Source organism: Rhipicephalus microplus, chromosome X, assembly GCF_043290135.1.
Source record: "Rhipicephalus microplus isolate Deutch F79 chromosome X, USDA_Rmic, whole genome shotgun sequence".
Lineage (NCBI taxonomy): Eukaryota > Metazoa > Arthropoda > Arachnida > Ixodida > Ixodidae > Rhipicephalus > Rhipicephalus microplus.
The window spans coordinates 368,927,271-369,071,449 of record NC_134710.1 but is presented as its reverse complement, the minus strand read 5'-3'; the positions used below and the strand labels follow the sequence as shown (position 1 = coordinate 369,071,449).

Below are 144,179 nucleotides of genomic sequence, written 5' to 3'. Positions count from 1 at the left end.
ACAGTAACAATACAATTATTACGTAACAAGATGGTAATACTAATAACAAAAAAAGACATGAAAATTATCTATAGCAGGGGATAGAACCAGAACAAAGCAAAATGAAAGAACTGTACATGACAAATGCAACTACTTTTTGTAAGTTGCACAAGTTGTAGAAAGGCAAATGCTAATGTAAAACTAACACTTAACTGTTGAAAGCTATACCAACAGTTAAATAGACAAATCTGTTGATTCCATTAATTCTTGAAAAAATGTTTTTGCTACGCGAGGTGAAAACATGAATGTTGTGTGATAGTTTTAATTAGAAGGGCAATTAATTCCTAATTGCTATGCTTGAATCCGAGAAAGGGGGCCCTTGCTTGGTCCGAGACGAAGTAAGGGCCCCCTTCCAGATTATCTTTCAGTGTCGAGGGGGTGATTTCTCGGGATTTCTCGGGATGTTTCAAGTTTTAGTTTACCATAATGAAACTCACATTTCCATCAAATAAGTTGTGTAAATGAGGGCAATATTCAGCCATGTGTAGCCTTTGAGCTTGTGAGGACACACTTTTCACGTTACCATACATTGTCGTTCTTTATGAAAGGGAAAGCGTGAGCCCGTGGCCTGCGCTCAGTGGCGACTGGCTACAGTACCATCAACATACAGCTGAAGAAAGCGTGCCCGCTTGTTTTTATCAGTGCCAATCCAACGGCCATAATTCATTCTTTTTTTTTGCCAATAGATGCCTTTAAAAGGTGATGTGCTTTGTTTAGCGACTGTTTTGGGTGTTTCGATTCAATTAGTAAATTATGGTAAGAGAGTACCAACACAAAAACTGGACGTGTCATTAGCCACTCATTGTTGCCATGAGTGGCTAATGACCCAGTTATCTTGACACAAACCTTTTTTAACAGAGCGCACAACAGTTAAATTGTTTAAAGACATTTTCATAGTGCTCTGCTGGGGCGTATGAACGTCGCCTCACAAGGTACCACAGTGCTGCAGACTTATCAGACTGCATATTTTTTTGCTTGTTTGAGAAAAGCAGTGCATGGGCTCGTTTAAATGTACATGTAATGTGTGTCTGTTGTAATAAATTGTCTTCTGTGTCACGCTTCCTATCCTCCATCCTCCTAGGATTATATGCATTGAAATGTGATACGCCTAACATTATACAACTACACTAACTTTCATTTCTCTTTGAGCCAGGTGAACGAGCTGGTCAGCTACTCTACATCATTCTTGTTAGTTTTTTTCTTTGGGTGTTGAAGGGACACTAAAGAGCGAAACAATTTTTGGCATACTATTGAAGTATGATTCACACCACCACTCTTACCGCGACGCGATGCTTGGCAAGTGCGAAACCGCGCAAAGAAAACGTCTCACCAAACACCATGACATCATCAATTTTGATGGCATTAACTAGGTTCTACACGGATTATAATCAATAAAAATGAAGGACATATTCATCTGTGGGTGTCATAGACCTAGCATACGAAGTTTCAGAAAATATCACTGAGCTAATCGCAAAATTATGAAAAATACATTTAAAAACTTTGACATCACGCATGCACATTTCGGCACAACTTTCAATAGTGAAACTTCAATCTTAACTTTGTCCGCTAATAATGAACTTGGGATAGTGAAACATGGCATTGTCATTAGAGTTCTCAGAGTGCAGTTTGTTAATCTAAACAAGGTCACTGTTTCTCTTCAGTATCCTTGTAATGCTTTTACTAAATACACACAAGAAGCTTGTGAATCAAGTGCAAAGCTGCACAGCGAACTTGTGTTGGGAGTACGGAGTTTGTACAATGTGATTTCACTCATGTCGCACTGCTGCAGTGAAGGGAACCAAACTGCTCGAGGTTACAGCAGCAGAGGCCTATAAATTCCTCCAAAGTTTCCTTCCACAGTTTCAACAACATGGGTTCAATAGTGATAAAACATGACATTTATTGCACTTGTTCTTTACAACTCTATCATAAACAGACTAACACATGCATTTTTCTTGGTTTAAATATTGTTTTTTGATCTTTCAGTGGATACGTTGTCTTGAGGTAACACTGATAAAATTGAAAATAGAATCATTTTGAAGAATAGATTCAATAGCTCTGCTGCTAGCCTCCTTTCTGACATGCATTCATGACAATACATTCATTGGCAATTGTGCGAAGTTTCACCCAAGTAGAAAATTTACCATGCATCAACTTTTCAGCAAAATTAGCTTCCTGGATATGACGGCATCTATTGAAACGTTTTTTATTGTGAGGTATAAAAAAACAAATGCTCCACCTGCACCATAAACATCTAGCAGGCAATGCCAATCAGAAAAAAAATGAACAGGGCAGAGCCCAATGAAATTTTGAGGAGGAAGGGTGTGCAGGAAAAGAGGACTCCACTCCTAGTCGAACCGGACAAAAAGAAAAAAAGATCTTGATTTGGTTTACAATGTTGTTCTTGCTGCTAACATGTTTGGCCAAATTTCATCTTCAGTGGTGAATTATTGCGATGCGCTTCTTAATGGAGCTGTCTTGAAGTTCGTGCTTTTACAGAGAAATCAAAAGTTACTCTCTACATAATGCCAACGAATAGCCAACTATAATACGTAGACTACACAAGGCATCATCTATGACATGGCAAAGAAGAATTATTCATCAGACAGGCAAAGCGTTCAAGAATCGTCTGTAGCGACAACGATCACTATGCTCACCAATTAAGCAAGCTAAAGAAGACATTTGGCGAAATTACCTGCACAACACTCTGAAGAAAATCCAAAATGAAGCTTGAAAATTAGAAAATCATCACTAGCTGAACATGTCCCATAGCACAGCCTAACCAGCCGCTAGCCTTTGCATTGAAATACTGAAACGCACTTCAAGCTTAAATAATATCCTTCTCAGGTATTACCCAAAATTAACAAGCAACTAGTCGCTTTGGAAAACGTTTCCCGACATTTTAGTGCATGCAAAAGTAAACCCGCATTTTTTGTACACATAAGTTGTCATCCAAGATTTAAGACCTGCAAACACCTTCAAGATTATGTTAGAATTAAAAGCACTAGCAATGATTTATGCACAGTATACAATCTAGTTTTACCTGCACTAGTTTAAACATTATCAACATGATTAAATATACATATTGTCACAAGCAGGACAACATTTTACCATGGTGTAGTAGCACAACTTCTACAGGGACACAGGGTACATGAAAACACACTTCCTTTTCTTGTCCTCTGTGTCCCTGTCAAAGTTGCGCTACTACACCACATGTTAAGCTGATATCTCACCAATTAGCCCAGCTCTCAACCCTAATGAACATACAAGACAACCTGTTAACGTTTCATTAAATAGGCATCAAGAAAACATGGCAAATAACTGGAAGCAATGGCGCAGCATTTGATAGTGGCAGGGCATATATCTAACGATCTTAAACCTTAAATACAGTAACCAGCTTTTCGAAAAATTTGCCACACCTTATTAACAAGTTTAATACATTCCATCCAACAAGTATAAATGTTTCAAAGAAGGCACTTGAACCAATTTGACATGGCACATAAACAACAAAACCTATAAAAATAAGCCATTCTTCAAGGAATTTATGAGGCTAATTATCCCCATTTTCAGGTGGTGTTTCCTCGAGGCAAAGATAGTTCAGCAAAATGTCTTCTCCTTTTGAACCCATCCATGCGAAACCCTTGCTCCCTCCTGCCCCTCATTTCTTTCTGTTTCATGGGCTTTTGATTGATTGGCCCTTTTACCATGGCGCAACCTATCACGGAAATCGGCTTTTAACTCACGCAATTCAGCATGCCGACTCCCAGTTTTCATCTCCCCGTTTCTGCACATGGTTTTTCCTGCTTTGTTTAAGTTGAAGGAGATGGTATCAAGAATATACAAAATGCACTAAGGAAGGCAAGGGATGAATTTCGGCCTTGTTGGTACAACATATGTGAAATGTTTTGTGGTAATTTACTGATTGTTAGCACCAGTGTATGTGGGTTCCCTTCATCTTGATTAATCTGCCCTACACAATTCAGATAGGTCGGCAGTTGCAGCCTTAAAGAAGTGCGCATGTTGAGACGATGGCCCTGGCGACAACCCGTGTTCACAAATTTTTCATCTCTTTAAGCTTGTCTTCCTCTCAACGTCTGCGTTTTTTTGGTTTCATAATATGACACTTCTGATTTTCAAAAAATATTAAAATTAATACTGCCTTGTATAATCCGTGTTAATACTAGCTTATTTTGCCGGTATTTTGGTAGATTATCAATGCACCCATTGTCTTGGTTTTCTTTCAGCAATCATTTGACTGAGTTAGTGAACCAACGATTGCTCCTCTTCGTTTATTTCCTGCCATATTTTGTTTATTTTCTGCCATCTTGCATCTACAGACAAGTACTTACTCTAATAAGACTGAAAATATGAAAGAAACAAAAAGAAATGAGCACCAAAATTAGGATATTTAGTAATTGCGTCTTTTTATTTTATTACCAGCATGTCAAGTTGTAAACATAGTTGTAAATAATGTCGAACTTCTAAGTGAGCAACACTCTTGCCAGGCTTTCACGAGAACATATTGTTCCTCGCTTGACTTTTATTTACAAGTATAAAGCTGTTTAAATAGACGAATATACTAGCTACAAACCATTATGAAAATTTAGGTGATATTTGTTTGCATTATTCTCCAATTAAAATATAGTTTCGAATTTTGCAATCTCTGAAGCAAACAACAATGTTGCCAGGATTTTGCAAAAAACTTTGCGCTCGCTCGATTCATATTGAGAACTATACAGCAGATTTGAGAGGTGTATATATGAGTACAAGCACTTATGGGGCATTAGGTGTTATTTCTTTGCATTACTACACTAATGAAAGTATAGTTTCTAATGTTGCCAGACACTCAAGTATGCAGAAATGTTGCCAAACTTTAACAACAAATTTTTGTCCTTCCAGTGGTGCATTCTAATTTGGCTTCTCTGATCAGAAAACTGCCTTTTGTAGCCCATAAACATGAGAGGAATACCTATTCATGTCACTGTGAGTCTCACTTACACCAGGCACTGGAAACAAAATGCTAGTTTTGGTTTCAAGAACATGCATATTTGTTGCGTTTGCCAGACACCCTGAGATCTGAGAGTGCTACGATCGTGTACGCTTTTCGAATTTGGACGGAGGCGTTCCAATCGTTACGTCAAAATTTGGTCATTCATGATCAGTAGCGAGGACAAAGGGAAGCCAGCCGCAAATGAAGGAAATGGAGGCTTATGTATGGAGAAATTAAAGTAGACAACACACTTGCCAGGCTTTCACAAAAAATTTTTTGCTGCTTGCCTAACATTTACTTACATACATAAACCTGCATTCATTGATTGTATAAACACTACAGTATCTTGAAATTTTAAATCAGTTTGAATGCATATATTCCCGAATTGTAATATTGTTTTAAATGATGTAGGACTTATAAGTGAGCAACATTGTTGTCAGGCTTTCAGGAGAAGTTTTGTGTCACTCACTCGACTTTTATTTAGAAATATAAAGCTGCTTAAATTGGCTAAATTATTAGCTACTAACATTTCTTGAAAATTTAGGTGATGTCTGTTTGCATTATTTCCCAATAAGAGTATAGTTTAGCTTTTGGCAATTTTTTAAGCAAACAACAATATTGCCAGGATTTTGCAAAAAACTTTGCGCTGGCTTGATTTAAACTGATAACTATAAAGCAGATTTGAGAGGTGTAAAATGGGGCACAAACACTTAAGCTGCATTTTGTTATTTGTTTGCATTATTACCCCAATGAAAGTATAGTTTTGAATGTTGGCAGACTTTGAAGTATGCAGCAATGTTGACAAACTTTTACAAGTTTTTGTACTTCCAGCGGTGTATTCTGATTTAGATTTTCTGATCAGAAAACTACCTTTTGTAGCCCATAAACATGCAAAGTATACTTATTCATGTCACTGTGAATCTCACTTACACCAGGCCCCGGAAACGAAATGTTAGTTTCGGTTTCAACAACATGCACCTTCGTAGCACTTGCCAGACATCCTGAGATCTGAAAGTGGTGCGATCTTGTTCGCGTTTCCAATTCAGACGAAGGCGTAATGATCGTTACGTCAAAACTTGAGCAGTCTTCATCGGTCGAGAGGACAAAAGGAAGCCAGCAGCAAATGAAGGAAATGGTGGCTCCCATCACAATTTTCTGTTGCTCGCTTGACTTTCCTAAATATCAAGCTGTATTATGCGGCTAATAAAACTGCAACGAACACTTCTTGAAAAAAAGAGGTAATTTTCGTTCGCATAAATTTCCTAATTAGTGAACAAATCATCATTGGCAGAAATAAAGTAGTCAACACCCTTGCCAGGCTTTCACAAAAAAATTTTGCTGCTCGCCTAACCTTTACTTACACAAATAAACCTGCATTCAGTGATTTTATAAACACTACAGTATCTTGAAAATATAAATTATTTTTGAATGCATACATTCCCTAATAGAAATATAGTTGTGAATGTTGTCAAACTTCTATAGGAGCAAGATTGTTGCCAGGCTTTCATGAAAAGTTTTCGTTACTCGCTTGACTTTTTTTATTTACAACTATAAAGCTGTTTAAATGGGCTAATATACTAGCTACAAATATTTCATAAGAATTTAGGTGATGTTGGTCTGCAATATTCTCCAGTTAAAATATAGTTTTGAATTTTGCAATCTTTGAAGTAAACAACAATGTTGCCAAGATTTTACAAAAAAGTTTGTGCTCGCTCGATTCGTATTGAGAACTATACTGCAGCTTTGAGAGGTGTATAAATGGGTACAAGCACTTATGGAGCATTATGTGTTATTTGTTTGCATTACTACACTAATAAAAGTACACTTTTCAATGTTGCCAGACATTCAAGTATGCAGCAATGTTGCCAAACTTTAACAACAAATTTTTGTCCTTCCAGTGGTGCACTATTATTTGGATTTTCTGATCAGGAAACTGCATTTTGTAACCAATAAAATTATAATAAATACCTATATATGTCACTGTGATGCATACTTACACTAGGCTCTGGAAACAAAATGTTCGTTTCGGTTTCAAGAACATTCGCCTTCGTTGTGCTTCTCTGACATCCTGAGATCTGAAAGTGGTGCGATCTTGTTCACCTTTCGAATTCAGACGAAGGCGTTCCGATCGTTACGTCAAAGTTTGGACATTCTTTATCGGTCGCAAGGACAGGAAACCAACAGCAAATGAAGGAAATAGAGGCTTACGTCACAATTTCCTGTTGCTCACTTTACTTCCCCTAATATTAAGCGGTTTTATGTGGCTAATAAAACTGCAGCAAACACTTTTTCAAAAAGAGTCGTAAATTTCGCTTGCATGAATTCCCAATTAGTATACAACTTTGATTGTTGGCAGAAATAAAGTAGACAACACGCTTGCCAGGTTTTCACAAAAAATTTTGCTGCTCGCCTAACTTGTACTCACACACATAAACCTGTATTAAGTGATTGTATAAACACTACAGTATCTTGAAAATTTATATTTGTTTTGAATGCGTATATTCCCAGATATAAACATAGTTGTAAATGTTGTCGAACTACTAATTGAGCAACATTGTTGCCAGGCTTTCACGAGAAGTTTTTGTTACTCGCTTGACTTTTATTTACAAGTATAAAGCTGCTTGAATAGGCTAATATATTAGCTACAAATATTTCATGAAAATTTAAGTGATGTTTGTTTGCAATATTTCCCAATGGGAGTATAGTTTGAATTTCAGCAATCTTTCAAGTTGTGAAGAAAAAAAATGGCAGCATATCCACGGAGTGAATGATGGGGAGTGGGGCGAAGCATTCGTACGTCCATTCGTTCTTGCTTCCGTCCGTTCCTGCGTACGTCTTTGTAACCGTACATGCGTCCATCCACCCTTCCGTGCGTGCGTCTGTTCGTGCGTCCTTCCCTGCGTTCGTCCATGCATCCGCGCCTGCGTCCGTTCATGCGTCCATCCATGCATCTGTCTGTGTGTCCGTTCGTCCATCTATTCAGCACTCGAAGTACCACCATCTCGCATCTTTTCATCATATATTCTCCATATAGAAGCACCGCCATCCAGTGGACATTTCAAGAACTAAACGGGAGGTGGCACATGCACACTTTCTTACGGCTTGCGCTTCGGGTTTACTTCCCACCTTTAACCACCTCGAGTTCATGGTATATACTAGTTCACTGTATTCATGGCTGTGCGGCCCAACGCTCGCTAAACCTTTCTAAAACCAAGGAGGTTACACCCAGCGAGTATAACGTAGCAACCCTTTCTTGTCAGATCGTGCTCAATGTACATGCCAATAGCTGCTAATGGGGATCGCAGCGTGCGCGTTACCTAAAGGCCGAATGCTCCTGTCTCTCATTCTCCCTTAGCGGCCATTAACGTGTGCATTGACCACTATCTTTTATCGTTCAACAACACACAGAAGAAATCTCTCACCGGAACCACCTTAGAGGTCAAAATCATAAGGACCGCTATTTCGGGTATGTGCCACTGGTGGTTACGTACTACGAGGGACGCACAAGCCACGCCATAAGGAGCTTCGCCCCTAAAACGCATCGTTGGCAAGCATCATCGCCACCGCTTGGGTACTGGGTGCTGGGCTTCTCTCGCTCGGCTCGTGCTGATCATCGCCAGCATCTGCTTGACCGTTGCTCTGTCCCGATCGTGGTTTCATCGCAGGGCCACCGTCGCAACAGTCGCCAATAAACCCCTTTTCAATTGGTGGAGGTGCTGGGTTCACCAGTTACATCGAAGACATTATTGGTCTTTACAACCGTGTGAACACCACCATGCCCGAGTCGGAGAAGATTCAGCACATCCTCAAAGAGATAAATGACGGCGCATTTCAGATGCTCCTGGCGCGCAATCCTGCCACCATTGCGGAAATCTTGACTTTATGTCAAAGTTTCGACGAGTTGAGGAAGCAGCGCGCCCTGACTCGGCCATTTTCCTCACATGCCGACTCACTATCCTGTCTTACTTCTGTTCCTGATTATTCACCAACCCTGCAAGAGATTAAGGACACTATGCGTGAAGAAGTAGCTCGGCAGCTGTCGTTGATTCCCTTGACGCAGCAGCCGCCGTCCTCTCGTCTGCCCTCACCACTCCGCGACGTTATTGCCAAAGAGGTAGCTCAGGCTGTTCCCGTCGCTGCCCACCAGCAGCCTGTGGCCATGCCTGTTCCCCATGCTCCGGCTATGCAGCCCGTGGCCGCGCTTCTTACTTATATGCCCAGGTGGTACGCAGCGGACCCCGCCAGCAGCATTTTCCACCCATGTCTGCACTTGCTCCCCACTCTACCCCTCTTTCGACACATTGGGCCGCACCGCGAGTCAGCAATTCCTGGCGCACTGCTGACAATCGACCGATCTGCTACGCCTGCGTTACTCCAGGACACGTGGCACGATATTGTCGTCGTCGCTTCCAATCACAGCACAACGCTACTTGGCCGTTACCGTATGACCCGCAGCCCACGCACCTACCTGCTCCCTATCGCTCACCGCAGTATGGCTACACTAACCTTCCCGAGTCTCAGTCACCCCAGCCCCCATCTCCGACTCACTCTCGCCGCTCGCCGTCTTTTCGCAGGCGATCTCTGTCCCCAATGCGTCCTCGACCCGCTTCCTCCAACCGGGAAAACTGAACGCCGCAGTTCCAGAGGCAAGAACTGCGCCGTCGTTGAAATGCCCAAGTCCTCGCACTTCACCTGCTAACGTCGTCGCCATATCTGTCGATGGTGTTTCTACCTTTGCCCTCATCGACACAGGTGCTGCCGTTTCTGTTATAGCCGCCCAGCTCTGCCGCTCCCTACGCAAAGTGACCACGCTGCTCTCTGGACTATCGCTTCGTACGGCTAGCGCACAACCAGTTCGACCTCTCGGCACCTGTACAGCCCGCATTTTCATCCAAGGCTCTATGTACGTTGTTGAGTTCATCGTCCTTTCGATGCGCTCGCATGAAGTTATCTTCGGGCGGGACTTCCTGTCACATCATCATGTCGTCATCGACTGCGCACGCGCTGAAGTTCAATTTTCGCACCTGTCTGACGAACCTTTGCACGAAACTCCTGAGTGGTCCCCAAAACTCGTCGTGCGTGAAGACACTGAAATTCCGCCAGCCTCTCTTGCCGTTGTCCCTGTTTGCTGCGATGACCATAACGATGCTACAGCAATGTTTACACCTTCCGACATTTTCATGAGCCACAGAGCCGTTTCCTTGCCTTTCGCTACATTTGACGTCACTGCTGGCCGAAGCAATATTTTCGTCCACAACCCCCTTTCTGCACCGCTTACGCTACTTGCCGGCGAATGTCTCGGTCGAGTGGAGTGCCTCGATTGCTCTTTATTTCTTAACATGCCAGACGAATCTTGCAGTAGCGCCTCGACCGAACCGTTTCATGCCCTTTCCCCACTAGAATGCTCGTCGAGTGACACCTTCTCGAGTTTCATCGCTGACACCTTAAGTGCGCGTGAACGTGCCGAGCTTCCTAATCTCCTCCAGCACTTCGCGAATTCATTTGACGTTTCTCAGCCGCAATTGGATCGGACTTCCGCAGTGCACCACTACATTGACACCGGTTCGCACCAGCCATTGCGTCAAAGACCGTACCGTGTCTCTGCTGCAGAACGTCACGTCATCAACGACCAGGTCGAAGAGATGCTACGCCGTCGGGTTATTCAACCATCGCACAGTCCTTGGGCATCTCCTGTCGTTCTAGTTCGAAAGAAGGATGGATCGATTCGATTTTGCGTCGACTACTGGCGATTAAACAAGGGGACGCGAAAAGACGTCTATCCATTACCGCACATCGACGACGCCCTTGACAGCCTCCAAGGAGCCGAATTATTCTCCTCCTTGGACTTACGATCTGGATACTGGCAGGTTCCTATGGCAGAAGGTCATCGCCAGAAAACTGCGTTCGTTACACCAGATGGCCTGTACGAATTTAACGTAATGCCATTTGGGCTTTGTAAGGCTCCTGCCACGTTTGAACGACTCATGGACAACACACTGCGTGGACTGAAGTGGTCTGTGTGTCTATGCTACCTCGACGACGTTGTCGTTTTCTCTTCCGATTTCCCTACACATCTGCTTCGGCTACAACTGGTTCTGACGTGTTTAACCAACGCTGGGCTCCAACTGAACCTTAAAAAGTGCCACTTCGCCACGCGAGAGCGGTCCATATTAGGGCACATCGTGTCCAATCATGGTGTTTTTCCCGACCTTGCAAAACTGCGAGCAGTCGCTGAGTTCCCAAAACCTAGTACACTGAAAGAATTACGCAGTTTTGTCGGACTATGCTCGTACTTGTGGTGCTTCGTGCGAAATTTTGCGTCGACCATGTCACCACTGACCAACATCCTACGCGGTGACGCAGACCTTTCATCTTGGTCTCCTGACTGCGACGTCGCGTTTGCCACGCTCCGTAGTCTGCAAAGATCTCCTCCAATTCTTCGGCATTTCGACCCAATACGGAAGTTCACACAGACGCTACTGGGGTTGGTCTTGGCGCCGTCCTCGCCCAATGCAAGCCGGGCTACTCCGAATACGTTGTCGCTTATGCAAGTTGCACGCTTACTAAAGCTGAGGCCAATTATAGCGTCACTAAAAAAGAGTGCTTGGCGCTAGTGTGGGCGCTTCGCAAGTTCCGTCCTTATTTGTACGGTCACCCATTCGACCTGGTAACGGACCACCATGCAATTTGTTGGCTCACCACATTCAAAGATCCTTCTGGCCGCCTAGCTCGGTGGGAACTGCAAATCTAGGAGTACGACATTCGCGTCATCTATCACAGCGGATGCAAGCATTCTGACGCCGACGCCCTGTCGCGTTCGCCTTTACCTCCCGACTTGGCCTGCGGAACCACTGGTACCAACTCCGTCGCATCTCTCGACCTCGACTCGTTTGCCAGTGAACAACACAAGGACCCATGGATCGCTTCCCTTTTTGACTGTCTCCCTGGATCGTTAACCACTGCGGTACCACAATCTCTCCGACGTCAAGCTGCTCATTTCGCCATTCGTGATCAGCTGCTATATCGACGCAACTACGCCCCTAAAGGTCGTAAGTGGCTCTTGGTTGTCCCGCGCAGCTTGCGGTCACAAATCTGCGCCTCCTTTCACAATGATCCCCAATGTGGTCATGCCGGAGTTTTCAAAACTTACGAACGCATTCGCCATCGCTTCTACTGGCACGGAATGTATAATTTTGTTCGAAAATTTGTTATGGGCTGCCTTGACTGTCAACGCCGCAAGTCACCACCTTTCCACTCGTCCGGTGCCCTTCAACCGCTTCCGTGCCCTGCCAAACCTTTCGATCGGATCAGAATTGATCTCTATGGCTCTCTACCGACAACATCAGATTAAACTCGGTGGATCATAGTAGCTGTGGATCATTTAACACGCTACGCTGAGACCGCCGCTCTTCCAAGTGCCACTGCGCGAGACGTAGCATCCTTCATCCTTCATCGCTTCATACTACGACATGGTGCACCTCGAGAACTACTCATTGACCGAGGTCGAGCCTTCCTATGAGAAGTCGTCACGTCTCTGCTTTCTAAATGTCATGTTGTTCATCGCAAGACCACGGCATACCACCCGCAGATTAACGGGCTCACGCAAATATTTAACCGCACCCTTGGCGATATGCTCGCAATGTATGTGACATCCGATCACACTAACTGGGATCGCATTCTTCCATTCATCACGTTCGCATACAAAACCGCGGCACAGTCTACCACTAGATTTTCACCTTTCTTTCTTCTTTATGGACGCGAACCATCCCAAACCATCGACACTCTCTTTCCATACCGTCCTGACGCATCCGAATGCCCATCTGTGTCCGAAGCTGCCCGAAATGCGGAAGAGTGCCGTGAACTCGCACGCACCTTTACGTCACAAGAACAGCAGCGCCAGAAAGAAAAACACACCAAATCTTCACAAAGCCACAGCTATTCCCCGGGATCACTTGTATGGCTGGCTGTTCCTTACCAAACCCCCGGCCTTTCCTCAAAACTCGTTCCAAAGTACGAGGGCCCATACCGCGTTTTGGAGCAAACCTCGCAGGTGAATTTTCTCATTGAGCCACTTTCCCCATCTGACGACGTGCGCCGGCGTGGACGTGACATCGTCCACGTCGCCCGCCTTAAGCCATATCATAGCCCTCTGCCTCCAGACTCTTAGGTCGCCAGGATGGCTCTTTTTCGGCGGGAGCAAATTGTGAAGAAAAAAAAATTGCCCGCAGCTTCCCTCGGGGGAACACTGAGGAGGATGCGGACCATATAATTGGTTAACGGGGTGTTAAAGTGCGACTTACTTGGGTCGATGGCTAAATTGGTTAACGTGGTTGTGAAATGGGGTGTTAAATTGCGACTTACTTGGGTCGATGGCTAAATTGGTTAACGTGGTTGTAGGAGGGGGTGTTAAATGAGTGAACACGTACACACGTATGCGAAAGGGCGGCGCTGGTCGAAGGGACGTCGATCATTGTGTTTGTGGATTCGTTGGAATTCATTTCACCGCGACCTTGGACGTCGACGCGCCGTACAAACCAACCGACGAGCGGCAACTGAGCGAGCGAGCGCCGACCTTGAGTATATATACAGCACGACGGCGCATGCACTGTCAGCTGTTGAATGTTCTCGAAGCGCGACGCCACATGCGCGTCCACTGGAGAATCAGGAGAATTGTAGATGTCGAACGCGGTGTGTAGAGGAGGAAGGGTGCACAGATGGTGGAGGAGTGAAGCGCGCGCGGTGTGTAGAGGAGGAAGGGATGCACAGATGGTGGAAGAGTGGGCGACGGCGCGACGGCGCATGTGCGCGCGTCAGCTGTCGAATGTTCGAGAAGCGGTGCGGACGGCGCGGACGGCGCGGACGGCGCACTACAAGGCGCGAGTATAAGATGCTCCGCATCTAAAACGCATCGTTGGCAAGCAACATCGCCACCGCTTGGGTACTGGGTGCTGGGCTTCTTTCGCTCGGCTCGTGCTAATCATCGCCAGCATCTGCTTGACCGTTGCTCTGTCCCGATCGTGGTTTCATCGTAGGGCCACCGTCGGAACAGTCGCCAATAAACAACTTTTCAAAGTAAACAACAATGTTGCCAGGATTTCGCAAAAAGTTTTGTGCTGGGTCGATTCATACTGAGAACTATAAAGCAGATTTGAGAGATGTAAAAATGGGTATAAACACTTATGGTGCATTATGTTATTTGTTTGCATTACTACTCATATAAAAGTATAGTGTTAAATGTTGGCCGACTTTCAAGTATGCAGCAATGTTGCCAAACTTTTACAAGTTTTTGTCGTTCCAGTGGTGTATTCTAATTTGGCTTCTCTGATCACGAAGCTGCATTCAGTAGCCAATAAAATTGTAATGAATACCTATACACGTCACTGTGAATCTCACTTACACCAGGCCCCGGAAACTCAATGTCAGTTTCGGTTTCAAGAACATGCGACTTCGTTGCGTTTGCCAGACATCCTGAGATCTGAAGTTGGTGCGATCTTTTTCGCATTTTTCGAATTCACACGAGTCGTTCCCATCGTTATCAAAATTTTGGGCATCTTCATCGATCGCGAACCCAAATGGATGCCAGCAGCAAATGAAGGAAATGGAGGCTCGCGTCACAATTTTTTGTTGCTCACTTGATTTTCCTTAATACCAAACTGTATTATGTGGCTAATAAAACTGCAACAAACACTTTTTCAAAAAGAGTGGTAATTTCCCTTGCATTAATTTCCCAATTAGTAAAAAAAACTTTGCTCATTGGGAGAAATGAATGTTTCACAAAAAAACTTTTGCTGCTCGCCTAACCTTCACTTACACACATAAACCTGCATTCAGGGATTGTATAAATACTACAGTATCTGAAAATTTAAAATATTTTTAATGCATATATTCCACAATAAAAATATAGTTGTGAATGTTGTCGAACTTCTAATTGAACTACAAAGTTGCCAGGCTTTCACAAGAAGTGTTTGTTACTCGGTTGACTTTCATTTACAGTATAAAGCTGTTTAAATTGGGTAATATATTAGCAACAAACATTTCATGAAAATTTTGGCGATCTTTGTTTGCATTATTCTCCAATAAGACTATAGTTTTGAATTTTGAAATCTTTGAAGTAAACAACATTGTTGCCATGATTTTGCGAAAACTTTGCGCTCGCTCGGTTCATTTTGAGAACTATACAGCAGCTTTGAGAGGCTTATAAATGGGTACGAGCACTTAGAGAGCAATAAGTGTTATTTCTTTGCATTACTGTCCCAATGAAAGTATGGTTTCGAATGTTGGCCGACTTTCAAGTATGCAACGATGTTGCCACAATTTTACAAGAAATTTTTGTCCTTCCAGGGGTGTATTCTAATTTGGCTTCGCTGATCAGAAAAGTGCCTTTGTAGCCAATAAACATGCAAGGTATGCCTATTTATGTCACTGTGAGTCTCACTTACAGCAGGCACTGCAAACAAAATTTTAGTTTTGGTTTCAAGAACATGCACCTTCGTTGCGCTCCCCAGACATCCTGAGATCTGAAAGTGGTGCGACCTTGTTCGCGTTTAAAATGCACACGAAGGCGTTTCAATCGTTATGTCGAAATTTGGGCAGTCTTCATCGATCGCGAGGACAAATGGAAGCCAGCAGTAAATGAAGAAAATGGAGGCTCACGTCACAATTATCTGTTGATCGCTTGACTTTCCCTAATATCAAGCTGTATTATGCTGCAACGAACAATTTTTTCACAAAGAGTGGTATTTTTTGTTCACATCAATTTCCCAATTAGTATAAAAATTTCATCATTTGCAGAAATTAAACTAGACAACACCCTTGCCAGGCTTTCACAAAAAAATTTTTGCTAGTCGCCTAACTTTTACTTACATACACAAACCGGTATTCAGTGATTGTATAAACACTACAGTATCTTGAAAAATTAAATTAATTTTGAATGCATAAAGTTCCTAATGGAAATATTTGTAAATGTTATCCAACTTCTAAGAGAGCAACATTGTTGCCAGTATTTCACGAGAAGTTTTTGTTACTCGCTTGACTTTTACTTACAAGTACAAACTGTTTAAGTGGTTTAATATATTAGCTACAAATATTTCATGAAAATTTTGGTGATGTTTGTTTTCATTATTTCCCAAGAGAGTATAGTTTCGATTTCCGTAATATTTCAAGTAAACAAGAATGTTGCCAGGATATGCAAAAAAAACTTTGCGCTGGCTTGATTCATACTTAAAAATATAAAGCAGATGTGAGAGATGAAAAAATGGGTACAAACACTTATGATGCATTGTGTTATTTCTTTGCATTGCTACCCCAATAAATGTATACTTCTAAATGTTGGCAGAGATCAAGTATGCAGCAATGTTGCCAAACTTTTACAAGTATTTGTCGTTCCAGTAGTGTATTCTAATGTGGCTTCTGTGATTCGGAAACTGCGTTCAGTAGCCAATAAAACTGTAATGGATACCTATACACGCCACTGTGACTCTCACTTACACCAGGCCCCGGAAACTCAATGTCAGTTTCGGTTTCAAGAAGATGCGCCTTCGTTTCGTTTGCTAGACATCCTGAGATCTGAAAGTGGTGCGATGTTGTTCGCGTTTCGAATTCAGACGAAGGCGTTCTGATGATTATGTCAAAATTTGGGCAGTCTTCATCGATCGCGAGGACAAATGGAAGCCAGCAGCAAACGAAGGAAATGGAGGCTCATGTCACAATTTTCTGTTGCTCACTTGACTTTCCTTAATATCAAGCTGTATTATGTGGCTAATGAAACCGCAATGAACACTTTTTCAAAAAGAGGGGTGTTTTTTGTTTGCATGAGTTTCTCAATTAGTATATAAAATTGATCATTGGCAGAAATTAAAGTGGACAACACGGTTGCCAGGCTTTCACAAAAAAATTTTTGCTGCTCGCCTAACCTTTACTTACACACATAATCCTGCATTCAGTGATTGTATAAACACTACAGTATCTTGAAAATTTAAATGATTTTTGCATGCATATGTTTCCCAATGGAAATATAGTTAAAATGTTGTAGAGCTTCTAAGTGAGCAGCATTGTTGCCAGGCTTTCAAGAGAAATTATTGATACTCGCTTGACTTTTATTTTCATGTATAAAGCTGTGTAAATTGGCTGATATATTAGCTACAAACACTTAAGAAAATTTAGTTGATGTTTGTTTGCAATATTCTCCAATTAAATTATAGTTTAGAATTCTGCAATCTCTGAAGTGAACAATAATGTTGCCAAGAGTTTGAAAAACACTTTGCGCTCGCTCGATTCATATTGAGAATTATACAGCAGCTTTGAGAGGTTTATAAATGGGTACATGCACTTATGGAGCGTCAAGGGTTCCTTTTTTGTATTAATACTCCAATGAAAATATAGTTTTGATTGTTGGCAGACTTTCAGGTATGCAGCAATGTTCACAAACTTTTGCAACAACATTTTGTCTTTCCGGTGGTGTATTCTGATTTGGCTTCTCTGATCAGGAAACTGCATTTTGTAGCCAATAAAATTGTAATGAATACTTATATGTCGCTGTGAATCTCACTTACACCAGGCACTGGAAACAATATCGTAGTTTCTGTTTCAAAAAACATGCGTCTTTGTTGCGTTTGCCAGACACCCTCAGATCTGACAGTGGTGCGATCGTGTATGCGTTTCAAATTTGTATGGAGGTGTTCCGATCGTTACGTCTAAATTTTGGCATTCTTCATTGGTCGCGAGGACAAAGGGAAGCAAAAGCAAATGAAGGAAATAGATGCTTACATCACAATTTTCTGTTGCTCGCTTTAACTTCCTAAATATCAAGCTGTATTATGTGGCTAATAAAACTGCAACGAACACTTTTTCAAGAAGAGTGGTAATTTTTGTTCGCATGACTTTCCCAATTAGTATACAAATTTGATCATTGGCAGAAGTTAAAGTAGACAACACGGTTGCCAGGCTTTCGCAAAAAAATTTTTGCTGCTAGCCTAAGCTTTACTTACACACATAAACCCGCATTAAGTTATTGTATAAACACTACAGTATCTTGAAGATTTAAAATATTTTTGAATGCATATATTCCCCAATGAAAATATAGTTGACAATCTTGTCGAACTTCAAAGTGAGCAACATTGTTGCCAGGCTTTCATGAGAATTTTTTGTTACTCGCTTGACTTTTATTTACAAGTATAAAGCAGTTTAAATGGGCTGATATATTAGCTACAAATATTTTATGGAAATTTAGGTGATGTTTGTCTGAATTATTCTCCAGTTATAATATAGTTTCGAATTTAGCAATCTTTGAAGTAAACAACAATGATGCCAGGATTTTTAGAATAACTTTGCACTTTCTCGATTCTTATTGAGAACTCTACAGCAGCTTTCAGAGGTTTATAAATGAGTACAAGAACTTATGGAGCATTAGGTGTTATTGGTTTGCCCTACTACCCCAATGAAAGTATAGTTTCAAATGTTGGCGGACTGTCAAGTATGCAGCAATGTTGCCAAACTTTTACAAGTTTTTGTCCTTCCAGTGGTGTATTCTAATTTGGCTTCTCTGATCAGGAAACTGCATTTTGTAGCCAATAAAAAGTAATGAATACCTATATATGTCACTGTGAATCTCACTTACACCAGGCACTGGAAACAATATGTTAGTTTCGGTTTCAAGAACATGCGCCTTTGTTGCGTTTGCCCGACACCCTGAGATTCGACAGTGGTGCGATAGTAGGCTCGCACATCTGATCGAGGCCAAGCAATCCATCCTGCAAAAATGGCAAACACAAAGACTGAACCTAAAACTTAGGAAAAAGATAGTGTTGCTGAATGGACAGATATAGGAGCACTCACAAACCCCCACAGAGCAACAGTGGGACGAAACTTGCAACCAGGCAGACGGTAGAGTCAAACGTGGGTGTTGTTGGAACCTCCTCAAACAACTATTGAATGACAACGAAACTAAGTCTAACAAGCGAATGACCATTGCGAAACTAGTACATCAGGCGAGTCAGTCCAGGACTCAAGAGGTAATCATGCAGCAGCTTGCGGAATATTATCTCCTGCTGAAACAACCGGGGGAGAGCGATGAACACATAGAGTACTCTGGACCACCGTGCAAGGAAATGGCTCGGTGTTTCACTGAGGGGAAGTGGGAGCTTCCCTCCATGGTCTTTTTAGCAGATCGGCAGCCGGACCCGACGGCATTACTAACAAACTGTTAATGAATCTAGATGATGACTCCATCACTTTCTTCATAGATTATTTCATCGACTTATGAAAAAAAGAATATCCGGATGAATGGAAGCGAGCTTATACTATTGTCATACCCAAACCAGGTAAACCACTCAGCCTAGATAACTTCCATCCAATGACTCACGCGCTACGTCGAACAACATGGCATACTCCCTTATAACATGATCGGTTTCCGTGCCGGGCTGTCGACTCAGGACGCCATGCTCCCGATGAACCACCAGTTCATACATGTTAGCCCAGTGCATACGAGAGCGCTCCTAGGTCTCGACATCATAAAAGCTTTTGACCGCATAGAGCATAAGACCATTCTCAAGGTCCTATCCATGCTGGGTCTGGGCGAGAGGTTTTTCCACATGGTCAAGTCGTTTCTTAGTGGTAGACAAGCGAGCCTCACACTAAGAGAACTACAACCTAAGTTGGGGGCACTGGGCAACAGAGGCACCCCACAAGGAGCTGTGCTCTCATCTATGTTATATAATTTAGCAATGACCAGGGTTGCGAGGGATTTGGAGCGGACAGAAGGTATACACTTCGCATTATATGCCGACAATATAACCATATGGAGCGCCAACGGAAACATAGGCCAAATGGAGACTACACTTCAGGAGAGTGTAGACATCGTGGAAAGCACTCTGGGCAAAATGGGGCTAAATTGTTCGGCGGTGAAGTCAGAACTTTTGGTTATAAAAAATCAAGGTTGGTGTCGAAGACCCAAGGGCTATGTCCCAGGTGAGGAACCCAAGATTATCTTGCACTGTCAGGACGGATCCACGATCAAGCAGGTAAAAAAATAAAGTTCTAGGCGTCTACATAGAAGCGGGAGGTAGCAAGCTCACTGCCATTCAGCATATTTCCAAAAAAAAAACTGACCAAGTACTCAGGCTTCTAAAGAGAATCACCAACCGACACAGGGGCCTTGGTGAGGACAGCGCTCTAAGGCTACTGCACGCCTTCGCTCTTTGTCACTTCACCTACGTGGCAGGTCTCCTCCAATGGTCGCAGGCCGAGCTGAACAAGCTCAACACCATTATCAGAAAGTTAGTCAAGGCTGCCCTAAGTATACCCAACAGTGTGTCGAACGAGAAACTCATCAGCTTAGGCGTGCACAATAATTTGCAAGAAATGGCTGAAGCGCAACTGACGGCGCAGCAGGAAAGACTAACGAGGACACGTTCGGGTAGGCTGATACTCAGGGCAATCGGGTCAGTCCCCAATAGATCGAAGAACCCGAAGGAGGTCGAGGTCGAACTGAACGCGAAGCTTGTAGACGTGATCAGAACCACTCTCCTGCCGAGAAACATGCATCCGGAACACAATGTCAGCAGGTGAAAAGCGAGAGCGAAAGCATTATTGAAAGAAATCGAACAGGTAGGACAAGAGGCGGCCGTCGTGGACGCAGCCTGGGTGAAAGGCCAAGAAGCCTACACGGCTGTGGTGGTCGACAGCCAGGGAGATGTACGGGACGCCCTGACTATACTCACTAAGGATTGCACGGTTTCGGAACAAGCCATGATTGCTTTAGCTATCAGGAACAGAAAATGGTCATACATCTATAGTGACTCCAAAGCAGCAATTACGAGCTTCGACAAGGGCTATGTCGCTGGGACTGCGGTTAAACTTATGAACAAAGTCAATCCTATCGATACTGAAATTCGGTGGTTTCCTGCTGATATGGGACAAGTGGATGAAACTCGGGTCAACCTCAATGAGGCGACGAATGACCTGGCACGAGGACTCGCTTGCCGTGCCGGTCAGATCCGACCCGACGCTCACTACCATTCCGGGGGCTATAAAGATAATTTAATCCCTTACAACGACATCACAAAATAATAATACTTGGGGCGTAGGCAATTCCCACTGCCACACGCAAAATTGAACAGGGCTCAGGCAGTTACGCTACATTTACTGCAAACCGGAACTTACCCAACTCTGTGTTTTCTACATAAATTTCTCTCTGACGGTGAAATTCAAGACAAGTGTGACGCGTGCGATGGCATCATTGGCATCAGACACATGCTGGCGGGCTGTCCCGCGACTCTCGCCGACCACTAAGAACAATGGCTTTACTGGCAGACGATGGTGCGAAGCGCGTCTTATCAAGACCAACTACGGGCCGTCCAGAATGTCCACGATGACGCCACAAGGCTCGGCCTGGTGGTACTGACGTGGACGTGGCCCGCCTTGGTCTGAAAAGACCGGGCTTCAGGACACAAATAAAGTTTTGTGAATGAATGAATTAATTCAAATAGCATAACAATTTGAAGAGTGGGCCAAATGTAACGTATCACCCTAATTTGTTATGCAGCAGTGAGCAGCTGACTCGTCCGTCACTCAGTGTCAGTGCAGCCGATTTTACCTGGTTGAAACGCTCCCGCTGCTGATTGCAGAAGGAGCGATCACAGCAGAAGAGCGACACGTGATCCTAAAACCAGCAACGTGTTTAAATTACACACACGATAAATGGACATCATGAGTACACGTATCGCAACAAGAGAAATACGCAACACGTACGGCAGAAATACGGTAAGCAATGAAAGTCTTGCTTTTATTGTCAAGATCGGGATTAGCCTTTACAATAATCTCACCAGGCTGCTGTACAAACCGAGCAACTTGCGCAGCGAGAACGTTTTCGAATTGTGGTACATTAACACAGAGCGGTATTACCATCACTGCCACGAAATTAATGTTGCAAAAGCGCGTTCACCCGAAGATTAGTAAGAGGTTGACAGCTTACCCATCCTTGACACGAGGTGCACTATGAAGCTGTGAACATTTGTGTTCATCACTGTCGTCACTCAAAAGTACATTTATCGCGAGGAAGAGTGCTTGCCGCAAATAAACACGTAGCTTGAACTTCGCGCTGGTCCAACGACAAAACCAGAAGCCGCCATGACACTTTTCCTCACAGAAAACAGACGCAGTGCGAACGAGCCAATGTAAGCCTAAAGTGTTGCGAGCGAAATTCAATGCAGCTACCACCTCAAATACAGCAGCGATGACCGGTGATTTTAATACGTTCTCGTTTTCAATTTTTTATTTTAAATGTTTGACAAAAACACTCCCTTCACATGCTTGAATTCCATAGTCATCATCATTAGTACGCCCGCCAAAATTGAATGCGGAACTTCAAGGCACCCCAAAATGCCATTATTATTATTATTATTATTATTATTATTATTATTATTATTATTATATTATTATTATTATTATTATATAACTCGCAGCGAAATCGCAAGGCTCCTCTAAAAATGGAGCAGAGCCACAGTCACGCGCATTCTCAGCACTGCCTTAGAACACTCGTATGCGATGCCTTAGAACAAGAAAAAAACTATGACATAGAAGAAAAGAACAAAACCCTAACTACATCGATGCCTAAAACGCAACGGCAGTTAGGTTAAAACACTAGGGCAAGAAGTAAGCAAACTCTCCCAAATCACAAAAAAAGAAGAAACAACAATCTACAAAAGCTACCCACTCAATATCTAAAGTTGAATTAACTGATCTAAAAGGGCTGAATAACAAAAATAAAATTGCCGACATGGGGATATAGAGTACCAAAGAATTAGATGAAGAATTCAAAGAAAGGACAGAGCATGACCACAGGAAACTAATTACGAATGCGCACTCCAACAGATAGAGTAACATAATCAGCAGTCTCAACATCTACAGTAAGGTGGCAGAAGACTTTTACTACAGCTCACGAATAAGCCACCAAACAGAGAAAGAAGCCAAAGCTCAACAAAACACTTAAATTTCATGAGCAAATATAAACAAACCTAAATAGAAACATAAAATAAGAAGCCTAACCAGGAACGAATCTCCTTGGATACCCTGCCCTGAAAGAATGGAATAGAGCCCTACAAAACATGACCAACGAAAAATCATGCAGCGAAATTGTTGACCCAATCAAAGATGGAGATCTCGTGTTTAACAAGCTTGTGGCACTTTTTTCACAATGCCCCACGTACTGGCGAATAAAATGTACAACCAAACTGTAAAAGGCGAATACCAAACAAATACAGAAAAAAGAGATAAAAGATTTGAAGAATTATACACAGATCGACAGAGATCCCACTGTGGATCATAGTCATGTGCTGTTAAACTGAAAAATCTGTGAAACAGAACACATCTATTTACTTAGCTTGCAGAAACTGATAAAAGGCATTCGACTCGGTAGAGATACCAGCAGTCTTAGAGTATCTAGTGCATAATGCGTGCATGAATACCCCAGCCGATATCTACAGACAGTCCACAGCAGACAGACAGACAGACAGACAGACAGACAGACAGACAGACAGACAGACAGACAATGAACTTTATTAAGGTCTTGATGGGCGACTAGAAACGTCCCTTTATGGGAGAGGAGCTGTCGCAGAGCAGAAAAAATTTATTCGTGAAGTGGATCTGGCAAGGAGACGAAATCTGAGGAATATTTACAGCATGCTTAGCAGAAGTATTTGAGCCACCATGTTGATAAGAAACAAGAATAATCATTTACAAAGAATATCTTGGTACTTACCCTTTGCAAATGGCATTTTGCTTTTCAGCAGTGGTGCCGTTGAACTACAATGAACTGAGGGTCTAAACCAAGAAAGTGTTCAAGCAGGGTTACAGATGAATAAGTAAAAGACAAGGATCTAATGTTAGGAGGCCAAAAAAAAAAAGAGAGCGAGAGTTTGCTACAGCACACTAAAATCCTTACAATATATGCGTATTTAAGTCAGATATTCACAGGCCACACTATTCATGAAAACGAAATCCACCAAACAATATGGATGGGCTAAAGCTTTAATGGCAGACATTCCGAAATCATAAAAGGTAATTTACAACTGTCCCTAAAGCAGAAAGTGGTCAACTATTGCATGCTGTGAGTACTAACATAAGGTGCAGAAACTTGAATGATAGTAAAAAAAAAGAAGAAAAGAAAAAAGTCTAGAACGGACCAAGAACTACGCTAAATAGTAACAGAGAATGGTTAGCATAACATAGAGATATTAAAAAACAGAGTTCGATAGAGAACAAACAGGGCTAGATGACATTCTAGCTGACATTAAGAAAAAAAAGGTGGACCTGGGCAGGTCAAGCAGTGTGAGGGAGAGACAAGTCAGCAGTTAGAGAGATTGTGTGGCTACGAAAAGAAAGGAAAAATAGCTGGGAAAGGCAGAAGGCTAGATAGGATTTGCACGCATAAGATCGAATAAGCTTGCACAGGGTTGGGAAAATTGTAGGTAACTGGGGGAAGCCTTTGTAAAGCATTGGACATAAAAAAAGCTCATATACAAGAAGAGCATGTGTTATCGAGCTGTTGCACATCGCAGGTTGGTTTCAATACCAACAGGTTATTACACTCACATCGCAGTGCTACTGCTTACGTATTGTAGTTGCACTGCCAACTGCTTTTCGACAGGTTTATAGCAACATTGAAACATATCTGGAACATTTAGCAGAACCATGTACAGCCATGTCCCCGACTCTGTATAGTGCATCTGCAGCCAGGCTTAATCCGTGGTACCTTGCCGAAGTTGTGGGCTCCGACGTGGTGTGCCTAGGAGCACGCATGACCTAATACACATGCTGGGCTGCTTTGCACAAGAGTGACCATGTTGAAAGGTGTGCCTGTTTAACCGTAGATGCATGGTTCCTCGGGGCGCTTTCAGCACGTGAATTCTGAGAGATGACGCGTATCGACTGATAACAATTGCCTGACTAGGCACTTGTTACTTTGCCTGGTCAAGTATGATACGGTTGGCATTGCAAAACTTCTTTAGCACCAACCCCTCCAGTTCCAAACTAAAGCACATTGCATGAAGGAGGTAAAACAGTAAGCGCGCCTGCCACCACAATTCGAATTTTAAAATTTTACATACTTGCTAACACAACCGAATGAAGGCGTGACTTCCCCGAAAGGCCACGTTCTACAAGAAGTGAGTGCTCTTTTTGGGGATGTCACACTTTCATTTGGTCATCTTACGAAAGTACGTGAAATCATAATTTGTGGCAGCAGGTGTGCTTTCTTTACCTGCGTCGTGCACTTGCATCAGTTTGGACCTGGAGTGGCTGGCACTGAAGAAGTTTCGCGATGCCAAGCGTTCAGCAGCCCACATCACTGGGGCAAACTGGAACCTGATGATTAGACATGCCCGCTGTTTCATACTGAAGAAGCCTGCTCGCACGAACTGAGAAGGCCTCACTGGGCTGTAAAATGTTCACATTGCAGAACGTGTACCCTATGTACTCAACAAAGGCCCAAAACTTTATCACGAACCTCTGTTGCTGGCTCAATAATTACTGGCATTGCACCGACGACTTGCGGCAAAAGTCGATGTCACAGTTAGGGACTATTGCCTACAAGACAATGTCTAAGCTCTAGCAAGAACAGGGGCAAAACCCTCTTCGTCAGGAGGATACGTTGGTGGGTGTTGTCATTCTTCCAAGTGCAACACTTTGTGTCCATTTCAAGTGGATAAAAGTAGTGGCTGCGTAGCAATGGATGTAGATTTGTGCAACTTCAAGGCAATACAAGCAGTCTACATGAACTTCGTCAAGTTAAAAGTCATCAAAACAAGAGTTTTGAAAAGCAAGGCAGTGGCTCTTAGTAAGGACTGGGAACTTTCACAACAGCAGAGTCTATCGCCTACTGCAGCTAGCAAAAAGTACACCCTTTCTGTGTTTTTACGGCCAAGACGCATAAGCCAGGTGTTTCATTCAGGGCAATTGTGAGTGATTGAGGTATCTGGCAGAACGTGATTAGTCAGTTTTAATGAAGTGGCTAGACTCGGTTGTCATGAGAGACCCATTTTAAACTGAGAATATCCCATGCATCAACCACTTTCTTCAAACAATCTTTCGATGGGTACTTGTTTTTGGTTGATGTTGAGGAACTATTTTATTTTGTCCGTCACGTTGAATTGTTTTTCTGCATAAAAAGTTGCACAGACGAGAGTGGTGTGGTTGCAGTATTCAGGAATTCCGCGGGCATTGCAGTATAAGCTTTCATGGCCCTTCTCAAGTTTTATGTCAAAGTGAACTTCATTAGCAATTTTATATTCAAAGACGAAGCATTTTCGTAGGCTCGTATGTTGCTCCTGTGTGGTGCATTATCTTAAGTTTTACCGCAACCGCTTTTATTACGTTCCACCAACATTTAAATTAGTGGGAGGTTTCGGAAGTTCTTACGTATGATGATAATTTTTTATTATTTTAAAGCAACTAACCACCGTCACATATTAGCCCACTGTTAACAATGTTCTAGCAGGCTTTCGCAGACTAAAAAAAGATTGTTGTTTACACATGAGTTGAAGGCTTGTGGCTTTTTGCAGTTTTTTGCTTAGCATATTACCTTGCAGAGTCGTCACGGCTGTTACCTTTTTTGTCTAGGTGTGCTGAAAAATTGCTTCAATACGAGTTGAGGCATTCCAAAACTGTGAAAAGGGCCATAGCTGAATAATGCCCAAAGTATGCGTGTGCAGGGTCGTGCTCACACGTTATGCAGAAGACTTTTCAAAACCAATTCAACAGATTTTCTGTGGTTGGTTTCCTTTGTATGCTCGTTAACGCTGTAGCTGAGTTGCTCCACCAGACTATCAAGAGAAAACACCACGGTACTGGGGTAGAGCAAGCGCGCAGAACAGCGAGATCTGAGGTTGTACCGTGTATGCACCGAGCTGCACACGACCTAAAAATGGTTGCAAACAGAGATGGCATGCCGATTTTTTTTTCTGCACCACGAAAATCATCTCAGCTTTCTCATGTATAGTATGTGATGGAAGCAACACAGGTGGGTACGGTAAGAGGCAAGCCAATCAATCACAAAATGTGTCAACGTGGTCGTTTATGAATGTCCACTATCCTACGGCAAAAGATGAATGTTGGCCAGGCAAGAATATGTGTGAATGAGCATGCACAGAAACATGAGCTTTATTTAAAAGATAAAGATGGGGCACATTTGCTGCCGCATTGTTAATCTCATAAGTGTGAGCTGTACCTGGATAAGGTTTGAATTATTGGCAGAAGCAGGGACACAAGTACTCGAGAATGCATGAATGCATTTTCTATAAAATCACGAGGTTCATTAGGTATCAGTGATACTTTGTCTTTCTGGTAGGTAGAGAACAAGTTCACAGATTGCGATTAGTTAGTATGCTCTCAATATGAGCCTAGCTTACTCCACAAATGTGTGCCTATAATTTTCGATGCAGGACATGATGAATAAACTGCCGAAACTTGGAGCTCCCCTAGACCTCTTTTCTTATTATTTTGTCATTAAAACAACCATATCTTTGTGGCTTCTACAAGAACATCGATCGATTAGAATAGGAAAGAGTACTTCTAGCCTGACCTTTGTGTCTTAAAAATCCGTAGGGGCAAATTTGACATAGAATAGGAACACCGTGTCTGGGTGATGCAGACCAGGGAAACATAAGGCTATGACAAGTTACCGACATGCAATGACAAGCAGAATGAATGCAGTGATTGTGCGAGCATTCCAAGATAGAAAAAGGCTAGGAGTGACCAGTGCCTTCTGTCGCATAAGCCATGAAATCACAAAAGCAACGACCGTGACCTCTGCCACCATCTGAAACGTAAGAGCACGACCAAAGGCTGCATTCATTGTTCTTCTGCACAGTGTTACGGCATGCAGCTCCATAAAAGTAAAGCGAGGGCGCATAAATGCTTCAATGTGGTAGTGTCAGAGCGCATGCTCAAATCTGTTGCAGCAAATTATAAAAAAATCACTGCTTTTTTACCTCGTCTTTAAAAAAAACTTAAAATCGGTCTGAAGACAACGTTACATTCTACAAACTTTTGCTGGTGAATGGAAATTCTTCGATAGATTAGAGACTTCGTAAGATGGTTGTCACAAAACGAGCGCTCAAAAACGGGCGCGCCGCCAAATTCTCGCGACGAAGCGCCGAGAGGTCAACGAGAAAGACAATAAAACAAGCATACAGGGACTCCCCGGGCGCCCATCCTTCTCCCCTCGGAAGCGTTGGTTCGCAGACGAACCACCTCACCCCACAACGGCGGCCGAGCAAGCACTCGAATGTTCTAGATGGAAAGGGGCGGGGTTACGCTGGGTTGAGTCATCCGTCGCGGACGGCATTCGAACCGTCTCGCCCTCTCCCCAGCCTTCGCTGCGTATCGCGCCGACGAAATGACGAGAACTTTCTGGAATCTCGCGCGGAAGGTATTTAATGGAGCAGCCGAGGTGAGAAGTCAGGAGAAGACGGAAGTTAGCGCCAGAGCACGTAGGAATTCCGCCGTGTAGTCGGCGAAGGTTTTGTCCGTAGAGACAAAGCGGGAGAAGAAGATGTTTTCCACCTGAGGGGTGACGACTCGAGCTACAAGCAAGAGTGTGTGTTTACCGCTATCGAGCGAAGACGCGTGGCAACAGCTGCGTGTGTGAAGCCGACGTGTTTCCGGCGAAGAAGTTTGAAGCTTGGAGAGTGGCCAATTGAAGACGCGAGGTTTCCTGGAAGAGAAACATCGGCGAGGTTTCCTGAAAGAGAAACTTCGAGGGCAGCGGAGCGACAACAACACTGGACTTTGAGTGAGTGATTCTCGGAAGAGTATCATCCAGACTTTTGTTCCAAGAACTTTGGACTGAATAGGTTTTCTATCTCTTTAGTCTTTAAGTGTCTTGGTTGTCCAAGGCATGCGACTGCATTGTAGTGCGTATTGCGTCTGTGTCCGTTGTTTCGAGTGTGGCTGATTGTACTAAGTAGTACGTTGTTTGGTGGGTGACATATTGTATTCAACTCTTGTGGAGTGTGCATACTTGTGTATTCTTTTTTGATCTGCCATTATTGAGAGTATAATTTTGTTTTGTTTATCAACTCTCGGCTCTGACTTGTTCTTTGGGCCACAGCTGGCGTCCGCTGGCGTGCCAAAAAGGACCACTTCTAAATTGTCCACGCTTTCGTGGTGCGGTTCGGGGGGCCGATACTTCGGCCCTTGGAATTAGCCCGGCGATCGCCTCCCGAATTAACGGGACCTGCGTGTCAATTAATCTGGCGTCCGCGACAGGACTCTTTTGGTGCACAGTGTGTCAAAAGTAGTGAGAAAGAGCCTCGACTTGTTGATACTGCTATCGGAACAATTTTGTGTGTTGCTCAGTGTTCTCGTTAACGAGTGCAGGAGAGTGTTCCGATATACTGAGTTAGGCAGAAATTTTTTGCACGCGGCAAGGTTTTAGTTGCGAGACACAATGGATCTCGAAAAGTTAGTCGCTCTTGGTGAGAAGATGGGTCTTTCTGGCGCCGAACTACGGAAGTGGGTCACCCAGAAGGAAAAAGAAGAAAAAGAGAGGGCCAAAGAAGAAAAGGCAGCTGAGCTGGAAAAAGAAAGGCTGGCGGTCGAAAGAGCCAAAGCGGAAAAAGAAGCTGAGTTGGAGAAAGAGATGTTGGCAGCTGAGAGAGCCAAGGAAGAAAAAGCAGCTGAGTTGGAACGAGAGAGGTTGGCAGCTGAAATGGCGCAAGAAGAAAGAAAGGCAAAGGAGCGACAGTTGAGAGAAGAAAGAGAGCAGCAATTGAAGTTGGAGCTGGAGAGAGAAAGACTGGCAGCTGAGAGGGCGAAAGAAGAAAGAGAGGAAAGAGAACGGCAGCGACAGCACGACATAGAACTCGAGCGGCTCCGTTTGCAACAGCGAAGTGAAACTCCGGTCCAAGCTAGAGTTGAAAGCAGCGAACGGGAGGACCACGGCTTCCGCTTGAACCCAAGAAGCTGCTCGTGGCGTTTGATGAAAGGAAGGACGACCTCGACGCGTACCTTCACCGATTTGAGACGATTGCAAGGAGCCAGAATTGGCCGGAACCTCAATGGGCAACTGCTTTGAGTACTTGCTTGAGTGGTGAAGTGCTCAGTGTGTACGGCAGGCTGACGCCGACCGATGCAGCCAACTATGCAAAGGTGAAAGCTGCTTTGCTGAAGCTATTTAGATTTACTGTGGAAGGATTCCGGGACAGATTTCGGACAGGAAAGCCAGCTGATGGTGAGACGGCTACGCAGTATGCTGCCCGACTTAGCCATTATTTCGACAGATGGATTGAACTTTCAGGGACAGCGCAGGAGTACGATGAACTCAGAGAGCTCCTAATTAGGGAACAATTTCTTACTAGTTGCCACCCAAGCCTGTCGCTGTACTTGAAAGAGAGGAAGGCTGAGTCACTTGAAGCAATGCTTGAATTGGCTGATCAATTCTTGGAAGCGCAAGGTGGCAGTAATTTGGCCAAGGTCAAGAAGGATTGTCCCGAAGATTCGAAGAAATCGGCTCCCGAAGAAAAGAAGCGTGCACCGGAGAGCATTCCGCGGTGTTTTCTGTGTAACCGAGTGGGTCATCGCGCGAAAAACTGTTGAACGATCTTTACGAGCCCTACGGTTGTAAAATGTTTCAAGTGTGGTCAGACTGGGCACAAAGCAGACGCATGTCGAAACGGAGCGAGTCAAACTCACCAGGTATCCTGTGTGCAAGCGGCACCGAAATCCGGTAATTGTGCCGTCACAGATGGATTCGTAGAGTTGAAAAATGGGGAGAAAATTCCTATTGTGGGTTCGGTAATGGCAAAACAGCCAACCGGTATTTCGAAGGGAATGCCAACGCTGCCTGGAAAAGTTGCGGACAAAAAGATTACGGTGTTAAGAGATACCGGCAGCTCCACTGTTATCGTGCGGAGAAATCTGGTACGGGAAAGTGAGTTAACAGGCAAAACGAAACCGGTTTGCCTAATTGAACGTACGGTTCGGATGCTTCCCGAAGCAGAAATTGAGGTTGAAACCCCGTACTTCAGCGGGAAGGTTACTGCTTTATGCATGACGACCCCCCTGTACGACCTTGTCATCGGAAACATCGACGGGGCACGAGGACCGAATGATACGGAATGTTTGGGAGAAGACCCTAAGATAGAGCCCTCGCCAACCCAGCGACCGCGAGATACAGTGGAGGAGCAGCCCGTGACGGATCTCACTAGAGCCCAAGGTGAAGCCGCGGTGCGAGAGACAGTGAATGAGAAGATGATCGTGTTGAAAGAGTTCACATACTGGGCAGCTGGACTTACGTCGGCACGACCTCAACCGAGCGACAGTGTAAAGGTGACGGAGTCGGCCAGCCAGGCCAAATGTCGGGACGTGAACAAGCGGGTGAATAACCGGGCAGGATCGGTTGAGTGTCATGACCCGTTAGCAGCGTCGGAAGTGACAACGATGGCTGAGACGCCGCCTCAGATACCGTCGTTGGAAGGGGCTCGCCGAAACAAAACGAGCAAAAACAATAAGAAGAGATCGAGAGAGCACCGCAAGAAAGGGCGCAAGCGCCGCTCGAAATGCACAGGATAGGTGCTGAGGTCCAATCGGAATGTCTTTGGCAGGGCTGAGTGCCATATGTTGTGTTAATGTTCTTGTTATCCTGTGTCACAAGTGTTGAAGTGTTTGTGCTGTGATGTCGAGCGACATCACAACTGTATGTCGAGCGAGTCAAAATGTTTGTGATGTGATGTATAGTATTGTCCCACTGTTGTAATGAGAGAACTCTGTACATTTGTATTGTTTGGAATATGTGATGGAGTATTGTATTCATGTACCGGTGGCTATATTCTATGTGTTGTGAGATTGAATTGCAATGTACAGTTGTATTGAGTGATCTATTGTGAATGTGAAGTGTCATGAGCGACGGTTTGTGTTACAGTCTTTCAGAGTGTGTGGTGACTGTTCGCGCTCGTTTGTGTGGTTTTGAATATTATGAGATAATATTCTTAAAGTGGGGGGCAGTGTCAGAAAACGAGCGCTCAAAAACGGGCGCGCCGCCAAATTCTCGTGACGAAGCGCCGAGAGGTCCACGAGCAAGAAAAGAAAACAAGCATACAGGGACTCCCCGGGCGCCCATCCTTCTCCCCTCGGAAGCGTGGGTTCGCATTCGAACCTCCTCACCCCACAACGGTGGCCGAGCAAGCACTCGAATGTTCTAGATGGAAAGGGGCGGGGTTATGCCGGGTTGAGTCATCCGTCGCGGACGGCATTCGAATCGTCTCACCCTCTCCGCAGCCTTCGCTGCGTATCGCGCCGACGAAATGACGAGAAGTTTCTGGAATCTCGCGCGGAAGGTATTTAATGGAGCAGCCGAGGTGAGAAGTCAGGAGAAGACGGAAGTTAGCGCCAGAGCGCGTAAGGATTCCGCCGTGTAATCGGCGAAGGTTTTGTCCGTAGAGACAAAGCGGGGGAAGATGTTTTCCACCTGAGGGGTGACGACTCGAGCTACAGGCAAGAGTGTGTGTTTACCGCTATCGAGCGAAGACGCGTGGCAAAAGCTGCGTGTGTGATGCCGACGTGTTTCCGGCGAAGAAGTTTGAAGCTTGGAGAGTGGCCAATTGAAGACGCGAGGTTTCCTGGAAGAGAAACTTCGGCGAGGTTTCCTGGAAGAGAAACTTCGAGGGCAGCGGAACGACAACAACGCTGGACTTTGAGTGAGTGATTCTCGGAAGAGTATCATCCAGACTTTTGTTCCAAGAACTTTGGACTGAATAGGTTTTCTATCTCTTTAGTCTTTAAGTGTCTTGGTTGTCCAAGGCATGCGACTGCATTGTAGTGCGTATTGCGTCTGTGTCCGTTGTTTCGAGTGTGGCTGATTGTACTAAGTAGTACGTTGTTTGGTGGGTGACATATTGTATTCAACTATTGTGGAGTGTGCATACTTGTGTATTCTTTTTTGATCTGCCATTATTGAGAATATGATTTTGTTTTGTTTAGCACTCTCGGATCTGACTTGTTCTTCGGGCCACAGCCGGCGTCCGCTGGCGCGCCAAAAAGGACCACTTCTAAATTGTCCAGGCTTTCGTGGTGCGGTTCGGGGGGCCGATACTTCGGCCCTCGGAATTAGCCCGGCGATCGCCTCCCGAATTAACGGGACCTGTGTGACAATGGTTTTGCTAGATAAAAATAATTAGTATTTATTAGTAAAAATTACACATTGGGGAGCTATGAAAATTTTGTAAACGGGGGGGGGGGGGTGCTGGAGACGACATTTTGACAAGTAGACTTGTCTTTTACAAGGCTCAACAAAATTTTGAGAAATTTCGTTCAATACAAGAACCATAATACTTTATCATTGTGCCTGTCCCAAGAAATGAAGTTATTTATAATATAGAGCAGCCGATAAATGTAACTTGATGCTATTTAATATTGCCCACACGCACCAAGAAGACCGAAACCTTGTATCGGGCACTGACTACTAAGCGGGGACAAATGTGCTGATCTGATAGTGAAGAAACATCACACCCTTTTGAATAAAAAAAATAACACGCAGGAAAACTAGTCATAAGACCCAAAATGACATTGTACTTCCTAAAGAATGAAAAGTCCTTTCATTTTTCATGTGATTCTTGATTTAGCAAGACCGAACACATACATGTGCTTGAACGTATTGTAACACAGGGCAGGACTTCACGGACACTAGAGAAGGGACAAATCGCTCTTGTGCCCGCATAGTCATGCGCTGTGATAAAATATGTTAAAGTACTGTTACCAACTGGTCCAGCTTTCAGTCCTTCTGCGTCCATGTGCTTGTTTGTGGACGTCCCATTATTACAGACCTAGCTACCCAGTATGATGCACCTTTTCTGCATAATTTTGATAGACTAGCTTTGTATATGTAGTAAACTGTTTTTCTTGCAGGCTCGTCTACAGACGCAACCAGCAGCCAAGAAGCTAGAGACCACAAGAGCGCACAGAAAGGGCTTGAGCATTCGCACGTGCGATCATACTGGTGTCGCACGGGCACTTTGGATTGCAATCAGCTAGGGCGTCTGCGCCAAACTCAATCCGGCGCAGCAGCGACAGACCTGTCGATCTCGATTAAAAGTATTCGAGTGACACCAGTATTAGTCACCGCTAACTGCCCAAGCTAATTGGATTAAGTAGGGTGCAGCCGTCACCTAACTGCGATATAAAAGGGTACGACATAGCAAACAAGAACCCGTCTGACAGTGATGTTGTCGGTACAGTGCGTCAGACCCTAAATCTCATTCGAAAGTATGTCTGCACAAACATGATCACACCTACGCGGGAGTAATTCAATGCTACGGCTCGCACGAACTAGCCAACGCTAACGTATCATCAAACGTGCAGGGAACTAAATTTGTCAAACAAACCTCCACACAGCACACACAAGGCATCCAGCACTTCAGAATATCACATCGACGCGGAATGTTGGTCATTCACCGCTACCGCTTGCACAAAACACCCGCGGCGCTCGATCTCTCCCTTTTTGAAGGATTGGTCGGCAGAGAATCACTGCAACATCACCAGATTCGCAAGGAATAATACCGCAATCCGTATACACCACCGCACAACACCAAAATCAACGTTGACCAAACTAGAGGAAGCGCTGACAGTCGACGTCGGCGCAACGATAGAGATTGAAGCACCTAGGGATGTTCACGTGATTTGGGTGCCTAGGCAGCGTGCGGTCGCCAGAAAAGCACCTAGGGCGCAGCCACTCGTATTAGTTCGCGCCATGACTCGCCGTTGCGCTGCAGTCACCGGCTGCAACGGTGCTGGAATGTAATGTCGCGCCCGGGTGCGCGCCAGCATGGAGAGTTGCACATCCTAGGGAGAGCAGGCGAACAGGTACTCCTCCCAAGCGACGAAGCTTCCCTAGTTGGGAGGAGGAAGAGGGATGATAAAGAGAGATGAGTTGCAGCACACGAAGCCACAACGTGAAAGGTGGCGGCTATGGCCTGACAAGTCGGGCACATTTTTGTTATGAAGTGCCGCGTGACCGCCGTATACTAGGAAAATATTATTGTGACGGCGAGGTTGTAGTTCTTCCGCTGCAGAGCCAGGGTAAAGTCGGCCCGAAGTGCTACACAAGTGGCAGCACGATGGCGAATATTTCGACAAGTATGTGCTAAAAAGGTGTCCTCGTAAAAAGCTACCTTGTAGCTTTGGGCTACAAACAGGTGGTTGTCAATAATTTTCGCCTGTAAGAGTTGAACCTGTAAGGGGTACGCAGAGGGGTGAATGCAATAAAGCTATCGCGAATGGACAGCAGCGGAGAAGTAGAATACGTTTCCTGCTTGCCAGGTTACTTTTTGTGCCTCCAGATGGCCCGCCTATCCAGCCTATCGTGGTTAACACGGTATTGCCACTTTTACGTGGACGCAAAGTGTACAGATGAACTAATATTCAACGATACCTGCGTGTTACTTGTTAGCGATGATATCTGAATATACGCTGTTCCACTTTCGATAGCTTGTGGTCATGTGGTTGTGTAACACATACGTGACATGAAAAGTTACCGCGCTTCGAACCAGACGATTGCAACTCACCTGCAACTCTTCCCCAACATGCTGACCGACAAGCACACGTTTAATCATGCGCTTTTCTTTTGCGGTATTTCAAAGGTGGTTTTTATCTTGATAATTTCACGAAATCATTCAAACCAATGCGACGAAGATCTGACGCGACGAGCGAGTGTGTTTCTGCGCTTCGGCACCCCACAAAGAACATAACGCCAGATAAGACGTGTTGATCTTCCCTACCGCGAGATAAGGGCGCGCGAGTGAGCGTCGACCCCTTGCATTTCGCGGGGCAAAGTGCGCGAGAAATGAGAGCGCGGCCAAACACTTTGATCGTACACGTCATCGCTACTATGGCATTGTCACTCAGATCGTATTTGTGGAATGTATCACAGCGAACACGTAGCCCTAGTGTCGATTTCGCAGGGCAGTCTATTTCTCGTTTTTCTTCTTAGCTTTCCTACGCTGTTTCACATCAAATTAAAATAGTTTCCACGCAATAAATGCCGTTCAAATTTGGCCAAGAAGACCTATGCATACCAAGCGATCGAATGACGGGCACATCTCAATCTTGAAACTTGAAGTCAGTGCTTATTTAAAGGTGAACTCTGGCCATTTTTCGAGGTCAGTGGATCTCAATGAAATTCACTGGGGACGTTCATTTGCACGTTTGCGTAATTTATGCCAAATTGCAGGCTTGAAAGTTTCACAGATTCTTTTCAAATGAATTTCATAGCTTGCCTCGAAACGCTCACCTCACTTGCCGAAATTATTGGCAAAATTGTGTGCGTGACGTTGAGTTTTGCCTGGCGGAAGTTACGGACTGACGTGCCACTGCAGCGCCTGCTTCTGTGCTATGGATTGCGTGTGCTTCCTTGGTTGAACGTGCGATTTATTTTTCCGTATTGGTGATGCAATAGGTGCCAAGTGGTGTTGCGTTGTGAGCCACACACAATTTGCCATGTATTCACCATAACAGCATACGCGTTTTAGCCGATCTCCGCGGATGGCGTGGACAGGTAGTGCTATCTGGTGGGCTTTATATGCAATCATGCAGGTTCCGGACACGTCAGGCAAATCTGCACGTCACACGTAGAACCGCACTCGGCCGGGTTTCGAATTCGGTATTGCTGTTTTCAGTAATTAAAAATTATTTTCGAAATTTTTGAGCATTTCAGTTATCGGGTGCGTAAGAAGAGTGTCTGAGGAACATAAAAGGACACCATTATCCTGACAAGGTCAACAAATTGCCGGAGTTGGCCTTTAAGTGAATATGTGCAGTAACGTGTGGGCTTGTTGCGAAGGGTGACCGGCTTTAAACCACTAATTCGTTATGAAAATCACACGTTATGACGCCCGATGGCAATGTTCGCTTGTAACACGCAATATCACTGCGATATTACATGTTGTATAGTGAAGCCTCAATACAGGACACCTTTGTTGGCAAAGCAGTAAAGTTTTTTTCAGTGAATTTGTAAGCAGAAGAAGTTATTTTTCTTGTATTTTCAAGCAGAGGCACGGCTGTGTTGGGAAACTCCTGCTTGCCGTACAAGTAGCCAAGGTTCGATCCTTACTTGGGCCGGGAAATTTTCATTATTTATTTGATCTGCATCTTTATCGAATGTTAGGTCACGAACAAGATGATGATTTTTCGCTCACCACCAACGAAGCCCTCACCGACGCCAAAATTTCTGCGAAACGAGCTCTTTAACGTTACCGCATTAATATAACTGTGAGCGTCGAAGCAAAAAAAAAAAAAGCAACATTGGGGTGTATCACTGCCTTTCCACGCCGGAGCAACACCTGTTGGCAGACGACGAAACCTCAAGCGCCCTGACGATGAGGCGAACTGACTACATATCAAATAAAAAAGTTGAAGGAAAGCTTTGTGTTCGAAAATTTCTAAGTGTGTTCAACAAAAGCCTGTGGCTATTGAACTGACCATGTCATGTTTTTTTTTAATGCATGCATAACGTTCAGTATAGTAGTTGGTATCAGGGGAATGCATATTCTTGCGGTGCTTCTCCGAACAGTGCTTGCAGTGGAAACACCTGTCGGTGCATCTGCCCTTCTCCAGTGAAAGACAGTCGCGCTATAGCTTGTTTCCGCTCACCCCGCCACGGTGGTCTAGTGGCTAAGGTACTCGGCTGCGGACCCGCAGGTTGCGGGATCGAATCCCGGCTGCGGCGGCTGCATTCCCGATGGAGGCGGAAAGGTTGTAGGCCCGCGTGCTCAGATTTGAGTGCACGTTAATGAACCCCAGATGGTAAAAATTTCCGGAGCCCTCTACTAAGGCGCCTCTCATATTCATATGGTGTTTTTTGGACGTTAAACCCCACATATCAATCATAATTAGCTTGTTTCCGCTCAAACCGGATGTTCCGTGGGTGACCGAATATAAGCATATATGTAAATAAAGTTTCCTCGTTATGATGATATTATTATGTTTGGCTGAGCAGTAATGTCAGAATACTGAACGAAATTTACCACGACGTCCAAGTTTCCGAAATGAAACTAGTGACATAATTGTGAGTCTGTATCGTGAGTAAACACGGAAAGAGGGACGGATCCATGGACAGACAGAGACAGACGTGGGCGTGAGATATTTGAGTGTTTCGCCGTAGAACTTGTGCAACAGAGCTTTTCAGCCAGTCTATAGTGCCAGTCTCCAAAATTTGATGCATGAGTTTTAGTTTATCCTTTTTGCAGGACTTAAGTATAACCAACATTAATGACTGATACGCTGATTTCAGGACGAATTCGTTCTGTTAATGTCTTCAGTTAACTCTGCAAGCTAGTTGTCAAATTTATTAGTTAGTGTGCGTCTTTTTTAGTTCACAGATTTCACCAACAGTGGGAATCTTCCCCTTTATTGCCAGCAGCAGACAGTCACAGCGTTTTATTTTTGTTCTGCATGAGAGTAAATAATCTAAAACAAAAACAGGCAAGCTGAAATTGCCACTGAAGATGTTCATTTGCTAAACTTACAGGTGTGACATAAAAAGCGGCGGGCATTGAAACATATAAGGCGGGACGGTGAGATCTTTAGGTGTTCACGTTTTGTTGCCTTCATTAACACCATTAAGCACTGACCAACACAAATCAACACTTCTTCTGGCGTTATATAAGTAAATACAATGAAACGAATGACTACACTGAAAAGCTCGCGAATGGTAGTGATGTTTTTACTTCTTATTCATTGAACTTTTCAAGATCGGAAATAGCTTGCACGCAGTCCACAATAGATTATCACGTGCGTTACTCGCCACATTCCAGATTCACGAAAAGCCATGAAGCAAAAAAGCAGAAAATTGTAGCACGCATGTACACACTGATAAAAGAATGAAGAAAAAAAAACTGTCTAAAACGTGCCACGATAGCAGTGAGAGAATTATTTGAAACGACGAACGTAACACTCGTCATGGACTGAAAAGCACGGAACACTTAGTGCATACGTGCACAAGCATAAACATAGCAACACACCAAAAAGACACAGGACAGAGAACAGCAGCACTCTTTCCTTGGTCTCTTTGGTGTCTTGTTACGTGTATGCCGTTATGCCTATGAGCTATGCATCACCAACCAGGCTATTAACAAGCGTTATTAGAATTCTTGTTGTACAGCTGGATAAGTCTGCTGTATAATTATGTGCCCGCTGGTCGTTCTTTTCTTGTCTCTTGTGTTCGCATGCTAATACGCAAGATCGAAACGATGGAAGCAGTTGCCCGTATGGGATTAATAGAACGGATGCATAGCTTGGCAGGACGATAGAAAAATGCATACTAGGTGCCCGTGATAAGTGCTATAAATAGCCAGGAAACTAAACTTCTTTGAGCAAAAGCTCTACTACTTCACGCCTTCCAAGGCCATTCACCCCATCACAGTGACCTTGAGCGCCGTAGCGAAAGTGTGTTAGTTGTGACGTCATGCGACGTGATCTGCTGCGGAGAAGCGTAGCAGCTGTGCTCGCCAGGAGACTTGCCGCTGCTGCACCACGTGTCGCTCCCGCTCCCCGAGTGCTCATCCTCGCCATGCGAGGAGAAAGAGCAAGGAAGCCGCGGACCTTTCACACGTCATAACAATTAAGACATACACCTCAGCCTCCCCCCTCCCCCAGTTTCCTGGCTACAGCTGGCACTTTACCGATAACATGATTAGGAATGTAGCACTGCACACTGTGGTACTGCCGCGCACGGCTCTTGTCGCGTGCACCTCTCACACCTTGTGTCATCGCTGTCGGGAGGGTGCACATCCCACAGTAGAGCGGCCAGCCGCAACGCGAGCAGAACCCGCACACTGCAGAAACTAGCATGATCAGAAAAGCAAGGCATAGTTCTTTCAAGAATATACAATGCGAATATAATGAATCTTCGTGTGCTGAGAGAACGAAGAAGTCTGCTATTTCCTCGGTGCTCTGCGAAGAGTGTTGGAGTTATTTCAGTCTTCTCCAGTGTATACGTGTCCAATCAGGTTGCAAGTTACACGTATGTACACACTTTAGACACAAGCACACATACTCACATACACGTGCTAAAAAAGAACCTTGTCGGAAAGGTATTGCTTCTGATCACCAAGTGCACAGGCGAAACCTGTTAGACGAGATACAAAGCAGTTTGCTCATGAGTGCCACCGTGACTTGAGCAATCAGTATCTATGGTATCCGCCACGATACGCACTTCAGAAACCGCTATTCGTGCTGAGTGAGTAATTAAGGGATCATACATGAACGTGCGTTTCATGCCTCTCTACCTCACCTCTCGCAGAATTCGCAGCTTGATGCTTTACGAGATGGATACTATCAAATTGGGGAGGAAGGTACTATTTCTGTCTGCGAATGAAGCACAGAGCAGGTCATTATGTGACTGCTGCGTGAAACGACAATAAGCGCATTCTGAACAGGCACTGCATGGAGCTCATCCGACTGGGAGCTGAGGCTGAACTGTTTGGTTGCGCATGGAAGCAATGAGCAACGGCCGCTTTTCGTGTGCACTAAATCGAGCTGTGGACGGACGACTGTATGTCACGAAAAAAAGTGTTCTTCTTGAAAACCACGACGAATCCTAATTGTTAATGAGCACTGATTAGTTTGACTTATTTTTCTGCTTGAGCGGCCTATAGCGTCATTTCCTGCAGCCTTCGAGCAGCATATGTCGGCTACCTGGAAGTCGCAAGCTTTACCAAAATCACGTGTGTCAAAACCAAACTTCATAAGCGTGTCCCAGCAGGTGACCGTGATGTATTTTACTGGATCGGGTCTGACTGTTTTAGTTGGGTTGGGGTCGTATTAAAATTACAACTACCCGCAGCCACTGATCTACAAAAACATTTCCGATTGAGAAGACAGAGTTGTTGAATACAAACAAACCTAGCAGGCACGGGAACAATATTTTTGGAGTGTCATTTAAAAATACACAGCGGGAACGTGAGGTGACACAACTAAATAAATCAAAAGCATTACAAATGTGTGAATGATGGCAATAAGAAGCCACCAAACAAGTCTTTGGAATGTCAGTCCACTCGATGAATCAAGATCACATGCCCAAGTCAAAATGCGAAATGGGGCTTCTTGGTGCGTCGGAGCACAGCTATAATGTTGTACTTGGTGCGTCCAGTTACAACTCCGATGCTAGCCATAGTCCAATATTTTAGAAAGTTTCACAAGGTAATGTTCAAACGCGTCACTGTTTGTTTTCGTGGCGAAGGTCAGCGTCAGCTTTGGATGAGTCAACCACAATGGAAGCACTGTTGTTGTTTATATTGGTAGCGACGGCTGGTCGAAGCTGAGAGTCGACCCCGAGGAGCGCCTGAGCTCCTCTCTGCTGATAAAATTCCAGGGCTCGCTGAAGGCTCTCCATGTTGCCGCCGACTGCAGCGCCACCGACCGAAGACACCGGAAAAATACCACCGCCTCTGCTCATGGCCGCAGCGGCGGCGGCAGCGGCCGCGTTGAAGTAACCGCCGTACGGGTAAGGCCAGAAAGCGGCTGGAAATCCAGAACTGAGGCCAGCCGCACTGGAGGGCCATAGACCAGCAGCGGAGACGGCGCCGTGCATTCCAGGGAGCAGCTCGATGTTGACCATAGCTTGCCTCTTCCATTTTGTCCTGCGTTCGAGTTGCACATGTAGAGATACGACACCACTGGGCGAATAGGTTGTCGCGCACATTTTTCAGGACATCTAAGAGGCGTACAGAAACTCCCTGTACTAGACACACAAATGTTGCCATCAGTGTCATGCAGACTCCGTAGAGGTGAACGAACCGCAGGTTCTGTGGTTCCACTTGGTAGATGAAAATCTTGTACTCAGACTTAGCAGCGTCCAGACATACAGCGTATACCTACGAACAGGAGTGCACAACAAGCACAACATAAAATCTAATTGGGCCACGCACGCGCGCGCGCGTATGAGTGTGTGTGTTTTATTTACCACTGCTGTGAATTAAATACACCACTGCAAGGGCGAAATGGAAATGTGTACCCTTAATGCTGCCGTGCTGTCACACTATCCACGCACTTCGAGACATCCAGTTCGAAGCGACCAGCGTTTCTTGGTTCTCTTATTATAAAACTATATTTATGTCAACGCTCTTTACACGAGAATATCGCGAACTCTTCTTTCGAACACAGGGGCATGCTTAGCCTTCCGACTCGCTATTTTATGTCGTAGTACCTTCTGTTCTGGTACCAGGTCTTGACCTGGGTGTCCGTAAGGTTGAGTTTCACCGCCAGCTCCATTCGATCCTGCACGCTGAGGTACTTTTGGCGCTCAAAACTTTTCTCCAGAGTCTGCGTAGATAAAGAATATGGTGAGAATACTAATTGAAATAAAGGTAAAGGACATGGTAACGTTATCTAAGGTGAGTCTAAAACTGGCCATCTATTCAGTGTAGAATGAATGATATACAAAAGACAGAGAAGGGTATAAGGAAGCAAGGATTATATCTACCCACAAAAGACTTGACATGCACAAGAGCTCAGGGCCGATTCACCGGGATGCCGGATAACAACAAAATATTTGAAAATATGCATAATATATCATATTATATCATAAATAAAATATCAGATTATGTAAGCAAATTCTGGTAATAGACCCCTTGATAAAACTGATTTCTCTTATTCGTTACTTAAAGCTTATATTTGTGCATGTGTGTGGGTAGCAAACCAGATATCACAGCATCAAATTGACATGCCTGTTTTTCATTTTAATCTCCCTTTCTCTGTGATAAGTAACTCAGGGGAAGACTTTTCGTAAGTTTCGACTTGTTTTCCTGATGTTCTCACATGACTGCCCGATTGACTCCTCTGGCTTTTGGCATAAGGCTGCTATGAGGTTGCCGACAACGGGGTCTAAAGTCCTATGTTAAAAGTTGTTCTGTTCAGCCAATCAATGCACCCAGCACTGTCAATGCCCTAACGCAGTGTTTGACATCGAAACAGGCATACACAACAGCAATTTTATTCCCCCCTCACTAATAATCCACTGTAGTGCCACTATAATATACAGTAGACACTAATCATGATTCATCGATCTAGTAAATGACATTTTTTTAATTAAGCTGTTTTAGTGTGCTACAGGGTGGAGCGAAAATTCTACGAACAGCTACAATATGCGGTCTCTTTGATATATACAGCACTATTTCCTCATTATTTGTGCCTTTTAGTGAAACGTGATAAATTAACTGCCTCTATATTTTATCTAACATTGTTACGCTTCTTTCGGTTCGCTGCGTGGTATTCGTACGGTGCCCCACGCGTGTTATCAATATGACTCGCAACACGGAAGCACGTGGCCTCACGAGTTGAAGGACTGCGCACGGCTTCCACTAGCCCTTATTTCCGTTACTAAACACGACTTCTCCCTTGATTATGACCCCAAATAAGAAAATATTTAATTTTGTTGTTCAAATAGAAACAAGTTGAAACCATGCGCAACATTTCAACTCGCGAGGCCACGCACTACCGTATTGCAAGTCATATTGAGCGCGACTGTACACACACTTTTGTTTTCGAGGCCTTCATGTCTCTGGCTCAATGTGAGCTCCTGTAAAAAAAAAGAAAACAAACGAACAACAACAACAACAACAACAACAACAACAACAACATAAAGAACAACAAGAGCACATACACAGTATGACGACTACAAGAGTTATTTGAGCACGGTAATTGGCATCGAAAACGTTCGGTCACTGAAACCTCGAACTCGCACCGAGGGCGGTGCTTTGAAGTGAACAATTAGGGATGCAACCGTATCGGACGTGAGCGCGCAAACCGCTTGCTCGAGGCGCACATTGAACCACCCGCGACCAATGCCAGATAACGCACGAAAAAACAGCTCGATGCTTAGCGATTTGAAAGCGGCGGGCTTCATAAAAGGCAGTCACAAACTCACCTCGCATTGGGAGAAGCACGCTCATAAAAACACGGATTCCTCGTTGGCATCATTCTCAGGAGTGGTATAGTGTATGTATATACGCACGCCGTGTTCTGCGGTATTCCAAGGCTCCTGCGCAGCTGGGTTGTGTATACTCGTGTTTTACGATTGATCGGCTTGCATGGCTCGCCAAACTGCTCGCGGCGGGCACCGCGATGGTGTACAGAACCACGCGCATGCGTATGGAGTTCGCGACCAGTGACTCGATGCTCGGTCCGACGCCTGCTGCACTTGCCGGGGCGTTTAGATTGGTATCATGCCATTTGTCGTTACGCCAGTTGTTTTTTTTTATTGGCTAGCAGACGCACACCGAAGTCCTCTGGGATGAGGTCGTCTCCTCTTGTATAGACAGGAATACTTTTAAAAGACCCATTCGACGGACGAACGTATGTATCTGGATCGGATGGCTGACCGGAATTTATGAGACATTTACATTGAAACGACATAGCGGCTCATGCCAACAAGCTTTTACTGGGAACAGATGTTTTTTCTTTATTTGTTTGCCCCGATGTTAAAATATAGGACGGTCTCACTGCATTTCGCCTCCATCAAAATGCGACCGCCGGGGCCGGGATCGACCTCACGACTTTTGGGTCATTTTGGGCAAGACCTCTAACGATTTCTCGCACCGTAAAGTTTCTCCGTCATTAATTACCATATGCACGTGATGATAGAGTGTCTCCTCTCACAATAGTGATTATTGTACTAGACACGGTGGAGGTATGACAGGTGACGTTCCCTTCCCAATTGAGCAAGAGAGAAGACTTTTGCACTGTGTCCAGGTAACTGCCATGAAACGGGATGGAAATAGAACAACGATTCACAGCAACACGTACGCACAGTAGGCGTCGCCTCCCCCTCAAAACAAATAAATAAATAAAAGACGCTTGCATGTGCAACTGTAAATATTGCTGTGAATTGGTTCTCTCTTGGAATTCAGGATAGTGATGCAACGTTCTCCACGCGGACGAATAAGTTGCCGATTTGCTCATTGCGAGGGGAGTATGGGGACGGCTTAATCACGATTATTATGCATTCTGTGAGGTACAAGACAACATCCACCATGTCTTTCCCGTGTCCACTACAATATCCACCCTAATTTTATCGGAAACATTTTTTCGTAATGGTGCATTATAGTAATGGATGAAAAAGAAAATTTTGATATGTGTTAGAATATTGAAACTTGCCAACAAAATGTGCCCCCAAACTTTCGCGCTTTTTTCACAAGTATGAATACATAAATTATCGCCATTTCCAAATTTTTTTAACTCCGTCTTCCCAAACAGCGTGATCTGTCCGTTTGTCTACATGGTTTATTTTTTATTTCATTATTTCGTTATTGCTTTTTGGTCAAGTGGTTCCGTCAGTTCGTCTTCATTATGTCCACCTAGTTTATAACATTTGGTTCAACGCCCTTTTGACTGCGGCTCTTTTATTGTTACTTTTGTAGGATATTTTAGTCAGCTCACGAGATATTGCTGGTAACTTGGCATTCGCTGATCAGCTTCCGTAGCTATTTTTCTCCGCGATTATTGAAGCAGCACTCAAGCACGCATTTCGATGAGTAGGTATAGACACAATGAATACCGCCCATCTAGTCCTATAAGCTGTATATAGCTGCAAAGTTGTCTGAGTTTTTTGTTTTCTTTGCAAGCATCAACAAAAAATGTGTGGATCCTGAAAAAAATGTTCACTATAATAAAGCGTGTCCTTAAGTCATGAAACTGCCGCTTGTGTATGACTCAGAATAGGACCTTCGAGGTATTTGCATTGAGAAAAAAAAAAGACATGAGGCAATGCCGAAGGTATGGTACATGCGGACTGCCTTATTTACTTTCATACTACCAGTACTTGTTAGCCCCGCCGCGGTGGTCTAGTGGCTAAGGTACTCGGCTGCTGACCCGCAGGGCGCGGGTTCAAATCCCGGCTGCGGCGGCTGCATTTCCGATGGAGGCGGAAATGTCGTAGGCCCGTGTGCTCACATTTGGGTGCACGTTAAAGAACCCCAGGTGATCAAAATTTCCGGAGCCCTCCACTACGGCGTCTCTCATAATCATATGGTGGTTTTGGGACGTTAAACCCCACAATTCAATCAATTACCAGTACTTGTTAGCGTTATTAACTAGTGCTATCGAATATCTCGAGAATTCCCCACCACGCACTTTTTGCGAGTTAGCCGCACTCAGACTACCCTTGTGATCGTCCACAGATACTTTACTGAGAGTGGTTTAAAAGCAGACAAAAAAATTTGGCAGATCCCGCGTACCTTGGTAATCGACGTAATGCGAAGCATGCTTATACGTAAAGTGACTATATTGTAATTTTTAAGAGCAATATGTTATGAAAGAACGCTAAATATATGTACAAATGTTGAACACACAGACATATATTGACGATATGCAGATGTTTAAATAACCGGTTGCTTGCACTTGTGCAACGGCGCCAACAAGAACATCAGTGTTAGCAACACCAGAAGCGATAATCTTATATGAAGTGCTGGTGCTTGCGAGGATGATAGCCCTGGACACTGCTACACAAAACAACTTCAGCGCATGGCAACAACAACAATTGCCGTTAACGTGACATGAAGGCTTACAGGAGTATGTACATATGTACTGTTTATAACATTGGATAGCCAGCACTGCAACCACAAAATACAAGGTATGCTTCACGAACATTAGGGTCTGTATCAAAAGTATTTCCGAGACATGGCATGGCTGTGTGGTAGAATGCTCGATTACCACGCAGAACACTGGGGTTTGACTGCTGCGGGGACCGTGACATTTATTCTATGCATTCGTCGGGTCCACGTCGCCGATGTCAGGTTTTCCTTGAAGGGACCGACAACTGCCCAGAACATGAAATGAGGCGAGTGCACCGATGGAAAGATTGTCCCTCATAGTAGTGAGCCAAACCAAGCCTATTTTTGGAAGGGATAAGTGAAGTTATATTTTTATTTCTTGATTGACACTCGCACAAATATCATGTGGCACCACCTGGTAGCAGAAGCTTCAATTATCTGAGCTACCCTGTCACGTGACTGTAAAATAGTGTACGTGGTCAACAATTTTTTCATTAGCATTGAAATATTGCTTGCTTTTTTATTGTAAAAGATATTACTCCATAAAATGTACTTATAGGCCTGCGTTAGTAGTGCACAAAGAAGTGGCACTGCCTTCGCATTATATGATCCCGTGCTCGTAAGCGCGTCTTGGGAAACTTTTCTACGTGCTCATGAAACCATGCACGCAGTTTCCAGGCCGCTAAGATTTGGAGTGAGGTGTTTTTTTTACCTACACTTTGTCTCAGAAATGACGCGCAGTGACGCTTTTGGTGACTTGACACTGCCCGTGTGTCGAGTGAGTAACGACGACGGGACAAGCCATCCATGACACAGACGCATCAACCTTAAGCGCAGGCGCACGCAACGCGGTACAGATACAGGGAATGAAGCCACGTCGCCTCATTGTAACAGCCTTTTATTTTCAAAAGTATATCTGTAAAGCTCAGAATAAGCATGGTCAAGTCTAGTTACAGGAGCTCCTGCGAAAGCAGAACGTTGACAGCATGCACAAGTCGCTAGAAAGGCTATCGGCATCGCTATAAATTCTCAGCATGGCTGGACAAATAGACACGTTGGTGTTTAGAACTTGCTAAATCGAAAAATACTTCTTATAAAATACCTACGTGCTTTTGAAAGTAACTACTGCAGCTGCGAACACTGCGAAGGGTAAGCTTTCGGTCACACCAGAAAAAAACTGAGTCCAAAAAAATCTGTTGTCCGTTTTTTTAAGGGACACTGAAGTCAAATAAAAATTTATGTCATAGTGAAAGCCTAATGTATGGCGACGTCTCAAGCGGCAACAATATCAGCAGCAGTGCCCTACTTACTCAGAAATTGAGGTAGATGCACGAGAACACATCCGCTATGATAAGACATTCGCAGAATGCTGCCGATTACGTCAGAGGTACCACCTACAATTATTCACTAGTGATCAAACTAGCTGCACTAAATAAAGAGCCTTGCACACATCCTGAGGCATAATAAAATGCTGTTAGTTCGTTTGTGTTTGATTCATGGAAAAAAGAACTGCTGGAGGTTACTATGAGGAATGGTGCGAATGGTTCAAAAGTTGAATTTTCGCCTGGTTAAACTGGACAGGTTGTGCCATCTAGCAGGGCCCGGTTGAACCAAGCACGTCTGCCATCTCGCAGGCCATGGCCGGGAATTGTTCCATGGTCGTTGCTGCTGTGGCTCCCGCTACTTTCGTTCTGCTGCTACTAGTGTCGGCGGCCACGCAGTAAAGCCGGGCAACGTTGTGCACGGCAACAGTGACGTGGTACGTTCAGCTTGAGACGGGTAATCTAAAGAGCACTGACCCGATGCGTAGCGCTAAAATGTGATTTTATTTCAAAATAAGCACTTCCTTGCCACAAAAGTAACACAACAAGGTTTTGGACCGCTATTTCAACAATAAACGTTGACTTAATAGTTGCCTTTAGTGTCACACACACACACACACACACACACACACACACACACACACACACACACACACACACACACACACACACACACACACACACACACACACACACACACACACACACACACACACACACACACACACACACACACACACACACACACACACACACACACACACACACACACACACACACACACACACACACACACACACACACACACACACACACACACACACACACACACACACACACACACACACACGCACGCACGCACGCACGCACGCACGCACACACGCACACACGCACACACACACACACACACACACACACACACACACACACACACACACACACACACACACACACACGTTAAAATTATTCATGTGTGTTCTCGCCGTTCCTGGGTAGATACTAAGTGTCATTCACCTGTGGCCTATACCCGCATTCAATGGCACATAACCGCCTGCGGTTTGTGCCAGTGTTTGGCGCGAAGTGTTTGACGATGTACGTGACGCCCCGCCGCGGTAGTCTAGTGGCTAAGGTACTCGGCTGCTAACCCGCAGGTCGCGGGATGGAATCCCGGCTGCGGCAGCTGCATTTTTGGTGTAGGCGAAAATGCTTTAGGCCCGTGTGCTCAGATTTGGGTGCTCAGTAAAGAACCCCAGCGGGTCGAAATTTCCGGAGCCCTCCACTACAACGCCTCCCGTAATCATTTGGTGGTTTCGGGACGTTAAACCCTAGGTATCAATCAACGTACGGGACGACATTGTGACATTGACATTATTCATGTATTGACCATCGTGGAATATTCGCCAAACCACATTACCCTCCCATCCTAATTTCGGTTCACGCCAAGCTAAGGGGGTAATCACAAGAGCACCCAGATGCGGATAGATAGATAGATAAATAGATAGATAGATAGATAGATAGATAGATAGATAGATAGATAGATAGATAGATAGATAGATAGACGCCGAAACTATTTGCAGTACGTAATGACATGCTTCGTATTAAAAAAAACCGTTAAATCAGTTTGTGCGAAAACAGTTTCCTTTAGGGACCCACACTTGTCCAAATCGCGACTCAACAAAGTTTAGTAGCGATTCATGCAACAAAGCATGAATGCACCTTTCGATGATTTTGCCTGTAAGTTGATCAAAAATACTTGTGTAGACTTCTACGGTTGTAATCAGACTGGCGACCCTTTATGTTTTGTACTCTGCCCCAAAAGCATTACTTGTACCGTGGCGATGGCGTTCGTGCATAGTGCTTTCAATTTTTCTTGTTTGTTTCTTCATTGAATAATAATTGAATGACGTTAAGATAGCTGGCTCTAACACAGCCTACCTTCCCATGTTTTTATATATAAATAAAAAAAATCCTTAAGTATAATCACTTGGCAATCTCGCCATTACCAGGTCATGAAAACAAATAGATATATATCCTTGCCTAACCCTGTGTGATATGCTACAGCTTTGCTGGTCGTCTACCATCACGGAGCACGACGGCTTTCGTATCCATATTACGCGCAAGTTTTGCCCTGGACCTGCAGCGCTTCGAAAGGCTACACGACAGGCGCCAGGACGTGCAGCGATTGCAGTACTAGGCAGTTTCGCCACCATGCACACCTTACATTACGTAACGTGTTAGGAAGATCAGTTTCTTTTTTTTTTGACCAGCTCAATAGTTCCGTGGTCATTTTTCCTCGATGTTCAACTAGAGGATCGTTGCTCGAGGGGAGAACGGTGAAGCGTCAGTTCAAGTTATACGCTCAATTCGCTTCATTCACTTTTGTTTACAGGTATATTGCGTCCTCTAAATATGCGGTAGCACACATTTCCTCTGTATGAGATTTATTTTTGTTTATTTCGTCTCGTATCTCCTGTGCTACCGACGCTGGCACCCACTCTGTTGCATGCAAGAGAGCTTTCAACGTCGCCGAAGTGAGGCCAGCTCTCCGAAAATTGTCGGCCCCCATCTGTGCGCGCGGGCGCGTTATTTTTTTCGGCCCGGTTCTGGGAAATCGCTTCTCGCTGCGAAGGCGTGAGCCAGCGCGAAGGCCACCACCGCAACACTTCTTGGCACTGCCTGGTCCTGACCGTAGTACTGGCTATCTCTCGGCTGCACACTTGCGTGCAACAGAACTCAAGGCAGTATTTTTTCAGAATGGCTATTTTACGACGCACGACCATTTCAGCATGCGTCGGTTTTGCAGTACGCATATATAAAATACGCACCTCTTGCACTTTACTAGTGTTCCACTAAATTTTGTACCGTAATTGATCGGAGGAGGCCACTGGAGTGACTTGCCATAACGGCGATCGACGCGACTATCCTCGTGTCACATATGTATTTGGCAATTTATACCGAATTACCATATGAGAGGAGTGCAGACGGTGCCACCACGTAAGCGCGTCAACACCTTCCTAAGGATAATCGGACAAAGAATTACGATATAAAAACGAAAAAAGGCGCGGATTTGTATGCTTGAAGTTACTTGTTCTTGTCCATAAATATAGAGAACCCACGTTTGCAAACACTGCTAGAAATACGCCAGAAATGCCTGTAAGAAAACATTCTAGATTACCCAGAAGCTTTAGCGAAGATGTTCGGCCTGTGAGGTAGAGAACTTACGACTTGAACGTTTTCGTCAATTCAGCCTTGCGAACTCTCTGCGTCGATCAATCTGGGCAGCTTACACACCCGGTTTGAAATGATATGTTGTACCACATTGTCTCATAATGCTGAGCGCTGCAATAGTAAGGCTGGGTGTTTTCCCTTCAGCTTTCATGAACTCATGTACATTTAACACCAATTTAAGCGAAGCAAATTAATTCTTTAGCTATGACAGGGGGGTTCCAGATAAGTGGACTATTTTGGCCCTCAGAATGGCTTCACCATATCAGCCGCCCTCCCCCTGGTTAGTCCAGCGTATATGTGTAACGTAGCATGGATAAGCACAAATAAATATGATAATGTATATTTCCAACAGCGGGTTATGAGCTCTGCGCCCTCATAGCTCCGAAACTCGACGCTCAAACAACCAGCCCAAGGCGCATGCCCTATATGAGGCATAATATAATGCCTTATGAAGCGCTTCCCCTCTGCGAGGAACCGCGTTCAGACGCTTGGCGCGTTTTCCACCGCGCTCATGGTTTTCTCAGAAATTTCCTCTCTCGCACTGAGACGCTTGGCACGTTTTCGCACTTGCGCTGACGAAATGTCGTAGAGTTACCGTTACACTATTCCCGCTAACCCTGATAATTGTCGTGAGTCAATTTTGCCCTGCAGTCTCTTTTACGTGCCGCATTCCGCGATCGTTCTCATGGTAGAATGATAGGAAGAAGACTGCCTTAGTCTAGAGATCTGCATTCCATTGGCGTATGTAAATACTAGTGGCTCCCAGTTTTACGCGCAACTGCTATACGCTATACGTCAGCGCTGCGCACAATTGCAGTGAGATGAAGCCTATAGTGAGTGAACCAGGGAGAGGGAGACAAGGGCAGCGAAATAAGATGGCGCCGCGGCCGTGCGTGCCAGACTTAAAAAGGGCGGGCGCACAGAAAGACGCGGATGTCGGCGATTTTCGTAAAGAGGCGCGAAGATAAGGGACCGGTTTGTTGCAACGCGGTGGCGGCTCTAGTTCATAACGCCGCCGCCTTTTCCCTATTCACTGGTACGAGCGTTTCCCCGTGGAAATGCGCGGGCTCCGGGTTCGTGAGTGATGCAGGCCGTGCTTTCAGAGCTGCGCAATACGTTGCGAGCTGCGCGCAAGCGCAGTTTATGTTTGTACAAGCGCTTTGATGTTCCCCCGTCGAGACGTGAAGGAAAGCGCCAAGAAAGAGGCAATAGCTGATATAGAAGGGGAAAAAGCAAAACTGGACGGCAGAGCAAGCCGGGGTTTATCAAGCGAAATGGTTCCAAATTCACCAACTATTGCTAGAAAGTCTTTAGCATGGAGAACGTATACGAGGGCAACGTCACGGCCAAGGTATGAGACGCGCCGCTTAACTTGGGTACCTCGCCTGATATGTGGGGTTTAAAGTCCCAAAACCACCATATGATTATGAGAGACGCCGTAAGGGAGGGCTCCGGAGATTACGACCACCTGGGGTTCTTTAACGTGCACCCAAATCTGAGCACACGGGCCTACAACATTTCCGCCTCCATCGGAAATGCAGCCGCCGCAGCCGGGATTCGAACCCGCGCCCTGCGGGTCAGCAGCCGAGTACCTTAGCCACTAGACCACCGCGGCGGAGCAACTTCGGTACCCCTTCGATGGCAAGATTGATACGGGTTATTTCGGTAGTTAGCATGCAGGAAATGCATAATACCTCAAACTATATTTCTGTGAGTCGCGAAACACACGAGAAGATGAATTGGACAGGAGAGCGCAAAACTGGGAGCGTAGTGGATAAACATGCATTGAGAAATTCTACACCCGGAAAAGTAAGTAACGCTCTCCGCTGATAAGGTCTGATATTCTCTCCGAAAATCAGACGCAGACAAAAACGAGAATTACGGTGAATTCGACACGCAGGTTTACTGGAAAGCCTGCCTACAGGCACCGTCCACATTCTCTCAATCTTTCTTAGGCACTGCGCCGTGCTCCCGACCGGGTTGCAGAAATTAGGTGCCTTTTCTCATCTTCTAACCACTACCACCACCAGTCTTTCTATCTCTTCGTTTTATAAAGGTGTAATATAGTACAAGTGTTCTTGAAAAAAAAAAGACGCAGATGATTGGCTATCTTTAGCAACTCTGAGTCCTGCCAATCAAAACGCAAGCACGTATCGTATACGATCAGGTGTACGTCAGCGCACTTTCGTTGCACAGTTGCTTTACCGGTTAATGCTGAAACTGGAGCTATTTCACTGAATATTTCTAGGACCTGCGCTAAAGACAAGGTTATACACTATGAGGACTGGACAGCACGGACGCTGCACTGGGTTCTAAAGCCTTGTGGGAAGAGAACGTTTGCTTATGTACAACGCTGCTGTTGTGGTCCATGTTGCTTGACGTTCTTGATATGGCATATTCAATACACACTATTTGAAACGAAATGCTTGGTGGATAATCTTTGAGATGGAAATCTTTGGCCACCAACGCTGCTTTTATAGAGGCGTCTTGGAAAGTGTGTGCTGCGAAGGTGCAAGGCTACACTGACAGGACAGCTTTTTTTGGGCTTTACGTAGTTACAGGCAACAAACGGTTTCAGCATAGTTGTGGCATATTGTCGTGTTCTTATGGCGGTGAAGTACGGAGAACACATGCGCTTAAATATGAATCTTTTTATTGACCGAACTTGCGCTCAAAAAAGTATAGGCCCGAAGTACGAACTTGCTCATTGTACGCGACGATGGCGGCTAGCATGGAAGTCGGTGATGTGATCGCTTGTAAAACGCCCCTGCTTTCACGCAGGCGCAGGATCGAACGTTATGACGTTATAGGTTATGGTGAAGCGTTATCAGTTATGTGATATGCATGGCGTGAAGCAATGCATATCAGAAAATATCTAAAAGAGTCGGGAAGGTTTCCAGACTTTTCGGCGCGGCCTCGCGCCGAGCGGTGGCTACTTGTGTAACGGTGCGGTCACGTGGAAATGCAGAAAGGAGCGCGCGTGGCAATATTTTTGTAGACTGCACGCTATGTGTTGAACAATCAGGGAAACTTCCATGAAATATGCGGAGTTTCATGTATACGGCCCATGAGCAACCTTCCCAAGCAGCATTCATTACTCGAAACATATATGTAAATGGGCCCTTATTCAGCTCTCTGTTTAATATTCTCTTTTTTGAGTACTTCGAAGCGATGAATGCATTCGCAACGTTAATGACGCGTAGATCGTCTAAAAAGCACTCCCTTCGTCGTACACGAAGGCTTTTCATATACGTGGAACGCAGCTGGAAATTTGCTCCAATGCACGCCTAATGAGCACATCACAGTCGGGACGGGAACCATAGATTTATTCCTTTCGTTTATGCGTTAGTTTGGTTCCATAGAAGGTGGTATTCAATGCAACACTCACAAAGCGTTCAATACATAAGGGTTCAATGAAACAGCGTCTCTACTTTTCACCTGGTTCACCGGTCAAAATGTGAGACCTCCAGCATAAAATGGTCTCTCGGAAAAAAAAAATGACACCCCCCTCCCCCCCTGGAGTAGGGCTCCCCTGTGGATTTGAAGAAACAAAATTGTCTCAGCCTGTGCGTGAAAACGGTCCTTGCGCAGCGTAATTGGCGCAGACATCTGCAACACTCGTTTGCACATGCGCACTCCCAACCATTGAAGATCCGTATCAAAGCTAGAGTCGTTGCAGGTATTCAAAGTGCGCGAATATATGCTTATAGAGTGCTTTATAAAGCGCAATGTTGCTTCATCATAAAGGCCATCAGGAGCTACAAACTGGAATACCAGTCCCAGGCAGTCCATGGAGAGGGCCTGTGAGAGAAGAGAGGCATGGCCTACCGGCTCCAACATGAGATTAGCCGACAGCAAACCATGAGTCCTTTGTAGGACTGCACTGGCTGAGTCCCCAGGAACTTAGTGAAGTTCCTTGTCTGTCTGTCTGTCTGTCTGTCTGTCTGTCTGTCTGTCTGTCTGTCTGCTTCATTATACTGCATTTCCTGACAGGGTTGTGTTAACATGCAGATTTAGTGGCAGCTGTGCACATGCGTCACATTAATGATTTCATGGTTTCGGCATTATTTATTTCTTTATTTAGCTATTTGCTTATTAGCGCCTCAAGTTTTTCGTGAGGGCTATTACTCGAGGGGTGGGCATGGCTATTCCATGATGGTTTTCGACTGATGACTTGTAAGATGTATGGCTGGAGTGTGCACCGCGTCGGCCGGAAGATGATACGATGAATGATCTGGTGCGGGCGGTAGTGCAGGCTGCCGGGATATAAACAGCTTTTCGGTGGTCATGACGGGATGAAAATTGATGCAAGGGTTCGATATAAACCTGATGACGTAGAAGGTGATAGAACTTATGAAAAATACATAAATTTAGAGTTTTGCGGCGCTTCTCAAGGGTACGTAGATGAAGGCATGATTCAAGTTCAGTGACACGGGGTGTGATAAGAAAAGTTCCGAATGAACAAACTTGATTGATTGATATCTGGGGTTTAACGTCCCAAAACCACTATATGATTATGAGAGACGCCGTAGTGGAGGGCTCCGGAAATTTAGACCACCTGGGGTTCTTTAACGTGCACCCAAATCTGAGCACACGGGCCTACAACATTTCTGCCTCCATCGGAAATGCAGCCGCCGCAGCCGGGATTCGAACCCGCGCCCTGCGGGTCAGCAGCCGAGTACCTTAGCCACTAGACCACCGCGGCGGGGCATGAACAAACTTAGCAGCAAGATTTTGTATGGATCCCAGCGTGGATGGTAGGTTAGTTTAATGTGGGTCTCAAACTGAGCAAGCATACTCAATCTTTAGTCGGACAAGTGTTAAGTCTGCTAGTAGTTTTACCAAGAGAGGAATGAGGCTCGGGTAATGACGCAGATAGTCAAGCTCGTGGTTAGCTGAGTTTGTGATGTTAGAAATGTGAACGTACCAAGGAAGGTTATTGCATAGGTTAACACCAAGGCATTTGTATGAGTAAACGGTGAGTGATCTAAGAGCACGGTGAGTATGAGCAAGAAACGACAAATTAGTTGGGCATAGCTTGCCGAAAACTCAATGTCTGCAGGCAGCATCGCTAATTTTTGCCTTGGATTGAATACTTTGTTTTCCGTTGTTCCAGGAACAATATGTATACCTCTATTTGTCGTTGTATAACTATCATACCGACTATACGCTGCTAATTATACAAAGTGGACCAGGAACCCCCAATACATGGTAAATTTGCATATAAATTGCAAACGTGAGCATGTTTCAACCTCGTTGAAACTTACAAACTTTGCACCTTTAAAAAAGAGAAAATTGCTAATGGCGACTAAGCTCATTGTGAAGAAATGACTTGTACAACAAACAGGCCTAAATCACCGCAATCTGTTGTGAAAGCTGAAACAAAAGCCCCCTCTCGCCCCCCTTCTCTTATTCTGATACGTTTCCTCGTGATTAATAATAAAAAAAAAGTGCTCGGGCATTCACGTGCATAGGTTTCCAAGAGTTCACTCACGCCACATCTAACGCTCTAATTTTTTTTTTAATATGACCCCTGAGAGAATAAACGCTGGACACAGATAGACATAATCAGAAGCAATTTTTTTTTCTTCTTACCTAATAAGGCTAAATATTGGTATGTTTCATTGCGCATTTTAGCACCTACTTCGTGTATATCATTTGTACATAAATGACATTTATGAAGAATTCACACACAAGGAACACAATAAAGTTTTTGTACACAGTGTGTACTGTATGTGCGCGAACGGGATGACGTAAGCAGTGTAACAAAAAGTCTGTATTAGGCTTCAGTCATTCTAGCTTAAAGTCAATAGTAAGCTTCATCCATGTATGCCCATATATTCATTCGTGTAGCCCGTCTATCCTCGGAGCACATCGCGCCATTGCTGCATAGACTGCACAAGCAGATTGCCCAAAGCCCGTTCACGCAGTTCCCCGCGGTCGAACAAAGAAGAAAAATTCAAGGGTGGACATTTTTTTGTCACTTATGTGTAGCACCAACAGAGGCATATCAACAAGGTTTCGAGTTTTCTACGTCTTGAGCGACAGAGTTCCCAAACCATTATAGAAAGTTTTCACGCACCACAAATATACCTACCTCTTCAAGTTCAATGTCAACGCGCTTCTCTCGTGCGTTTCTTTTATTGTTCCGTTTTTGAAAAAAAAAAAAAGCATTCTGCTTTGCTTCTTTTTCTCAAGAGCTTCCTTCAAACGAAAGTTGCTTCCGCATTGTTAGCCGCACGGGCTCACGTTCCGGGAAGCTTCTCGAATGCTTGAAAAAAAAAAAAAAGAATCCTCCAGTTCATGGAACGCTCATGCCGCCCTTTTCTTCAGGACCAACCACGCTTGTAACGCCAAGCAACTTTGCACACTGAGCGTGGATAACACATATCCAGAGCACGGCGCCATTCAGTGGCGCCGCTCACACAATGTTCTGTATGCATACACGGCCGCCTCTTTTCAAGAAAGCGCCGACGCGGCAGTAACAAGACGTGCAGGGTTCTAACGCCCTATTAATGAGCCTCACGCGCACCCCTGACCTCCGAGGTGGGAGTCCCGCGCAGGAGTCAAGGAGGAGCCACAATGGCGCCGGCAGCGGACTGGTCCGAATGCTGCCGCCGTCACACGACGCCCCATCGCGGCACGCGCTGCGTGAGTCGGCCGCTGTCCCCGCCAGGGGCCACGGTGAATGACAAAAGGGACTCGGGCCGCGCAGGCGCCACTCTGCGCCGCACTTCATTTCCATAACTGTGACGCGTATTATTACGACTTAGCGAACACGGCATACTCACGCGGCCGGACCGTCACCCACTTTAGGAGCGGTCACACTGCATTTCGAAGAGACGGGGAAAGGAAAAGAAAAAAAGAAACACAAATACATGGTCGATTGAAAACGAAGTTTTCTGTCAGTGATCAAGGAAGAAGAGCTCTACGCGAGAATACAATGAGGAAAAAAAAAGTGTGAAACGCGTTCGATCGAGTACTAAACTCGGTGTAACAAGGACACGAAACACTTCCGACGCATTCTTCGCTCCGGGCTCTCAGTACGCAAGTCCGTTTTGGGAAACGACGGCCGGCCGACCGAATTAGCATTCGCTCTCGCTGCTTTCATACAGGACCGCGGGCTCGGCGAATGGTTGTGAAAACCGTACCCACTTCGGCCACCCGCGGTGAGACACGGCTGTTTCTGTCCTGGACGGTGTACACAGAGGTCTCGTGCGACGCGTCGCTCCTCTCATACGGGACCACGTGCTTGTCCAACGCGAACGACATTGTATACATTAGTAGCCTGAACGAAAAAAAAAGAGGGGGGGGGCAGAGAGAGAGCAGGTTACATACTTGCACGCGGCTTCGTGATTTCGGGAGCGAGCGTACAGCGGAAACGCAGCTCCGCTGTATAATGAAGTTGAAGGCATCCACATCGTTTGATTCGTCATGCCGCTTGCATGTTCGCTCAGAGCCATTTGAAACTCGGACCATATACAGGTTTGTCCCTTCGTTTGCGCAGCTCAATTTCATTGTGTGTGCTGATAATAGTTGACACAGTTGACACGATAACAGTTGACACGCACGTGATTGATGATACTGCGAGCTTTAAAAGAAATTGTGGGGCAGATTAAGGTACAGCGCTGTCGTCGTCTCACGAATCACGTGGGCGTCACGCAGCTTCTCTTGTTTCGCGTTGGCGTTCCGCAGCTACCAAGTTTGATAAACGCATGCCAGTTTGGAACGGCAGCGCTTGCTTTCCCGTCAACACCAGCGTCGCCAAAATGCTCATTAGTCTGTACCAGCCAGCAAAGCGACAGCTAAACGCCAGCGTCGGGAGTTAGACACGGACCTACGGTAAATTGATTGATATGTGGGGTTTAACGTCCCAAGACCACCATATGATTATGAGAGACGCCGTAGTGGAGGGCTCCGGACATTTCGACCACCTGGGGTTCGTTAACGTGCACCCAAATCTGAGCACACGGGCCTACAACGTTTCCGCCTCCATCGGAAATGCAGCCGCCGCAGCCCAGATTTGAACCCACGACCTGCGGGTCAGCAGCCGAGTACCTTAGCCACTTGACCACCGCGGCGGGGCGACCTACGGTAAAGAGAATCGGAGGCGGAACGCCTGCGCCGGTAGTGGGACGCACGGCACTTGAAGCAGCCAACACCAGAGAAAAACAGTAGCAAGGAGGTCACAGAAGAGAAAATAGATATACGGAAAGAAATCAAATAATCGCAAGAAATTGATATAAAATATCACATATTCACATGAAAATATTAAAAAAGAAGAGAAAATAGCAGATAAGCACAAGATAAACACAGGCTAATCCATGCACCGTAGTTCGTGCAGCTTGCACATAGGGTGGAACTGGCTGCGATGTTTCTTTAAAACGTGTGTGTGTGTGGGCACGGGGGAAGGGGCGCCAGTGTTAACGCGTTTTCTAGGTATGTACACTAAGAAAACCCCGAAAAGAAGAGAAACAAGCCAATTTAGTCAACTCTTGTCATGAACCTCAAAGCAATACGCGTACCGTTTCCTTACTCACTTGATTGCAATACAATCGACGAAGGATCACAAAAAAACTCCCTCTGCGCATACATTTATCATGACTAACTTACCACGTGTGAGAGGCGCAGACGGGGTGCCACATTTTTTTTCGCACCTATAGTGTTTTTTACATGTAACATGACAAGCCACTTTTGGGTGGCAGCAAGTATAACTTAAAAAGAGCTTCCTTGGAAGCTTCTTTGGTGCTATGCCTTACCGATCTGGGTAGCCCGCACTTTGATCTTTTCACGTTTACCATATAATGTAATAAGCATGTGTATACCTTTAGCTGCTGCTCGGTGAACGCTGTCCGCGCTTTGCGCGGTTTCTTGGGGCACCTCAGGGAGATGGACGGCAGGGAGTCCTCGTCTGCGGAAAGAAAATGACGACGTGAGGCCAAGTGAACGGCTGAATTGCTAATCCCGATAACATGGTGAAGGTCACTTTTTAGAAACCAAGTCCAAATGTATGAGTGCCGTCATTTACCGGACAACCTACGCTGAATGTCGTATCTCCTTCGTTTTACAGCGAAAGCTGTTATGAGATCACAACTCGGGCCTCGCGCAGCGCCATCCACCGCCGCCGACGCCGGTGTCCGTAACCACACCGGGCCAAATTAGCAAAAAATGTTATTACCAATGACACAGTAGGGTTTGAACCCTAGTCCGCTGGTTGTCAGCCCAGTATTCTACCCCTAAGCTACACCATGGTGTAGCTCAGTAATAGCCAAGAAGTCCCAAGTGCCTTGGGGCTTTCTGGCAAACTTGCCTTAGGCAGGCTTGATGTGGGGAAAGCAATTGCGTTAAAGCGAGTTTTAAAGCGTTTTAAAACAGCGAAAGAACAATCAGGCGTCACCCAATGCGAATAGCGTAACGAGTGGGTCTTCCAATGCTCCAACCCAATACAAAGGCTAGTTCTTGATCACCTATTAACTGTGGCACATACCCACTTCAGGCATAATTTCTCATCGTCGTCATTCATTGCATGAACAATTGGCACAAAATTTCTCGGAATATTGCCACAGAGACTAACTACATGATCCGGCATTATGAATTAGGGATCAGCGTCCACAATCTCGCACGCGCTCGTACTTCTGGCAGCGCAACTCGTATCTCTCGTGCACGGACACGAGTCAGTGTGGGTTTGACCTGGGAAAAAGAAGAAGATGCACTCGCTGATGAACAGTTCTGTTTATCAAACGGTCTAGTGGACTCATTCATTTTTTGCACCTAGTTTTCAGGGCACAAGTTCGTCCATATTAAACTAGTTTCTGGTGTTTCTTCTCCTCTTGAATATGTTACAATATAGTTTAGTGGAATGACAAAAAGGATCATAGAGAATGCCGGCCTACTACCCTAAATGTTTATTATTAATGCCGTAATGGCTATCAAGAAAGTGTACTTGCATCAGATACGCAATGAGTGTTTAGAAAAGGCTCTGAAAGGCCGCTCTTCTAGCTTTAGCTGTGACTGTGCTGCGCCTTCCGCGCAGGCCTGGAGTTTTTTTTTTTTTTTTTTGAAATGTTCACGAGTTATTGGTTGCTTTTTCTAATGGTATAAGCACGCTTCCAAAGACTGGGCCATGGTGGCGCTGACCAATCACTCTAAAGTACTTACATACGGGAATGCGATCTAGTATTCCTGATTAAAAAGACGTTTTCTTATTCAATTTAAATCGTTTCTTATTTTGGTATATCACCACAAGGCCATGAAACGACATATGCACCAGCACAATCACATTCATGCGTACGCGTCTACCTGATAAATTAGTTGAATTCATGAGACAAGGCGGCAAGATTAACGGGTCATTATGGTGGCACCAAAACTCCTCCGTAAGATAGTCTTCACAGAGACGTATGCGGTGTCAGCCGATGGTGTCATGCGCTTTCTACTATGGCAGCGAACAACGAATTTCGGTAGTTCGTCGCGATAGCACACTGCGACCCTTCTTCATGATGTTTTGGGTACGAGTGAAACGCCTTCCGTGGCTGACTCGTTGTTTTTCCTGCTGTAACGCTTTTTTCCTATACACCTAGCTCAAAAGTGAGACACCATCACCCCCCCCCCCCCCCCCCCCCCTACTGCCACATCATCAGCGACTGGGCGTTGGCAGTAAATGTGGCAGTATGAGCTTCTAGTTTTGTTGCATAATTTTTTCAAAAGTGGGTGAAGCGGATACTCGAGTTTGTCATAGCCCGCAAAACCTTTATTTTCCTGGGCAGACATAATGCCACACTCCACGCAAGGACTCAGGCCAAAAAGAAAAAAACAAATGAGATTGACAATTAAGGGCAGCAAGAACAAGAAGAATATTGTGTGTCCGTTCGCTATTGTGCTATGTGCTGGTGTACCAGGTGTCAAGCAGCAAGCTCGGTCAACAATCCGAGGGCAGATCTCGGACTGTTTAAGGGATAGCTTTAATAAAGCTCGTTTCGGCGAAATGGTAGTGTTGATGTTTGCGTTGGTAGTGGCCTGGTTGGGAGCGATAAATCAGTTTGGTCCATGAGCGAAAATTCGAGATGAGTGCAAACAAATAGATAAAAGATAGTTGATCCCAGTGATACTCAAACCCATGACTTTTGCGTGCCACGGAACAACGCCAGCAGCGCTTGAAAGTGCTTGTAAACAAACAAACAAAAAACCCTTAGAATGTCCTGTAGTAGAAGTCGCCGTAATGCATGTAATATTGCGTGGTATAGTACAGTCCAATCACATCAGGCGTCAAAACATGTGAATCGGGCAACGAGTGAGCGGTTTAAAGTTGCCCAACCTTATAAAATGTGAAGTACACGCGCTGCAGTGCGCGTGCCACCTAACGTATGAGTATATTCGGTACTCCTTCAACTCGCAAAAGAAAGAATCATGGCGTATGTGCGCACTTGGCAAGTGAACTTGCAGTATGCATTCTATAGGATAGTTTGAAACGGCCATTGTTCCGCGCACAAAAGTCGCTTTCCTTGCTGCATGGTTGAAAGCGCTGCTTACGGGGTTCGATTGCGCTTTACTCTTTCAGGTGAAGCTCATGCGTCTTCCAAGTATTTTGTCAACTCCTGTAGTCTATATCTTCCTGTCAATCCTCAGAATTAAATCCACGAAGGTGGCAACAAATACATACTATGACCATGAAAGTTCAGCTAGCAGAATGCCTTGTCCTTTGAGACTGCTGTCCTCTTGTGTCGGTCTGCTCGGCCGTTTCTTCTTCCCCGTAATGCGCTATACCAGTTCAAGTACTGCTGCGATCACTTGGTCACTTGTTGGGCAGCAGTAAGTTTATAAAATGAAGGTATACTATTATTCCACATTAACCAACAGCTTCTGTACCGGCCTTCTTCCCGTCTGTGACTAGTCTTTTATTTGTTTCAATATTTTGTACGCGAGAGTCTGTGTAAAGTCACCGTTAAACCCGACTATAAAACCTTCATTTTCATTGATATGTAGGGTTTAACGTCCCAAAACTACCATATGATTATGAGAGACGCCGTAGTGGAAGGCTCCGGAAATTTCGACCACTTGGGGTTCTTTAACGTGCACCCAAATCTGAGCACACGGGCCTACACCATTTCCACCTCCATCAGAAATGCAGCCGCCGTAAGTGGGATTCGATCCCGCGACCTGCGGGTCAGCAGTCGAGTACCTTAGCCACTAGACCACCGTGTCGGGGCAACTATGAAGCCTGTGCGCCTTGGTTTTTGCGAAACGCTACGATGATTTCTACCGTGGCAGGCACAGTGCGAACACCAACCACAATAGCAAGATTGATTCCGCCTATTTAAGATTAATACTTGGCTTGTTGAGCGCAGTTTACTTTCAGAGACCGATTATCCGAGGAATACCTCTCTGTCATGGGAGGACATAAGACAAACGTCTCCACAGCGCTCATTACAAGCACCATGAGGCTGCTGTTTAGTGCAGACTCTTTCTTATCAAACCAAATTTATAAAGGTGTGCTGCGTGATTGCTTGGGTTCAACAAATCATGGTTACTTAGGTGGTTATATAGTGGGTACACTACCACTGCTGTGATAGTGTGCGTAGTGGAAAAGGGAAGGGTGGTATCTGAATTATTTTGAGAACTTTGGCTTCTGGATCAAAAACTGTAAAGACGTGTGCTGTTGGATCAGCTGACATCGAAAGTAGGCCACCACGACAGGGAATCGAAGCATTGACATGTTGCTCACCAGCACGTAGATTTAAACGCGAGGTAACGTCTCATTGCATTGAAGTCAGTAACAATATACGAAAGTATAATCGGCGGGCAGGGATACTTTGATTTTTATTCATGGGAGTGAATAAAACACAGCGGACGACCCGAGCGCTAGTTCGGCGTTCGTGTTTTCTTGCTTCACTTGCAACTTAAAACAAGGAGTCGTGTGTCGTGATGGCCGCAGTTGAGTACACACGTGGAAGCTGTATTAGGTCATTCGACTCGTGTTACGGAGTAAAGACAATAGTAAAGTACGTGGCGGATAATAAATTATGCCTGACTGTTGGCATGAGGTACATGGTAGTCGAATCCACTGTAAACATTTGTCCAGTTACTCGTCAATCTGTGACAGAAAGCAAAATCGGGAATTTACTGGACGATTTGTATAGAGCTCTTACTCTGTGAGTCATCAACACAGCGGTGCACTTGTTCTAGACTGGAGTGTGGCAGCTTGGGCTAGTTGGTATGGTATCACGATAGTTATAGCGCGAGAACAAAACGACGACACTTGTCTCTGTGTCTCTTGTCTCTTGTCTTCTCTTGTATCTTGTCTTCTTGTCTCTTGTCTACTTGTCTCTTCTTGTACTTCTTGTCTCTCTGTCATCGTTTTGTTCTCGCACTATAACTATCGTCCAGACTGGAGCCACATTCGCCAATAAGCCCTGACTTGCTATGAAGAACACGTATTCAGCAAGCGCATCGCAGAGCACCACCCCGCGAGAAGTAACAGCGCGTCGTGAATGCGGGATTACGCAGCGACAGTCATCACACGCGCCTATCCATCTACTCAATCTACGCGCGCATGTCGGTGGCGAAGAACAATGAGCAATTAGGGACGAGTCTCGCGAGGCGTGACTCACGCATAGTGAGCAGCATCCCCTCTCTTTCCTCTTCTCTGCACGCGCCACCTCATCCGTCACCTCTCTGACATCACGTCGAGCGTGCCGCCCGCAACGATGCCCGTCGCCACCTTCCTCGGCGGCGGCCGAGGACAGCGCTGCTAGCTCTAATCAATCTCATTAGCGGCTCGCGCACAACAAAATGGCGGCGAGGAGGAGGTCTCGCTTCGTCTTCTCGCGGCCCGTGAGCATGCGTGCAAAGTCACGGCCGACGCCGTTTCACGGACCACCGGCTACCGCGAGCATCGGACTCTGCGCGCCCACCGAGAGCCGGAATGGCTCACGAACGTGCGCCTCGCGCGTTTCGAGGCCCTAAATACGCGCTCCAAAGCGCAGCAGCAGTTCATTAAAACCCCCTCGAATTGACACGGCTCACTGGTCGCGGGACAATCCCAGAAGCACGCGCCCAGTGTACGCTCGGATGGACTACCGCCGCTGCCTGGCTGTGGCTGGCTGCCTGTCGGAAGCTGCGGAGAGAGGCGCTACGCCGAGAGAAAGCGCGCGGCCAGTCGTGAACTGTTCACGCCGTGTTTAGCGCGGCCTTGTCACAACGCAGGAGGGTTGCAAGGGAACGTCTGAAAAGGAAAAAAAAAAAAAAAAAAGGGAGACGGGCTTGGGTACTATTGTCACAGAGCTGCTAGTTCGCAGACGACCCGCCAGTCGCCGCCACTGACCATTATGTCGAGTGACTGCCACACCCAGTTTCCCCTGTTGTATACTTCAGCCCTTTTGCTGACAATAATCATTAGAACATCATTATAGTTATATAACCAACAATATATGAGTAAGCATTTTCGAATGTTTATTGCTGCATATACGCACAACTTCATAATAATTATAAGCTGAAGCTATGCTACCACGAATGTACCCTCATTAATTACTTAAGCCGCAATATAGGCTTTTTGAGTAAGCTAAAAACAACCTCCGTTTGAGGGGTTCTATAGATTATTTTAGTGAAAAAAAGAAGGCGAAGCGGTTGTAGCAACAAAACGTGAACTTTAATCATGCCGCACCATTTCAGTTATTATAGAAACGTATGCCATGATACTACCAGATGTATAAACGTTAGCAGAACGTTTAGTTTTACGTGCGCAGCAATTTAGTGGCCCGGCTTGTCGTCCACCGTCTAATGTCGCATGATCATGCAATCTGTGGCGTACCAACTCTTTCGCACGTGGGGGGGGGGGGCATACAACCTACCTCATCTATATATATATATATATATATATATATATATATATATATATATATATATATATATATATATATATATATATATATATATATATATATATATATATATATTCGATGGAGGCGAAAATGCTGTAGGTCCGTGTGCTCAGATTTGAGTACACGTTAAAAAACTGCAGGTGGTTGAAACTTCCAGACCCCACCACCACGGTGTGTCTCATAATCATATAGGGGTTTTGGGACGTTAAACCCCGCATATCAATCAATCTACTCACGACCATTCAGTCAGTATGCGCGTACAGTAATCACTACACCAAACCGCGAAGCAGAACCGTCTGAAATGATACAGGCTTGTATAGGCACCGATGAGTCGTGTGCACATGGCGCTAACATTCCTGCAGTCACCCCAAAGAACGGGTGCTTTCTTTCACAAGGAGAAAAGTGCCCCTCTTGCTGTGCCATGTGCAATCTTCTGCGCGCATTTCGTCTTCTGGAGGAGCAAAGAGCCCTTTTCCGGGTAGCTGCGCTGTTAATCCTGAAAACTTTTTAAGAGTGTATGTGCGCGTGTACATCTCTGAGCTCGACCGATGCCGAGACAAAAAGAGAACTAAGCAGCGCTGCGCGTGTTCTTCTTTTAGATGCGGAAGCATCTTATACTCGCGCCTTGTAGTGCGCCGTCCGCGCCGTCCGCACCGCTTCTCAAACATTCGACAGCTGACGCGCGCGCATGCGCCGTCGCGCCGTCGCCCACTCTTCCACCATCTGTGCATCCCTTCCTCCTCTACACACCGCGCGCGCTTCACTCCTCCACCATCTGTGCACCCTTCCTCCTCTACACACCGCGTTCGACATCTACAATTCTCCTGATTCTCCAGTGGACGCGCATGTGGCGTCGCGCTTCGAGAACATTCAACAGCTGACAGTGCATGCGCCGTCGCGCTGTATATATACTCAAGGTCGGCGCTCGCTCGCTCAGTTGCCGCTCGTCGGTTGGTTTGTACGGCGCGTCGACGTCCAAGGTCGCGGTGAAATGAATTCCAACGAATCCACAAACACAATGATCGACGTCCCTTCGACCAGCGCCGCCCTTTCGCATACGTGTGTACGTGTTCACTCATTTAACACCCCCTCCTACAACCACGTTAACCAATTTAGCCATCGACCCAAGTAAGTCGCCATTTAACACCCCATTTCACAACCACGTTAACCAATTTAGCCATCGACCCAAGTAAGTCGCACTTTAACACCCCGTTAACCAATTATATGGTCCGCATCCTCCTCAGTGTTCCCCCGAGGGAAGCTGCGGGCAATTTTTTCTGTCAGACTTTCGTTTTGAGCTCTAAACGGCAATTCATGTTGAATTAAGACTAGCTAGCCCGGCTCCTAATTTGGCCTTCATAGTGCAAAAAAACCCGGTCTTTCACCTTCTCCCTGGTCCGGTAGGTCAAGCTGTGCAGTAAGCTTAGAAATTCAACTTCCCACTGTACTCGAGTCCACTGCTTTATTCTTCGCCACTTTGGAAACTGCTGCCATCGTTCCTAGTTACCGTAAAGAAGGCTGATCAGATTTATCAGAGACTAAAGCGCAAACCTTTTTGTGGTGCTTCTAGTACGGCAGAACTAAAGCATTTAAAAAGATTCGTAACAATCATCGGCTCACAGCAGCTTCCATAAAGCAGTGATGACGCTATTTATTTTTGATGAAATAAAGCAATTCTTCTGAAGCCGCAAAAGCTCTGACTAACCCATAGAACGATTGCTCGTTCCCATCCATAACAAAGCAATTACAAGACGATTTCGTGCCTTGTACTTTAGCCCGCTTTGCAATGCTATACAGTAGAAAGCACGAAAGAGTCGCATAGGCGGCCCGCACCGCAAGGAACATTCAAGGACAACCGTCACAGCAGAAATTTAGGAAAAATTTTTCTTTAAAAAAACATTCCAAGGTAACATTTTCATTTCCTCGAAACAATACAATTGAGTGATTACTGTGATGAAAGAAAACTTCGCCGTATTTGTTCGTTTCCCCGGCGTGCAGCTAAGAGTGGCCATTGTAAAAGTGTAGGGGGGGCTGAGCCCCCCCCCCAACTTTTTTTAGTGAGGGGGCTTGCCCCCCCCCCCCTCTAGCTGATACGCCAATGCATGCAATGGCAGGCGACTGTGGTACGAATACATGCCACAGCATGAAATAAAACAAGACTAGAAATACTCAAAACAGGTGTAAGATTACCTAACAAGGTCAAATGTAGTATAAACTGCAGAAATAACTAAGAATGGCTATGATGTACACTCGAGGAAGAGATCGAGTAAAAAGGGCGTCTTTTTGACACGCAACGATAATCGTCATCTAGCTTGTGTTACTTTCCTTTCAATATTCGCCGCTCGCCTGAAACTCTCAGGCCACGAACGACATGTGCGTTGTTAGCGTGACATATCTTTCTTGATAGAAATGTGGTGAGTGTCGAGTTTTCAAAAAAAAAAAGAATCACAAGCAAGCCAGATGATGATTATTGTTGTGGGACAGAAAGGCCCTTTTTACTAGATATTTTTTAAAGTATGCCTAAAATGGCAAAAAAAAAACGCTTCCTAAACACGCGGCTGACAGCTGCGCCGCGCAAGAGAGGGCGCCACCACCTCGGCAAGGGAGCTTTGGCCGAGGCTACCGAACGGGTGGCAAGCGCCAAGCGACCACCTGGTTTGCCAGTGCTGTATACACTTCCCCAGGTTTCACGCTAAGGAAGCTGCATTAAGTGAAGGGTTTAGAACTGCACTAAGACCCACACATAAATTCGGACCGCGCGAGAAATCACACAGACGAAGACTTAACATGACGAGAGACAGCGATAAGGAAAGATACTTTTTCGGTTGCAGAAAGACAGGAGTGCAAGCGGCACGAGGCGACAGCAGCCAGTGAAATAAGGATACATGGGTCGACAGCGAGACAGTTGAAAGAGCCAGACCAACCAAAGATGATGTTTAAAAGGACAGACTGGTTCGTAGGGGATAACCCACCAAAACAACAGTTTTAGCATAACTCGGAACAGTAGCGGAAAAAATTGCCCCGCCGCAGTGGTCAAGTGGCTAAGGTACTCGGCTGCTGACCCGCAGGTCGCGGGTTCAAATCCCGGCTGCGGCGGCTGCATTTCGGATGGAGGCGTAAATGTTGTAGGCCCGTGTGCTCAGATTTGGGTGTACGTTAAGGAACCCCAGGTGGTCGAAATTTCCGGAGCCCTCCACTACAGCGTCTCTCATAATCATATGGTGACTTTGGGACGTTAAACCCCACATATCAATAAACTATCTGTCAAGAAAGGGTTACTATACTTAAAGTCGCTGGGCGTTACCTCCTTGGTTTTAGAAAGATTTAAAGAGCGTTTGGCCGCAGTGTCATAAATACAGTGAACTAGTTAGTATATACCATGAACTCGAGGTGGTTAAAGGTGGGAAGTAGACAATAAGCGCAAGCCGTAGGAGAGTGTGCGCCTGCCACCTCTCGTTTAGTCCCTGGAGTGTCCGCTGGATGGCGGTGCTTCTATATGCGGAATATATGATGAAAAGATGCGATATGGTGGTACTTGGACCGTTGACTAGATGGACGAACGGACACACAGACATATGCATGGACGGACGCACGGATGGCTGCACGGACGGAAGGACGCATGGACGGACGCAGGGGCGGATGCATGCAACAACGCAGGGACGGACGCATGGATGGACATGAGGACGCATGAACAGACGCACGCACGGACTGGCGGATGGACGCACGGACGGTCACACAGACGGACGCATGGACGGACGGAAGCAAGAACGAATAGACGGACACACTCCGCCGCCCCACTCTCCATCAATCACCCCGTGTATATGCTGCCATATTTTTAATTCGCGCTAGTCCTGCGTATACTTGTGCGTTCGTTTCGCGCATATATACCGTTGTGTTTGAGCACCACGCTTTAAGTGTCGAGCTGTGGCAATTGTTCGTGCACGCTCATCCTGTGTATGTTCTTTCCGTTCATTCATTTCCTTCAAAATTCATTCCTTCGCCTTTGTGGCGAAACAATTCACAGCCTACTTCTGCGAAGGCCTGTTTCACTTTCGTGTTATACCGATTCGTATATATGACAGAGGGATGAGTCATGTTTTTGTTTGTTTGTCTGTTTGGTTATTCGCTTGTTGGTGTTGTTGTTTCGCGAAATTTGACCATTGACAAGCACTTCCAATGACTGAATTAGTGAACCCTTTACTGAGCACAACGCAGCGTCTTTAGGTTAACGGGCATCTTTAAGCAAAATGCCTGTAACGAAAAGATGAAGCGATTCGATTCCTAGCTTATACTTGCGCATGCCAAGCCAAGTATTTGAGCGATGGATTGAATGAACAAGAAAACTTTTATCCCTTCATTTTAAAAGAGGAAAGGCAGGCCTAATCAAGTACTGTATGGGCTGCTATATACAGCGCGCTGTGCAAAAAGGAAAGGAGAAAACAATAGGAAGTATGCGAAGCGTTGACTGACTGCTTTAGATTACGCATGGTTTGTAACATTGCTATGAATGCGGACAGTGTGTCACCATTAGTAACACTTGCATTTGGTTTACTCCATTCGCTTGTTGCTAGTAGGAAAAACGATTCCCCAGATGTATCTCTGTTCGAGCAATATTCTTTCAAACTGTATACTTGTGCTTGTGACGAGTAGGGTGTGACTGTGAAAGTATGGCGTACTTGAACACCTTGTTGTGGCCACGTAGCAACAGGTACAAGAACCCCAGGAACTCCTCTTGTGCCCTAATAGTTCGTTTATTAATGCTAGAAGCCAGAAGATCGCGGGGAGAATCTGTACGTTTGACCTTGTTGTATACAAACCGTATAGCTTTGCGTTGTACTGGTTGTACTGCCTGCAATCTGGACTGACTAATATGTTTTCAGGTTATGGTTCAAGAGTTTTGTGTCATTGCGTTTGTTAAGCGAACCATAATCTTGTGTAGAAGAAATCAAGTAAATAGACTGGAAACAAGTGGAAATGAAGATTACAAGGGGATATCTTAATAATTCGCAGTTTGTGCATGAGTAGTAATCTTCAGAAATGCAAGCGAGAAATCCCCCCCCCCCCCCCAAACAAAATGATCGATGAATTACACTGAAAGCCTCAAAGTAGGGTTGAATAAGAGTATGCAGAAGGCAAAGATAATGCTAGGTGGTCTCGCGAAAAAGTGAAAACTCATGGTATACCACCCAACCCCAGAATAATTAGGGAAATTTCTATTTAGGCTAAATATTAACATGAGAACCTACTCACGAAAGGGAAACTGACCGGTGAATAACGATTGGTTGTGCTTATATACCAGGCATTCTCAGCTACTGACCCGTTACTTAGCATACGCACTTAAGCGAAAACTGTACAATCACGACATTTTGTCACGTTCCAGCACACGGGGAACAAATTAACTCCAAATTAAGCTAAGCACCACTCAACGTCCACTGAAACATAAGAGACAGGAAAGCCGCAGACAAACAGGGGACCAATATCCGAGTAAATATTGTCAGGAAAAGAATTACTTGGTCTGGTGATGTGATGAGAAGGATCAATACGAGATGACCGATTAGAGCACCCGAATGAACTTTAAGCGAATTGGGAAGCGCACGCGAGGACGGCGAAGGGCGATGTGGAGCGACGAAATTAAGAAATTCGGAGGCATGAAATAGAACCGGCTCTCGCAGGAGAGGTTGCGTTGGAAATCACGGTGAGATGTATTCGTACTTCAGTGGACATTAGCATGACTGATGATGATTAATCTTGTGCACATTTACACGACTATTACAACACTTCGCGAATAAACTCGCCAATTGATCCCGGACATCGCTGTTTCTTTTTTCACTTTTTTCTCCCCGATACCTCCGCAACACTTATCAATCCAATTTGTGTGTCACCTTCACTGCATCGATCATCTATTGCGTGCCATGCGTCGTTTACGCATCACCCGTGAACGTCCGCGATCACGCTCAAAAGAAGCTATAGCTACGCGGGTCTGCTATATAGAGCGAACCTCGGCTCCCGGCGCCGTACACTGCCTCCTACTTTTCCCGCTGCGCAAAGAGGGAGAATGGGCTGAAGAGGAGAGGGGCCAGTGATCCCGCTCCCCATTCAGATTAGAGATCTTTTGTGTAAACGCCCTCGTTGCCGCTCGGGAAACCGAGAATAATGAGCGAGCACCGCGCTAGCGCGGCCAGCGGCGCCGAGTGTTGGGGTGGTGTGTGACAAGCCGCATTAATTGAAGCACCCTTAGACGACCGTTGAAGAGAGAGAGAGAGAGAAGGGAGAAGGAAAGAGAAGCCGAGGAGCATGAGGAAGATGGGGAGAAGTGAGTAGCTTATGGAGGGTGTTCTGTGCGTGGTCCCGTCGTCTAGCTCGGAAACGGACGGGACGAAAAAAGAAAAAAAAAGCAGAAGGCCTTGGGCGATGGCGCCATCTAGCAGCTATGAAAGAAAACTGCGACGCTGGCACAGTAATTGGGCTGCACTTGAGATCGTTGAGTAGGAGCGACACGACTATTTTCATTTTTCGTCCACTTATCCTGCGTATGGTATAGTTTGTGTGGCCTGTGGTAAAGGACAAAGTAAAGCGGACTCTCAAGAGACGGAAAGGGGCGCGAAACTGTTTGGCTCGTGCCCCGCTGCGGTGGTCTAGTGGCTAAGGTACTCGGCTGCTGACCGGCAGGTAGCGCGATCGAATCCTGGCTGCGGTGGCTGCATTTCCGATGGAGGCGGAAATGTTGTAGGCCCGTGTGCTCAGATTTCGGTGCACGCTAAAGAACCCCAGGTGGTCGAAATTCCGGGAGCCCTCCACTACGGCGTCTCTCATAATCATATGGTGGGTTCGGGACGTTAAACCCCACATATCAATCAATCATCAACTGTTTGGCTCGCGGTAATGAGAGACAAATGAATAACGATATCAAAGTACGCATATTAATTACACACAGCGATAGATGCATAAGCAGTGAGGCCATAAGCCACTTAGATAAACTTCGTTAAAACTGTACACGTGATGATCCCCCCCTACTAGCATCATTGTCGTTGAAAATGATTGGTGTTTTGGAGGAGTATGGTACCGCTTGACCCTCTATGATCCAGTTATTTCTTCAGGAATCGTAGAAACATCTCACAATGCGAGAAACGAACCTAACTGTCTTCGTAAATGTGACATTAGCGATAGTGATTAGAGAATGTGTCTAATGTGCTGGGGAAGCCATATTCGTCTGAAACGAGTATGGCTTCCCCGTGAGTTTCACACGTGCACCTGCGTCGCATCAAGCTCATTTTAGGATGATGCGCGCCCTTTATACTTGGGGAGCCTGTAGCAACGCGTGCACCGTTTGTTTGTGCAAGAGGAGCGGAGGTGGAGAGGCACAACAGTTTTCAGTAACGTGGTGTAATTTCACGGTATCGCGGTGGCGAATTGAGAGGTCTGAAGAGCTTAAGACGCAGGGAAGACGAGTTACAATTAAACAACAACCTTGCATGAATGGCGCAAAATTAAAAAAAAAAACGCGAGAAAAAATAAACCGTTTGCAGGGTGAGCGCTAAACACCAATTCATCAATTTAAGAAAAATACCGGGAGACAGCATGAGTGCATGCATGCGGTGGATACGCCATCAGCATAGCACCAGATAAAAAAATGACTCACTACTATACAGATAGACACATGTGTCGCCAATACACTCCGTGTCCTTATTCTTAATATGAAAAACTCCCAGCAGTTTTTGTCCCAATATATGAGCACTTTCCTACACTATTAATCTAGCTAAGACTTCGTTGATATGTGCAAGTACCGCAAGTGCAACGTAAATGCGCATCACCTTCATTTTTCAAAGGCAAGCCATGCTCCCGAGCACAATCTTCATTGCATCTCCCAATCTCATTTAGGAGCAAACCTCATAAGCGCGAAAATCCACGCGACAGCGACGTGCGATGCTATGAGCGACGAAACAGGGCGTTCGCGCGACGTGTCGCGTGCTCGTTTTCGCGCGATCGCTCGGTTCTCCAGATTTGGAAACCGTCGCTCATCGCCCGGAAGTGCTGGGCTCAAGCAGCCAATAGCGAAAAACCGGAAAAGAGAAAGACTACATAGGTGCACGTGACCCTGCCCGAGTCACGTATGCGCAACAAGAAATAACGCAATGTTTATTACGCATGTGCATATACAAAAAGTGCTACAAGGCATTCATAAACATTTTTCGTTCCATCATACAACAATATATGTTATTTTTAAATTGCATACCGTGCATTACGCGGTTTTCTTGGTGCGGGTAGATGGCCTCATGCCAGCAACAGTGGACGCTCGCCGAAGCTGTCGCGTGAATGAGGTTTGCCTGCGCTAGCGACTGATCGCGCGAAGACGATCTACGTCGCATCGCTCGTCGCTGTCGCGTGAATGTTCGCACTTATCAGGTTTGGGCTTTATGCAGCTCATTTCACACGATAGGGGAACGGCATACGCGGTCCCAATAGCGCACTTGACGTATATTGTCAAGCGTGCTTCTTTCGGCGTCCATGCGTGCTTGTATTTCGCTTGGCATGCGTGTGCTTGCTGGCCTGTCAGCATTCTGCGGGTGGAGAGCAGGATTAGGACGCCGTGCTTGCTGGCAGCCTTCTTGAGGTTTTGGGACAAACTGCTAGTGTACCGTATCCTGTAAAAAGGCGGTGGCCGGGGCTAGTTGGTAAGACTTCGTGCTTGGTATGCGCCGCAGGGTATATGAAAAACGGGAAACAACACATGGTGATGACACAAATAACACATAACCCTGTGTTGTTTCTCGTTTTTCATGCACTGCAGCGCATCACAAGCATGACGTACGGTATCCCTTTAGGTCCGCGCCTATAGATATATATAGCTCTTTGGAGGTCATTGGACTTTTGCGGATCGGGAATCGGTGTGGAAATCTTTGGATTTTTCTCTTATTGACTTTTTGTCACTTCATATCAGCGTAATAAAACTTTTTCGCCTTAAGAAACTTGGACAAGAAATTATATATTCAATTATTTAGTCAGTAGGTAAGTAAGCAAGCCACGAGGAATGTTAGTTATATATACTGCGCAGCTCCACTGGTCTCGAAATTGAAGTAAAAAAAGCGCTACACACACACTCAGTCCGAATGATGAAAAACTGGCGGAAATAAAACAGCGACCATCAAGGTTATCGCATAAATGTTAAATGCAAGGCGAGAAAACAGTATTTAGTAGGATTAAAGTGTGATATGAGTAAGTTGCTTTACGCTTAAGTATTACAATGCTATACCATGTTACACAATTCTGGAATTATGACTGCGATAATGACCGATTCTTACAGAACCGCAGACGAGGAAAATTAATGAGAAGTCCCTTACCCCGATTTGCCCTATAGTGATATCGTGATGTCCGCACATAATAATAATAATAATAATAATAATAATAATAATAATAATAATAATAATAATAATAATAATAATAATAATAATAATAATAATAATAATAATAATAATAATAATAATAATATCAAGGCTTTGACCTGCCAAAACCGTGGTATATGTCTACGAGTCATGACTTAGTGGCCTGAGGGCTTCGGAGATTTTGACCATTCAAGTGTTCTTTAATGTGCGCAAGCATCGCACAGTACACAGGCCTCTAGCACCGAAGCACGACCACGTCAGCCAGTATATGAGACTTGCGACTATAGGGTCAGGTACCCAAGCGCCATAATTTCTTTACCACCACAATGGGTGCTATTGGCGCGTTAAACTTCAGAAATAATTGTAATAATAGCCAAGTTCTAACGGGTAATGAATTGTTACTATCGAAAGTGCATTAGATATCGGTGTGTGTAAGCATGGTTTGGTGAAGGTGCGATGTCTCTAGCTCAGTTAATTAACACTGGGCGCATGTTCCTCTTTTATTTTTTTATTTTTTTGTCTCTAAATGAGTTCGCTCATAACCACTTACGCATACCAAGAAAACGCAAGAGCTGATAAGCAAAGTGACAGATCTCCCCAGTAGTCACATCCCAAGTCTCTTAAGAGACTAGGTGTCTTACCCTATGTCAAGAAGCTGAAACATAATTGGAAATGCAAAAAGAAGGCACTGCATACTGTATACGCTCTAGATCTTGCCTATAGCGTTGTAGAGTCTGTCTGAGAACGTCGATGTGAGACAGGCAAGTCACATACACGAGCTGTTTTCCTGCTTCGATAAAGCAAGTCATGAAGAACGCAAAGGCACGCCAATGGATGGTGGTGGCAGGCATGCCAACGTTTTCTTCTGAAAGTTGGTGCACGCCCATCTCTATGCACGCGGCTGCTCGATGGGAGAGTCGAATGAACGTGAACGCCCAATTAAGACGACCAGAGTTGCCGACGTACCTACTGAATGCTTCAGCTGCGGTACAGTAGCGCTGCTGCAGTGTAATAAGCTGTGAAGACGCCCGATGAGCGGCTCGAGACCCAGCGTAATCGTGGGCTGTCTCTTCGCAGACACGAGAGCTCTTCTCGCGCGTGCTGGGATGAGGCGAGCGGTGATTGCTATCGCTGTGTCCTATAACTGCCGCACGCCGATAGCTTTTGACGACGCCACTTGTTTTGTGTGGGGAGATTTCTGCAGGCCTGCCGTTTCATGACCAGCTATCGGCACTCCTCAATCATTGCATGCATACGTACACGTTAATTATTATTATTTTTTTGCAATACCGTATTCATCATTGCCCAACTGCACTATTCTTTACGGAACCAAGAAAAAAAAAGAGAAAATAATGAACGGCAAAGTGCATATTGTCTATGAATGCTTCAATTCTGAGTCACTTACTGAGACAGCAGCAGATTGACACCACTGTGTTCTCAAAGGCACTTTTATAGGTGATGCGTTTGCAACAACATCTTTGTTCGCTGCTGTACAATTTGTATACTCTCGGAAATACCACATGCAGAGGTTACCACCGCTCAACCTAAGTGTGGCATATATATATATATATATATATATATATATATATATATATATATATATATATATATATATATATATATATATATATATATATATATATATGTGTGTGTGTGTGTGTGTGTGTGTGTGTGTGTGTGTGTGTGTGTGTCAGGAAGAACGAGAATGAATACCATGTCGCCTTTGTCCACTGTAATATTCCCCTGTGTTGTGGCCTTCCGAGTACATATATAAACGCTACTGGAGTGTGCAGGACGAGCAAGACCTCGATTAAATTGTTATAAAGATGCCAATGTCTCGCGATGCGTTAGTGAATAGCCCGGCGGGCTTGAGAGTACGCACTGCCACAGACACATGTGAGCGTTGACGGGGCACTGTTTTTTTTAACCCCGGATGTGCGTGTGTCAACCTCGGGAGGGGTTAAGTGGCCTGCGGTCGATGACGGCATGACAGAATGCACGCATGAACACAGAAAATCGCCGTTACTAGCTTTTAGCTGTGGTCACCGTAAATCTATAGCAGGCAGATGAGAACTACGAGTTTAGCAGAACTGAAGTATAGTTCTGGGAAGGAACTGGGCAATACTATAGTCGCTCTTGACTCCTTCAAGTGAAATTTGGTGCAATGGTGCTAAAACCTGGAATGCGTTGACATCACACCCTATAGCGTCACGGGTAATTACACACTGTAGCAATGTTTTTTTTTCCTTGAGAGCAAGGCATGGTATCACATGAGTCATGGGGCGATGTCATATTCAACGTTTGTGTTAAAGAACAGGTTCTGTCAAGTATACTAATATCTGGGCTTTTACGCCCGTGACAAAATTATCATGGACGCCGTTTCGGAAGACTCAAGATGATTTCCACCACGTGGCGTTGAACGCGCACTGACATCGCATATAGACGGGTTTCTACAATTTGCCGTCTCCGAAACTGCGGCCGCAAAGGCTGGAATTGAACTCGGGACCGTTCAGACCAGCAGTCGAGCGTCGATGTACAAAGTGTTGGGTGTCAGTGATAATAAGTATTTTGACATTGAACAGTCTTGCTAACTTTGTAAGCACATGAGTGTCATGCAGACGAATAAGACGGACTCGCTTAGTACTGTAAAATTCTAGTAGAAAAAACCAATAGCCTATTAGGTTATGGACACTTATACATGTATTAGGCTACATGTAAACTAATAGGTTATTAGTTTTTGTATTAGAATTTTCGCTAGGCCGTGTACTGCATGATGAAATCTGTTGGTCAGTGCTGGTCAGTGCTTGGTGTATGAATTACGAAGCGGGCCACATGAATTGAGCCGTTGAAGGAGGCGTTGTTAGCGCATACACATCGTCGGAGAGTGCGTACTCGACACACTGAGGTAGAAGATTGGCTTCCCGCGCGACCACCTCATACAGTGGCACACCGACATGAACGAACACTCCGACAAAAAAGCCATTGCGTCTAAGCGTGCGTCGTCAATCCGTGAATACAGTTCACCGCTTCCGCCTTTCTCTCGATAACAACGCGCAGCAATGTGTGCGGCAGCAATTTTCACAGGTGGCGATGCAGATGAGCACGAGGGTGACGAGAAAGCGAACTGGACCAGAACGCCATCAGGCGCCTTGTATGCTCGCGGTCGTGGCTGACCCACACTGCCGCAGCTCGACCGAGGGGACATATTGTGAGGTTGTGTAACGGGAGCCGCGCTTATTCAACGGGAGGCGGCGCGGCAATCGCCATCATTTCCTCGAGAACGCGCGGTGCGAGTGTGCGTACGTAATGACGCACCCTATCAGACTCTCACGTGATCGCGCTGACCGTGTATCCCACACGCGCGTTTGCGTCGTTTGGCAGCGCGGCGCGGTCATGGAGGAACGGCGCGGCTCAATTCGCGTTGTAGGGCGCGCAACGCACCTTTTTGCTCGCGCGAGCTCTCGTTTATGTCGGGAAGAGGCGGAAGTGACACGGCGGTGTCTATACGCCCGTGGGTCCGTGGCGAATACCTGCGCCGGACCGGCTCTTTGACATCCGGTCATTTCGGTTCGTCCGCCGCCGAGCGTTGGGGGCACACAACCGCGTTCTTGCGGCATTCGTTTCGTTGTCGTAATGTGAGTGACGCGCGTTATCATTTTCGCGGACGTTGTCGCTCTCTTTCCATCGTTCGTTGTATGGGCAACTCGCCAGAGCGCGTTAGATGCATCGGCGGGCGTGTAATAAATGGGGCGTGCCCGCTAAGCCTTGTTTCGACTCGCGAACACGAAATGGCAGAGAAAAAAAAAGTACTGAGAAGCGAGGGGCTATATAAGAAGAGGCAAACAAAATGTGTTGCGTGGCAATCAAAGCGCAAATGCCCCGGGGTATCCTCGTCGTGCTCGTCACCCACTTGTCTGGCCATCGTCGTTATGGGTCACCGCGGAATGGACGGAAGGGACGGCGCACGGGTAATCTGCTCACCGACTTTTCGGTTGCACATGCGAGCAGTCGCTTTTGACAAACGAGCGTGTATATAGGAGGATGGGACTGCCGATCACGTCTGGACGGCCGAAGACAACGAGGCATAAGGGACCCATGGAGCAGAATTTTGTGCCAAGCATATATGTGGCCGTACGCCTCTTTCACTATAACGTAAATGTTTCCTTTAGAGAGTCGGCACGACGGCCAGTAAGAAAAAAAAAGTCACGCATTCAGCTTAATAAATACCAATAAAGGTGGAATGGAAAGAACGTGCCGTTCATTTCACAGGTACCAGGGGAAAGCTTGTTACCCAGATATTTAAGGCCAGAGAGAGTTGACAAGTATTTTCTGCAACATTATTGTATAAATTACAGCGTAGAATACCAAAGCTCCATACGACGGCCCCTCACTACTTGTAACGAACGCCATAAAAAACCTTGAGTACGCCGCATGACAAGACTCGAAAAAAAAAAAAACACAGTTGTATACGTAAAGCCATTTTGAATACAAAAACAATGCACAGCTCACCTTTGTATCACTTCCGTGTGCTGGGAAATGTTTGATACGCTTTCGTACTACTCTGCGCCACAACATTTCTAATCAATTAGTGTGCGCTTATTGCTACGATATATGTCTGCGATGTTTCGGCAATTATGATACAGTGTGAAGAGAGCTGTAGAAAACAAGGAACAGGGGTAAGTCTGGGAAGGACAATTAGTTTTTTAAGGTAAAGATCCGGTATGCTATGCATGTTTTCAGAGGAGTATAAGGGCAGGGACTAACTGAGATAGAAAAAGTAGCGAAAGAGAAGACCAGGGAGTGCACACACACCTTTAGAGAGTCTCACTGTCACTGTGACTGTCACTGTGAAGTATCAGTTATCTACCACAACCAACACCAATAGGTCTGCAGACGGTTGTGTCATGCATGTTGCCCGTAAATATTGCGGCATGTGTTTTGTCACCTTCAGATGTGATTACTTATAATGTCGACATTTCAAAACCTTTTTTTTTACACAGCGGTGCTCTTTAACAAAATGTGCCTTGTCCGGTGAACCAGAAAAAAACTATCATAATCATAAACAGGTATGTGCCAAAGATATTGGGTAAGTCCCAGTATATGCACAATGCACAACTTCCTATAGAACGGAAGAAGACAACTGTTAGTCCAACAAATTACTGCGAAGCGCCGGGTACGTTCAACGAGAGAATACTATAGATATATAGTCAACGGCTGCTGCGGGAAGACCCCGAACCAATCGAAGGCCCCCGGCAACCGTAAGACTTGGAGTCATACGCGCTTTATGTGAAACAGGCCTTTAAAGAATAAGGAGTAGCCGGCGCCCTATTTGTGCGCCGACATCTCGTTGCATCACGTCAATAATAATAATAATAATAATAATAATAATAATAATAATAATAATAATAATAATAATAATAATAATAATAATAATAATAATAATAATAATAATAATAATAATAATAATAATAATAATAATAATAATAATAATAATAATAATAATAATAGTAATAATAATAATAATAATAATAATAATAATAATAATAATAATAATAATAATAATAATAATAATAAAGACGTGCTTGCGTCTTCAGCTTAACTGAAACCTCTGTACGCTGATAATCAACGCAGGAACAACCAACCTCCTAATCATATCGGGCCCAAACCAGGATATCATTATGAGGCACGCCGTATAGTGGAGGACTCAGACAATTTCGGACCATCCCATTGATATTGCACCATGCACGGACCTAGCATTTCGCCTCCGATCGAAATGGAACCGTTGTAGCTAGGATCGAACCTGCAACCTCCGGGTCCGCAGCCGTGCACTGTAATCACTGTGTCACCGAGGCGGGCCTTCCAAGAGGAAAACCGTACCGTACGCTTTTCCACGTTTAGTGGTGTGAATTGCGTTTTTTTTTTTTTTTCATTAAAATTGCAGTATTGGTGGTGTACAGCGTTGAGGCCGGATAGAGACGAATCGGCAACGTTATTAGAGGTTTACGCGACTAAATTAAATTTTTCCTTCGCATTTCGAAACACCAACATTAGCGTATAGGTTGAAAAAAAAAGTGACATGAGTCCGAAAAACTCTCCATGAAGTGCACAGAAAGACCGCACCACTTTTGGTGAATGATATACATTTGTGTCTATCCCACGAGACAATTACTGGAATAAATAAAAGAAAGCAGCTATAGTTGTGCAAGAAACACGTAGTCTGCTGCAAGTAACCACTTCCGCCCAGTAGCTATGCCTTCGCCATTCAAGACGGGTCAAAAGTGACATTATATTGCGTTTGATAACCTTGATTTCCCGTGCCGATTCTCCAAGGAAGTGAGACTCAGGAGCCAAACTACGAAAACTAACTTGAGAGGGCTGTGAAAAACGACGTGCCACACAAGAAAGTCTGTTTTTTTTAACGGGCTCCAGGAGCTCGGTCCACGAGCATTTCTGCATTCAGCATCCGCCGGAATGCGGCCATGTGCACTGAGGCCAGAAATCGAGCCCATGACCTTTCCTGACAGCATCAGCACGCCACAAAGCGATTTCGCAACTACAGTGGGTGTATTAGTCATATACCATATAATGTGAAATTGTAGTGACGAATCAAATACTGCCAATAGTATAAGCTAGGAATCGAATCGCTTCATATTTTAGTTACAGACATTTTGCCTTAAGAACACTAATTAATGTTTTTGGATGCCTATTAAGCTAAAGACGCTGAGTTGTGTTCAGTAAAATGCTCACTAATTCAGTCATTGGAAGTGCTTGTCTATGGTTAAATTTTGTGAAACAACAACAGCAACAAACGGACAAACAAACAAAAAAACATGGCTTATCCCTGAGACAACGGTATAACACGAAAGCGAAACATGCCTGCGCAGAAGTATACGTTAGGGTTTATTGGGCATTGTTTCGCCACAAGGGCGAAGGAATGAGTTTTCTAACAACAAATTGTAATGTGACGCGAAGAACGGCAACTCCAAACATGCCACACTCTGCTCAATCAGAAAGGAAGCACGGAAAGAACATACACAGGATGAGTGAGTGAACAGCTTTATATAATCACTTCCTGCAGTTTACCGGGCTGCGTTCCAACCTAGGAGCTAGTTGAGAGACCACGTTTCTCAGCAGCTTCTTTGGCCTGCCGGATCACCCAGAGTTGATTATCTAGTCCTGAGCTGAGCAGCGCGGTCCGCCAACGCTCCCGAAGGTCCTCATTGAAGGCCGCGTCTCTCGTTTTGCCAATTAGTGCTGGACACTCCCAGAGAATATGCGCTAGGGTGGCCATATTACTACAATACTTGCACGAATCGGTCATATACAAGTCGGGGTAAATGTGTATCATAATTACGGGATTAGTGTAGGTGCCTGTTTGTAATTGCCGCCATTGAACGGACTGGACCCGGTTGAGCTTGGGGTGAGGCGGGGAGTATGCCCGTCGTTGAAGTCTGTATTGTTGGATAATGTCGTTGAATTTGGTGAGTCTCTCCCCTCACTCCCACTCGTCCACAAGAGAGTCCGTACGGGTGGTGTCAACCACTGACATTGACCGGAACGTGAGACCTCGAGCCACGTCGTGCGCCACCTCGTTAAGATTGACCTCCGTGTGATCGACGGGTGTGGGCGGGAAACCAGAGAATGCATGTATTTTGATCGTCAGAGCGGGTTTTGCCTTTAGTAAGGACTTTCAGCGCCACTGGAGAAATCTTATCATTTGCGAAGTTTCGGACTGCTGCTTGTAAATCACTGATAATATACTGGGCATCGGTGTGAGCTATGGCGAGCGCGATAGCGACCTGCTCTGCTGTATCCGCGTGATTTGTACTGATGCGCTGGTTATGCATTTGTGCGTATGGTCTACAACCACAGAAACAAAATGGCGATAGTTTCGATAGTACACTACATCGACGAAGACCGCCTCCTTATTGCTTTCATAAGCTGGGAGCATAATTTTGGCTCTACTGATTCTTCTACCTTTGTTGTGCTCAGGGTGCATGTTCTTTGGCAATGGTGGTATCATGAGCTGAGAGCGGCTTCGGCGTGGTATGTCGCATTGATACCATGCTGTGCGTGGTAAGAAATACCGAGACTGTCGAGAATTTCGCGACCTGCTTTCGCACTGCTCAAGCGCTGATACTGCGAGATCTGTTGCGCTTCAATTATTTCTTCAAGCGTGTTATGAAAGCCTAGTTTAAGAAGGAGTTCTGTGCTGGTACTGTGCCGAAGCCCTAGCGCCTGTTTGTGAACTCGTCTGATGAGTGCGTTGAATTTTAGCTCTTTCCGCCGCGAACAATCGATGCAGCGACAGGATGAGTGTGCACGAACAATTGCCACAGCTCAACACTTAAAGCGTGATGCTCAAACACAACGGTATATGCGCAAAACGAACGCACAAGAATACAGAGTACTATAGCGCCAACTAAAAACTGCCACAGTGCCACGTGCATAGTCGACGAGGCGACGCTACTGCTCTGTGCAGACTATGGTTGGGAGTCGCGTTTACCCGTGCGTACGCGTTCCGCATAAGGTATGGACACCGTCGACTGTGCACACTGCGGAGATGAAGAAACGATTTGACATATCCTGTGTGACTGCCCGAAATACAACCTGGAAAGACAACACATTTCTAATAAACTAAACAGGTTAGATGACCAGCCGCTGTCAGAAGAAAGTATACTGCGCCATCGTCATGACTCATCGTCACAGAAGAAAGCCGTGCAAGCGCTACTGGGCTCCTTGCGAACTACTGGCCTGTCGGAACGCCTCTGAGTGGACTGATTTTGTGTGTGCGTGTGTGCCGGTGTTTTTCTCTTATTTATTTTTTAACTCTCCCTTTCTCTTTCAACCCCCTATTCCCCAACCCCAGTGTAGGGTAGCATACCGGATACTAGCATCTGGTTAACCTCCCTGCCTTCCTTATTTCTCGTTTCTCTCTCTCTCTCTCTCTCTCTCTCTCTCTCTCTCTCTCTCTCTCTCTCTCTCTCTCTCTGTAACTTTATGTGTGAGTGACGTGCTCCTTTTCAAAAACACGGCTGGTGAAGTGAGAGTTGTGACCTTCATGCTATCTCTAATTTGCAGTGAGAGCACAAAACATTCAAACAGCTCCTTTCACAAGATAAGCGCGCGCGCATCGCAACGCAATAAGGCGACGATCTTTAAAGCGCGCCCTAAGAGCTCGTCGCGCCATATCGTTAGTGATAACGAGAACATGCTGAAACCAACGAGCTACGAGTACCACCAACCATAGAGTTTCATAGAATGATACGTATACACAAAGAGAAATCTGGCGCTGCGATCGTGTGCCTCCGTGGCTTCGGATTGCATAGGGTTAACTAGCGAACTGTATACAAACTTTTTTTTCTACAGTTTCAGTTTTGTTCTTTGCTTAGCTTGGGTAGTGGGGTGCGGTGAAAAGCACCGAAGCAGCGCCTTTGTTGTTCAAAGAGGCTGAATAACACTAGCCCTGAAGATTGCTGCGACGTTGGAGCTTTACGAGTCGTGTTTGACAGTTTAAACGAAGCGTCGTCCACTCACCACTGCGCCTAGATGTAGCGTCTCATGCCATTGCAGGATATTGCGTCGAGTTCTTGTTTTTTCACGTGCGCGTCTTGCAGAAACTCGTTTTAAATCGACTTCAAAACAACTACGAATCTAAGCAGACGCACCGTCACGCTGCGATAACTCGGCTTCAGAACAAAACCAGAGCTGTATTGGGGGCAGACCACTCGGACAGACGCACCTAGCGTCGCAGAAGACGAAACTTTAAGTGTTTCTCACTTAATAGTGTACTGTTATTTTTATAGATAAGGTATGCGTACTTTCGGCAGAAAAACAAGCATGTTTGTTTTCAAGTGTGTAAAAGATGATTTCTTAAATCTTGATGCTAAATCTGGAACGCAATGGCAAAGCAATGCATACCCCGGTGGTTAAGTTTGCCTATAGGTTTCACTTTTGCCGCCCCGTCACAAAAACTTTTCGCAATAAAGTTTTGCTTAGAAACAAATGAAGAAAGTCTCAATTAAATATAACTTCATATCATTTTGTTTTACACTATAGAGAAAGGAACCTCGCGAATCTTAAGAACATATTTCATCCAAAGCGGATCTGAAGCCTGTACTTCCCGTAATTCCCATGGGGGTACAAGTGTCACTGAAATAGCCCGTGTAGACACTAGCGCCACATTACCCTCTAGGTATTATTTTATGAAACTCTATGCCACCAATGGCAAGTCGAATGTATAAATAGCTCATCGTTAGTATGGTGATGAACCTATCCTTTATGACTGACTCGTTTCGCGCCGCGCGTTCTGCAGGGAGAGAGGGGTCGTAGGTCCGACTCAAGGCGGTGGAGTGGTTTCTTGTAGGTTTAATACGATAGCGTTAGAGAGCTCGTGTCGCAGAAATTCTGCCATCGACGTCGTTGGTTGTGAGCGAAAAATCGTCTGTGAGCGAAAAATTGAGCAAGCAAATAAAATGAAGAATAAAACTTTCGGTACCATCGAGGCTTGAATCCGGGCCGTTCGCGTGGCAAGCAGGTGTCTTACCACAAAGCCACGATCTTACTTGCAGCTGCTCAGCGATGATTCACGACAGCGACAGTCAATGCGGGGATCGACACTCTGCGCGAGCTGCTCTTCTTCTTATGAAAAGGGCGACCCACTAGAAGGCGCTGCAGAGGACGACCCACTGTTCAAAGGCTTTACCACAACTACCCCGGGTACGAAAAGGGAGCCGCCTGGCGACCTAACAGCTGGTTACAATGAGCGGGTCATGGTAGGCCTTGAGGCGCTCCACGTTAACAATGTCGCGTCCTCGACGACGCATGTCCGAAGATGGTTCGATGGGTTCAATCAAGTAGTTGACTGGGGAAGTGCATTTGATGACACGGTAGGGGCCTTCGTATTTGGGCAGTAGTTTTGAAGATAGGCCAGTTGCAGTAGTAGGGATCGAGAGCCAGACGAGCGCTCCAGGGAGGAACGTGGGCGCAGTAGTGCTGGCGTCAGCGCGAATGGCTTTTTGCCGCTCTTGATCATGCGCTGTAAAGGTCCTTGCAAGCTCTCGACACTCTTCAGCAAGCTTGGCTGTAGCAGAAATAGGCGCCCACTTGGACGGATCTGGCTTGTACGGAAGTATAGTGTCGATGGTGTGCGACGGGTGCCTTCCATATAATAAAAAGAAAGGTGAAAAGCCAGTAGTGGTTTGAGGGGCGGTGTTATATGCGTAGGTGACGAAGGGTAGAATGTCATTCCAATTTGTGTGATCGGCGCGGCGACGTACTTGGAAAGCATGTCGCCGAGCGTACGGTTGAAGCATTCCGTGAGGCCATTCGTCTGCAGGTGGTAAGCAGCAGTTTTGCGGTGAACAACGTTGCACTCTTCGAGAATGGCTTCGACGACTTCAGACAGGAAGACGCGGCCTCGATCACTGGCAGTTCCTGAGGTGGACCGTGTCGCAGCATGAATCGTTGGAGCAGGAAGGAGGCCACATCGCTCGCTGTAGTTTCGGCGTATCGCGTGAGGTGGGCCACAGCAACAATGGCCCAGCTGTTACCAGCTGACGTTAGTGGAAGTGGCCCATACAAATCGATGCCAACGCGCCCAAACGGCCTGGCAGGGCAAGGTATAGGTTGCAGACCTACCGGCGACAGTCGCGTTGAAGTTTTGCGGCGCTGACATTCTATGCAGGAGCGAACGAATTTCTGCACGTAGCGGTACATGCCGCGCCAAAAGTACCGCTGGCGAATGCGGCGGTAAGTCTTCGATACCCCGGAGTGCGCACATTGCGGATCAGAATGAAAGAATTCGCATATGTCAGAGCGCAGACTGCGAGGTATGACTAGTAGCCACTGGCGGCCGTCACCCTTGTAATTGCGTCGGTGGAGGAGGTCGTCGCAAACGGCGAAATGGTGGGCTTGACGACGCAACGCGCGAGTGGATGGAGTGGATGGATCAGTCAGCAAGTCTATCAGTGAGGCAATCCATTGATCCTTGCGCTGTTCAGTAGCAGTGGCATGAATGCTAATCGAAGAAATGGCAAGGTGAAACACTGGGTTGTTGGCATTGTCGTCAGGCAAGGGAGAGCGCGACAGGGCATCGGCGTCAGCATGTTGCCTTCCATTGCGGTACAGCACGCGGATGTCATAGTCTTGCAGGCGAAGTGCCCACCGGGCGAGACGGCCTGAGGGATCTTTCAATGACGACAACCAGCATAGTGCGTGGTGGTCGGTGACGACATCAAATGGGCGACCATACAAATAAGGTCGGAACTTTGCAAGGGCCCAGACGATTGCCAAACATTCTTTCTCGATGACTGTGTAATTAGTCTCGGCTTTAGTAAGCGTACGGCTCGCGTACGCCACGACATATTCCGGGAACCCTGGTTTGCGCTGCGCAAGGACAGCGCCGAGGCCGACACCACTGGCATCCGTGTGTACCTCTGTAGGGGCCCTAGGGTCGTAGTGGCGGAGTATGGGAGGCGACGTCAACAAACGACGAAGTGTTCTGAAAGCGTCGTCGCACTGTGATGACCACGAATGGAGAGGCCCGTTACTTCCGAGAAGCTTCGTCCGCGGCGATATGATAGTCGCGAAGTTTCGAATGAAGCGCCGAAAGTAGGAACACAGTCCTACGAAACTGCGCAGTTCCTTGACGGATGTCGGCTTAGGAAACTCGGTCACGGCTCGAAGCTTGGCTGGATCAGGGAGAATTCCGTCCTTGGACACGACGTAGCCGAGTATTGTCAGCTGCCGAGCTGCAAATTGGCACTTCTTTAGGTTCAGTTGCAGACTGGCGTTGCTCAGACGCGTTAAAACATGCCGAAGGCGTTGAAGATGCGTCGAGAAGTCAGGAGCGAAAACAACGACGTCATCGAGGTAGCACAGGCACGTGTGCCATTTCAGGTCACGCAGAACTGTATCCATCATGCGCTCAAAGGTGGCGGGCGCACTGCACAGCCCAAACGGCATAACATTGAACTCGTACAAGCCGTCGGGGGTGACAAAAGTGGTCTTCGGTCGAGCGTCCTCAGCCATAGGTACTTGCCAGTACCCTGAGCGCAAATCGAGGGATGAAAAGAATTCTGCTCCTTGCAGGCTGTCAATCGCGTCATCTACCCGCGGTAGTGGATACACGTCCTTATGAGTGATCTTGTTGAGGCGTCGGTAGTCCACACAGAACCGCACAGAACCGTCCTTCTTCGTGACGAGAACGACAGGAGACGCCCAGGGGCTGCTAGAGGGGCGAATAACATCGCGGCGAAGCATGTCGTCGACTTTCTCATTGATTACACGGCGTTCTGTGGGAGATACGCGATATGGACGTTGCCGCAGCGGTGGCTGTGCGCCTGTGTCGATGCGATGCGTAACGGTGGATGTGCGGCCGAGAGAAGGTTGAGCGACATCAAAAGAAGAGCGGAATTCTTCCAACAGGCTCAAAAGCTGGGAACGCTGGCCCTGCGTAAGGTCGTCGGGTAAGCAGGGACCGAATATATAATCGGATGATGAAGCAGATGTCGAAACAGCACCAAGCGTACAGGAACTTGAGCAGTGCAGGTCATCGGGTTGATCCATAACTTGCGCGTCTTCGATGGGTTCCACGCTGCCGAGACATTCCCCTCGCACCAACGTAACGCTGTACGGAGATGAGTTCACAACGAAAATAGTGGTACTGCCGTGAGTGAGTTGCACGGTCGCGAAAGGAACCAGCAAGCTTTTTCTTATGAAAACACGATGAGGTGGCGAGAGGAGTGCAGCGGTGCCAGAAAGGCTTGCGCAGTAGAGCGACACCGCAACGGACGAGTTTGCAGGCACTTGAGTGTCGTCTCTGACGAGTACCTTGCTTGCAGCGGATAGACTGTCGGCCGGCGTCAAAGCAGAGAATGGCGTGAGTTCTATTTCTGCTGGTGCGCAATGAATGACGGCGTCGTGGCGGGAGAGAAAATCCCATCCTACGATGACGTCGTGAGAGCATGACGAAATTATGATGAATTCGACCACATACATCACGTCCTGAATCATAAGGCGGGCTGTGCACATCGCCGTAGGGTGAATGCTTTGGGCGCTGGCTGTACGGAGGGAGAGCCCACAAAGCGGCGTGGTCACTTTGCGCAGTAATCGGCTAAGTTTTTCGTCCATCACGGATACGGCGGCTCCAGTATCTACAAGGGCAGATGCACGAACGCCATCCACAAGCACGTCTATCACGTTCGATGGGCTTTCCTGAGGGCTTCCACAGTTCGACAGCGTCGCAGCCCTTGCCTCGTGGACTGCGACGACTAGTTTTCCTGGTCGCCCTCGAGTGGACGTGGCCGCATTGGCGACAGTGAGCGACGTCGTGGAGATGGTGAACAGCGGGTAGACGGAACTTGGCGGGACGACGGTGACATAAGCGGCGGTTGGTCATAAGAGCAGCTTGACTGGCTGGGAAAGTTGGAGGCGACCTGCGGTTGCTGCACACGATTGCAATAGCGTGCTACATGACCGACGCAGCCACAAGCAAAGTAGATGGGGCGATTGTCAGCAGTGCGCCATTGGTTTGCGGGTCGCATCCATGTCGCAGAACGCGATTGGCGAGCCGGCTGCTGATATGAGTGCATGGTAGGCGGCACTCGGGGCACGTGGGTGACGCCGGCGTATGTAGGCGAGACAGTTTCTCCAAAGGCCTGGGGCCTCACGACGGTTTCGGTGTAATTTAGGGGAACAGTCGCAGAAATCGGTGGGGGCGGCCTGGCAACAACTTGGGCGTAGCTGAGTGGCACAGATGCAGGAGGCGGCTGGTGGTATTCAGGGACGACCTCCGCGATTTTCTGCTGAATGGCTCGGCAGAGTGGAGGTAGAAGTGTACTTGATGGCTGTTGAGCATGTTGTGGGGAAGCAAAAGCCAGTAGAGAGACCTGGCGGGCAACTTCCTCACGCACGAACGACTTGATTTCGGCGAGCAAGGTTGCGTGGTCAGGAACTGCTGACAAGGCCGAGAGATCAGCATCACGTGGTGGCGGTCGACGGGTCATCAAGCGCTGCCGCCGCAGCTCGTTGTAACTTTGGCATAACGTAATGACTTCTGCCACAGTGTGGGGGTTCTTTCCCAGAAGCATGGTGAAGGCATCGTCGGCGATGCCTTTTAGAACATGCGTGATTTTGTCAGCTTCTGACATGTTCAGGTAGACTTTCTTGCACAAGTCAAGGATGTCCTCGATATAACTTGTGAAGGACTCGCCGGTCTGCTGGGCTCGTTCACGTAAACGCTGTTCAGCTTGCAGCTTACGAACGGCTGGGTGGTCGAACACGTCGACGACAGCGGTTTTAAAAGCGGACCATGTCGGGAAATCAGATGCGTGGTTGTTGTACCACATGCCGGCCACACCCGCGAGATAGAAAAACAGGTTGCCCAGTTTACCTGCCTCGTCCCAATGGTTGGGGACGCTCACGCGTTCGTACATGGCCGGCCAGTCCTCGACGTCGGTGCCATCCGCTCCGGTGAAGACAGGAGGGTCGCGGATGCGGGGTACACCGGGACATGGCGTCGGCGTAGGAAGAAGCGTTTGCTGGGCGGCGTCTTGGTGCATGGTTGGAGGCACGGTACGGGATCGAAGCTCCGGTACGGGATCGAAGCTTTCCAGAGGCGTTGATCAAGCAAACAGCAAATGCTAGATAATGTGCTGCCACCTGTGAGGCATACTCCGACTCTTTATGCCTCCGAGATGGCAAGCGCACGACGTGTATCTTGAAGGCCATGTGACTCTTGCTTTAGATAAAAAACCTGTATGTACTATTCGCACGCGCGCGTGCGTGTGTGTATGTTTGCCATGTGTGAGATATTGTGAAAAACGTGGCTCGACTATACAGAAGAGCGCCGTTCGAGCACAGGAAAGTAGTTACACTGCACAGTCACTATATATACGTCGCGCTTGCGCGCACGCGCATTTTTGTGCGTATGCGTGTGTGCATGTGTGTGTATGTGTGCAACAAAAGATATTAATATATATGCACTTAGCGGTTTAAGGGTGCACTAGGGGCCGGATTTCGCTATCGCGTTCAACTCTTAAAGGTGAAGCTTAAGGGCCCCCCAATGTTTTTCTCTGCCACCAGTTAGTGTATATTTCAGAACGCCATATCTGTGGCGGAAATGCGTCAGCGGAGCTGTGGAGCACCATGGCATAAAATATTTCCGTGTAAAAACTAAGAACATTCCTGAACTGGCAAAACATTTCTACCTGGCGCGGAGACAATATACCCACCACCACACAGAAAAGTAAGCAGACCTCAAGCTCTGACACTCAGGCTTCATCAAGTCGGGGCGTACCCTAACCCCGCGCTATTGCACAAGAGTTTTACCGAAATACAGCGAACTAATACACGTTCCTTCAGGAATGATATAGCTAATTTAGAACACATATTCTGGCGGTGCCTCTCGTTACGCGGTGGTGAAGTTATCACGCCTTCCAAATGGGAGCGTGCTCTTACCAGCTCCGAACTCGAACAACAGTTATGGGCAGTCCAACGGGCCTGCGACGCAACAGAGAGAATTAATCTTCCTGTTTCGACGTGGTAGCGGCCCGCAACTTGCTTAAGGGCATTCCGAAGGACCTAATAAAGTTCCTACATACATTCATCTATCCATTCATCCATCCACAGTTCACTCATCGTATACCTACAGGCGTACAACCTTACACGACGAAATACCGCAACGTTAAAACAACAATAAGAAACACTGCAGATAGTGCGTAAAACCCTCATGTAGTATTATATAGTATACAGAGCTTCACTTCGTGTTATCTCTCCTCTTTTGTATGGGACGCCTTTACGCCACTTCGTTCACGTGCACCCAAGCAAGTGCACCCACAAAACAATTTAAATAGTATTCATTATGTAAGCAATAACAAAAACGTGTTGATGTCTTATGAAGAGTGCCCGATAGATTCCCCATACACACACAGGATAAAACAGCCAAGCGATCCAACACAGCTATAGCGTCCCACGGGCTTCAACACTCTTTTTATGCATCCGCATGCTCTGCTCGTATTTTCTACGTATATGTATGCGGAACACCGCCGATAGCGCACACAGTGTGTTCAAGCAGCGCTCTCTTTCGTCATCGCGTGTGTACATATATATCTTACCGGGATCGTTTAGGGATGCTATTCGTGACGGGCAGAGTATACACCGGACCCCACCAATCTGCTTCGATCCCGCCCCTGCACCGACGTCTTGACGTGTGCTGCTGGCTCTTTTTAAGCCGCGTTAAACACCTGGCGTTAATTGCCCGCGGTACATCTTCACGCATCGTTAGACTTCGTTGCGCGAGGGTACTGGCTCTTCGTTTTGTCTCTCTCTCTCTCTCTTTGCTACTTTGTTTTTAAGAAAATGCTCGCGAAACTTTCACAAGTCAGCATCTGTCTCTATTTTTTTTTTTTGCCCGTGACTTGACTTGCGCCGCACGCACAGCATGGTTTTAGACGCATGGATGGTTTCCATGGCTTGGCCCCGGTGGTGAACGCCCGCGCTTGTCTTTGTCGCGAACAGATGTGCTCGTATGCGTTGATTACTGGTGCATGCGTGCCGGATGACTATTAGAAGCAGTCTTAAACCACGTGGACGAATTCACTCACGCCAAGTACTGTAAGATTCACGGTGTATTACATGCAGTGGACGAGTTAAATCTGTTCACTCTCTCTACTAAGTATGCAGGGGCAGTGAGCATTACGCAAGCCAACAGACAACGCATGGTTCCCTCGGGGATCGCTGCTTATACGCACAGAACATTCTGATGGAATTGCGGGAATCGATCGCATGCGAAGCAGTCAGCGAGGAGTTGCTTCCGTACTTCGCTGTTTTCAAACAAGCGTTACAAGGCGTATCGAGTGTTCGTGTAAAGGGAGTAGTTGTGTGCCTATATCGTCGACATACCATGTACGTCGACTGTGTACATTGGGGCCTCGGTAGTTTATGCCACGTTTGAGCACAAGTGTCTATACTTTTTTTAGCCAAGTGCACATGACACGCTGATGTGTTTGTCATAACCAGCGTTCATTGGCGGGGACGAACAACGGGGACGAACAACGTTTGACGATAGTATATGAATATATACGTATAATGTTTATTACATTGCCATAAGGATGGTAGTTAACACTGCAGTCACAGTTAAGGTTAGACATACACCATCACAGATTATGTTAGACAACGATCATCTCAACTGCTCATGTAACACACTTAATTCGGCTCACCACGTGATTGCTGACTGGGGTTCATTGCGGCATGTTTGTCGGCGAAATTGCCTGCTCCCCCCCCCCCCCCCCCAAAAAAAAAGAGAGAGAAAAGAGACCGTTTGTCTTTATTTTGCTTAATCCACACAGCTGTCTCAAAAAATGACCTGCCACGGAAGCTTAGCATGGAAGCCATCATGCCGCTCAGCTCCAATGCGCAGGTTCGATACCCGGCCATGGCTGTCACATTTAGATGGAGCCAACTGCAAAGAACACACGTGTGCTTATACCCACATGCCCGCGAGAGAAGTTCAGGTCATGAAAATTAACCTGAAGTCCCCTAACACAGCACGCTAAATGGTACTATATCGTGGTTGTTACACGCAATACTCAGCATTAAGTATTATTGGCTTTTAACATTTTTGTTTACTTTTGCAGGTTTCTTCCCCTGTGGTGCATAGGCGGGTACACACACACACACACACACACACACACACACACACACACACACACACACACACACACACACACACACACACACACACACACACACACACACACACACACACACACACACAACACAGGAAGGCAGACCATGAACTAAGAGCTGACGTAGATACATACATACATACATACATAATACATACATACATACATACATACATGCATACATACATACACATATACATACAGATAGATAGATAGATAGATAGATAGATAGATAGATAGATAGATAGATAGATAGATAGATAGATAGGAAGTGTAAAAGTGCCTTTCATCCACTGAGAAATTATTGCAATTGAAAACGTGGCACGATTCGTTGAAGAAGACGTGGTTGAGAGATAGATCTCGTAAGCCATATGGATTCATGCATTTACCGTGAGAAATAGGGAGATGTTGCGTGACTTATCAGCGTGCCAACTGCAATGAAGACGAGAACTACAATGTCACGCATCGTCTGATATACGTTGACAACAGTCTTGCGTTTGTCCGTTTAAAAGGGGGGGGGGGGGGGGCATACAATGCTTGCAAGGCTGCCTGCTGTGAACACGTTTATAGCATAATATTGAACTAATATACTAAAACATACGGAGTGTTTCCTGTAACCATAACCAATTTAGGATAAAACGCGTTTTGTCAAGTTGTAGAGGTCACTACAAAACGACCAATTTACTAATTTATTTTGTGTGTGTGTGTGTGTGGCAACGTGAAGTAGCACTCAATATCAGTTGGAACACGCTGGCTGTGGTTAAAGAGACCACACACCTTAACAACGACACCGACAAACGTTACATTCGTTCAGATACTTTACCGATAATTGAGAAAGTTTAATTTACGAATATTTTTTTGACATGCAGGTGCCACTTTGAGGTGTTGGCGCCATCTTGCGCACAGACAGCGTGTCATAAATCATACTGAGCGCGACAGTGCACCCCATGTGGTGGCAGTTATTTTTTTCCCCCCAGCGTTTAAAGAAAGCCTGCGAAATATGCAATAAAATCACGGGTCTGCGCTTACGCACTGCCATGGCGAAATGAGTGAGGCCCGTGTGAGTATATAAATTTTGGTGCACGTTGAAGAATCCGAGGTGGTCTAAAATTCCGGGGCCCTCCACTATATATACGCCATCCCTCGTATATCACATCGTGGTTTTGGGACGTAAAGACCTAACAATAATTATTTTACGTGACATGTCATACTGCAGAACTCTAAAGCGTGCTTCAAGCGTGCTTCAAGGACCGTCCCATCGCTTATATATACGACGGCGCTTCCTTGCCTTGTGCTGCCATGGAAAATGCTGGCGCACTGAGAAACTGATGCGTCGAGCCACGGCCGTTCATTCAGCACATGGGCCTTGCTTGAAGCATGTTTAAGATCGCTGCAGTACGGTTGCGCGCGAGTGCAGTACTCTTACTGTAGTGCACTTTCATGACGACGCCCACACGTCAGTCTTTATTTTTTTGTTCCAGTGCTCTCGGGAAACGGGCATCGCGCATACGTAATTGCACTCCGCCTCTCTCTCCATTACGACTTTCGGCAAATCTATATGTCCAAGAAACAGTTTCGTTGCGATGCCTTGAACAGCCCCAATGAAGAGATACCATTCTTATAGTTTGCATAGCGTTAATCACGTCGGAGTAAACGACACGGAAAAAAGTCAGTTTTTCGGAGTACGCGCTTAAATACCGCTTCGGCGCAAGCCGGCCGGCTGAGAGTTCATCGCCGATAAGCGTTCGCGTGTCGGTAGGCCCCGCAGGCGGGCACACATGCACATGCTACCTTGTGGAGCCAGTGGAGCGAAGAAAGAGAGGTGGGCGTGTTCGGTGACAGCCCGCTTGGCAGGCAGGCACATCAGACTCATTTTATCTTTCTTCTTCTTCTTCTCAATCCTCTTTAGGGCGTCCATTAAGGCGGTGTCGGCAGCAAGCGTGCGGGCGAGCATCTGTCACCGCGCGCCAGATGCGGGACGAGGATCGCGCGCGGAGACGACAGCGGCACGCGTCGCCGGCAGCTTTTGGCCGTCGTCTTCCGACTCTCGATCGAGCCTTTTCTGAACCCGCCCAACGGCGCGCTTGAGTTCCTCCGGATCGGAAGGGCCGCGCCATTCGCGTGCTGTCACCGTGCGCTATACATACGCACCGACTCCGACGACGCTGCTGCCGCGGCGGAGAGTTCTGCAACCACGCCTGCTGACGTGGACGCTGCTCGCCATCCCCTTTGTCCAACGACTGAGGCCTGAATGCACTATCGGTTAATGAATGCACTATCACTTGTTCAGGACCTCATCGTGCAAGGTGGGAAATGAAGTTTACCGCTCAGCACGTGCGAGGACGTTCCCTTGAGTGTATGTGGCACGGTCGCGGAAGTTGCATTTTACGTAGAACTTTATACATACCTCCGTATTCGCAAACGCTCCTCGACTCGACTTTCACCCTTCACTTGACAGAGTTGAGCACTGTGCCACAGCTCGGCTCGAAATGACGCTGCGCTACTCAAGAACCGCAGCAGATTATCGCTGATATGCAGTGAATTGCCGTGCCTATAGACGACTCTCTCATGGGCTTTCTCAAGGGAAGGTGAAGTGTTGAGTGAAGGAACGTTCTAGAATACGGGGGATATTGTCGTCCATAGTTCCTTGAAGGGGCCACTGTGACCTGCTCCGGATTGTTGTGAGCGTGAGTGAGCAACGTTTCTCGAAAGCGCGCGTTTCAAGGTAAACAACAACCTTAGTTCTATAAACACTTCAAAAATCGAAGCTTCTCTCGTTGAGTGGAAATTGACGTTTATGACAATGCGCAGCAGTTCTTGAAACGTTTTCTTTTTTTATGCTTCTTCTAATCTGCTGCTCAACTTTCATCAGCAATGTTGCAATTCTCTGCATGAGTAGGAAGTTCAGCAGAATATCCATGTCGGCCTTCGACTTTCCACTATTAGAACGTGCTAACCATATCCCGAATTTTGCGAAAGCTCATCACGCAATCGTGATGATATCGGTTGCCGTCCTATTAGCAGTTTGCAGAAATGATTGAATCACGTCGTTATTCTGTTTTTTTTTTTTCCTTGTTCGTTACGCCAACTTGATATGCCCATATCCCTTTCTTTTCCATAGTAGGACCAACTCATTCTCACGGTCAATGAACAGATCGGTGCTCACAACACTTATTCACCATCTCTTCTTCCTCGTAAAGCCACGTGCTGATCATGCGTCCAGTCGACCGTGTACTCTTCACAAAAGGGGTAGCCGTGGATTTCGTGCGCGCTTTCTTGTGGTACGATTCGGGCGCCCTTTCCCTGTTTCCGAAATTCCCTTCCAGCTTTTCTTTATGCCGCCGGCGCGTGCCACTAAAAGCTCAACGACGCAACGCATGACTCGTCGTTTCACGAGGACCCTCGGCACGGACCCCGCGCGACTCACGACCGCAGGCCGGCCGTGAAACCCGAGTTCCGGCGCAGCGCTTCCGGCCGAGCGTTCACGTATAGCCAATGGGTGCGGGAAGGGCACTTGCCAGGGCAAACAGAGCTCGACTGTCTCTTCTTGCGTGCAGTGTCGCGAGGCCCGACTTTCCAGCCATGCTTTCGTGGAGGCCAATGTTGACGCTGTAGATTGGGACGACCTCCATGTTATTAGCAGTCTGGCCTACAGGGAACGAATCAGTACCTGTCGTGTTTTTTTGTAAGAACAATCGGAGTGTGGTTGAGGCCTGCTTGCAGGCCGTAGTGGTAATTGTATATTGAAAATCATCATCAATTCATGCATTACCACAGGTAGTTTTTTTTAATTCTTCCTTTCTTCTCTCTTTTATTATGAAGAACACTAAAAGCTTTTCTGGTCTAACATTAGTAAAGTAGTAGTGAGTATGTATATGTCACAGGGTGTACGTTTTCATTATCGTGTTATACTTGTCTGCCAGCTTACGGTATCGTGACGTTTTTATGTAGTTGAGATGGTATGCAGAGATGTGCACATGTGTGGACATAAGTTGAGTATCCCAAAATTTAGGGTGAGATAGAGTCTTTGACAGGCCCACCGCAGTGGTGTAGCGGTTACAATGCTCGTCTGCTCCCGAAGGTCGCCGGTTCACTCTTTCCACTACAGCATGCCTCGCAATCATATCTCGGTTTTGGCACACAAAAGCCGAGGTATTATTATATCACATAATTTAACTGGTGTGTAGAAAATTCGGTCACTTGGCAAATGGGAACGAAAACAGAACATTTATAGTGGCAAACCATGAAACCACGAAATTTGCGTATTTCACGAGGGACATTGACAATAAAAAAAGCTCACAATTCAACAGGTTATTAAATGAGAAACGCATGGACAGAGGCAATTTTAAAACGCGTACTCACTATATCTGTTTGCTAGCAAAACTGAAACGAAAAGAGAACAAAACTAAAATTGGTACAGTGCTGAATGAGTAAATAAATAAGTATACACGAAGAGACTGCACGCCTCGGTGGCTCACCAAAAAATATTAAAGGGCAAGCGGAGTAAGAGAAAGGAAAAGCGACTGATCATGCATATATGTAACAAGGGAACATGTAGGTCAGACCTCTTACAGTTTCATTGATAACCGGAGTTAATAGCCCCGCCGAGGTGGTCTAGTGGCTAAGGTACTCGGCTGCTGACCCGCAGGTCGCGGGATCGAATCCCAGCTGTGGCGGCTGCATTTCCGATGGAGGCGGAAATGTTGTAGGCCTCTGTGCTCAGATTTGGGTGCACAATAAAGAACCCCAGGTGGTCAAAATTTCTGGAGCCCTCCAATAAGGCGTCTCTCACAATCATACGGTGGTCTTGGGACATTAAACCCCACATATCAATCGGAGTTAATACCCTTACGAAAAGTCACAGCTTTGCCGCAAAGACTAAGCAAGGAACGCGATAGCAACAAATTGGATGGTCATGAATAGCAAGTAGATCGAAACGTGCCTCGCGTTTCTCACGCACAAATGACGCATGAAACGTGCTCACAGGTTCAAATGAACGCGAATAAGCGTCTCAGATTAGATTTGTGGGGTTTGACGTCCCAAAACCACCATATGATTATGAGAGACGCCGTAGTGGAGGGCTCCGGAAATTTTGACCACCTGGGGTTCTTTAACGTGCACCCAAATCTGAGTACACGGGCCTACAACATTTCCGCCTCCATCGGAAATGCAGCCGCCGCAGCCGGGATTTGAACCCGCGACCTGCGGGTAATAAGCGTCTCAGTTGCTACTTCGCTGTGTCTGAAAGCGTGACCTTTTCGCAAACGAAGACTGTGCTACGAATGCAGTGACCTTTATGCGACCGGTAACTACAACACAATCCTTCTGGTGAAAGCCCAAGGCCAGCCAAGATGTACGATTGTCTCCTGTCCCCACCGCGAGATAAGCGGACGCGTTAGGTCCACCTTGCCGCCTCTCCACGGGGCAAAGTACGCGTGAGAGAGAGAGCGTGTGCTGCCGCGTCGTGACGATGTGGTGACGCGCGCTCATTGCACCATCTTGCTGGTCATGCTGAAAACACGACAGTTCGCCCCGAGATGCCCGTCACCAGTGGTAAGTCGTAGATATAAATAGCTTGCAGTTTGAACGTTGCAGGAGGTGCTCCTTCGTGGCTCAGTGGCTAACGCCTCACACTCACAATTCAGAGGTTTAACGTTTGATTCCACGCGTCGGAATAATTTTATGGATTATTTGTCTTTCTTGCATTTTCATATATATAGATACGTATAGATATACGGTGAGTGACGCCGACGCCGGCAGCAGAATCCAGCCGAGAGTGTCCATATAATTGCTATCGCAATAATATAGCTGGTAACATTGAGTAGACCGTGCACCTAGTAACCATCTAGTAACATTGGTAACCGTATATGAACATTTCCGCTTAGTAACAATAGGTAATAGACCGTCTGAAGGCTTCTTTTTTACGATAGTATAAAGTTCTTATTATGTAGACCACCTGAAGGCCTCTTTCTTGCTATGTATAAAAGGTATAATATGTAGACCGCCTGAAGGCCGCCTTTAACTACTGTATAAAGACTATATTACTTAGGCTGTCTAAAGGCGTGCTTCTTACTGTTATATCAAAACTACATTACGTAGACCACCTAAGGGCCTGTTACTTACTGACGTATAAAGACTATTGTAAATACATGCCCTAAAGCCTCATTTATACGTACATTTTAAAGCTTATCTTGAAAAAAATATTTACCTTTGGCTAAGTATAAAACGTTATAGAACATTTACCCTCCTCCCATTTCACCTGTCCCAAAATAAGTATGGCTTGCTATTTACACGCACGCGCACAAATATCGAAGTTATAAATTCAATATATACAAGGAGTATATAATTAATATAGCACAAATAAGTGCACACGCTACAAAGTGCTAGTGCCCTACGTACGAGTCCAGAAGCCGACGGCGTACCATTCGTTTTTTTTTTTTATCAACAGTGCTCACAAACTCTATGATGAACAGCCAGTTGATTGATTAATATGTGAGGTTTGATGTTCCTAAACCAACATATGATTATGAGAGATACCGTAGTGGAGGGCTCCGTAAATATCGGCCACCTGGGGTTTTTTAATGTGCAGCCAAATCTGAGCACACGGGCCTACAGCATTTTCGCCTCCATCGAAAATGCAGCCGCCGCAGCCGTGATTCAATTTCGCGACCTGCGTGTCAGCAGCCGAGCACCTTAGCCACTAGACTACCGTGGCGGGGCGACATAATGTTGTGGAATGTGTGAATAAATAAAACGACCTTACTTCCAAATCGCGCTTCGCTATCCTAATTTTTTGCACTTCTATGAACAATACACCGAAAAGTCAATAGTAGCAGGCAAAAAAAAAAAAAAACGTGTGCCCTTCCATTTTGCGAGTGTTTAAACGGCAACAAAAGAAAGTTTCAATTTTACCAATACTAAGCAGATTACGCATCTTTGCTTGTGACGTCGAAGAGAGCTACAGCAAGACTGGTAAAAGAGGAGGAGGAGGAATAAATGAGGAAGGACAGGGAGGTAAATATGCAGCAACTATCCGCCGTGGTGGAGCAGTGTTCATGGTGCTCGGCTGATGACCGGAACTACCTTTCTTGCCCCGTTACTACCTTTTTACTACCCGGCTGTTGACTATCTAATCTAAACTAGTGCGTGATTCCGATTCTGATACTTTATGAGAAAAATCGTGTTGACGTATTATCATTAAGCGGAAAAATGACGCAGAAGATATTCATAGATCAAGAAGATACATTTTGTTTTAAGTTACGCCACCTAGATATGTATACGTCATTCTGATATGGTCGATACGGAGAAGTACAGGTCAACGAACCGTAAGCAAGTGCCACACGCGTTGTATTAGACAATTACAACAAACTTAGTAAAGAATTACAGCACGTATTAACGAGAACGCGGCTGATAAAAATAAGCAAATGGTCACAAATAATCCACTGCGGCGTGTCTCCAAGTATAATAATTTTTTTGGCGCGTCAAACCCAAAAATGCGCTTATTAGCCGTGTGAAGCATTCAAATGCACTGAGAATGAGTTCACTGTGTTGTTTCGGCCATCGTACATAATACCTTTTTGTGGCGTTTTGATAATAAATAAATATGATATACATTTTTTGTAAGTAAGGCATACAAAAGCCTTGTGCTACGTCCCCAAACACACGTAACCAGGTAAGATATTATTGTGCTATAAGGATAAATTCGTTATAATTCACCCTGAAACACAAGTGCTCTTCGTGCCAGACAAGCCCCTGCAAAGTAGGGGCTATATATATACTCCGTGCTTACTTTCTAGTATGCGTGCAAAATAGAAAGCTTGTCAGGTCTATGTATTCTTCGCATTCATGGCACACCACGCTTCATTGACCAAAGTTGTCTAGTAATGAGACATTGATTGACCAACATTAGCAGCGAAGAAAAATACTATGCCAAAATGAATGAACAAAGTAGTATCGGTTACATCACTTTCTTGAAACCTTTAAAAGTTACTACCCATGGGTGTTAATGGCTAGGTTAATAAATGCTAGGTTAAATGGCTAGGTTAACAATTAATATATGCTGGTAGTAACAGCAAAGGTAGTAACAGTTGCCACCCTCGCCGTTACTAACTGTGCTTACTTCCAGGGTTGTAACTTATGTGACAAACCATTACTACCCCAAAGTCAGCAAGTACTACCACCTTTTTTCTAACAGTGCACTACTAATATTACAACTACTACTGATGCTGCGGCTGCTGCTACTACTACAACGACGACGACGGCACAGGGTGGACTAAGACATCTTCGCTGTGAAATATCCACCACACAAAAAGAAAAGTCCGCTTCTCCTGCAAGCGCGAGCCCTGCTAGCGGTTTCGTTCAAGCTGAGAACTGTGTAGGGTGAACGAGAACGACGCGAGCATGCGCCGCTGCAGTTAGCGTCGCTTCACCCAGGGCTGCACGTAAATACCGCGGCGCTGTGCGTCGGACCCGCTTGGCGCGCGTGCTAGTTAGGCCTAATGGAGGCTCTTTAGCCACGCGCGGCCTCCCGACCGGCCGGAAGGAAGTAGCCGCAGTGAGTTACGGCGGCGACAACCGCCAGGGCCTCCGGCGCCGTCGTCTCTTGTTGAGACGTCGACGACAAATGAGGGCTACAGACGCGTGGCCCCGATGAGAGGTCGCGAGAACGGCAGAATGAGCTGAGCGCGTGTTTCTCTTTTATTTTTTAAAACTTCTCGAACGATTGGAGGGGCACGCCGCCCCATGCCCTTCAGGCCGGGAACGGCTCTATGCATTCATTGTGCGCGCTCCTTTACTGGCATGTCAAACTATAGACGGCAATGCTCATTCGGACAATATATATATATATATATATATATATATATATATATATATATATATATATATATATATATATATATATATATATATATATATATATACATATATATATATATATATATATATATATATATATATATATATATATATATATATATATATATATATGCACACTTAACACATGCGTGCAATATTGCATTAGAAGCCAATTATGAGGTCCACTATCAAGAACGTACATCAAGTTGTTATAGATGTAAGTCGACAATCGGATTCGAGTAATTTGCATGTACTTATCGGAACCTCAGGAATCGTGTCTATATTCCTGTCGCACTCTGAGGGCTCCCATGTGTGTTACAAGAGCCGTCGCAAACACATTGTGTATGACTGAGCACCACGCACTCTAAGAAAAAAGAAAGCTTGTCGTATAGTTACAAACTAGCGATAGTTGAATGTTTATCGTCTGTTACCGCTCTGCTAATAATTACACAGCTGCAAGCAGGTTTACTGCTGTTCCCATTGGTGCACCCTCTACCTTGGATCCGATGTCGCGTAACTCTATTCGCGGTGAGATCGGGCTATAGGTGGCTGCACCGTTCTCGTGAAAGTGTGAATAGGCGGTCGGCGGCGCGTATGTATACACGCAGCGGCGCTTCGTTGCGTGCGGTCCGAGCCGATTGTCGGCGGATAAAATGCGTTGACTACAGTTTACTGTTAATATCTATACTCTTCTTCCTTGAATAGGTACACGACACCTATGCAACGTGAACATTACCAGCGAGTAAAGCGCATTCTGCCTTTCATAGAGATGCTCACTCTAGGTGACTCTCTTCACGCTTTCGCACTAAATCATGCCCTCTGTTGTGTTGTTTTTGCGTGGTTAGCTTGTGTTCCACCTCCTACGCACTGCTATAGCGTGACTGAACTACTTATTTACGTCTTTTTCATCTGCATACTACAAAAAAGAGAGAAACAAAGATCGTAGAAAGCCCGCATATATGTGCAATTACTTCAGTACTGCCATTCGCGCCTTATACGCATATGATTTTTTTCTTCTCTAATTCTGTTCAGAATGAAATGAGGATGGTCGATAAGTATAGTGAAGAAAGTTTAGTTGCTGACAGCGCTTTGCGCTACACTGCGTTTGCCACGTGTACGCATATGTTCTTGCATCAAGTAAGAATATAAAATTATTTATACAAGAAACCGGCAGAAAGCTTTTATTCGTGGACTACGTGCAGGACAGTGCTACAACAAAGGCCTGATTAATGGGAAAAGCATCTTTTTTTTTCAGACAAAAAATGACCATTGCCTTTCGTCGGTCACTAACGATGACACAAAAAACGCTAAAGACAATGTAAAAAAATATGATATTTTCAGTGAAATCATTCGACATTATATTAAGGCGTTCCGTCTGAATTAATTTTAACGTCTGGGCTCTTTAAAGCATTCCTAAATCTAAGCACATGGTTGGACACGGTAAGTCTATTTTAAGTACAGTTTAAATACCGGTGTGTCACAGTTTATGTGATAGTAGTATTTCTATGTAGTGGTACCACGGCCAGATAAACACAACTAAAGCTCCTTGCTTGATGGATGCCGTAGTTGTACTACAGTGCCGTAGTTGTACACCTACAAACAGCGCGCAAATGCATAACCTAGAGCCAGTTTTTTTTTTTTTAGAAACGAGTCGTTATAATAGATTGTACTCACACACCATTTATTAGTACTCATATTTGAGAGTATACCAAGAGCATTTTGCAATGTGCTTGAAACAGAAAGTGGTACCCACTCAGAAATTATTCTGATGAATAAAGGGTACGGATGACAATAAACGGTACTCTGGAAAGTTGCGCTCGCCGGTGTTATTACAATTTATTAGCAGCTGATCAAGAACGAATGCCTTCGTACGTCGTTCCAGACATACGTAGAAACAGTTACACTCGCGCTGCAAGAAATGCTGAGCTGCAGCAAATGCTTACCGATTTACACTCGGTAAGCATTTTGTTGCATGAAAGAGCCGGTTTCGGAGCACTTTAGTGCCTAAGTCGCGCACGTCACTCAGCTTGCGCTCACTCTGGCAAATCTTAGGCGACTTGTAGCGAATGCCGCCGCTACTGATTATGATAGTGATGCGAAATGGGGAGCACGAATATCTGTAGCAGCTTCTCGATAGACCTGCAAACGAATATCTTCGTAGTGTCACTCTATAAACACGCAAAGCAGTTCCATTCACATGAGGACTGAGAGGCTGCGCTGTTATTAGAAGAGAAGGACGCGGATGACAGCGTATTCCCTCTAGTCCAACTACACCTCGAAATCTACTCCATGTTAGTGCATATAAAAAACCTGCCTCTAGCCAAGACTTTTTTTTTCGCTCATTTCACCGCAATGCACGCTAGTAGCGCGGTGAAGCATTGACAGCACGAGCATTGTCATACAAGACGCGCGCAAGCAAGTGGTTTGGGAGTAGCAAATATAAAAAGTGAATCCAATATGAATCCAATAGTGGTATAACCAAACAGAACGCCTAAATGACCCTAATACTCTTCTGATAGTGTTCAATTAGTACGGAAACATTAAAAAAATAATCCTAGATTTCCACTACAGTTTATTTGAAATAAGTATTCACGAGCTTTCACCAAATAATACTACAATTATGAGAACTGTGATAAACTTGTATACAGCAGCGACCAGAGCCTACGAAATACTTTTCAACTGTATGTCAAAATACCGCAGCAACTACATTATTCAAGTTGAAACTCTGTTGCCAGCTTTTAATTAAAATTTCAACTTAAAATATTAACAATTTTGAACCGAAAACTATGAATTCAGCTAAATATTTATTGCAACAGGACAAAATTGTCACAAAATATACCCTGGCACTGAGAGCATGTAAAAATCAAGTGTTGAAAGCTGTATCTGTAACAGCAATTGACGTGAACAAAAGACTTACTTGCATGTGTTTTTATTCGTGAAGCTCAATGCAGTCATAGTCCCTAACTTCAATGATGAAAACAAGAAAGGATTAATGCGATGCAGCTCCACCACAGTAAAAACAGAGTGAAAATGCAGTTTGCAGCAAAAATGCTTTATCTGGTAATGGTTATACAATCAATAGTGCTGCCAATACTTGGGATGCCTTTATTGTAGTAGTTCAGGGATTACAAACAGAAAATAAACCTTCAGCTGATCCCACGTTTTGCTGTTTCAGGGTTGTCCCATAGGAGCCGATCACTTTTTAAATAATGAGTATTTCGTATATGTACCATTCAATTCGACTAGCGAAGGCTATTTGGTCCGTTATTCAAATATTTGCACAAACCTAGTAATGTTGTCGCTACCAATGACCCACCATCTTGTTGTGTGAATGTGATTCGGCGTCTGTAAGCTTCACGAGTGCTTTTTTTGTGCTGTACCCCATCTCTCATTGAACACACACTCACACATGCCTCAAGGTACGTAAATGGCAAAAAGAAAATGCAGCTGGCTACAAGTGATGCCAATTCGTGACATGCAATGCAAGTAAAAAACACAAATGTACTGGATGCTAGTTGCTCTGAATCTTGTCGTCCATTAGCAAGAAGGATCAGTTTATAGCACATTTTTTTTTACTCTTAGCTTAAATCAGTTAACAAAGCATAAGCCTGTTCATAAGAACTTACTTGTTTATTATTGCAATATTTGTGCAATAATTACAAAAACACTAGGCCGGACAGTACAAATAACTCTGCTGAGATAGGAATACAATTAACAAAGCAAATTACAAAAAAAGTACATTTTACGCTTCAGCACATGCCAGACAGAATATGCAGTGAGTGCCAATACATTGGCAAAATTCTTGCCTAAATCACGAGTGACAACTTGGCTAAATTATAATTGTTAATAGTATCAAAATGTATTTTGTGGGAATCAATGTCCTCCCACTTCAACGTCTCCAAAACCAACCCCTTCGCATCCTAACATTAAGTACTCTATTCACCAGCGTGTCCCCACTCTTTCAGCAACATAGTGTACTAACAGTGTGTAATTTATGGAAATATAAACTGAGGATTTTTGTATTTAAGTGTATTAACAGTTCTGTGACAGCCAATGTCTTGCGGAAATTTGAATTATTAAACGCTAATGCCACTAGGTTCGCCTTTAACAACAATTTTTTACCACATACACGCACTAACTACATCAAACACACTACCATATTTGCTGCCATACATTCTTAGAATTCAATACCAATATGCACTAAACTATTGTCATTCAATACTTTTAAGTAGATTTGAGTTGTCTGGTGTATCGTTAATTCAAGTCTCTTTTGTCCAAAATTCTGCCATTTTTTTATAGCCACGTATAATTACTGAACATTGTTTTATTACCATTTCAGCTGAAATTTACATTACAAGTTTGCCTTGTCTTTATTTTTATCATAATAACTTGCCTCTTTATAGTTGCTGCCATTTTGCTATACCTTATCAACATGTATATTTTTCACAGGAGGTCCCCTTTTAGTTTTCTGCTATGGTACCTTTTTTTGTACATGCTAACCCATATTCGTTTATATATTTTGCAACAGATAAACATTTTTGACTGATTGACCTACATAGCCATAACACAGCAGACAAATTGACAGGAGAGGCCGAATGGCTTACCCCATGAAATTTTAATATTTTAAAATATCTTATCACCAGCAAAAGGCATTTCAAAATAAGGATTACAAATGTGCTAGAAATTGAAGTCATTGCACAGTGGAAAGTACACCCTGCCCTCGAAAAGCGAAGGTGGGTTTGACTTTGATTTCACCTCTGATGACAGACAGTACTGTGTTGTAACTGTGCTTGCAGATGACCTAACAGGAAAGGTTTTGCTTGTTTTGGGATAAGTGGAAGCGAGAACATGCAGCACTACAAACTGTATTTGCGATTTATTTTTATTCAAAGTAAATATGAAGTCTTCATAGGAGCAGGTTTGCTTGGAAATTCATGGGTTCATTTAACGTTTTCAAATGTTAGCAAAAGTTGAGTTACACAACAGTTTCTTGTCAAGTAGAATTGCATTTTCATATATATAAATACGTATACATATATGGTGAATGACACCGACGTCGACACCGGTGGCAAAATCCAGTCGAGAGTGTCCTTATTATTGCTGCCGCAATAAAACACTCGAAAAACGGCTTCGTCGGTAGCAAAGGGCAAAATTTATATGGGGCTTATTGAAAGAGAGGGAGAAAGATTCCTAGTAGCGTGATATTAGTCTCGTTGTAATTCCTCTTATCTCATTGGCTTTAAGGCCACACTAATCTTACCCATCGCTTCAATTGAACTCTGCTTTGCCCCAGACAATTTCATGGAGTCTATAGCAAGCAATTGCAAATGAGCGTTTCCCACATTAAAACAAAAACGAGTAATTGAGTCGAATATGCTTGAAGTGTTCAATGACGCATGTAGTTTCGGTAGTATAATACGGCAGCAAGCATAATTCACTCCCTGTTTCCGTGCATTGGACGCCTGCAATGAATGAATGAATGAAAGAATGAATGAATGAAAGAATGAAAGAATGAAAGAATGAATGAATGAATGAATGAAAGAATGAATGAATGAATGAATGAATGTCGAGAAAGAGAGAGGCACAGCGCTTTTATCCCAACATTTTCTTCCTTCTAGACATCGCGCACGCACAAAAGCGGTGTTGTGGCGCAGACATCCACATTAGACGCGACGCGGAACGAATCGCGCACATTCGCGGTGCATGCGCTAAATGGCCGTTCTCCCGCGCCCCATCGGGCGCACTGTATGCGACCGTCGTGTGCTCTCTAAGGGAGCGGGTGCATACGCAATGAAGGGACGGTCGCACATCCGCCGAGCTTTCACGAGGGGGGAACGTGAGGGTTCCTCCTGTGTATACACGTGACAGAGAGAGAACATGGCCGCTTATAGGGTAAGCGTAGTTCAGTGCAGCGCGATCACTGGAATCATTCTAGAGAGAGAAACGTATTCGTCGTCATCATTATGATTATCGCCACAAACTGAAGTGACCGTGGTCCGCGCCGTGTCGGAAGTGACAAATAATCCGGACTTTCCCTCATACCGAGTGTCTCAATCATATCGAGAATTTTAAACTGAAAAGTCATAGAATTTCGTTCTTGCGGGGCTTTTTGACAACGCCAGGCAGCTTCAAAGTGATAGCGTATGTGCATGTGCGTGTTTAGGAGGCCGCAGCCGTCAACACTGCAGCGGAAGATGGACGCGTTGTGGATCACATAATATAGTGCCAACGGGCTATATTTGCGAAGGCGTTGGCGCAGTCAGTCCAGCCCACCTATACCATATATGTAAACATCCAGTCGGAATTACTAACAGGGAAAATGTATTTCTTTACTTGTTTCAGCAGTCAGTCCAGCCCACCTATACCGTATATGTAGATCTCCAGTCAGAATTATTGACTGGGAAAAGGTCTTCAATTATTACTTTGTTTCAACAGTCGGTCGTATATGTAGATTTCCACTCAGAATTATTCACTGGGAAAAGGCCTTGTATTATTACTTGGTTTCAGATTTTCCCTCATTTGCCTCGCTTGCATGCATCCGTGCTTTTGACAAGGCGTCGCCCAGATGTAAATTTCCACAATGTTGGCAGGCTGTCCAACGGGTGCTAATAGCTTAACACTGGTGATAGCAGCTTCCGTGTTCATTTTCTGTTTCTTATGTGTGCACCTGTATAGCTGCAGTATCTATCACATTTCCCACTTAAGGCGCACTTTCAGGGTGCATTCTTTACGAGCGTAGAAAGGAGAACAAAGCCGCACAAAATCCACTCAGTCGGAAATATTAAGCGTTCGGTATAGCTCGACCGTCCTTGCCACTGTACCAAAGTTATACAGAGTGGACAGATTAGGAGTATAGAAACAGCCGAGAAAAAGAGAGAGAGCGAGCTTTGAGGTCTCGTAGGATCGTCGGAGGCAACGCGGTCGGCGGTGCTTTGCAGGCGCAACTGCTCGCGTGCGTACGTGCGTGTGTGAGTCACGTTGAGCGCGCTTCCGGCGGTCAACTTCCGGTTAGGGAAGTCGGGGCCAGGACTGCCGCCGCAGCCGGGTAAGGATGGGATGCGCTCCGTCTCCACTTCGTGTTCGTGCGTGCGTAAAAGGGGCCCCTCTCAGCTCCAGTGGACCACACGTTGCCGGCGGCGGCCGCCGCAGTGTAGCACGCGGCTCGTGGCTATACACACGCCTTTGACTTGGAGGTCCCGACGAGCGCGCCCATCCATCCACATGCGCTGACGGAAGGACATGATTCCCCCTGACGATGGAAGTATCAAGAACCGTGGAGGGGGCAGCCGGTGATTTCGACACGAGCTTGGCCACTTTTACCGTTGGAAACGCAGGCATGATGTACCTCGGCGAAGCCACTATGGAGGACTAAAATAAAACAGTTCGAACGAACACAATAGCGCGGAGTGAGAGAACAGGCTGGCTTTATTAAGATGTACTCTGTGACCGTGTTGCTGAAAGCATACACACACACACACACACACACACACACACACACACACACACACACACACACACACATATATATATATATATATATATATATATATATATATATATATATATATATATATATATATATATATATATATATATATATATATATATATATATAGTTTTTACACACTGTTGAAACGCCTTGCAAATATCGCTAGGTTTGCGCGCTGCCAAGCAAGGCATTCAGCGAGCAACGTTTTCACCCTGTTTTCTCCGTTTGTTATAATTACTTTTTATTTTGTACCATTGGGCTGAGACTTGCACGTGGGTATACACACGGAGGCCATTTCAACACGCAATGTGTATATTACGGCAGTGCTTGAAATATTTATTGCACTTATGGAAAAAGGTCGATCACACAATGAGCGCAGTAAGGGTAGTTGAAGATATGACGCAAAACTCACTTTATAGACACGTTTCCGTGTATTGTCAGTATAGATATTTTTAAAAACCCTTTTCTTATCGGCTGGTGAGGTGATGCACGTGACCACTATCGTTTCGATCGGTCGTTCGGTCTAGCGCAATATTACAAATAAAATAGCCAGTTTGACACTAATAAAGGACCCGGGAGGAAGAAATAGTAGAAAATACGGCGGGGAAGCTCGATCTGAGCAAAGCCTGCCAAACATCCAATTGTACTAAAGGGAGGAAGGGATACTTACGAATTGAATAATTGCGTCGCTTGAATGAAAGCCTGTTCAGGGGTCGGCTCCAGAACACGATTGAATGATCAGGCAGTTAAGGATGGAGAACATATTTGCGGTGCAGATTTACGAAAAATATTATCAGAACATGGCAAACCCTCACAAAGGACACACGAAAATGATGTTATTTTATAAATATCTAAAAGTCCGTTGAGCAACCCCTTTACTTATTATAGGGGCTTTATTGAAACAGTACTGTATGATGAGGAAACGAATAGAATGTTCGCCGACCAAAAAGAAATTGTTCAAAACACTAAAAATTTACGTTCCGGCTTTCTTACGGAAGCCTTGTTGACTAGCACGGAATTTGAAACGTCGTTCTTTATAGTTTTAGGCCGTTTCATTTTGGTCGGCGCAGATTTATTCTGTTTTCTCATCAAGCTTTCCCCCGACCAGAAGATCGATTGTCAAACCATCGCCTTCAAACAGAACTATAAAATTAATGGGGTGATTATATGATAGCCTAAACACTTTCGGGGTTATACTTCGTGGTTCTTCCTTTATAACAAACTAAGCTTAGCACTATATACAAACAAACGAAGTCATATCCCTAGAATCCAATAGAGTGCTCTCCAGAACGTTTTAGCAGATCGTAGGTTTAAGCGTTAGCTTCCTATCTAGTTCACATCATCAATCATTGCTTGGCATCGCTGGCTTAGTTTACCACGTCATAATTGTCATTACAAGACGCAAATTCATCCACTGTGACAACGTAGCATGATACAATCTGTAGGTAATTGATAATCAGCTTCAAATACCTATACGCATTGGATGATGTGCTTGTCTCTCAAGAGCGCCTAAAACTATAATGAATAAATTATAGTGAGATTGTATCCTTGAAAAGTGGATGAATGAAAGAATAAACGAAGAAACTAAGTACTCGTATCCATCCCTTTCCCTCCTCCTTTTGTGCTCAAGTTCTGCAGGTTGCACGCGGTGGCCGTGGCAGCCGCTCCACACACACGTGATGCACCACCACGCCGCAGCCCCGCGAGGACAGGCGTGCGGCTGCTGCGACGCGAACAGAGTAAGCGAGAAAAGAACGAGGGAGAGGGGGTCCTTTGATGTCGGGATTGAGTCCATTAGCGTGGGTTAGCGGGGGGATGTCCCGCTGATGGGTCATTAATAACGATTTCGTAGGGCTCCTCTACCGGCGTTTCTGTGTGTGCGTGCGTAAGGGACGAGATGTTACGTGTCCGCAAACCGTGGTCCCCGGAACGCACTCCGCGGAGCAGCGCCGCCTCGTCCCCGCGTCGCGTTGCACCGCGCGCCTCCTTGCGGGACGTGACGGGCTGCGCGATAAGTTGATTCTGGCAGACGGGAGCGCGCGAACGATGCTCCGTTCCGCGGCGCGTTTCCTCTGTGTGTGTACACACGCACACACACGCCAACAAATGTATATGAGCGTACGGAGGGGATAGCTGCGTAGAGAGATGATGAAGAGGTGGGGGAGAAGCTGCGGGATGGCGCTGTGCGTGTCGCGGCTTGCCTCAATGAATGTCAAGTGCCTATACTGCGCCCGCTAGCATTATTGTCTCGCTCGCGCTCCCCGCCACAGTGCTTACTGTCGGAGTTTTCGGTTCCTCTGACCAAAAGCTTGCTGCGACTTTCGACTTATTTTAGTCCTTGCAGCCCTTTCGATATTTCTTCGTGTTATGTTATATACTTGTCTGGTCGATGCGGCGGGACCACAGGCCGTCTAAATGGGCCTCGCTCTGCGTGGCTCGCGCAAGACGCGGTGACAATTGGACACGTTTTGCGAGTTAGTTTGTTTCTAAACTATGTTTTCTTCTTTGTTTGTTTTTCTTTTTGTACGTGTACAACAAAAACAAATATTACTGTGGTTTTTTGCATTCCTTTATAAAGAAGACACGTCGTTTCAGTGCTGATGATGCCTGTAGCTCGAAATGTAATTCATTAGTCTCGAGGCATGAACACTCTGCTAATGTCATTCAGTTGAAGACAAGTTTATTGTGATACTTACTGCTGCTCGTACCTTATATCGTTAATAACGTGGGCGGGCCGTCGATATGATTACTCGCTAATGCGAAGAAACATAGGAAAAAAGCCAAGCGGTTCCTTATGCTTAAGAAGACTCGAATTCGCAAGCCACCGACACTTCTTTTCTTTTTCTCGGTCAATTGTATACATTACATACCTGAATTATATCTTCGTTCTGGAACGTAAAGCCCCGACAATTACTAATTGCATTGGTTAAATTGTCTTTGTTATTCTTGTGCTCTCTTATAGGTGTAATAATTATGCCAAAAGACGAATACTTATGGGAATATTTATAGCAAAAGCGAACAGTCATGCCAAAAAAATAAATATAAAAGTCAACAGGCTATAATTGAGTGCAAATAAACTAGTTAAAGTAATATGAAATTTTCCTTCAGATTAATGCCTTGAAGGAATTCATTAAATTACTTAATACAAAAAGTATTTCAACTAAAGTAATTTCATTACTGCCTATAGTCTCGTCCAATACGATACCGGGGCCGGTTTACGATACCGCCGCCACCAACAGTGTCCGTAACCAATGTCGCAAAAAATAAGAAAAAAAAAACAACCGATTAAATAAAAAAACACGAAGGACACAATGCGATTCGAAGCCGGGTCCGCTGCGGCCAGCCCAGTATTCCACCACTGAGCCGCGCCACCGTGTTTTTTTTCTTGGGGGGGGGGGGGGCAATTGCAGTGCTTTAACAATTTTCAACAAAACAAATCTTCTACAATTGTTTCATGTACAATGGTGATTCCATGGGCGGTACCCAATCGGACATATTGTTTTTGCAATTTTCGCAGTTCCAGAAACGAAATAAGGACTCGCGAAAGTATTCTATAGCTCGTCGAGCATCTACATCAGCATGACGTATAGCCATGCGCGACCACTCGGTACTATGCAGAGCCAATAGCATGACAATGATATACGGAAATAAATCCCCATTATCAATGGCGAGGAACCTTAATTGTTCCCTGTGCGTCCTGCGGGAAATGTTTCTGTGAAGTCCTTTGTAAGACACCCCCGAAGAACACCGCGTCCCAACAATCAAGCAAAACATGCTCAATTGTTTCGGGCCTTCGACACAAAAAGCAGTGATCACCCTACGCAACGAATAAACGTTGGTCAGACATCCACGTCTTAACAGGCAACACACCGCTTGAAGAAGAATGTTTTAACCCCCGGTCACCCTGGCGTGCATTTAACGTGCTTTAACCCTTTGCTCCAAGTTGCAGCAGAGTACTGAGTGTGGTGCAGTGGAACTGAAAAAGGCACATCGCATAAATCTTTAAACAAGTTTTGTTTACGGGAAACTGTGCTTAATTGTTGTAGGCCCGTGGGCTCAGATTTGGTTGCACGTTAACGCAATCAGAATTGAAAGTAATCGGGGTCTCCCCTGCGTGTCCTCTGGATCAGAATAAGGCTGATTCAACAGTAACAATAGCTAATTTTCATTTGCATAAGTTCCTTGCGTCGTGATTCCACGAGCATCGTTTGCAGATTGCCCAAGAGATCCAGCGCAGCATCCGAAATCCCATCTGCCGAGAAATGCTGTTGTGTAGTTGTTTTGCATCTCTAGTAAATTTAGTTTGGTTTGATGTGGCAACAAATTGTGATCACTCCAGGCCGGCTTCTGCGCGGAGAGACGAAAACCGGGGGCCCCCAGTTCGAACTAATCACTGTAGACACCGACCTGTTTGAATTTTCGGGGGGTTTTCCCCCACACGTTTTATTACACAAGGCTTTGCCGGCACTAGGGCGTCAATTTGAATGAGCTGCAAGTTCGAAACACTCTTCTACGAGTACACTTGCAAGGTGCCCACTTCACCATGATTCATCATATTTTTTTATGCAGGAAGGAAGCGTCCGATATTGCTGCTGTTGTTGTTGTTGTTATCCACGGCGCATATTGCATACCCAATGAAGAGGATTGGCCGAGCAGTGAGAGAATTTTTCGCATATCTTCTTCATCATTGTGCGTGATTAGTAAATTGAATGTCATTATTCGACATTCTGCGGGAAGGCTATAGGTGCCCGTTGAACGTCTGTAAGACACTATGTGCACTCTCTATTTTGTATTTGAAAATAATGAAGAGTTATGACTGAGCCCATTGTAATGCGCTATAGGCATTGAACGACTTTCTCTTTACGCAATTCTCATAGTGTGATGCCAGGAAGGTGTTAGACTATTTTATCACGCTATATTACATTAGCTAAAGTGATTGCATGTATGATACGACACCTATACGGGGTATTTTTCTGTAAAAGGTTGAAGCATCGGTGTGGCTCTGTGGACAAATACTCGACTGTCGTGCAGGGGGCCCGGGTTCAAATCCCATCACATTTAAACTTTTAAAGGGCCAGCTACTCACCACGTCCCATAAAAAATTTATTTCGATCGTGGCAGTTGTTGTGTGTCCGATGAAAATTATGCCACAAATTGTTTTTCAATCGGTTCCTTACGAGCTGAGAAAACTGGTACTTCGAAGCGGTGCGAAAGGATGATCTGAGGAGGCGAGCTCAAAACCCTTAGCGCTCACCCCGCGTAGCCTTCGCAAGCCCAATCTCGTTGTATACCTTCTCCGGAATCCGAGAAAACAGTGACATGAGAACCACGTTCCAGAGCAAGCCCCGACCCCTGAGCATGCGAGCGTCGTTGTTTTGTTGACCAGCGTTATTTTGTCATCTAGAGTCTGTTTCTGCAGGATGGATGCCTACAGGTGCGCGCCTGTTTGGAGACGCTGGTTTGGACGCGCTAGAACAGATGAGCATTCTGACTGCTCTTATGTGCAGGACCATCGATTTTGTTTCCAGGGCTGGCGTCTGCTTGATGCGCTAACCGCGGGGACACGAACGCATGCGAAACGCAGGCACATTAGGCCCGCATATCGTTGCAATTCATGGAAAATAATAAAAAAAGAAACCACTCATATTCCCTTCTCGTGTCTTCTTATTTATTTGAAGTTTTATTTATCTATTCAAGCAACAAGTTACACAAACTACACATATCGTGCGAAATAATTTTCGCCATGTCACGTGGTACTGTTGGCTACGTCAGATCATAGTCGTCTACGTAGAGGACTGACGTCACAGAACTGCCGTTCACGTAGGGCAATTCCTACGTCATGCCCTCATTCTCTGGGCGCGCACCTTCAAAAATAAGCGAAAGCAGCGTTCACAATAAAATTTCACAAATTTCCGCGGCGCGTCACGTTGCAAATTTGCGCAGATGTGATCGTGAACGCCCCCATGTGTGCATTGCGCTAGTCAGCTCAAAATCGTCCAACGTGGTTAGCGGCCCTTCGAAGCTATTGCGTTAAAAAGCTAATTTCGCCAAAATTCTGGCGTCAGTGTTGGCCTACTTAATTCTGAGCGAAAAGACACATTGTTTGTGAGTCCCAAACTCGACGAAGGGGCAAATAAAAGAAATAATAAAAAATTCGACCCACGTACTTTGCCAATAGGTGTTATGTGAAACACGCGTATGGAAGATGTTGTAACTTTTTGTAGAACGAAGCGTTACGAAGTGGCGCTAAAGATATGTACAAGTGCATGCATTGACATACGTTAAACAGCCACATATGTTTAATATAACCAGTTGTCTACAGCTGTGTACCAATGTCAACGGCAAAACGGATATTAGCAACACCAGAAGTGGTAAGCAGTTATGAAGCGCTGGTGCTCGTGAGGATGGTAGCTCTGAACACTGCTGCATAAATCAACTTTAGTGGATGACACCTGACTACAATTGACATTAACGTGACGGGACGGCTGTATCATATGAGTAGTGTACGGCGGGGTAAAATTGAGACACGGGGCAAAACACGACATTTTGAGTTTCCCGGTCTCTGCAGCCGATACAAAAAAAAGTACGTTTTCTTGTTTATTATTTCTAGCGATAAGTGCTGGCCCCTATTTACCTTTTCATTTGCAAAAGTTGATGATTGCTCATAGCGTTCGAGCGGGAAAAACTATGCAGCTGGTGTCTGTGATACATGACTTGTCAAAAAGGGGCGAAATTATGCTCGGCCAAATTTTCGGATCCGTGCATAAAGCTACTTGTGCGTCACTAAAGCAACGTAAAAAGTTAATTTCTTACTTTAGACTAGAAGGTACATAACAGCAAATGTTTAGTTCGTTTGTGCTGGGGGAAAAAGGAGAATTTCTTTTTGAATTTTGGCATGAAGAGGAGCAAAATGCGACATAAAGGCACCCAAGTACCTTAGAGAGTGTCTTATTAATTTAACCATTAACTTACACTCATTATATATTACCTTCTTGTTTAGGGGGGTTTGGACATGCAAGATAACATCATGTAGAGCTTTCTAGGAGGACAAAGACATGAAATAGGCCATATTGCCATTCAGTAGATGACTCCCTTCATTCGCGCTGCATCGAGGTTTTAGGGGTGGAGCTCCTTAAGCCGTGGGCCGCGCGTCTCCGGTGTATGTAGTAGTAGTAGTAGGTAGCCACATCTCGTTTAGTCTTTGGAATCTCCGCTGGATGGCGGTACTTGTATATGATGAATATATGATGAAAAGACAGACAGACAGACAGACAGACAGACAGACAGACAGACAGACAGACAGACAGACAGACAGACAGACAGACAGACAGACAGACAGACAAACAGACAGACAGACAGACAGACAGACAGATAGATAGATAGATAGATAGATAGATAGATAGATAGATAGATAGATAGATAGATAGATAGATAGATAGATAGATAGATAGATAGATAGATAGATAGATAGATAGATAGATAGATAGATAGATAGATAGACGAATGGATGGATGGATGGACGGACGCAAGGGACCACAAAATGAATTTCAAGTTTTTCTGCTGCAAAAACTGAAGGAATCACCTTTTTTTCACACTGTCTCGTTTTGTCCAACGCAGCGTCTCATTTTGCCTCGCAGGTTGGGGCTGAATGAGGCATTTGAAGCATTATTCATTTAATTTGAAAATAATGTTTTGAACGGTGGCAGCATGGCAATGTTTGTGCAGAGCATACTTTGCGCCAAAGGGAACGTTTCTGCATTGATGTTTAATTGCAAGAAGGGAAATGGAAATCAATATATTCCCTATTTTTAAATTTCAGTCTCAATTCAGCCCACCCACGCGCTACTATCAGCGTCAAATGAAACCTGAACAGCAGCAAGCCTTCGCGATAATAGTATAGTGTGCACCGCCCACTTATCGCCATGGACAGGCACGCATATGTGCGCAGAGCTGCCGAACAGGTGCGCGCGCCTTTCAATGGTGATGACTGGGTGGTGTGCACAATCGCGATTGCTTGCCGCTCTTCGGGTTTCAATTGATTGATTGATATTGCATGTGTAATGTTTATAAAGTTGAATACCCAGCTCCGCAAAAAGGCAGGTCACGGGATTGAATCCTGGCTGCGGCGGCTGCAGTTTCTATGGAGGCGAAAATGCTGTAGCCCCGTGTTCCCAGATTTGGGTGCACGTAAAGAACCCCAGGTGATCAAAATTTGTGGAGACCTCCACTATGGCGTCTCTTAAGGTTTTGGGACATTAAACCCTGCATATCAATCCATCACTGCAACCACAATTGACTTTTCACGAACATTAGGGCATATATTTGAAGAGTGGTTGCGTGGCTCTGTGGTGCAATAATTATTTTCCACGCCGGGTGCTGGGGTTCTATTCTTGCTCAGACAATGACATTTATTTTTTACATTAATCGGGTCAGCGATGCCCATATCATCTTTTTTTTTTAAGTATTCACGCGTTAAAGTCACCCGCGTCTGTTTACGCCGTTCCTGGGTAGATATAAACTGTCACTCACCTGTGCCACACGTCTGGCGGTTCACGTAGGTGACGGGATTGTGACGTTATTCAGTCAATTGCCAGCGAGCCATTTTCGTAAACTATATATATATATATATCTTACCCTTCTATACTAATTTTGGTTTACCTCAAGTTCAGGGGGTGATCACGAGAGCACCCAGAAGTAAGTGGATAGATAGATAGATAGATAGATAGATAGATAGATAAATAGATAGATAGATAGATAGATAGATAGATAGATAGATAGATAGATAGATAGATAGATAGATAGATAGATAGATAGATAGATAGATAGATAGATAGATAGATAGATAGATAGATAGATAGATAGATAGATGCTCAAAGCCTGCAGTACGCAAAGAAATGCCTCGTAATATTTCCGGGTCTGAGTGAGGATCGAACCCAGGCCGTCTGCATGGCAAGTAGATATTCTACTGCAGTGCCACAGTATTCGTTGAAACTGCCCGAAAAAAGCTATCTCAGTTTCATGCAGTGGAAGGCGTACACTTCTGCCACGTATATTACGTGGCAGAAGTGTACAATTATGAAAGGCACCAGAAGGATGTTCTGCTGTGTGAGTTGGTACGATATCATCACTAAATGTCAGACAGAAAAAAAGAAAACACTGAACGAAGACACTTCCTTTCTTTCTTTTTTTGTTTCATCGCCTGTCTAGTTTCTTTAGTGCATATGTGCGTGTGGTCCTCAATGAATACGTCCTGATGATCAGCGCCATGTGCGTGTGCTCCTTTTCTGTGTCCGACTTTTCGCGCTACATTTAATGACGAAAAGCGTCCAAAGATGCAAGTCGAGCGACGAAGCATTGAGTAAGTGTTTCAAATGCCCATCCATTCAAAAGCGCTCAGACACACTTAATATAATCAGCAGCAGAACCACCAACAAAGTGAACAGCTGCTTAGGTTCCCATGTTGCCTTATGAACGCGTATACTGGGTTCACCGCTGATTCGCCAAAGGAGTAGTTATGACGTAGTGGGCACTGAACAACTGTACTTGCAATAGGTATTGAATGATATTTGGAAACGGGCAATGCTATGAAGCGTGGGAACTTGGGCAGGTTGGTAGGGCATAACTGAATATATTAAGAGCTCAACCTAGAAGTAGTTACAGTGTTCCTGCAGAAGCAGTTACGCTGTAACTCCTTCTTCCTGTCCTTGCTTTTCTAGTTACGGTAGAGTTCTAGGATGCGCTGCTAGTATATTCAGTCAAGGCCAATCCTACGCGCCCAGTCGTTCGTTTCCATACAGCGTAGTTTAGGCGTGCACTCAAAACCGACGTAGGCCAGTTCGGAAAGCACTTCGCACGGGGCCCCGCTACTCTTCAAGGCGAAGCTCAAGCATCCTCCAATTCAAACAGAAAACCATGTTGCGTGACCGTGGTAACAGACACCGGCGGCGGTGGCGGGGGACAACTATCGCCATCAAAATTTCCCGTTGTGATCTGATAGCAGCTTTCGTTGTTAAACAATCCATGTTCATTTCGTTGCGGATCTGTGTTTTTGTCCAGACCACACGAGAACACTCTATGTGCCTCAGGATTAGAAAGTGGTACTTAGCGTCAGAATATACGGCGAAACGCATCAGTAGCGGTTGCATGTGCGCAACTTTGTCACTCTCGTCTTTGCAGTCACCCTGCGTTAAGGGCAGAAGATGCACAGCAGCACGTTCCCGGGGTGAGAACATGCGCGCATCGGCCGATTCGCGACAGAAAAGCGTGGGGAAAATAGCAAAACCTTAGGCTTGCTAACTCCATATCTGCACATTATAAGAAAAGGTATAGTAAATGCACGGGCAAAACTCAAGCTTTCATGGCCAGACGGGGTCGTAAGGTATCCAGTATGGCACAGTGTAACGCCGACCAAAGTAGCTCCACGCAGCTGTATTTTGGTGACCTACTCTCCAAAAAAGAAAAAAAGAAAGTTCATTACTGCGAGTTCCGACTTGCTAGATATATGACTCTTCAAAGAGAGACGTGAAATTTCTTTGCACATCGTTATACTCTCATATGAAAGTCGTGGGACCCAAAAGAGAGTTAACGCGTTTCTTTAAAGCCATATGCTTGAAAATTCAGGCCTCACCGAAAAGCGTCAAAATTATATTTTTTTCTTAGAATGTATACAAATGATCACGATCATATAATTTTCTACTTGAGTGCTTGTTATTGTTTAGCTTATCGCGCATATCCCAATGTGAAGTGTATAATGAGCAAATGTATTGACGCATTGTCGTTCTGCCATGGCGTTTCGTCTCAAGAGAGTGGCCTGAACTTGCAAGACAGAATAGAAAAAAAAAATACCGCCGTTTTAAGCAGTGTATTTTTTTACTCGTCCATATTTCAAGGAACCTCGTGTTACTCAAACTGATGGTTGTCGGTTGCTCAAGAATAGCCAGCACATCACAGTGTTCGTATTCACTGCACATTTAGTGCAGCGAATCATATTGCTTTGGAGAAACTGTGCCAATTATCTGGCCGAATATGCCCGACGGGAGTCACATGTTAACCTTTAAAGGGTCTGAACATATACCCTGCACTGCCTTCGAACTACTACAATTTGCTATCGTCAAGTTGTCAGCCATATGATTAGTTTCTGTGCCGTTGTGGCCAGGTTGTCAGATCAATACCTATAGAGAAAAGTGAGGGGGCAGCAGGGATTGAAAGTATGCGATACATGCGAAACACCACTTGTAGTGGGTACTATACAAAAGCGCAAAGTATACAAACTTTTTCTTTTCGAGTGAAATAATGACCAGTATATTCTTTCTTAGCGCTACGACACTTCTGTACGATAAACAGTTGAAAATACTAGTTACGCATATTGATATTACACCCAGGTCGTCTAACATACATCTTTAACGGCTAACGTTTACCTTTCATATTTAAGTTGTCGCAACGTTAGAATAGCGTGCTTAAAGCACTGATCGAGATGAAGGGTAGTGCTTTGTACTTGTTCCTAATTTGAAAGCTTAGGTCTATTCACATCGACCTCGACCTCATGGAAGCATAAACGTGGCAACAATAATGTTTAGGATTGCGGCTACAAATGTAGGCTAGTTTGTTCTGGCATACTCGTGTTCATGAACACGTCTAGGACACCACACGTATTGATTGCATTAGCAAACCCGCTTTGTAATAGTTTCGATTTGATGAGGATATGAACTGAAAGTGACGCACTAGTCACATCCGAATTTCTTTTTTGTGAATACCGTTCCTAAAAATATTTTATTTATTTATTCTGTGAAAGTTCAAACCCAATCTTGCAGCCAAACCCATCACACACACCGAGTCTTGCATCTTCATTTGATTTAAGTACCTTCAGTTTTTTTGAAGCAGGAAACAATGAAAAACGAGTAAGACAGATTTAGCACAGACAAGATTGCGATGCGGAATCGGAGCTCTTTCTATTCATGCACCAAGCTTGTATCAAACACGTTTCTCTTAGAATAAAAGGCAATTAAATAATTCTTGGTGGATTGACGGCGTTTTTTTCTCCAAGAGGAAAAGAACCGTCGATACAATAGTGCTTCAGCTTGCCACATCTACTGTCATAGATTTGGGGGTTTCCACGCTGCGACATTAGGAGAGAAATACATGAATGTTGTGGAAATTTTTCATTTGAATCAAATCGAATTTTCCATTTATGAGTCACTCATAATTTTAGCCTATGACCTTCCGTTATAATAATTTTGAAGATTTACTTTCTTACGTTTTTTTTGTTTAAACAAAGGTGACAGTCATTCCTCATAACGATCTCGGATATGTTTTAAAGAACGATTGATTTAGTATATGGCCTAGTATTAGGATCCATTGAGAACAATTATACTTTCCAGTAGGCGACATATTTTCCAGTAGAATAATCATTCAAATAAGATGACCCGCCCGACTCTTGGCCGATCCCACCGAGCGGGTGGGTGCCAATTCTCGAAGCATTATCATCAACTCCAGCACCATGCATGTGGGCTCTTCTATTGATAACAATTTTGTGAATCTCTAATATGTAACTATTTTTGTCTTGAGCCCTCTAATTTTTGCGAAAGCCGTAAGAAACAAAAATAAAAGTATTTCGTTAGAACTACCCGATTCTTGGGAAATTCCCAGGCGTGGGTGTGCGACACAGTTTACAGCCTCTCCTTCTTCTTTGTTCTCTGCTTCCATCGAGGCTTCACCATCAGCAGCGGTGATGCGTGGTCACGAGCTGACGTACAAAACGAGCGCTATTGGAAGCTTGCAAGCCTACCACAACGTTATTGTTTGTAGACAGCTTTTCACGCAAGACCATCATGAGGTGTGTCGGAGGTACGGTAAAGGTCAGGAGCGTCGGAACGGACACTTGCTACAGCAGCAGCAGCAGCTGCTGCTCAAGCTCTTCAGATTCCGAGCAGAACGGGTTCGGTGCTCCCCGACACCTCAGGGGCCCGACAGGGAGACCAGGCTTCCAGCCTCCCGAGTTGCACAGGCTCCTGAAGATGCGCCAAGGGCAAGTGGAAGTGAGAGGAGATTTGGCTGCCTGTGGTGACGGTGCAGGCAGCACGATCGGCTCGTCAGCAGCAGCTGCTTTCCCGTCACTGGAGAGAGCTCAAGCAGCACAGGTGAGCACAAAAGCCAATACAATGATATCTTGCTTCAGTATTGTATAGCCTTCGTTGCGGTTGCCATTCTGAGCAGCGACAATGACAGTATAAGAAATCCCGACAAACATAACGCTATACATGTATCTTGGCTGATTACCATTGCGGGAGGTTCCGTTTAATATTTATTTTGCATTTCCATTCGCAGGGACACGGCGGACTTATCATACTTGTCATGCGAGGACAACGGCTTATGAACCGAAAGAGTAAGACCCTACTGAAAGGATTGGCCTTCTTCAGCGTTTTCGCCTTCTTTTTCGGCCTAGGAGCCGCGTTCTCGATTGGCATCATGGGTAGCGGCGCTTTCGGCTCCAGCTGCCGGACGTCACGAGCAGAACATGCGGACCTTCCGCTTTTTTCCGGCTGTGAAGAATGGGCATTGCGAAACTACGTGAGTGCTATAGAGCTTTCGCTGAATCGCTCTCAAGACCCGTGTAACGATTTCTATCGCTTCGTTTGTGACGGGTGGAAGCACCAACAGCAACTGCTGTCCGTCGTGGACGTTGCGGAAGACGCAATGTATGGCCGCGCGCTCAACGCACTGGCGTGGAATGACAACGAGGGCAGCAGCCACCAGGACTCCTCCACACCACCGACGTTGAGCGTCGAGAATAAAGTAGCCGGCTTTGCAAAGTCGTGCATGGAGCTTGCACGGAGCAGCTTGTACGACCTCAAAAAGTTCATGGCCGAGCGCCATCTGCCATGGCCAAAGCCATCCCGCTGGGATCTCTTTGAAATTCTCCTTGACCTCTCAGGTAACTGGAACGTACATCTGTGGTTCCATATTAGCTTTGAACTGGCTCCTCCTCGTGGTGGCACCGGAGAGCCAGTACTAAGGTTTGGCCCTAGCACCGCCTTTTCCCACCTGGATAGCCACCATGCGAGTGTTCGTCGGACAGCCGGAAGGAACAGTAGCTGCGCAGCGTTACCGGCGTTACGTGCGGGCTATGTTACGTCTCTTACGCTTCCGACGTGGTCGACGATGAGGTCATCGCCAAAATCGAGGTGATGGACCGGCTCACGCTACAAGTGTTGGGCCCCGCCATGGCCGAAGATGACACAAAGATTGTGCGGACGTCGGTCCGAAATTTCACATACACGGCGATTCCCGGCATTGATGCTGGTCGGCTGCTCTTACTCTTGAATGAGTACTTCATCTGGGCACGCCACTTCTCGGCTCGTGACGTTGTGCAAGTCGAAAATGCTGGCCTGCTTCGCTCTATCGTATACCTGCTGGGACTAAAAGCCGATACGCGAGAAGCACTCACGCTCAGCCTCGGCCACCGCGTCGCTCACGAGTTGGGCTGGATGGCAAGCCGAGAGATAGCGGATCTCACGCTTGAGCTTGCTGGCCTGCCTCCGTCTGCACATCGGCGTAGTTGTCTCATTCAAGTTGAAAACACCGTGGGCATTGGATGACTGAGCTTGTTTCCGAAGCAACGAGGAGCGGGGGCCGTTGTTCGGAACTTGCGAGATATTCTGCTCGGCATCGTGGCTCGCCAAAAGAAAACCTTGCTTCAGCTTTGGGCCCCGGGAGTGATTGTACTGTGGAACAACGAGACTGTTTTAGCTAGCTTGCTACCACAGCCCACAGACGGAGCTAGCTTTCTCGTGGACTGGTTCAATCTCATGAATGGACGCTGGCGGCTTTTAGAGCAAGACATCACCAATGTTCTCAAGCCTGGTTCCTTTATCAAACGCCGATGGAGCTTCCACGGCGTGCTTAGTGTCGCGGCAGAGTACTTTGTGTTCCCTCTGTTCCACCCTGACTTTCCACCGGCCGCTAACTATGGCGGCGCCGGACGTCTTCTAGCAGACGAAATACTCAGAGGCTTGTACCATCAGGATGCATACGACATGAAGCTCCCGGAGAATCATAACAACTGCAGTGATAGTCGCAGCTCCAACACTCCTGAGTTGTCGCCCAATCACGTAGACTCAAAGGCTCTTGTGGCAACCCTGTCTGCTTACAGGCTTCATCTTGCACGATATAAGAGCAGCTCATCCAAGAAAGAATATGGCCTTGCCTAAGACAGATTGTTTTTCGTGGCGTCTTGCTACGCTTTGTGCTCGTGTGCTAACCACAAGGACATTCTTTACGGGGACGCGAGCCATCGCTGCAACAATGCCATCAAAGCGCTTCCCCAGTTTGCGGCAGTGTTCCAGTGCGCAACTGCTGAATAAATTTTGCAGGAGAGCTGCTCAGCCATGCCTTGCTCGTCATAGAGGGAACACATGTCCATTAAAATTCTGTCTTGGAGTTAATGTCCGAGATATGTCGTTAAACTAAACCTACACAAAACAGGTCCAATCGGACAGACGATGCACCAGTGTCCGCCAGCATCAACTTAGTGTGCAAAATGGGGCGAAGCATTTAGGAAACGGTGTTTGAGTTCCATTAACGTGAAACCTGAAAAGGGTTGAAGGATGCAGCGTGTTGAGAGAGATTTCTTTAATGTGACACTTGTGGTGCCATGCCAGGAACCGGACATGTAGGGAAGCAGGTTTCCGCTCCGCTAATGTATTTGAAGGCTGTTTTGTAATGTAGCTCATCATAAGGTCTTCCTTTTCCTCTACTTCCCTACATGCCTGGTTTCACTTTCCTATGACATGTAAGTAAGGGTGTTTAAGCTCCCTTAACCTCATCGGATATTTGTTGGGATAACTGTGACCCCTGTCATTTTTAGTGGACCGGTGTCGAGTAGTGGGATTTAGTCAATTTTCGTCGCTAATACCCGTTTATCATGGACAGTGGCAACATAACACACCGCGACGACATTAGACGTCGACAAGTCAATGCCCTCGATGCTTCGCCCCTACAATATTGGATAAATTATTCATAAAATAGCGGTGCTTAGGTGCCTAAGTTATCGCCTGACAGAAAACTCAGGAACTCGTCTCGGCATGTTATCGTACCCCTAAATGAACAACTCGGGTGCAATTACGGTTTCTGAGTCAAGTTAGGCGAGCGGCGAAAGCCAGTGGAACCCTAGAATCGAAGCCCCATCGAACATGCTCCTGAATTCCACCTTTTCTATTCCTTTCCTCAAAATAAAGTTTGGTTCTTCTTGTTCTTTGAAAGGATTTGCATTCTAGCATGATCCGATAGTTCATGCATCAGGTTGTTGTTGTTGTTTCCCTGTGCAAACGGCTCGTACCCAAAGGAGGGGATTGGCCGATTATAAGGCGAATTTGCCCTATACTTTCAGATTTGCGTCATTCCTACAAAACTTTTTAAATTTATTTTGATTTGAAATGCCGATATCAAGTTTGCAGAAAAAAATGAAGAAAAATAGAGACCATAGTTTAGCAAGAAAATCGTTTAGTGGCAGTGATGTATTCCTAAACGGCGAATAAAACATCCCTGTGGCTGAAACCCAATGTAGAGGCTCCAAATGAAAGGAGATCAGGTTGTGATAATTGCATCTGGTGTCCTTGTGAATCTGAACGGCTCTTCGCTAAGAAAGTTATACTACCATTTTTTAAAATAAAGAACCGTGTCACATGAGTGACTTCGTTTAACAATATTTTGCGCTTTCAACATTACTATGTTTTTATGCAAATACATCAGATAATTCAATCCCTCCTTGTGTCACTCCAGGTCATACGGACATCATTCTAGCTCAGAGCACGCAATAACGAATCCGCATATCATCTACGATTAAAATAAGGCAGCGCCTTATATCTTTCTCTAGAATATTTTTTCGCGTCCGGCGAAAACATCGATGACTAATGAACAGCTTGCACAGAGTCGACAAGCTAGCCAGTTTTCTAACACTTAATTTGAGTCTCTTATACACATCACATAAAATTTTATAGAGCTACACCACCACCATCACTGTCGTCATCTTTCTCAGAATCCTCATAGAATCATCGCTTTTTTCAACATCCAAGAATAAATCTACAAGTGTAGGCTTCGGTGTGTTTGACTTAGATGGATTGGCCTCTAGATAACTCTCTACAATGTGACAATGCTGTCAAAACATATTGCGTAAATTTGTGATTGAGAAAAAAATGAAGTAGGAGAACAAAAAAAATGAATAAAAACAATTTATAAAAAATAAATGAGGCGGTGATTATCGGGTCACATGAGAAAGAAGAGGAAGACCAATTGTCACGCGCCGCTTTTCGAACGTGCCACGCAGCGCACCATCTTCAGCAACGGCGGCCCCATTGTCGAAGGCGGATTCACCTTGACGAAGCGGTCGACAGCTTCCAGAGCGAGTCGTTTTTTCTAAAGCTCGATTTCGCACGCAGGACGATGTTCAGCCGCAACGGAGACCAGGTCGCATTGAACGATGTGGTTTCAGATGCCTGGGCGAGTAATTACAGCAGCAGTAGCAGCAGTTCCAGTTCCTCGGATTCTGGTGTGATCGCGTTTGGTGGCGGCAGGCGTATCACCCATCCTGCGAGGCGGCCGGGCTTCCATCGCCTCGAGCTGCACGAACTCCACGAAGTTCGCCAGCTGCAGGCTGCCGCACGCCGTGCAGCCGATGCTGCGGCCCGCGGTGACAACACGGGCAGAGCATTGGAGCCACCTGAAGTCCCAGGGCCAGCGCCGGTAAACCAGGTGGGTTTCAGATATGCATGCCTTTCTCGAGATAACTTTGTTATTGAGCCTAGTGCGTGCATTATAGAGCTTTTACGTAGAGTAATAGTATCGTGTGCTTATATCAAATGACCACAAAAGCTTGCAGAGTTCAAAGAAGAAAGATTGGTTTCTTTCTCGTCTTCACTATAATCCTCCTACAGGCGCATCTTCTCGATACTTATTTCTTCATAAAACAAGTGTAAAATTTCATGGCTAACCATTTAGTCCATCAAGAGTTAACGCTTTCCGGACACGTTATTTGCGCTGGAACTGTCGAAAACGTGCAAAAGGAAGTGAAATCAGTTGAGAGCGCTCGATAGTGATGCGAGACGAGAGAGAACGGGCGTGTGAGTACACGAAAAGGCATGGTGGCAATTCACAACTGACATCCCTTGTATATGGACCAATCGAGAGCTCATTTGCTCATGACGTCACGTGAACTGGCTGCTGGCGAGAAAGCTACGAAATCCTAATAAAGACGAATGTAAGGCAGGAATACACCAACTCTCCAAGGCTGTTTACCGCGTGCTTACCGAAGGTTTTCAGGTGTCAAACTGGGAACAGTAGGGGATATGAACTGGTCCAAATTAACTTAGTAAGGTACCATTTGCTGATGACATTGCCTTGACGAGTATCTTCAGAGACGAATCGCAAATCGTGACTAATAGGACAAAGAAAGCAGAGTGGCAGTATGTTCACCTCAGTAGCACTATGGTTAGGGTCCTCAGTTGCTGACCCAAAGGTCACGGGTTCGATCGTGGCTGCGGCAGTCACATTTCGATAGAGACGAAATGGTCGAGGTCCGTGCGCTGTGCGATCACAGCGGACGATAAGGAACACCAGTTAGTCAACGTTTCCGGAGCGCTCGATTACGGCGTTTGTCATAATCAAATCATAGTTTTGGGACATCAAACTCCAGATATCATCATCATCATCATCATCATCATCATCATCATCATCATCATCATCATCAAAGGAACACGGTAGGTCTGAAAATTGATATGCAGAGAACTTATGTTTAACAGTCTCAGGAGAAAACAGCGCTTTGCGAAAGGTAGCGAGGCACTAAATGTGGTAAAGGAATACGTCTACCTTGGACAGCTGACCGCAGAACTTAACTGTGAGAGCGAAATAACTTGGATTAAGATTGACATGAAGGGCATTTTGAAGGAATTTCGAAATCACAACTGTAGTTTACCGTCATACGTATAGGGAGTAGTTTTTCACAGTTGCTTCTTACAGGCACTTACGCTCGGAGAAAAAATTTGAATTATCAATAAAACTGCGCCAAAAGTGTATACGAAGTAAAAAAAAGACAACAGAATTTGGATAGTTTTCTTCATAATGGAATACCATCTCGGCTAACAGTCCAACTTGTCCAACAATAAAAAATATGGAGGCTTACGAAGAGGGTTTAACTTAAACTGAGGTCAACGCAGAGGTTAATGCATGGGGAAAGTGACCGGTGTAACCCAAAGGACAAGAAGAGGGTGTAGGTGCGTGGGGGAACAAACGGGTGTTGAAGACGTTTTTTATCGAAAAGAAATATTCATGTGGAGTGTACGCAGCGCGTAGTCATATAACTGTCGGTCATTAAGAGCAACAGATTGGATGCCAATAGAAGGCAAGGGCGTGAGGGCGAGAAAGAAAATTAGGTGGACAGATGAGATGAAAGAGTTTGCTAACATGACGTGGCCGCAGCAAGCAGGGGACTGGGTTGCCTTTGCCCTGCAGTGCATGTCGTCCGGGGCTGCTGCTACTGCGGCTGCAGCTGGCGTCACAGCCGATTATGATGATGGTAATGATTCGACGACAGACCTCGCACACAGCTTCCCGCGGCGAGAGCACAGTACTTACGGCAGATTGGCTGCTTGCTATCCTGGCCGTGGTGGTCGTATTTCGATGGAGGCGTAATGCTAGCTAGAGCCTCGTGTTTTGTGCGATTTCAATGCACGTTGAAGAAATATCAGCAGTCCGCTAAGGCGTCGCTTGTAGCCCACGAGTCGCTTCGGGACAATAAACCCCCGCATGCAAACCAACCTGTGCAAGCCGATCTCGCCCAGAGAACAGTGACGTCACACGTTGTGACCGAAGTTTACTATCAGTACACACAGAATGGGCTTCAGCTTGCGGCCGAGAGTATCACTTGCTGCTGTCTGCTGTCTGGCCTAGAAGTCATTCCGTGTTACTGGGCATTGACCACTGTGTCTGTGTCCGAAAATATAATATCGGCACTGCGTATCTGATATTGCATGACGACCATGTTTTCCTTGCTCTGTAATGAATGTGGCAGGTTGGCACTAGATTATGTATACCAGGTTATGTGTATAACGTTCCACCATATCTGTAAGGCCCCTCCACGCCTCAAAAAGGGTAGGATAGCCATTGCAGCTAATATTTATTATCCTGTGGTTAACTGATGAAAGAGCAGAGAAGGTGTTCGGAGGCCACGATTACAACACAGTAAGCCAGCATACTATAGGCGAATTAGACAAGCTTTTCGAAAGGGGCTTGTCACAGAGTCCTTTAGAAATAACAAACTGGTGGCACAATGCCAAATAACGAGCGACCCATGAAATGTGACGCGAATTTATGGCGTAAGTGGTAGTGTTTTAGATAAATGAACGTTGGAGCACAGTTTCGATAGAGAAAATAAATATGTGATTATCATAATGGCTCCGCGGTTGAACGTCGGTACGCCACTACAACAGGCACACACACTACTGCGCCTATTCTCTTAAGGCCACGTAGTGGGTGCATAGCAAATTCGAAATGGTTCCAAGCACGAAGTGTTTGAAATACGCATTAGGAACAAGATGTCGCTATCGCGTTCAACTACTGCAGGCGAAGCTTTACGGTCCCCTAATTTTTTTGTGCTTTCTGGCGCCAACCCACTGAATTCGGATGATCCTTGTTGCACACCCAGCGCGTTGCGCCGTGAATGTGCGCTGCCAAGAGCCGAAACGACGTTCGCAAGCCTCCGAAACGAGGTGGCGCAGTCCGCACTGCCATGGTCAGCATTGCGAACCATATGGTAACAGGAAGGCCAGAGTGCTACATGCTTACTTGTTTACCACTGAATGCAGCACCTCGCTGGCTGCAGGTGCTGAAAAAATCGTGGTGTCTATCCACAATCGCTTTCTTCGCTACAAAGCAGCTGTTATGGAGCGGTTCAACCGCGGCGGCAAAGTTTTTTCGCTTACCGATGAAACATTAAAAAAAAAAGCAAAGATATAGTTCCGTGAGCATAGTGGCAGTAGTGGTGGCGATACGTAATGAGGTACTGGTGCAGAACATGTTTCGGACTAAGACATGGGAGTTTCGCGCAATGGTAGCATTGTGAAATAAGTTGCAGAATGACGAAAACTACGGCCGTTACGCTGCTCTAATGCAAACTAAGTACCGAATTTCCGCATTCAGCAATAATACGAAAGTGTACAGGTAATACAGATTCAGTCGGCGTTCAATTTTTGAGCGAATACCGAGGTTACACAGAGAAGTGCTTTAGGGCCCCTTTAACCAAGCATTTTGAAGCCTGACCGGCTTCTTCAAGAGTGAGAAAGCCCTAGATGTGCAGCGCTTATGTACGATTGATTACCATGCTTGTGAGGTTTACCGTCGCTCGTCGCAATTCCTGGCAGTAGAGAGAGGGCAATGTCTTCGTGAAGTGCCTAATATTTCCCACTGTCAGCTGAATGTGCCAGGATTCTAGGAGCAGCCGCCACCGAAGGTTCTGTTTCCAGGATCACCGCGTATAGGGACTGAAATGGTTGTCAAACCGCTCACAGTGTTCTTCCACTCCACTCCGTTCATTGTTCAATTGACGGAGCTCACCCTGGTGCGACCGCATTCTTTTATGGAAGCTCTTGGTTTCCCTAATGTATGGAGCAGGACAGTCGGCGCATGCGATCCCGTGCACGACGCCCTTAGCTTTTACCGCAGGTGAGTAATTTTGGGGCTGAGAGATGAAACTGCTTGTGGTGGTGTATGCCCACAACCAATTAACACACCATCAGTAGTTTCATCCTTCGGCCTGAAGTTCACGTACCTGCGTAAAAAAGCTCACGGCATCATGTACCAGATCACGCGTACCGACTGCCCCGCTTCTATACATTAGGTAAATCAAGAATTTTCATAAAAGAATGCGGCAGCACCAGAATGACCCCCGTCAATTGAATAGTGAATGTAGCGCATTGGCAGAACACTGCATGTGGTTTGACCTCCATATAAGTCTCAACGATGCGGTGATCCTGAAAAATGAACGGAACCTTCGCCCGGCAGCACCTCCTCGAATCCTGGCATATTCAGCTGACAGCGGGAAACACTAAGCACTCTACGGAGACATTGCCCTCTCTCTACTTGCAGGGCTTGCGACGACTCACGGCAACACACACGTCAAGCAATCGCATTTAAGCCGTGCACATCCCAGGCTGTCTCATGCCTGAAGAAGCCAGTGAAGCTAGATAGCGCCAGGTTTTCTTAAAGGGTGAAAACCTCTTTAGAAGAGGCCCGCAAGATTATTTGCTTTGTTTGCTCGTATGTTCTCAATCTACAGAATGTACTGGATGAATGATGCGGCTAGTACTATAACAAGTAAACCACGGCGAAACACACTAACAATCATGACGTACTAAAGTACTATACCCGTTTAAGCCGCTGTACAAAGTGATTCCTCTGCGTTTGCCTTCACGTTCGCAGGAACGCAACGGCGACGAAGTTGAGCTTCGTCGAGGGAACTGGTACTTGAACGAAAGATTCCAGACTATCCTTTCCGCCACGGCAGTCCTCTGTGGCATCGCTTTTGTGGTTTACCTTAGCTCGACTATCTGGATCCGTATCACGTACCGTGATATCCTCCGCGCCAGCACAAGAAAGGTCTACGCGGACCATGCAGACCTACCACTATTCTCTGGCTGTGATGAATTGGCATGCCAGCAATACATGGCTGCCATTAGAACCTCGATGAACAAATCCCAAGACCCATGTAAAAACTTCTACGGGTTTGTCTGCGATGGTTGGAAGAGCCAACATCGTCTGCTCTCTGTCGTTGACGCGGTGAAAGACTTGATGTACAAGCGTGCGCTCAATGCTGTCGTGCGGACTTCCCACAATGGCCAGAAGCAGGCCCGAATCTTTTCATCCACGGCGAGCGTCGAAAAGAGGGTAGCTGCTCTGGCGAAGTCCTGCATGGAATTGTCAGAGAGCAGCCTGCAAGATCTGAAGAGGTTCATGGCCGAACACCATCTGCCATGGCCAGAAAAATCCCCCTGGGACCCCCTGGCGATTCTTCTCGACCTCTCTGGAAACTGGAACATTCACTTGTGGTTCCAAGTAAACGTCAGACTCTCTCCGTTTCGCGCGGGGAGCACTGAACCGGTGCTGAAAATTGTTCCAAGCGCCGCTTTTCGTTCATGGATCGCCACCATGCGGCTATTCGTTGGCCATCCAACGGGGTCGACTCAATCGCTACGCTACCAAAAGTACGTTCGAAGAATGCTGCGCCTCTTCGACGTTTCAGCGTTACGCTCTGCCGAAATCATATCCACCATCGAGGCGATGAACAAACTCACACTGGACACCCTAGCGCCAGCCATGACAGCGCCTGAGCCGAGCACAGTGCGAATGTCAATCCGTGACCTTACCGAGACAGCGATTCTCCCCATTCCAACTGGTCGCCTGGTCCTGCTATTCAACGAGTATCTAATGTGGGCACGACGCTTCTCACGCTACGACGTCGTGGAAGTGGAAAACATTGGTCTCTTGCGCTCTGTTGTCTACATTTTGGGACTCGGTGTCGAGACACAACAGGCACTCACACTGAGCCTGGGCCTTCGCGTCGCCCACGAGCTTGGCTGGATGGCCCACAGAGAAATCGCGGACGTCACACTGGAGATCGCAGGTCTTCCTCGATCGGCTCATGCGCGCCGCTGTCTTGTCGAGATTGAGAATGCAGTAGGTACCGGATGGCTGAGTCTGTTTCCCTTACATCTGGAATCTGATTCTTTCATTCGAGACGTAAGAGATGTCCTCAACGGTGCTGTGGTGCGTCAAAGTAAGGCATTCCTTCGGCTCCGAGCCCACAGTACTGACATCCCGTGGAACGGCGACACCTTCCTGGCTGGCGTGCTGCCAGAACCTTCACGAAGAACTCGTTTTTTCATCGACTGGTTGAATCTAATGGCGGGACGATGGCGGCTACAAGAGCGAGATATTACTAACGTTCTCAAGCCGGGCTCCTTACAGAGCCATCGATGGACCTTCCGAGGCACACTAACCGCTGCCCAGGACTACTTTGTGTTTCCCCTGTACCACTCAGACCTTCCACCAGCCGTCAACTACGGTGGCTCCGGCCGCCTGATTGCGGACGAAGTGCTCAGAGGCCTGGTCCACGAGCTAATGGTCAACCAAAGTGGCATTCGAAGCCGCGTGGGAGACGTCCGACTTTCGAACAACACTGTATTGTCGGACTGGCCACCGTACCACGTGGACATCAAGGCACTTCTGGCTGCCCTGTCCGCATACAGGCTGGCCGTCGTGCAGGACTTGAGCAGTGCGCATGCAAGGTTGTCGAGTCTTGCCCAGGACAGACTTTTTTTCGTCGCATCGTGCTACGCGCTCTGCTCTAGTGGTGACTATGTGGATCCGTTGTACGGTGATCCGAGGCGACGGTGCAACGAACCCGTGAAGGAGCTCCCTGAGTTTGCCGCAGCCTTTCGCTGCAAGCTGCCTTACCCTGAGATCTAGACTCAACGCGAGGTGTCAAATCTATTTTACCTAGCTTCATTTCCATTTGTTTTTTCACATGCTTTCTTATGGTACATGTGTCATTGTAAACACTCGAGAAACTTTGCACCATGTTGTAATCTCTCTTACTTTCTTCCCTTTATTCATTCATTTCCTTTTAAGGAATTTCATTTTTTAAATTCACGTTAGAGAGTGTTTATACCAGAATTATCACAGTTCAAGAAGCGTTTACTTAGTTTGATTTACAAAATATAATTTCGTTGGCCAAAGAAATGTTTAAAGTACTTAAGTCAGGATGAACGTATCTAAGAAACCTCGCTAAAACAAACTAAGAAAACACTACCATAGGCTAACCACACATTTTTCAGGCAACTTTGGCTGAAAAAAATCGAACTCGTTTCGAAGCAGACGAAGGCATGCCCTGTTAATCAGAGACTAGTGAAGCCTATTAGGTAGTTCGACGGGAGGCTCGCCATGTAAGAACGCCAAAATGAATGCGTGAAACCTAAAGGGCGCCTGTGCTTCGCCTTCAAGAGTAGAACGTGACAGCGTAATTGGGTCACACATGGCCTTCAAAATTGCTTGCCTGGTCTCGATTATCGGTGGATACCTTCAGCGTTCAGCAAGAAAACAAACTTGTGTGCACGTAACATCGGTTGTTTCAAAGTAACCTTGACTAGCTACTGCAAGTACAGTTGTGCATTGATTATTCCTTTTGCGAATCAGCGAACAGCCCACTACACGTTCGTGAGACAATACGCAAATCTACGCAGCTGTTAACTTTGTGGATGCTTTTGCTGCTGATGGTGATCAAGTATGAACACTTCGTAATGAATTTACCATTAAAACATGCAAACAGTGCCCAATTTACATGTTTTGACGTCTGCGCTTTTCTACGCTTCTGGCGCGCAATAGTATACACGCGTAAAGGAGACGCCTCTCACTACGTGACATTCATGCAGCGTTTTTTTTTTTTTGCAACAGTTTCATTCAATAACTCTAGAACTCCTGCGTTCCATGCAAAAGACCTGGGTTCGATTCTCACTCGGACCGAAAATATTAATATTCCTTTGCAGGCATTCATCTCGGTTTTTTCGCTCACTGACAAGGCAGATTTCTCGCTCACAATAAACGACACCGACACTGACGCCGACACCGGAATTTCTACGGAACAAGCTGTTTAACGCAATCACGTTAATACTTTGTTTTGCCTTCCAGCATCGGCAAGGTAACTTCGTGTGTAAGTGTAAGAACTATTGCCTCGTTCTTTGTTGCGTGAAAACACGGACATGTGTAACGTTGTGCATGTTTTTCTTACGTTGTGTGTGTTTTTCTTACGGAGTCCTCATGCATCACTTGCGCCCGTAGAGTTGTACATAATACGATGCATGTAATTACCGGTAGTCGATCACATTTTGCTGCAGTTTCGTAACGCTTGAATTTCTTCTCAGTTGAAGAAACAATACTTGTAATGTGATTACTTTTCCTCTGAAATTTATTACAAAAAACTCCCAAGCATTTCCCCGAGGGTGAACATGGTTAAGTGCGAATACACGGGGTGATGCTATGAGGGGTATTTAATAATTCGCACTATTATATTTATTAATCACACTATGGTGCCTTTATGGTGTAATGGTTCCTGGGAATCGCAATTTGATCACACGGGGGAGTTTACGTTAACTCACTGGCGAATGCCAACGGATTTTAACTTTACTCCCCCTCACGACCCGCTCTCGACGGGAGACTGAGAGAGAAGGCGGGCACGTGATAGAGAGGGGTGCGCGCTAAGCTGCAGCGAGCGAGGAGAGCGGAGGAGCGAGCGAAGGGGGAGGGGGTATAAGGCGCGTTACTGACACCGATATCAGCGTCGCGTCCTTGGCTTATTCGGTAGAGCGTCGCGCTGCGGCCCGCCAAGTCCTCTTTCTTTTAAAGACAGAGAGAAGACTGCGGACGCCGCCGACAACGGTGGATGGTTTGGGGTCGCTTATAAAGTGTATTCACAGTTAAAATACGCAGTGCTTACTAATTATAAAAAACACGTCATTTCTTAGACAACTCGGGTGCATGCGTCGAAGCGCTATGCTGTCAAAAACTGCATGGTGCGCAAGGCACTCGTATGGTAAAGCATCACACTTGCGCCTACAGTGGGTCCGCGGTAGGGGTCTTTAGCGATGCAGTGGACGTATTCACGAGTTCCATAATTGAGGAATCTTTTCAGCGCAAATTGAACGAGGGTAAGTAACGCAGATGGGTAACAGAACGGGTGCTTCCCTGTTATTGGTCCTCGTTCAGTCGGTTCAATTTGTCCTCGAAACAGTGCCAACAAACTCGTTCAATTAAGGATTCTTCATGGTCTGTTTCTGCTATAGACCTACTCGTCATCTCAGACGCTGGCGATTTTAGTCTTCTACTTGTCCTAGATACTGAAAAAGCTGTGGCGCAGACAATATATGATTTCCGAAAAGGTACGCACAGTGTTGCAGCACGTATTTGGGCCATGTTTTCCGTAAATTTCGTCCACTACCAAGACTGGCAAATAGCTAAATATAATCTAATTAGAAAATTAGATAAAGCTCTTTAATTGAAATAGAATCTTCAGCGACATTCACATGCAAACTGCTCGGGCATATATTTTTAAATATTTATCACTTTTTTTAAAACGACCGCATCCTGTCCTGTAACCAGGCATTTATCGACCACAATGCAGATAACCGAGGTCATACGCTATCTCACGCTGGGCATTGACAAAGACAACCAAACGGACGCAATTTTATTTCATTTTTCGAGAGCATTTGACTGCGTTTGTCACACCAAGCTAATAACTAGACTAAAAAAAACACTATGAGAGACGGATAAATTATTGATTGGGTGCTTTAGTTTTTGTTCAGTTTTTCTCAGTATGTTAATTTTGAACATATCGCATTAAATATTGTACCGGTCACGCCAGCTGCGTCCAAATATATATATATATATATATATATATATATATATATATATATATATATATATATATATATATATATATATATATATATATATATATATATATATATATATATATATATATATATATTAAAATAGAGGTGTTGTACGTCGAGAAGGGTTCAGACGTAGCTTGGCAAAATGTCCTTTATCAGGCAGGTCTGGCTAATGGCGAGCGGCGTGCGCGAGCTACTACTGCAGCCACCGATCATCATCGTCTTCTTCGTTGCCAGCAGAGCATCCGTTACTCAGATTCATTAATTCATTACAATTACTCCCCGCGAAATAAGGAGCCATCCTGGCGACCTATGGACAAGTAAACACGGGAGGGTCGTAGCAGGGCTTAAGTCTCGAGACGTGGACAATTTCCTGGCCACGACGACGTTGGTCAGAAGATGGTTCCAGTGGCTCGATGAGGTAATTCACCGGTGACGTTTTTTGTAGCACACGATATGGGCCGTCATACTTGGGGACCAACTTGGTAGAAAGGCCAGGTGTAGCAGAAGGAACATGCAGCCAGACGAGTGAACCTGGATCGTAGGAAGTAGTGTTATTTGATGCGTCATGGTGGTGCTTTTGGCGTCCTTGGTCTTGGGTTGTGAATGATCTTGCCAGTTGGCGGCATTCCTCAGCGTATGTAGCGGCTTGAGACAAAGTCGTGGACTCTGAGGAGTCAGGTTTGTACGAAAGAATGGTGTCCATAGTGCAAGAAGGTTCGCGTCCGTAAAGGAGGAAAAAAGGAGAGAACCCAGTAGTGCTTTGAATGGCGGTATTATAAGCGAACGTGATAAACGGGAGCACTCGGTCCCAATTGGAGTGGTCTGACGAGATATACATAGACAGCATGTCGCCAAGGGTGCGGTTGAAGCGCTCTGTCATTCCATTGGTCTGGGGATGATAGGCGCTTGTAGTGCGGTGAACGACGTGGCACTCACGCAGCAATGCTGTGATGACGTCTGACAAGAATACGCGACCACGATCGCTCAGTAACTCCCGAGGTGCTCCATGACGTAACACGATGTTGTGAAGAACGAAAGTCGCAACGTCTTTTGCTGTAGACGAGGGAAGGGATGAAGTTTCGGCATACCGCGTGAGATGGTCGACGGCAACTATGATCCAGCGGTTACCGTCAGCAGTGTTGGGAAGGGGACCATAGATATCGATGCCGACGCGGTCGAATGGTCGGGATGGGCATGGTAAGGGTAGCAAGGTACCGCTGGCGTGACAAGGGGGAGTTTTTCGTCTCTGGCACGTCGAGCAGGCCCGAACGTATTGTCGTATAAAACGGTACATGCCACGCCAGTAATATCGGAGACGTATGCGAGAATAAGTCTTCAGGAAACCTGCGTGGCCACATTGGGGGTCGTCATGAAACGTGGAACAAATTTCGGATCGCAGATGACGTGGAATCACGAGTAGCCACTGACGTCCACCGGGTGCGTAGTTGCGTCGGTACAGCACGTCGTCGCGAGTGGCGAAGTGCTCCACTTGCCGACGCAACGTGCGAGAAGGGGGGGAAGCCGTCCGCCCAGCCAGGATGTCTAGAATCGAAGCAACCCAAGGGTCCTTGCGTTGCTCAGATGGCATGTCGGCGATGGTGACGGCAGTGGCATCACAGGTTAGACTTTCGCAGCAGTCCGGGTCAGGGGGTAGAGGCGAACGGGATAGGGCGTCTGCGTCCGAATGTTTCCGGCCGGAGCGATAGACCACGCGAATATTATATTCTTGGAGGCGTAATGCCCATCGGGCGAGGCGACCGCTCGGATCCTTCAATGACGACAACCAGCAGAGGGCGTGGTGGTCAGTCACGACGTCAAAAGGGCGCCCGTACACGTAAGGTCGAAATTTTTCTATCGCCCAAATAATGGCAAGGCATTCCTTTTCAGTGACAGAATAGTTGCTTTCGGCCTTGCTAAGAGTTCGGCTTGCGTAGGCAACCACGTACTCTTGGAAGCCGTCTTTCTTTTGTGCAAGAATAGCGCCTAGCCCGACACCACTAGCGTCGGTGTGGATCTCTGTGGGTGCCGATGGGTCGTAGTGTCGCAGAATAGGCGGCGACGTGAGGAGGCGGCGCAGTTCATTGAAAGAGTCGTCACAGGTGGCAGACCAGGCTGAAAGGTCTCTGGAGCCGGCGAGGAGCTTGGTCAAAGGAGCGATGATCGTCGCGAAATTGCGGACGAAGCGCCGGAAGTAAGAGCAAAGGCCTATGAAGCTTCGGAGCTCTTTCATGGTGGTCGGTTTGGGAAACGCTGAAACTGCTGTAAGTTTGGCAGGGTCAGGAAGAATGCCGTCTTTTGAAACCACGTGGCCAAGGATCGTAAGCTTTCGAGCGGCGAAATTGCACTTCTTCAGATTCAGTTGCAGCCCCGCGGCAGAAATACACGCGAGGACTTTCTCGAGGCGGGTTAAATGGGTTGCAAAATCAGCTGAAAATACGACAATATCATCTAAATAACAAAGGCAAACGTTCCATTTGAGGCCTCGAAGGATAGAGTCCATCATCCGCTCGAAAGTAGCTGGCGCGTTGCAGAGGCCGAAGGGCATGACCGTGAATTCGTAAAGCCCGTCGGGCGTGATGAAAGCAGTTTTTTCGCGATCGGCCTCTGCCATGGGTACCTGCCAGTATCCAGAGCGGAGATCTAAAGAAGAGAAAAATTCGGCTCCCTGTAGGCAGTCCAAGGCATCGTCAATGCGTGGCAGCGGATAAACATCCTTGCGCGTGATTCGGTTGAGACGCCGGTAGTCCACGCAAAACCTGATGGATCCGTCCTTCTTCTTCACCAACACAACTGGAGAGGCCCAGGGACTGCTTGACGGTTCTATTATGCCACGTGTCAGCATGTCGTCAACCTGTTCATTGATGGCACGGCGTTCAGTAGTTGACACACGATATGGACGCTGCCGTAATGGCGTCTCTTGACCGGTATCTATACGGTGAACAACAGATGACGCTCGACCTAAGGAAGGCTGATTGTGGTCAAACGAGGCTCGAAAACGCTGTAGGAGCTTGATCAGCTGTTTCTGCTGCCCAGGCGTGAGGTTACAATCGATGGCCTTGCGGAATACATCCATAGGTTCATTAGCGTCAGTTGCGGGTGTAATGGCACAAGTCGGTAGAAATGGCTTGTCTGGATAGATCGGGTCTTCGAAAATACAATTTAAGGTCTCGAGGCTTCCCAGACACTCACCGCGTAGCAGGATGTACGGGCAAGCAGAAACGTTGCACGCATAAAGTACCGCCGAACCATTGGAAAAGTTGATGACGGCAAACGGGAGGACGATGGTTCGGTGTTGCACCCTAGCTATAGTTGGTTGGAACAGGAGCGTCGAGTTAGTGGCAGCAGGGGAAAACACAGGCACTAGGACGGCGGACAACGGCGCGATGCGGACGTCAGCTGCGGCAAACACTTTCGAGGGACTGTGGTGGTCGATATCAAGGCACGGATTCGTCAACGTGAGTTCAGCACGAGCGCAGTCGACGAGGGCCTGATGGGTAGAAAGGAAATCCCATCCTAGTATGACGTCGTAAGATGAACGTGGGAGAACAACAAAGTTGACGGCGTACCAAACATCTTGAATAAGAACGCGTGCTGTGCACTGAGCTGTCGGCGCGATGAAATGGGAGGTGGCTGTACGCAGAGCAAGATTCGTAAGCGGCGTTGTAACTTTTCTCAAATCGCGACACAGTTTTTCACTAATTACAGAAACGACGGCGCCTGTGTCGACAAGTGCACGTACAGCAACACCTTCTACTAGCACATCAATTTCGTTGGTCGGACAAAGAGGAGGCCTTAGAAAGTTCGACGACGACGCAGTTCTTGCCTCCGGAACTGCGGCTGTCAGTTTTCCTCTCGAGCGGGGCTCGTGCGCCGAAGCATCGGGGAGACAGATCGGCGACGGGGTGGTAATGACCGGCGAGAATCGACGGGGCGTCGTGGGGACAATGAGTCGGTGATAGAAGAAGATGGTCGCGGGGGATTCTGGGCAGCCTGGTAATTTGCAGAATTCCCATGGTCTGGAGGCTGGAAGTTGCGACGGCGACAGTAGCGTGCTATATGTCCCACGAAACCGCATGCGAAACAGATGGGTCGATTATCCGAGGTGCGCCATGGGTTAACGACAGAAGGTGCAGGGGGCGAAACGGGATGGGGTGCCGTGTATGTAGGCAGCGTCGTAGGGTAGGAGGACCCGGTGCCCCGGTATGCGCCAGAGACAGGTGGGGCTGGGGGTCTAGCAACGACGGCAGCGTAGGTCAGCGGCGTAGGGACAGGTGGCGATGGAGGCAGTGCTTGCGTGACCTGTGTCTCAATGACCTGGCGTAGACGTGGGTCTAACGAGGTCACTGGCGCGGATGCTTCGGCCACAAGAGAAAGCTGACGCGCAACTTCCTCACGAATGAATTGTTTGATTTGGGGCAGTAAGACGGTGTGATCAGCAGCGACGTCGTGTACGAGGGCGGAAACTTCAGCCGTATCTTCTGCGGCCCTGCGCGTCGAGACACGCTGCTTACGCAACTCGTCGTACTCCTGACAGAGCTGGACAACATCGGTGACGGTCTGTGGATTCCTGGCGACGAGCATCTGGAAGGTGTCGTCGTCAACTCCTTTGATGATGTGCTTGATTTTGTCGCGTTCGGTTAGAGATTCATCGACGCGCTTGCAAAGGGACAAGACATCTTCAATGTAACTCGTAAAGGTCTCGTCCCTGCGCTGGACTCGACTACGGAGACGCTGTTCCGCGCGAAGCCGGCGCACGGCGGGACGGCCGAAGACCGCGGAGATGGTGGTCTTGAAGGCGGACCAGTTGGTAATTTCGCCTTCGTGGTTCTTGAACCAGAGGCTGGCCACATCATCGAGGTAAAAGCGCACGTTTGTGAGCTGGTCGCAGGCGTTCCACTTGTTGGAAGCGCTTACGATTTCGTACTCGACGAGCCAGTCCTCGACGTCTTGTTCATCGTTGCCGCGAAAAATTGGTGGGTCGCGTTGCCGAGGCGCGCCAGTACAGTAGACTGTCGTTGGTAAGGCAGCTTGAGAAGGGCCAGGAGCAGTCATGGTGAACGGTGAGGGTAGCGTCCGATTGCGAAGTTCCAGGTTGATGGGAACCCCGGCTCCTCCACCACTTAAAATAGAGGTGTTGTACGTCGAGAAGGGTTCAGACGTAGCTTGGCAAAATGTCCTTTATCAGGCAGGTCTGGCTAATGGCGAGCGGCGTGCGCGAGCTACTACTGCAGCCACCGATCATCATCGTCTTCTTCGTTGCCAGCAGAGCATCCGTTACTCAGATTCATTAATTCATTACAATATATATATATATATATATATATATATATATATATATATATATATATATATATATATATATATATATATATATATATATATATACTAATTTAGACCTAAATTTAAATTATTTGTGGACAACTCTATCATTTATAAACGAATTAAAAATGACTATTGTATACTTGCTCCTCAACAAATCGGTTTGTGCTAATACAGAATTGTGTTCAGACTGGCATATGACAGTCAATGTAAAAAAATTGGATTGCATCACAATAACAAGGCGAGCCTACCCTTCAAATTTTTGTTACACTATATGAAACACACAACTTTTACCCAGAGTGCACAACCTAATTAACTAAGCTTAACGATAACCTCCGACTTAAGGTAGGACGAGCACTATAATCACAATGCTACATCTTCCATGCAAAAAAAAAATTCTTTGCAGATCAGTTCAAATAGCAACCTTTTCAACACATCCCCTAGTTCCCATAACATTCGTCAGGCCGATCTTCAAATACAGAAATATGGTCTGGTTTTCTCATACCCGCACTAACAGAAAGAAATAAATAACAAAGGAAGGTCATCTACCAGTAGTTTTATCACTTGGCGGCACTTCTTTCGGTTACTGCCAAAGGGATATATGCTTCATTGTGTTTGAATACATCAATGCAACTAAAAGATTACCGTGCTAGTAAACGCTAACTTTTTCAGATCTTTATAGTTAATTCGTAGCGATGTCTGTCAGGAACAAGACATGGTTTGACCGCTTGCTCAGCCAACATTTTTGTTTATTGGCCGTATTGTCTCTAAACTAGTTTTTCAGATTGGCTTTAGTTTCATTTTCGTTTTATTTAAGTATCCTGCCACCCAGTTCTTGGCCCATCCCCCTCTGTGGGTCAGCGCCATCGATCTGAGGTCATCAGCATCAGCATCATCCACAACAAGTTTTAAACGCGAAGACTCACCCACCACCCTTGAAAGCTATTTTATGACTGTATACGCTAGAATTAC

At 45.9% G+C, this 144,179-nt stretch overlaps 1 protein-coding gene across 1 annotated transcript; it reads right to left on the bottom strand.

The window, feature by feature from the left end:
- Positions 1–38,470: 38,470 nt before the first annotated feature.
- LOC119161949 (uncharacterized) lies at positions 38,471–95,970 on the bottom strand. Its single transcript, XM_037414441.2, has 4 exons — positions 95,844–95,970; positions 59,936–60,021; positions 42,219–42,334; positions 38,471–41,652 (listed from the first exon to the last, which is right to left on the bottom strand). The coding sequence occupies exons 1-4, from the start codon at positions 95,968–95,970 to the stop codon at positions 41,229–41,231; spliced, it is 753 nt and encodes a 250-aa protein (XP_037270338.2). The 3' UTR covers positions 38,471–41,228.
- Positions 95,971–144,179: the final 48,209 nt, after the last annotated feature.

Coding starts and splice junctions, on each gene's coding strand:
- LOC119161949 (XM_037414441.2), bottom strand. CDS start 95,970: ATGGACGCCCTAAAGAGGATTGAGAAGAAGAAGAAGAAAGATAAAATG. Junction 42,335..59,935: donor TCACCGAGCAGCAGCTAAAG/GTATACACATGC, acceptor TTATCTACGCAG/ACTCTGGAGAAAAGTTTTGA. Junction 41,653..42,218: donor ACCTGGTACCAGAACAGAAG/GTACTACGACAT, acceptor ACTCGAACGCAG/GACAAAATGGAAGAGGCAAG.